At 42.4% G+C, this 144,179-nt stretch overlaps 7 protein-coding genes and 1 non-coding gene across 10 annotated transcripts; 4 read left to right on the forward strand and 4 right to left on the reverse strand.

The window, feature by feature from the left end:
- Nucleotides 1-1,308: 1,308 nt before the first annotated feature.
- Nucleotides 1,309-12,591, forward strand: LOC143109302 (cation-independent mannose-6-phosphate receptor-like). The gene is made up of 11 exons (XM_076271955.1): nt 1,309-1,374; nt 7,898-8,104; nt 8,601-8,756; nt 8,880-9,038; nt 9,146-9,338; nt 9,482-9,634; nt 9,964-10,201; nt 10,400-10,549; nt 11,702-11,848; nt 12,080-12,264; nt 12,401-12,591. Exons 1-11 carry the CDS (start codon nt 1,309-1,311, stop codon nt 12,589-12,591), a joined length of 1,845 nt encoding a protein of 614 aa, XP_076128070.1.
- Nucleotides 12,592-20,416: 7,825 nt separating this feature from the next.
- Nucleotides 20,417-30,131, forward strand: LOC143109303 (plasminogen-like). The gene is made up of 19 exons (XM_076271956.1): nt 20,417-20,462; nt 20,998-21,142; nt 21,223-21,329; nt 22,130-22,244; nt 22,377-22,516; nt 24,468-24,588; nt 24,726-24,844; nt 25,080-25,242; nt 25,355-25,479; nt 25,742-25,898; nt 27,060-27,265; nt 27,700-27,848; nt 28,024-28,117; nt 28,255-28,369; nt 28,506-28,580; nt 28,689-28,829; nt 29,227-29,333; nt 29,434-29,579; nt 29,960-30,131. The coding sequence occupies exons 1-19, from the start codon at nt 20,417-20,419 to the stop codon at nt 30,119-30,121; spliced, it is 2,433 nt and encodes an 810-aa protein (XP_076128071.1). The 3' UTR covers nt 30,122-30,131.
- Nucleotides 30,132-30,472: 341 nt separating this feature from the next.
- slc22a2 (solute carrier family 22 member 2) lies at nt 30,473-37,959 on the reverse strand. Its single transcript, XM_076272172.1, has 11 exons — nt 37,546-37,959; nt 36,145-36,248; nt 35,895-36,049; nt 35,509-35,677; nt 33,818-33,932; nt 33,613-33,716; nt 33,306-33,520; nt 33,053-33,161; nt 31,439-31,551; nt 30,965-31,064; nt 30,473-30,769 (listed from the first exon to the last, which is right to left on the reverse strand). Exons 1-11 carry the CDS (start codon nt 37,957-37,959, stop codon nt 30,682-30,684), a joined length of 1,686 nt encoding a protein of 561 aa, XP_076128287.1. The 3' UTR covers nt 30,473-30,681.
- A 1,354-nt stretch (nt 37,960-39,313) lies between these two features.
- On the reverse strand, nt 39,314-95,353 carry igf2r (insulin-like growth factor 2 receptor). Of its 3 annotated transcripts, none has more exons than XM_076272560.1 (48): nt 95,099-95,352; nt 94,331-94,470; nt 92,757-92,875; nt 92,170-92,268; nt 91,479-91,611; nt 90,365-90,473; nt 87,529-87,631; nt 86,974-87,133; nt 85,904-86,090; nt 85,226-85,329; nt 84,917-85,081; nt 84,627-84,773; nt 83,610-83,756; nt 83,124-83,261; nt 82,772-82,922; nt 82,288-82,465; nt 81,720-81,835; nt 81,229-81,367; nt 80,502-80,672; nt 80,303-80,404; nt 79,976-80,077; nt 79,652-79,826; nt 79,297-79,458; nt 78,707-78,850; nt 78,249-78,427; nt 75,076-75,163; nt 74,216-74,422; nt 73,852-73,982; nt 72,903-73,006; nt 72,293-72,444; nt 69,425-69,624; nt 68,162-68,288; nt 67,056-67,187; nt 66,258-66,517; nt 64,760-64,972; nt 51,980-52,135; nt 51,718-51,876; nt 51,392-51,584; nt 51,096-51,248; nt 50,533-50,767; nt 50,209-50,342; nt 49,836-49,953; nt 46,614-46,760; nt 46,180-46,364; nt 45,857-46,043; nt 45,314-45,466; nt 42,192-42,261; nt 39,314-41,960 (listed from the first exon to the last, which is right to left on the reverse strand). In XM_076272560.1, the coding sequence occupies exons 1-48, from the start codon at nt 95,230-95,232 to the stop codon at nt 41,562-41,564; spliced, it is 7,407 nt and encodes a 2,468-aa protein (XP_076128675.1). In that variant the 5' UTR covers nt 95,233-95,352; the 3' UTR covers nt 39,314-41,561. The 3 variants fall into 3 exon arrangements, with proteins under 3 accessions (XP_076128675.1, XP_076128673.1, XP_076128676.1); XM_076272558.1 differs by having other exon boundaries at nt 50,533-50,770; XM_076272561.1 differs by lacking the exons at nt 39,314-41,960; nt 42,192-42,261; nt 45,314-45,466; nt 45,857-46,043; nt 46,180-46,364 and having other exon boundaries at nt 46,610-46,760; nt 95,099-95,353.
- A 455-nt stretch (nt 95,354-95,808) lies between these two features.
- On the forward strand, nt 95,809-95,891 carry trnal-cag (transfer RNA leucine (anticodon CAG)). The gene has a single exon. It is a non-coding gene; the product is annotated as a tRNA-Leu (tRNA).
- A 638-nt stretch (nt 95,892-96,529) lies between these two features.
- Nucleotides 96,530-103,166, reverse strand: LOC143109304 (tudor domain-containing protein 6-like). Its single transcript, XM_076271957.1, has 3 exons — nt 101,364-103,166; nt 99,577-100,376; nt 96,530-96,584 (listed from the first exon to the last, which is right to left on the reverse strand). The coding sequence occupies exons 1-3, from the start codon at nt 103,092-103,094 to the stop codon at nt 96,530-96,532; spliced, it is 2,586 nt and encodes an 861-aa protein (XP_076128072.1). The 5' UTR covers nt 103,095-103,166.
- A 133-nt stretch (nt 103,167-103,299) lies between these two features.
- LOC143109305 (tudor domain-containing protein 15-like) lies at nt 103,300-112,357 on the reverse strand. Its single transcript, XM_076271958.1, has 3 exons — nt 112,329-112,357; nt 103,555-105,516; nt 103,300-103,318 (listed from the first exon to the last, which is right to left on the reverse strand). Exons 1-3 carry the CDS (start codon nt 112,355-112,357, stop codon nt 103,300-103,302), a joined length of 2,010 nt encoding a protein of 669 aa, XP_076128073.1.
- A 21,258-nt stretch (nt 112,358-133,615) lies between these two features.
- Nucleotides 133,616-139,953, forward strand: rfx6 (regulatory factor X, 6). Its single transcript, XM_076271959.1, has 19 exons — nt 133,616-133,823; nt 134,078-134,231; nt 134,556-134,679; nt 134,798-134,859; nt 135,139-135,216; nt 135,307-135,334; nt 135,449-135,556; nt 135,678-135,755; nt 135,845-135,958; nt 136,063-136,112; nt 136,249-136,408; nt 136,513-136,654; nt 136,759-136,868; nt 136,953-137,070; nt 137,530-137,652; nt 137,758-137,964; nt 138,133-138,648; nt 138,956-139,144; nt 139,769-139,953. The coding sequence occupies exons 1-19, from the start codon at nt 133,616-133,618 to the stop codon at nt 139,951-139,953; spliced, it is 2,754 nt and encodes a 917-aa protein (XP_076128074.1).
- Nucleotides 139,954-144,179: the final 4,226 nt, after the last annotated feature.

Genomic DNA, 144,179 nt, shown 5'->3' on the forward strand with positions numbered 1-144,179 from the left:
GGTGCATTTAACTTGCATGAGTGTGCATCAGTACGCATACAGTACATGAGTATGCATGGGTGTAAGTGTGCAAACTCATGGATATGTGTGTGTGGTTGTGTGTGTATGTATACTGTACCGGAGAATGTTTGGGGAGATTTATGGAGCTTTTAAGTAGTACATAACAGTAATTTTGATGATTTCCTATGATAATTTGTATTATTATAACATCATATCTGTATTCCGCAATGGTACAAGTAAGTATAAGTATATATACACTCTTGATCCCGTAAGGGAAATTTGGTCTCTGCATTCATCCAAATCCATGAATTAGTGAAACACACTCAGCACACAGTGACACACAATGAGGTGAAGCACACACTAATCCCGGCGCAGTGAGCTGCCTGCAACAACAGCAGCGCTCGGGGAGCAGTGAGGGGTTAGGTGCCTTGCTCAAGGGCACTTCAGCCATGCCTACTGGTCGGGGTTTGAACCATCAACCCTCCGGTTACAAGTCCGAAGCGCTAACCAGTAGGCCACGGCTGCCCAATGTTGCCTGGGGGCAGAGTCCAGGTATGGGGATGATGATAAGACCTCATTCAGTGATAGGATTTTTACAACTATAGCCTTCCTTGCATTTGCAGTACTTGCAACAACGAATACCAGCTACCCGACAGGGACACCCATTCTTATGTGCACACTTGCCACACGAGCAGGGATCTGGTAAACCTTCAGGTTTTGAGATGGCTAAACGCAAGTAAACACAGTTTATCCACCTCTGAAATTTCAGAAATAGAGTTTATCCACCCCTCAAAATAGTTTATTCACCTATTGCAACTTTTAACTTTCAAAAATCACACTTTATTATCTACATTCACAATATGTACACTCATCAATACAGGAAAGATTTAATACCACTGGTATTGTTATAAACATTGGACAATAACCTCCACCATCATCAAACATGCTCTGAATGCCTTTTTAAAAAATCCGATACCGCATGGCGCAGTCCACCTCACCGTGATCACAGAATTCATAGTTTACCCACCTCTTATTTTACCACTACATTCCTGCCCACAGTTTTGGTCACCCCCAATATTGACATCATGACTACAGCCTTGCTATGATGCTCAACGCATTCAAACACAACACAAATGGTGTTACTCAACGCATTCACACACAACACGAATGGTGTTACAAATACTGAAGTTGTTCTTCAATCTAGTAAATATACATACATAGTTTATCATACTATAGGTTTTTGACTACATGCTTGTTTTGACATTTTGACATGGATGTGGAAATAGTCATTACCAGTTGCCTCATAATATGGGTCTCATGAGCAACCTACCCCTCTCATCTCTGGTGGTGGACATCGGTTACGTCATCTGCCATGTAAGGACATAGTGTTCTGATGTTCATTCACGCAGGCTTCCTCAAATGGCTGCACAGAACATATGGCCTTTTGTGATCCGCCGATTACTCACAGTGAAATTCACTGAGATTGCACACCAGTTGAGCAGGAAAGGTTCAGGAAAAAAAAGATGCTATATAACTATTTGATTGGTAATCACAATGGGGAGAAGATGCAAAAATGAAGTGATTTGTGCTACAGGCTCCCCCTGTTTCCCTTTGGGCTTGTCCATAGTCATGAGGTGACAACTTTGTTTGCAATGCTGAATGACATTGCATTTGTGCACTTATGTTTATGTTCCTTAGCAGATGCATTTGACCAAAGCTACTCACATTACATTTGAACCAATGGGCACACAAAGTAGCTCACCCCTTCCTTCAGTGCTCCCTAATATGTGTCAAATGTCATACCAGCTGAATGATTTTGCAGTTAATTGCCCCATTATGATTGGTCTGATGCAGTGTCATCTCCCTTGCCAATGCACACAATATGTTTTATTGAAGCAGTACGTATGTGGGAAATGGACATTAGGCTATTTTTGAGGGGTACAATGACATCTAAAGTATTAACATACAACTGAATCTCCAACAATTCTCTATCTTTAGAAAAATATTGTTGATGACATAGCAACTTTAACACACAAAGCCTTTTTGATGGTAGGATCCACATATGGTAGTGCTTTATTTATTTATTTAAAAATGAATATTATAATAATGAATGAGTTTATAGTTTTGGGCTTGCAATCTGCCTTGTGAAAGGGGGAGTTGTTTTGATGTGCGGTTATGATGTGGTCATATCCCATTATATAGTAACACTGTAATGTACGCAATGTCCACAGTCACCAAATTAGGTTGTTTGGTGAATTCTGTTTGCTAAAGAGGACATTGGTCTATTTTTGTTAAATATTAACTCCTATTGATTGATGACAACAGTTGATGAAATGCAAGATGCAGAAAATACATTGCAAAAATACTACAATGCTTTTTATTGTTGCTCATGTGTTTTTAGTAGATGAATGAACTAATGTATTTCATAGTTATTTCCTTCAACATTCCCATAATCATTTAAGAAAAATAATGCTGATCCTTTATGCCTGATGTCTTTATGCTCAATTGTGAAGTGTGTACATCGATTAAGAAAAAGTGAAACACTAAGTATGTGTCAAAAATATACTTTTGGCTCCACTAACAACATTCACAATCTCATTGCTGAGATAGACAGAAATCTGGGTTGAGACCTCTATGGCAAATTGGCCCAAATATTGACCTCTGCACCCTGTTCTTGTCAGGACAATGATTGACAGATGAGTGAGATCTATCTATTTGTCTTAATGACATGGTTTAAAAGACTCCAAATCCATGTAAGGGCCCGGTTTTGAGTGGCTCTTCCTGCCACAACATGGACACTTCCAAATTTCTTTTAACATGTGCGCTGCTCTGTACAGGTAAGACAAATCCACTTTACATTTACATGTACATCTGGAAACTGATATTTGCCATTTCATTTTCCATCTGTATTTGGAGTTATTCTCATGATGTAAATGTTTTTCCAATACAGTTTGTGTCTTACACTGGAGAAGTTATGTTGCACATTGATAGTTTTAATCAAAAATGTTTTCTCAATATAACTACACATTTACTGCAACCACAAAGTAATGTAGTAATGTAAAATGTGACGACTACTTTTATACCGGGATCATTAGAGGTGTTCCATATAGGGTTTGACTAGCCAAAATGTCACAGAAATGTCAATTAAGCAATCTGTTAATCCATACATCTTTGTAAAAGAAGTCTGCCAGTTACAATGATAGCCAGTTTGATAAAATCATTATACCATTGCTTTCCCAATTGTACAGTATGTTAACAAACATTCAAACTGTGCAAGCTCTTATTTGATTTTCAGACAATGGGGGCATAGTAATCCATGTTTTCTCTTCTCTCTCTTTAGTCACTGGAGTGCTTTCAAATGTCCTTGATGATTACACTAAAACTGATGGGGCATATTCAGTGAACACGGCAGCCGTAGAGGTTAAATCCACTCTCCATTTCTATCACTCCCTGAGAACTAGTTCCTCTGACTGAATTTGTGAAAGGAGAGAACTGTATTAAATGGTTGTCAAATACTCTCTATTTTATTCCAAGGGGCAGGGTTGGGTCAGATTACTTTGAAATGTAATCCATTACTGACTACAAATTACATGGTATTTTTTGTAATCAGTAACATAATCAGTTGGATTACCAAAAACATGTAAAGTAATCTGATTACTTTAGGATTACTTTTAGATTACTTCAGTAAATATGCCCATTAAGTAAAAGACACCACCACAGAATTGATGAAATAATTCTCATTCTATTTTTCTCCACTCTTCTCCAAACATGCACAACTCAGCTTAACCTATAAGGGCACACCTGGACAAAGAATTTAGCTTTCGCTGGATTTTTTTTGACCCAGGGACATGGCCTGAGATTGGCATAAAAAAGGGAAGCATTAAACCCAAATGACACCATGTCCATTTCAATTGTGGGGGTGAGAAAATGATTATTTTGGGATGTTTTTCAACCAGGGGGACCTGGTGACTTTCTCAAAACAGTAACACTAAAACAAGAGGTTACATTAAGATTAGGAGGAAAAGATCAGGCAGTGTGCCGAGAGACCTGCCCCAATAGTATGTAAGTTAGTAAGTAAGTATATCTTTTGATCCCGTGAGGGACATTTGGTCTCTGCATTTATCCCAATCCGTGAATTAGTGAAGTTGAACCGGCAAGCCCAAAGGCCGAAGCCCTAACCAGTAGGCCATGGCTGCCCCAAAAGGCAGCATTTGAACATTAAACCACACAATGATCCAAAACATACAGCCAAACAAGGCAAGAAATGGTTAACAGAGAACAATATCAACATTTTATAGTGGACCTCAATCCCTCAAAAAAGTGAGCAAAAAGGCAAAAGTGATGGCAAATAATCGTTCCTGCCTCAAAACCTTGGTGGGTATTATGAATCATTTTGAGAGCTGTGGTGGTAAATAAAGATGTCTCCAGTGATTGTTTAAAAAGGGTATGAATAATTTTGAACACACAATTTTTCATAAAAATGTTAAAAAAGATACACACTTTTTTTATTCCATGTTTTTACCACATTGTCTTGCAACCTTTTGGCATGTGCAAGTGTAATTTTAAGTAAGAACAAACATACTGTATTGTTCAAGAGATAATCAATATTTGCCAGGGGTATGAATAATTTTGTTCTTAACTATATCTTAAAAAAGTCTAAAAAGTGAACGTCTTGTCAAATTAAAAAATAGTTAGGCTATCATAAAAAGTTGCATTGTTTGCATGATAAAATGTAATCAGGTAATCCCCAACAATGTAACTGTAATCTGATTACACAATTTTTTATTGTAATCTGGGCTGATTATAGTTACTTGATTTTTGTAATCTGATTACGTAATCTAGATTACATGTAAAAACTATTCAAAATTTCCCCATTGATTTAACATTGGGCTGATGACATCACAATAGAGCTCTTGAGCAATTAGAATCCTAGGCCAGGTGTTCCGGCCACCTGCATCAACTGTCAGTTTCTCAGGCTTTAAAGGTGCGATTTGTAGGATTGTTACCGAACGTTCTGTAGGCCAAAATCAAAACACTGGTGAACTCAAGACTACCAGACGCGAGCCTCTTCTGGGTTGCCAGATGTAAAGACTTAGCTAACGTTAGTTGACCTGCAGCTGCTTTAACGTTTTCCAACCATGACCCAGCTACACATTACAGAAACAGTGAAAACAAAAAATACCTCTCTAACCAACGTAACATATTTAGCTGAAGTTAGCGATGCAGATGAAGTTTAGCCTAGGCTACCTGTTGTGGAGAAATATGGCCAGTTCTGCGTCAGATATGATATTCTTCGTTTGACAAAGACATCACCATCTCAGGAAGCTCCTCCGATGTCCACTTAATTTGTTTCTTGTTTTAATTTTGGAAATTTGCCTGCCTCTCATAGGCATTCATGACTACAACTGACAGCTGTTGACAGTTGGCCTTTTGCTAATTTGGCAACCCAAATAGGAGGACGCGCTAGCCCATTATTAATACGCTATTCTAGAATTAATCGTTCAAAACGATTCCGCCCCGTAACCGGTTTTACAGGGTTTTACGGGTTAGAGTAATGTTGTCAAATAAGCCATTACTTCAATTCATCGTGTTTCCTTACTCTCTGACAACATATGGTGATCATTTTTGGAATGGTTACAGTTTATTTTCCATTATTTCCTACATACTGGACCTTTAAGCATACAGTCTCATTTTCTCAAGACTACACATCATGTTCAACTGTTTCCTCTGTCCACAACTGTTTCAAAATAAAAGTCCTCACTACAATAATTCCCTATTAAATAATTTAACCTTTTAAACTATCCACTTATTTAACTGTTCAGTCATTCCAACTATATTTAACCTCATCTACCTAGATCAGTCATTCCAACTATATTAAACCTCATCTATCTAGTTCAGTCATTCCAACTATATTAATCCTCATCTACCTAGCAAATAATTTAACCTTTTAAACTATCCACCTATTTAACTGTTCAGTCATTCCAACTATATTAAACCTCATCTACCTAGCAAATAATTTAACCATATAAACTATCCACCTAACTGTTCAGTCATTCCAACTATATTAAACCTCATCTACCTAGCAAATAATTTAACCTTTTAAACTATCCACCTATTTAACTGTTCAGTCATTCCAACTATATTAAACCTCATCTACCTAGTTCAGTCATTCTAACTACAGTATACTAAACCTCATCTACCTAGTTCAGTCATTCCAACTATATTAAACCTCATCTACCTAGCAAATAATTTAACCTTTTAAACTATCCACCTATTTAACTGTTCAGTCATTCCAACTATATTAAACCTCATCTACCTAGTTCAGTCATTCCAACTATATTAAACCTCATCTACCTAGCAAATAATTTAACCATTTAAACTATCCACCTATTTAACTGTTCAGTCATTCCAACTATATATTAAACCTAATCTACCTAGCAACCAATATAGCAACCACCTCAAGTACCCTAGCAACAGCCTAGCAACCATGTCAAATACCCTAGCAACAGCCTAGCAACCACTTCCACAGTTACAACCTAGCAACCAATATAGCAACCAATGAGTTTAACCTAGCAACCAGCATAGCAAAAACCACAACTAACCTAGCAACAGCCTAGCAACCACCTCAAGTACCCTAGCAACAGCCTAGCAACCACTACCACAGTCACAACCTAGCAACCAATATAGCAACCAATGGGTTTAACCTAGCAACCAGCATAGCAACCACCACAACTAACCTAGCAACAGCTTAGCAACCACCTCAAGTACCCTAGCAACAGCATAGCAACCACCATAACTACCCTAGCAACAGCCTAGCAACCACCTAAAGTACCTAGCAACAACCTAGTAACCACCTCAAATACCCTAGCAATAGCCTAGCAACCATGTGAAATACCCCAGCAACAGCCGAGCAACCACTTCCACAGTTACAACCTAGCTACCAATGATTTTAACCTAGCAACCAGCATAGGAACCACCACAACTAACCTAGCAACAGCATAGCAACCACCTCAAATACCCTAGCAACAGCCTAGCAACCACCACAATGTCAACCTAGCAACCGCCATAGCAACCAACAGGATTACCCAAGCAACCAGCATAGCAACCACTTAATTTGGCATAACAACCAACATATGTATCCTAGCAACACTATTGCAACTATATCATTATCACTATAGCATTATTTGATTTTACTCTGTATGATATTTTACATAATATTTCTTGCATTTTCACGCACTGTATTTCCTTCAGGAAATGCTTTTCTAGTTTCATTAGCCTTGTATGTGATTGCATACGACAGCATTTGCATTAATCCAAATATATTTCATTTGTGTTTCCAGAGCGCTGAACCTGACCTGAAACTTACTACCGTTTCGACGCCCATGCATCTTCTTCTTGACTCTGAAGAAGACGCATGGGCGTTGAAACGTTAGTCAGTTTGCACAAATAAAAATCATTGAGTGCTCCGGTCCTGCTCCTGGCTCTTGTTAGACCTTGGATCTCCCTTTTAGTAATATCAAATGTCACTTTGAATGTTCAAAACAATAAATATTTTGAATGATAAATTATTCTAAAATCAGCACCAACCTCCTTGCTGTTACAATGATCGGTTCCTCATTATGTTGCCAATCTGCAAAAATATAATCTGTATGCCACCTTGAGATCACACACAGAGGTATGCTTGTCCATGTTTTCCCATCATTAATACCATGTTTTGTGTAGAAAGTACACAGCACAATCTTAAGTGTGAATGTATTATTGGCACCAGAGGCCCATAGTATAGTAGAAGTTCTCTCCTCTCCTGTTATTTAAAAGTGAAGTCCGAAGGAAGCTTGTGCTAACTCAGGCAGTCTTGTGCTGACGCAAGGTCTGATGTGGTCCTGTGTTACCTGTACAGGTGAGGTGCTCCGTGTGGAAAGACAAGGACATGATCGACCTGCGGCCTCTGATTCACACCACTGGATCCTACCTGGCCACGGACGTGGACAAGGAGAACTCGCCTGACTTCTACATCAACATCTGCCAGCCCCTCAACCCCATCCCCGGAGTCCTCTGTCCCCCAGGAGCGGCCGTGTGCATGGACCCCGACAAAGGCCAGCCCATTGTGAGTTACCTGCCCTTACTCTGCATGCATATTCATGTAGACATCATAAAGTTATGTTACATTTTCAGGCCTGTACCAGAATAGTGTTTTAGTCAGTACATAAAACACATTATACTCTTCTTGCACAGACCAAGCCCACTTCCAAAGCACTAGCTGTGATGCTGACTGACTGTTGAGTCGCCCCAGAGTTAGATAAGAGCAGGGTTCCCACGGGTCATGGAATAGCTGGAATATCATGGAATTCTGTCTATTCCAGAAAGTCAGGGAATTTGATTATGGCAATTATTTAGGTCAAAGTCATGGAATATCATCAAATATCACCAAAATATATTAATACAAATATGTCCAGTGTTTTAGTGTATATCTGGTTATTAGCTTTACTGCTTGCTTGAGTAACCCAACTTTATTTACTTTGCATTTGTGACGATCAGTAGCAATGTCAAATGTCAAAGTTTGACCAGTGTGTTTACACCTGTCCTGTATTTGTCCTGGTTAGGATATTGGGCGAATCACATCCCAATCCACTCCACAGTACAACAGCAACACGGGCAACGTGGAGATGGTCTTCCAGAGCACCACCCCCTGCAGCCAGAACGCCTCCCTGAACTACACGTCCAAAGTCATCTTCAGCTGCCAGACAGGCACTGATCTGGTAAGATGCACACCAGAGACTGCAGTCTGTGCCAACGCCACTGGTGTAATGGAAAGGTGTATATTCATGGCACTATTCAGTCAGAGTGATAAATGTGTGTGTATGGGTGTGTGTGTCTGTCAGGGTACTCCTCAGATGATCCGACAGCAGCAGTGTCTGTACGTGTTTGAGTGGGCCACTCCTGTTGTCTGCCCAGAGATCTTGACCACCAGTGGCTGCTCTCTCCATGTCTCCCAGCTGCAGTATACCTTCAATCTGACCTCTCTGTCAGGGCTTGTGCAGGTATGTGTTCTTACCCCCCCCACAAACGCACATACACACACACACACAAATGCACGCACACACACAACTCCCAATGGGCATCACAGTGATTTCCTGCTGTCCTCCAGGTGCCCTCCAGCTCCTACAAGATAAACGTGTGTGATTCCATCCCCGACTCGGCCTGTAACAACAGCGCCGTGTGTCAGATGGACGGGGCCTCGGGCGTCTCCTTCGGCCACAGCAAAGCCATGAGTCTGGACTACAAGCGCCAGGACCAGGCAGTCATCATGACCTACGCAGGCGGGGATCCGTGTCCTCCAGGTCAGGCATTTCCCACTGTGACCCTCACTGTAACTCTGCCCTCCGGTCTGTTCACAGTGTGTTTTTGCACCATTCCCAGGACCTGACTAAACATGCAACAAGTTTTGCTGACTTATGTGAAGTGACTGTGTTTTCCTCTACAGTAACAGACAAGGGGGATATGTGCGTTTTCCCCTCGCAATACCTGAAGAAGACCTTAACAGAATGCACCACTGAAGGCATGACTGAACAGCGGCTATGGTGCCCCATCACCAGTGACTGGAACAAGGACCACCAATGGGGTAACTGCGCTACAGGTGAGACCTGCTCACACATCAGGCAAAGCAATGGAAAACGGCTCAGTTAAATGGATTCAATGAAGCACTACTACCTAAACGTTATCAAACATGCCTAGACTTCCACATTTCCACAGGCAATGACTATTAAAACACATAAGGGGTTGAGAGCAGACACACACAGCGGCAAATAGATAGATAGATAGATAGATACTTTATTGATCCCTAGGGGAAATTCAACAATTCAAATGGTGTTTCATGAGCTTTATCATAACCTGTATGGGCAACTAGTCCAAAGCCCTTTGTTACACTCTCTGATGGACGGCATGGCGCTGTACTTGTTTCGTTAGCAGAGAGCACGAAGCGTCAGTCCACTATCTTGTTCACGTGTGACTGGTCGGCGGGGCGGGGCAGCCCGCAGCTTCTGAGCGAGACGAAGGGCTGCTCCAGCACCTTTCGGTGGCGCACCAGCGCCGTCTGCACCCCCAAGAAGATGGAGTGCCAGCTGGTGAGCCTCCACAAGACCTACGACCTGCGCTCACTCTCCTCCCTCACCGAGCCCTGGAAGTTCAGCAGCGGCACTGACCAGTGAGTCCCCCTTTCTCTCTGATTGTAACGTGTGCGTGTGTGTGTGTGTGTACTATATACAGTATATATGTATATACATGCACACGGTTTGCTGTCCTTCTTTGCATGTGTTTCTGTTGCCTATTGTTTCTCCCTCACTCCTGTTGTCATGGCGAGTGGAAAATGCCCCCCATGTTCCATCTCTGGTGTCTTCTGCAGGTATTACATTAATCTGTGTCAAAGCATCCACGGGGGGCTCACTGACTGTCCAGAGGGGGCCACTGTGTGTCGCAAGAACAAAGGCCGGACCCAGACCCTGGGCCTAGTCCATACCCAGACCCTTGAGTACCGCGGTGAGTGCAGGATCAGGTCTCGCTGAGATCCTTCATCTCATCATTTCACCTTCCCATGTCTAACCATGACCTTCGGGACCTATTTGCAATTCTTTCATCATACAGTAGTCTGAACCATGGGAGAGCTTTGAACATTAAAGGGTTTGAGCGTGAGAAATAAGGGTTCTGTGGCTTTGTAGAATTGTTGTATTACTGTCACTCCAAAACTGTAATGTGTAAAATATAAAGCAGTACTCTCTCTCTTCACAATACTAGAGGGGAAGATTCTGGTTAACTACACAATGGGAGATGCCGTGTGTGGGAGTGACCTTCCTGCCAAAACTATAATCCAGTTGACATGTAGCACCATAACTGGCCATCCGAAACTCCAGAGGTAAGTCTCCCCAAGTATCACTGCACATTGGCTGTCCTGCATAAACATTTCAAGGAATATCTGGTTGCCTCATGTCAAATGCATAATTCGTCCCCTTAGAATTATAAGGTTCTATCTGACATTTTTGTCAAAATTGAGTTATTGACATATTCTTATTCTGTGACACCTTAAGAAGATGAGGTGAGGTGTTTCTTGTAGTTGTATGCATTTTTTGACATTATATTTGAAGAGGTTTGTTCCACTTAGCAGTATAACTCTATGGAATTCTAAAACTTTGAAGCTCAATATCTCAGAACTACTCAGAACGTAGATAGAACCCTATAATTCTAAGGGGACGATATGGCTTGAATTAGGCACACTAAAGACGGGGCATCACATTGAAATAACCTAATATGACTTTCAACTTGTGGAGTGTCTCTGTGTGTGTGTGAGAGAGAGAGATCTCCTTCACCAACTTGGATACCACTGTAAGCTAATCACTCTGGTATTTGGAAGTCTAGGCCACGTCTATAAGAATGTGGTCAGGGGGCTGCAAAAATAGGACAAAAAAAATAAGGCAAAAAGACTTGCAAAATTCTGCTCTCTCTGTTATCATAGGGAGCATGCAAATATGGAGACTAAGATGTTTTGTTTATCCTTAAATGTTATGAATGTTGTCTTAAGTGTTATAAATGGAAGGACCAGTAACAGTATGTGAGCCATCACCTGTCACCTTGTCAATGACTCTTCCCAGAGTATTTGGATCTTGTTTATCGTTAAATGTGTGTGTGTGTGTGTGTGTGTGTGTGCGCACAGAGAGGATCCTATCGCGTGTGAGTTCTGGTTGGAGTGGGAGACACAAGCAGCCTGTGCTGTTGAGCAGCAGGAGGTGGAAATGGTCAATGGCACCATCACCCTCCCAGACACCGGAGCCCGAATTAATCTGGGGGACCTGTACACCAGGTAACACACACACACACAGACACACACGTTATGAAATTAAAATCCTGGTCACATATCTACCCAGTCTTAGTCTTGCACATTGAAGCTCAATATAGTTACATATTACTGTGATGTGCATTCCAAATGTCCATCCAAGGCTGACCTGTAGTATTAGAACGAGTGATGCCTTTTAGACGTGACTTACATGGGTTTATGAGACTGTCCTAGAATGACTTGTCTATTGGTCCTCAGATTGCACCAGGCCACAGGGGACATCAGACCCAATGGAGACCGCTACGTCTACGATATCCAGCTGTCCGGCATCACCAACAGCTCTGTCACCAACTGCATGGGGGCCTACATCTGCCAGGTGAAGGTGAATGGTAATTGGCACCGTAAGTTTGGCTCCTCCAGCAAGGCCAAGTACTACATCAAAGGTGAGCCCACTCTCACATGGAACCATCTTATTCTGCTAAATAGCAATCAAAGATGGACCTCCCTAATCTTGGGGATCTTGTAATGACCTCATCGGACATGGCATAATGAAGTGGTTTTGTCCTTCTCCTCCCGCAGGAGGGAACCTGGAGGTGTTGGTGCCGTCCGTGTCGACCTGTGGACGGGACAGGAAGCACACGGCCTCGTCGGCTATCCTGTTCCACTGCAACCCCGAGGCCGGCGAGGGCATCCCAGAGTTCCTGCTGGAGACGAACCTGTGCCAGTACCTGTTTGTGTGGCACACCTCCATAGTGTGTGACCTTTTGTGAGTGGCCCTCTGCACTCTACTGATTTCAGTAGTCAGTCTACTCTAGTGAACAGTTATGTGTGTGCCAGCATGGATGGTGGTGTTCGCGTAGGCCTACCTAGAAAGAGAAGGGAGATTCTGGTTCAGGTGTCAAAAGAAAGTGCATTTCATGTGCTCCATATGATCAACACTCACATCTCCTCCCAAATCACATTGGGTCATTCTGCAGCAACAGATCATTTGAAGCTGCCCAGTTTATAATAAATGTTATGCTCATTGATATCTGCCCAGGGAAGTTTTCATCTGATATCAAAGCTGTCACTATGGACTATGACTATGACTATGGACAAGCCCAAAGGGAAACAGGGGGAGCCTGTAGCACAAATCACTTCATTTTTGCATCTTCTCCCCATTGTGATTACCAATCAAATAGGTTCATAGCATCTTTTTTCTGCTGAACCTTTCCTGTTCAACTGGTGTGAAATTACATTACGTTTCAAGAATATTTCAAGTAACCAGATGGAATCACAATGTCTGCAGGATGTCCACAATCACCACATTAAGACCTTGTACCTCACATAAGACCTTGTACATAAGACCTTGTACCTCACATAAGACCTTGTATCTCACATAAGACCTTGTACATAAGACCTTGTACCTCACATAAGACCTTGTATCTCACATCAGGCCTTGTACCTCACAAAAGACCTTGTACATAAGACCTTGTATCTCACATAAGACCTTGTACCTCACATAAGACCTTGTACATATGGGTTTGGGTTTTTTCTCATCAATCTACACACAATGCTGTAAATTTATAAAAAATAAAAGTCTGAAATATTCCATTTACATAAGTATTCAGACCCTTTGTTATGACACTTGCAATTGATATGAGCTCTGGTGCATCCTACTTCTATCAATGGTCCTTGAGATGCTTCTAAAACTTGATTAGAGCCCACCTGTGCCTAAATTAATGTATTGGCCATTATTAGGACAGGCAGACATCTCTTTATATAAGGTCTCACAGTTGATGGTGCATGTCTGAGTGAAAACCAAGCCACAAAGTCGAGACAATTGTCCGTAGACCTGCGAGACAGGGTTGTGAGAAGACACAGATCTGGTCAAGGAAACAAAAGAAATTCTGCAGCATTGAAAGTGCCGAAGAGCACGGTAGCCTCCATTATTCTGAACTGGAAAACTTTGGAACAACTAACAGTCTTCCTAGACCTGGCCACTCAGCCAAACTGAGTAATCTGGGACAAAGGGCTTTGGTCGGACAGGTAACCAAGGACCCAATGGTCACTATGAATGAGATTCAGAGTTCCACCATATATTTTCTGAAAGCCTATAGCCTGTAGATGTCAATGAATATGAATTAAGACATGTCTCACCTTCCTACTTACTTTGGAGTATCATAAGGTGTACATAGGCTCATATTGTAGATCGCGAAGCAAATTGTTCAGCTGATACATTTTGGCCTACACTATTAAGGGACAGCTGAATTGACCACATAAACCATATATTTTCTGAAAGCCCATAGCCTCTAGAGGTCAATTAATATGAATTAACTCATTGAGTGCCAAAAGTTGAGGGCCAAAAACGTAATATTACGTTTTTAGCTTTTTTTTTTTTTTAAATTACGAAACTAAACTAATGGAAGGATTATTGGTGCTTCACTCCCCTCCCTGAAGGACATTTACACCTCCCACCTCACCCGCAAGGCGACCACAATTGTGAGTGTTGCAAGTCACCCCGCTCACAATTTGTTTGATCAACTGCCCTCTGGGAAGAGGTACAGATGCCTGCGCTCCCGCACCACCAGACTCACCAACAGCTTCATACACCAGGCTGTTAGGATGCTGAACTCTCTCCCCCCTCTCCCCCCTCCACCCTCAGCCACATAACATCCTGGACTTTTGGACCCACAATGGCTGCCTTGCACTACTCCACCTGTACACTTGCACACTTTGCAACTTGTTGTTGTTGTCCTGTTGTCCTGAAAACACTTCTGCTGCTCTTACATAACTTGCACCACTATGCCACTTGCATACTTAGGTCAAACAGAACTACCTCAGCCATTTATTGGCCTGACTTTTGCACTATTATATTGACTGTCTACTGTATGCACAATTGCACAATTTCAACCAAATTTTGCTGCTCTTATTTCTTCATTGTATGTGCCTTCTTATTTACTTTTTATATTGTTTACTTGAATGTTATGTTTGTCTGTGAACCTAATTGGTTAAAATATGTCTTGTCTCCACCGTGGGATAGTGGGAAACGTAATTTCGATCTCTTTGTATGTCTTGACATGTGAAGAAATTGACAGTAAAGCAGACTTTGACTTTAGACACTCTTAACACACCTTATATGTGATTTTGGGAACTCTGTGATGAATGGAAATGAAATATATGACGATCGAAAACTCATGAAAACGCTGGACATTTTATCTGGACATTTTATCATAACTCAGTTGCCGCTTTGGGTCGAATAAGTGACGCATGCACGTCATCTCAAAACCAGGCCATTTTCGTGGGTCTATCACTAGGTGGCAGTCTCGCCAGGTCTCGCTGATCACTTCCCGGAAAGTTTACAGGCGACACTTAATATTTCATGAAAGACGTTATATCTCCATTTCTAGAAAAAAAAACAGCGATTTTGATGAAAAATAGCCACTGTTTAGCTTGGGATATCTCAGGAACAGTGGTGTGTAGAAATACACGGTTTGCACCCACTGAGAGCTTAACGTCTCACCTTTTAAACGAGCCATTGCATGTGTTCATAGCTATAACACAGAATATGCTGTGGCTGTACAAAAATCATCAACAATGGTCTAGATTGCTGGCACTCTAGGACAAAGCTTCCGAAAACAGCTTGGCATTCAATGAGTTAAGACACGTCCAACCTTTGCACTTTGGTGCACCATACAGTGTACATAGACCCATATTGATAAACCAACTTACACATTCTGGCCTACACAGCTAATTCAAGCACTTAAACCAAATCATTAACATGAATTAGGAATTGCTCCACCCTCCTGAAATACTAGTGCACTATTTTCAAGACATAGGCCTGTGTTGTATAGGTGAATTTTAGTCATCAGTATGTTTGAACATGTCAAAAGAAACACTGAGATTGTAGTTTCTTTCTTGATACTCTAAACATTTAAAATGTTCTTTCTGATTCTGATTTCCAGGTTAACTGTTGATAGGCTCATCCCAAAGCAGAAAGACACTTGACTGCTGAGAGCTGGATTTCTCCTGTGGAAAGAAGCTCCTGGCCTTTTCTCTATTTGGACACAACTGTGGAGGAAGGTGTGACATGTCTCAATTCATGTTAAATAATATCTAGAGAGTAAAGGCCTTTAGAAAATATAAAGTTTATATTGTTTAAATGTATCAGGTGTACCCTGGATGCACTGATATATGATGTAGGACTATATATGTCTTCATATATATTGCATGTTAGGAGATTGTGTCTCTTGGTATCAATATTTAAATGTTTTATATCTTTCTAATTTCCAGGTTGTCAACTGTTGTCAGGCTCATCACCAAAGCAGAAAGACATAGTGAGACCAGACATGCCAGGAAGGAGCCAAGCACAGCCCAGGGATTTTTCTGCAGCTGTTCCTGCCAGTTATAGATGGACTGCTCCTGAGAATAGATGGGTTTCTACAAAATTGGTCTCTCTAATATATAATATGCATGATGCTTGTCAAGCACTGCCCATTGACTGGTCAGGGGTCTTCCGTATTATGACCACTGGTCAAAGGCACCACATGGCTGTCTCAGAGTCCTCTACATAATTCCGGTGGCGGGACTGTTCCTCTAGTCTAGTCTGACAGGATGGGTCAGTGTGACCCACTGTGACCGCACGGCTGAACAATGCATTATTCTCATCCATGCCCTCACCCCCCCAGACTGGACTACTGCAACCACATTCTCTATGTTCTTGAAAAGCGCTATGAAAATTAAATGTATTATTATTATTATTATTATTGTTGTTATTTACTCCCTCTAGTGCTGCTCTGTATTAGCATATACCTGCTACATATTTGGATATGTGTTGTGCTGAAATAAACCCAAACTGACATTTAGAGAGCATATTTTTCACATACAGTGATAAACAAAAGTTCTTAAATCATACCCAAACCATTAAAACATCCATATTTTGATTGATTATCATACATTGAGGTGTGCTGTACTGAAATAAACCAAATTTCACTGACCTTACCTGCCTTGGCAAGTTTGATGCACTGGACATATTCAGAAACTACAAGTCAGACACCCATATTGGCCAGAGGGGTCTAGGTTAGTGTCACACTCATTATTTCATTAAATGTTGGCATGTGGCACATATTTTAATACAGGATATGATAACAAATGTGTTTGTCAAATTTGAGACCTCTGACTGCTTGTGTGTTGACAGGAGGCAGAGCCAAAGATTGAAAAATCTAGATTTATAGGGGGCACTATAGAAAAAAAAATTGTAGGGGATTTGTAGGGGGTACTAGTCTGTGCATATGTGAGGTTCATATGAAGGGGGTACTAGAGTCTGTGAATATGTGACACACATATTTTGTGTCATCCAAGGATGTTACAAGTTAGTTAGAAATGACAACCCAGTGTGTAGGCTACATGTCCATGAATGGCAAAGGTCAGATAAAGTTACACCAATAACAACTGGTTATTGGTGTAACTGGCACAAATTGATTTAGGGGAATAAACTAGTTTGCTGTAGGCATGTGTGTTGCAGGTGTGTTGCTGTAGCTTCCTGGGTGTGTGAGTTAATTTCACTCGGATCCCATATTTACAACTTTGTCAAAGGGAACACGGTATGCAAAATACACACAGAGCTAGCTAACGCGCAGCTTGTAAACATTAGCATGATGCTTACCATGGCAATATCTCGCTTGCGGCAGACGGTGTCTCTCGATCTCGGGACAGGGCAGGCAGAGAGGTTTGCATGCACAGACGGCACAGCGGTAGGAATTAACTTCGCCATTCTCTCACTCTTTAAACCAAGTGAGACCATCTTGGCATCCCCTGAGTGGTAATCCTCCTTGAAATGCGCGCTGCATATTCTCGAGAAGGCGGTGACAGAGCTAGCTGAAAAATCTGCCCGCCTAACCTTGACAAATTGCACCCAGCTTCAGAAGATCCCTTTGTCCTTGGGGAAGCAATGGACCCTATGTCCAGTTTTGCTGGAGTTCTTGCACCCGGCACAAACACAGTAGTAAACCATTTTATCTATTTATATCTACTCTCTTTCTCTCTCAGCTACTGTATCTGTTATGTTATGCTATGCTATCTCTCACTATCTATCTATGCTATGTTATACTATGCTATCTCTCTCACTATCTATCTATCTATCTATCTATCTATCTATATATTTACTTATCTATCTGACACTTACTCTCTCGCTAGCTGCTAATCTCACTACTCATCGTCTCTCTCAATGATATCAAGGCAGGCTTTCGTCTGTCGTCCCAAAGCGAGTACCTCATGTGATGTCATGGAATGCATTGTGGGAGAAATAAGAATCATCGGAAACCTGTTGCTAACCGCTAAAATATCACCTTCTTTTCCTTATTATATTTCTTTTTTGTGATACCTTACAACATCAAATACAATGGATAATTGTTTAAATGTTTATTACCAACTAGAAAAATGCCAGAAAAGAAAAGAAAGAAAAAACCTGCACCACGGGCTTTAATGGTGCAACTGATGAGCAGTCATTCATTGGAATCCTTGCTCTCCAAACATGCCAGAGTCAGGAGAACCACAGATGAGCAGAAATTAGTACTGGAACACTTATTTCTGTAGGTGTTCTGTTGGAGTCATATAATGTAATGCAACCCAAACATCAGGATATCAGGAGCAAGGATCTGTTAAAACATAAGTAGAGGGGACAAATTTAAAATAGGTCTAGAAAACATTAGGACAAATTCAGGGATGGATTACTGCACGGGCCTACCGGGCCGAGGCCCAGGGGCCCAAGGGGTCAGGGGGCCCTGAAGCCCAAGCCTTTGCATGGAATCATTGCCTCAATATCAACAAATCAGGATGTAGGCTATGAATCTGATTGAATTTAGCATTGGCCATCCCCAAAATGCACCAGAATACAGGAAATCACATCAAACAAATTTTAAAAATTCTGGGGGAGGACCCCCAAACCCCCCCTCCCACATATACGACAATTACTCTGGGGCCCTTAATACATCTGGGCCCAGGGGCCCGAAAGTTTATAATCCGCCCATGGACAAATTTATACATGGTTCTATTTTGTATATTTTGGCCGAACGAAAGGCACATATTATACGTTTTAAGCTCCAACTTGAAGGCAAAGCAATTTTACCTAACCAAACCATATATTTTCTGAAGGCTTTTCACTAGTAGATGTGATTTAACATACATTAGGACATATCCCACCTTCCTGCAAACTTTGGAGGACATACATTTGTACATGGTTCTATTTTGTATGTACAAATCTAATATGAAAATATACGGATATATCATCTTAAGAAGCCTAAATGATATATTTTTGGAATTCTTGTAGTGTGTAGATGTGATTTAAGCTATAATAAGTTATATTCCACTCTTCTGTGTGCTTGAGAATATCATATGCCAGGATGAGATCACTGTCCTGAGTGAGATACTTTTGAGCACTGGTAGTTTTTAGGGTGAAATATAAGGATAGATCATCATGTAGTGTATACATATGAATTAAGCTATAACTGTATAAAGCATATGTAAGCTATATGACACGTTTCAAGCTACAACACGAAGGAAAAACATATTCACCAAACTGTACATTTTCTGAAAGCCTGTCAGGTGAAATGTATGTCAAATGTCATACCAGCTGAATGATTTTGCAGTTAACTGCTCCATTATGATTGGTCTGATGCAGTGTCATCTCCCTTGCCAATGCACACAATATGTTTTATTGAAGCAGTACGTATGTGGGAAATGGACAACATCAGGCTATTTTTGAGGTTTACAATGACATCTAAAGTATGGGGAACATACAACTGAATCTCCAACAAGAAAAATATTGTTGATGACAAAGCAACTTTAAAACTCAAAGCTTTTTTGATGGTAGGATCCACATATGGTAGTGCTTTATTTATTTAAAAATGACATATTTGTAGTTTATTAGAAAGCTGTATGTATTACTTGAGAGTTTTGGGCTTGCAATCTGCCTTGTGAAAGGGGGAGTTGTTTTGATGTGCGGTTATGATGTGCTCATATCCCATTATATAGTAACACTGTAATGTACACAATGTCCACAGTCACCAAATTAGGTTGTTTGGTGATTTCTGTTTGCTAAAGAGGTCATTGGTCTATTTTTGTTAAATATTAACTCCTATTGATTGATGACAACAGTTGATGAAATGCAAGATGCAGAAAATACATTGCAAAAATACTTGGCTTTTTATTAATGCTCAAGTAGATTAATGAACTAATGTATTTCATAGTTATTTCCTTTAACATTCCCATAATCATTTAAGAAAAATAATGCAAATTATTTATGCCTGATGTCTTTATGCTCAATTGTGAAGTGTGTATATCGATTAAGAAAAAGTGAAACACTAAGTATGTGTCGAAAATATACTTTTGGCTCCATTAACAACATTTATTTACATCACAATCTCATTGCTGAGATAGACAGAAATCTGGGTTGAGACCTCTATGGCAAATTGGCCCAAATATTGACCTCTGCACCCTGTTCTTGTCAGGACAATGATTGACAGATGAGTGAGATCTATCTATTTGTCTTACTGACATGGTTTAAAAGACTCCAAATCCATGTAAGGGCCCGGTTGCGGTGGCTCTTCCTGCCACAACATGGACACATCCAAATTTCTTTTAACATGTGCGCTGCTCTGTACAGGTAAGATAAATCAATAAATCCACTTTACATTTACATGTACATCTGGAAACTGATATTTGCCATTTCATTTTCCATCTGTATTTGGAGTTCATCTCATGATGTAATTGTTTTTCCAATACAGTTTGTATGTGTCTTACACTGGAGAAGTCATGTTGTACATTGATAGTTTTAATCAAAAATGTTTTCTAAATATAGTTACACATATACTGCAACCACAAAGTAATGTAGTAATGTAAAATGTGACGACTACTTTTATACCAGGATCATTAGAGGTGTTCCATATAGGGTTTGACTAGCCAAGTGATTCTGTTTCATATATTGTCACAGAAATGTCAATTAAGCAATCTGTTAATTCATACATCTTTGTAAAAGAAGTCTGCCAGTTACAATGAGATTTGGCAGTTTGATAAAATCATTATACCATTTCTTTCCCAATTGTACAGTATGTTAACAAACATTCAAACTACGCAAGCTCTTATTTGATTTTCAGACAATGGGGGCATAGTAATCCATGTTTTCTCCTCTCTCTCTTTAGTCACTGAAGTGCTTTCAAATGTCCTTGATGATTACACTAAAACTGATGGGGCCTGGGTGGTCACTGTGGTCAAACGAGCATATTCAGTGAACACGGCAGCCGAGTGTGCGGTGAAATGTAATGCAGAAACAGCCTTCCAATGCAGGTAATGATCAGCTCATATTGCGGGCCTGCGACCTATTCTGTGCAAATGAGCCTGCATTCATGAAGTGTTTCTCTCTGCAGGGCCTTTGTTTACATAGAAAAAGATCAGGACTGTGTGACGGTTCCAGCAAACTCAAAGATGGAGTTTCTGCTGCGGAGGATGAGCTCAGCATTTTATGAAAAGAAAGGTACTGCAGATAAAAGATGATACATGATGTGTACATGGCCTGATAAAACTACATTATAACAACTAGAACATAGCATTTGACTTATTTTGGACATTAAAACAAGAAGCTATGGTTAAAATTTTAATTTGTTTCAGCATACATTCAGTGGAGTTAATGTTCAATCTGTGTTACAAGTCTAATGTGTACCCTTCCATCAGTAAACAAGTGGCTGGGGCGAAAGGATTAGATAAACAGTTCATTTCTAGGCCTCATTGAGTCAGTGGGAATATTTAACTAGCCTGACCAAATCACATTGGCTTAGACTCTGATTTTGCATTCTGAAAAGGGAATGGGAGACATATTGGGGGCGGTGGTAGTGTGTGGGGGTGGTGGTAGTGTAGTGGTTAAGGAGCTGGGCTAGCGTGCAGTAGCCTGAAAGTTGTCGGTTCAATTCCCAGCTTCCACCGTTGTGCCCTTGAGCAAGGCAGTTAACCCCAAGTTGCTCTGGGGACAATGTGATCCCTTGTAATATAGTTGACATATGTAAGTCACTTTGGTCAAGAAGTGTCTGCTAAATGTAATGTAATGTAATGTAATATTGTTAAATATTTTGATGTTGGAAATATTTTTGACTGATCTCAAGATTACTGTGGAAACTTGCAAAATGAATATTTTGACCTTCTAACAGCAGTATTGTAGATACTGTATCCACATACGTTGTATATATAACTGAATCACACTAAAGCGTTCTAATCCAGTCACACAAACTGCCTTGATATAAGATCAGCAACAGATCACCTTTTTCCCATTTTCCATAATAGAGTTTTTAAAAGAATGCATCACTGGTGATGGGAGTAGCTACAGGGGAACAAAATCCAGAACCAAATCAGGAAAAACATGCCAGCGATGGGCCTCCAAATCTCCCCATATACCCAAGTTAGTACATCCCTCAAAACCACACTTGCTCATAACGCTTATGTGCTACAAAAACTCTAGAAATGTTTCACTGTGTCCTGCATATGCTCAGTGGCTTCCATTGTCTGAAATCTGCAATCTTCTCTCTTGAAGCATGACTCCAGAGAAATACCCTAATGCTGACCTGGAGTCCAACTACTGCAGAAATCCAGACAATGATGCTGGTGGACCCTGGTGCTACACCACGGATTTACAGACGAGATGGGAGTCCTGTGACATTGAAGACTGCACTGGTATTGCATAGGTTCTAGGGTATAATGTGCATAGGTTCTAGGGTATAATGTATAGTATAAGTATATATACTTTTTTGATCCCGTGAGGGAAATTTGGTCTCTGCATTTAACACAAACAGCACACAGTGAACACACAGTGAGGTGAAGCACACACTAATCCCGGCACAGTGAGCTGCCTGCTTCAACGGCGGCGCTCGGGGAGCAGTGAGGGGTTAGGTGCCTTGCTCAAGGGCACTTCAGCCGCGGCCCACTGGTCGGGGCTCGAACCGGCAACCCTCCGGTTACAAGTCCAGACAGCTAACCAGTGGGCCACAGCTGCCCCAATGTGCATAGGTTCTAGGGTATAATGTGCATAAGTTCTAGTCAATGTGCTTGACTAGTTCACATTTCAGATGACAATCAGTTTTTACACCGTCAAAACTCATGCCAGTAATGTCTTTGCCTTGAAGTCCAATTTTTATTAACCTCCACAATGAATGATGATAAGTGAATCCATACCTCTGATTATTGGGGGCCAAGCAGCGAAGCTGTGAAGGCACCCATTGTGTTTGTACCTTTTCCTATTATTATTTTTCTCCAATGGAAGTCTGTGGCAGCCCATAGACTCGTACAGTAAAAAGTTGTGAAATTTGGCACATTGATTCGGGACAGTATAATAATTAATTTGACCAAGTTTTATGCCTGAACCAATGACAGTCTAGCGCCACCAATGGGTCAAAGTTGACATCGCATCCATGCAATTAACTTTTGAACCGTATGCCTGATTTTGAATATCACAATATATTTGGAAGCCTTGGATGAGGCCGAACTCAATGCACCCCATGACGTCAATTTCCACCATGTTAAACCTATCGCCATATTGGAGTTCATAAAAAAAACATATTAGTGATGTCTGTTAATACTTTGAGAGGTCTTTAGGCCGAAACATGGCAACATGTGACGTCAACATAATTGATCTGACCGCCATATTGGATTTCATCAAAAACACTTAAAAGGCATCAAAGGTCACAAAGTCTTTCCGATTTTCACGAAACTTAGCACAGATGATCTTCAGACCATGACTCATAAATGCATTGCTTTTTGGAGACATATTCAAAACCCATCGCCCGTCGTGACCAATCAAGTTTGGCGGCGAAGCCAAAGTGAAGTGAAGTGATATCTCAGCCAGGCTTTCACGTATCAAAACCAAACTCAGTACATGGTCTCAGGACCCAATTAGGAAGAGGCTCAAGAAATCTGGTACATTTTGACCACTGTGTGGCGCTATAATCACAGGAAGTATAGTCATATTTCAGCAACCCTTTGACATATAAAAACCAAAGTCAGTACATGGGGTCAGGACCCAATAAGGAGGAGGCTCAATAAATTGTATGACCTTTGACCACTAGGGGGGCGCTATAATCACAGGAAGTCGTCTTATATTTCAGCAATGCTTTCACGTATTGAAACCAAACTTGGTTCATGGACTCAGGACCACATCCTGAGGGCACACAATAATTTTAACAACCTTTGACCACTAGGGGTGCTATAATTTGCAACACTTTCTCGTATCGACACCAAACTTGGTACATGGACTCGGGACCACATCCTGAAGACGCTCAATATATTTAGTGACCTTTGAACACTAGGAGCGCTATAATTATCAACACTTTCTAGTATCGATACCAAACTTGATATGTGGACTCGTGACTACAACCTGAGGACACACAATAAATTTGGTGATGTTTGAGGTGTGCTTATGTGTGGGGGGGTTTTATCTGTGTATATGTGTGTGGGGGGGTTTGTGGGGGGGGTTAATTAGGTGTGTGTATAATGTAACAACATTGCGTTGCCAGGACAACTCCTGCTCAACTGCTTGGCCCTCTCATTGCTGCTTGCAGCTATATTTATTATTATTATTATTATTATTGTTGTTATTTTTACAAAACGTCATGTATGTTTGCATCTGCAGTGGAGTGCATGCACTGCAGTGGGGAAGACTACAGAGGAAAGATCTCAGTAACAGAGGGTGGCTATACCTGTCAGCATTGGGATTCCCAAAACCCACAAAACCATGGCTACCTTCCCTCTGCGTATGCACCTTTCATAAACATGCACATGCACCCTCAATCTCATTTACTGAAGAGGTTAACATATTTAAGATTATTGTGTCTATATATATACATGTGTGTGTGTGTGTGTGTGTGTATGTGTGTGTGGTCCTGTACAGACTTCCTGATAAATACCTAGAGGAGAACTACTGCAGAAACCCAGACGGGGAGCCAAAGCCCTGGTGTTTCACCACTGACCCCAAAAAGCGCTGGGACTTCTGCAACATCCCTCGATGTAGTGAGTCACCTTTCTCTGCGTGTTTTTGATCCTCGAGACTGTTTTACAACTATTGAAAAGTCAAAAAGTAGTATACATCGCACACCATCGTGCAATGTATACTACTCTTTGACTTTTCAATAGTTATACTGCACACCATCAGCACCTGGAGCAAGAAGGGCTGTACACAGGGATTTTGACCTTTGACTGTTTTACAACTGTTGTTTTGAACTCTTTTTTTCTGTCGCTCTCTCAGCCTCTGAGCCCCCAACTATAGTGCCAGAGCTCACTTGTGCTACTGGCGATGGCAGCGCTTATCGAGGAATAGCCTCCGTGACAATATCAGGGAAGGCTTGTCAGATGTGGTCTTCGCAGTTTCCACATAAACACTCTCGAACTCCAGAAAACTACCCATGCAAGTAAGACCTGTTTGGAGCTTCACTTGAGTTACTGTATGTACTTATTTCCCAGGATTCAGTGTGCTTTAGACATATTCATCCCTGCTTGAGAGTATCCATTATGCTCTTTTAGAGGCCTTGAAGGAAACTACTGCAGAAATCCTGACAGTGAGAGAAGTCCCTGGTGCTACACAACAGACTCTGAAACTAGATGGGAGTACTGCAAGGTGCCCAGCTGTGGAAATCAACCAGGACCTGGTCAGTGTAGCACCAGTCATATTGGGAATAGGGCATTTCAACAGTATGAAATCAATCATTATATTAATAATTATATAAAGCAATTTGTTTCCATGTGAAGTCAGATGATGTATAAGCTTTTGGTGTGGAACGTGTAAGGTTCTTGGGAGCCAGTTAATCTTAATAGTAAGAAATGAATAGTTGGAAAGTTAAGGAAAATAATGCGAAAGGCTTTCAAATGAGCTGGTTGCTGATGAGTACAGTTTGATGTATCCCTCCACAGAGGAGCCTGTTATCCCTGAAATGGAGGACTGCTACACTGGTGATGGGACCTCATACAGAGGGGCCATGTCAGAGACAATTAGTGGGAAAAAATGCCAGATCTGGTCATCCATGGATCCTCATCGCCATCAAAAGACACCACAGGACTTTCCCCAAGCGTAAGACCACAAAGACACAAAACAATCCTTTCACAATAGTGCATAAACCTTATGATTACACAAATACATGAGAGAAGAATATAGCTCATTGCATGTGTGCCACTGGAGTGGAAAGCCTCTTTCCTTAAATAGCACATTTAGTTTTTTTACACATTGCAATTAGTTTCAATCAATTGTTATTAGTTGGTTAATAGACAGCCATAGCTGGCAGCGTATGTTAAGTTGTTTACACAAGTCACATTCATGTTTGTATTTGGGGCTGGGATGGGCAAAAATACATCAAAATGTATTTCAAAAGTAAAATATGAAATACCCTTATTTTAAGTGTAGGCTATCAAAATAAACTACAAAATACAGTAGCCACACCATGTATCAGAATAAAATACTGTATTTTTGTAAATGACTTTGCAAACCTTCCACATCTGTCTATTTAATCTATTCCTTCATCAGTACACTGACTCTGTTGATTTCTCTACGTAGACACATGCCATAAACCTACAAACAGTCAACAGACTGACTATGCTGACTGGCTACATCTCGTAGCCTAAATACTGTATATCATATATGTATGTGTGATATCAGAGATGTGCTCAAAATGTCACAACTTAACTTGTCAAGTGGTACGAAGTGGAGACAATTCTCAGCATGCTCAGATTGCTTGATATTCCACTGTGTAATGCTGTTGAGGAAGGATCATTAACCTTTTAGTTGTTTTTTAACTAACTGGGCACCAAGCTCTAAATGGTGTTATATTGATGCCAAGATGCATAAATATGAATTTTTCATCGTGTTGCTTTAGGCGATACATGGGGCAACTTTTTGAGCAATGTTACAGGGCAAACACATAACCAGTTCATGTGTTCGACAGGATGATTAAAATTCTTAAGAAACTGATTACTAAAGTTCTCAAGATACTTGAGGTTGGTGTGAGGGAGCAACCCACACAACTCTGGGCAAATTACTAAGTCAGCACCAGTCAGAGGCTACATTCATTGTTTTGCACATTGTCATCACATAATCAAAAGTATTGGTTCTACCAAAAATATTTGTACATTAGGCTATAGACTGATTGTAGGCTATAGAATTCACTTGTAAGCTTACTGTAAATAAATGTGTTTTGTGGTATGCATTAAGTATATTTCCTCACCCCTGCTATGTCAGAGACCTGCGGAGAAACCTGTGTAGGAACCCAGATGGTGACCGTGCTCCCTGGTGCTACACCACTGACCCCTCGACTCGCTGGGAGTACTGCAAACTGGAGAAGTGCACTACCACCAAACCAACTGAGAAACCAGTGGGGGGCCCCAAACCTGTCCCAGGCCCCAAGCCCCCCGGCCCATCTGCCACCATTGCTCCAACTGCAAAAGGTGGGAAGGTTGCCTCTTCTGACCATTAAAGGTGCTCTAAGTGATGTGATGCAGTTTCTAAGCTAAAACATTTTTTGTCACATACAGCAAACATCACTTCACCATCCGCTAGCTGCCTGTGCCCTGAATGCACTGTAAAAAAATGCGGTCTCTGTGGACAGCCCAGGCTCCAAAAACGGCAACAAAAACGACCTGGTCCAGCCTGGACCATAAAAACATAACAAACTGTTCCAGCCAATCACTGATGATGTGTGTTTAGGAGAGTTTCAATTGCACGGGAGGGAGGGGGTGGGAGTAGTGAGCTAGTTCTCTGTTTTGTTTGAACTTCAACAGAAGTTACCCAACATCGCTTAGAACACCTTTATGCACATTAAGGGATTTTTCAATTCTGCTGGCATGGTTTTGTGATGACACCACGCTCAATTTGTGTTCAGACTGCAAGGTTGAAAACGGGGTGACCTACAGGGGTCCTACATCTAAGACTATAATGGGTGTCACCTGCCAAGCCTGGCACTCCATGACACCTCATCAGCATGCCAGCTTCACTCCTGAATCACACCCTGATAAAGGTTTAGAGGGAAATGTGAGTAAGATTTCTGTCACAAGTTCTGTCAGATTTAATCATGTTAAGGCAATAATTTGGAGGGTGTGTGGACTAAAGGTCTTGCACAGTACTTGAGCATGAACGTCAGAACTACAAGGTTACAGTAATGTTTTTAGGTAAAGGTTGATCTTGCTTTCTTTTTCATTGGTGTTAGCAATGCAGGAACCCAGACAATGATGTGAATGGGCCTTGGTGCTACACCACAGACAGAACGAAGAAGTGGGACTACTGCCAGATTCCAGACTGCTGTATGTCTCTCCTCTCCCCTGTACACCGTTGGTAGCAAAGAAAACATATCAAGTCTAGCTTTTGTGGCCAGGCAACAGTCTTAGCCCCATTAATAAGTGAACAACTAAATTATGATGACTTTGATATGTGCCACCAGCTGAACAGAAATGTGGACAACCTCGTGTAAAGCCCATGCGATGCTTTGGACGTATTGTGGGAGGCTGCGTGTCCAAACCTCACTCCTGGCCATGGCAAATCAGTTTACGAACCAGGTATGCACCCCTGACTGCCAGTTATCTAGTTTCATTTTTCCTAACAGCAGTGCCAATGTATGTGCCTTGAGAGTGAATAAATGGCTGAGCCATGGTGATGATACCATGACGCGTTTTGTCCCATTCTCTCTTTTAGCTCTGGAATTCACTTCTGTGGAGGAACACTGATAGATGCCCAGTGGGTCCTCACGGCTGCCCATTGTCTAGAGAGGTACTCTTTTCCAGGTTTACCCCAATGATGCACTTTGATCCATATACTTTGCTTTTGATGTGACCATCCTCTAATCACTGACATGGGATCCATGTTCATTTTTTACAGGTCTAAACGGCCATCTGCTTACAAGATATTTCTAGGAACCCACTCAGAGAGAGGGACTGAACCATCAAAGCAAGTTAGGGATGTTGAGAAACTGATTCTTGAGCCAACCGGAAAAGACATTGCTCTTCTCAAGCTTTCAACGTATGTACAATTTTTTATCATAAAATTGTCTAACATGTTTATGTCAATTATTTGAAAAGGTTTGTTTGTTTTCAGTTAAGATTGGCTAGTGACAGTCATTCCACATATCCATTTTGACTAAGACTGGATAACTTGTGTACTGTAAAATACTCTAAATTCGTAGATGAGCATGTTTTGGTAATGGCCCCCTAGTCGCCAAAGGATTTAAGTGTGCACAGAAAATCAGTATAGTGATGTAGTGATGCTAGGTGTTTGGTTGGTTTAAACTGGAATTGTTGCTTATAGATCTCAAGTCACAGACACTCAGAGACTGTTTGTTTTAGTTTTCAGTCAGTTAGTTTTAATATAAAAAACCCATTGCCTACTCCAACTTTACATGGCACTTTTTAATTTGCAGGCCTGCTGTCTTAAATGATAAGGTTTTGCCAGCATGCTTACCAGACAAGGATTACATTGTTCCAGGCAACACAGAATGCTATGTGACCGGATGGGGAGAGACACAAGGTAAAATATCTATAATTGGTAACCTATTTTAGATCATGTTTTTTACCATGTCAAGAGATTTATACTTTTGTACTAAACATACATTCCCTTGCCTTTACAGGAACGGGTGGAGAGGGGAATCTGAAAGAAACAGGATTTCCAGTCATTGAAAATAAGATTTGTAACCGACCTGCATATCTAAACGGGAGGGTGAAGGACCATGAAATGTGCGCTGGGAACATTGAGGGAGGCACAGACAGTTGTCAGGTGGGTTTGCTATAGGGATTTGCTAGCAGCGTTCTGTCACCAACACCATGGCTTTTCCCATGCTTTCTAATGACTATTCGTAACGTCCATGCCCATGCGTTCCAATGACTATTCGTTAACATCCATGCGTTCCAATGACTATTGGTTAACATCCATGCGTTCCAATGACTATTCGTTAACATCCATGCGTTCTAATGACTATTCGTTAACATCCATGCGTTCTAATGACTATTGGTTAACATCCATGCGTTCCAATGACTATTGGTTAACATCCATGCGTTCCAATGACTATTGGTTAACATCCATGCGTTCCAATGACTATTGGTTAACATCCATGCGTTCCAATGACTATTCGTTAACATCCATGTTGTCTGTTCCAGGGGGACAGTGGAGGACCACTTGTCTGCCACTCTCAGAACACCTTCATCCTCCAAGGGGTCACGTCATGGGGCCTTGGCTGCGCTAATCCAATGAAACCAGGGGTGTATGCCAGAGTGTCCAAATTTACTGACTGGATTAACAGTGAAATGAAAAAGAACTAGTTAAGTTTAAGTATAAATGTATTTTTTTGATGAAATGCTGTTCTGCTGAAATGCCCTAGTGTCACTTATGTCTGTACTTGTATTGTGTAGGGAGTAACAACCAAGGCTGTTACATTATTTCAGTGTGTTTGTGCAAGGGACTCCCACCTTAATGTTAATTTTAAGAGAATATATGATATTTTGGTAACAATTTACGGCAAGGGTACATGAATGAATTCATGCATCACGTATCTTTAGGTTGAAACTGAAACAACTGAAAAATACGTTATATTCAATGGATAGAATGAACTGTAGAAGGTAATCCTCTGTACTCTTGTGTCAGAATAGAATTTTACTATTTTAATAAATGTTTCAAAATCATTGTAAGTCAATGAATGAGACTGCCATTCTAACAGCACACACAATAACTACCTTAAATAAATTACACAATAATCAAAGTCTACAAAAATTCAAACAAACAAAAACAGGCAAAAATGTAAGGTATAAATTATGATGTGGAGGCTTTCCTATGATGTGAAAGATGGGTCCCACTTCCAGACCACATGACTGGAGCCATGGACTCAGACATCCACGGGTTCTTTCTGGGTTGTTACGTCTGATGGGATGAGATTCTCCAGCTGGTGACTCGTCAGGGCGTTTTCCTTATGTCTGCAAAATAACGAAGGATGCCAGTCATGAGCACACCACAGCCATCAGACACAAAAGAACAACGGAAGGCCAATATGTCTCTTGTACTGTATGTGTGCATGTATATAAGGATATATACTGATGGGAATGTGTGTTAAAATGAATTAACTGTAAACAATGATTTACAATTATGGCAGGTGAAGAGCTAAAACTTACTTCTGAGGGTTTTCAATGTCATCAATAGTTTCAGGAAGTGGAACACCTCTTGTCTCAGGCAGCAGTAAGACCAGACCCCCAGCAATAAATGCAATTGTCCCTGTGACAACACAGCACAACCAGGTGGATGTGAGTTGACTGAAAGTGCTTGGAGTAGCCACCACATAATACTAAACTCTCTAAGCTTGCTGAGAGTATCAAAATAACAGGTCACACTTTTCTTGGGTAGTCTGTCCACAGACTCTCTACAGATGCTCAGATTACAACAAACTATCTGTTGACACTGTTGACCGATGCTCAGTAGAGGCGATGCTCAGTAATTGTTCACTGGTAATTTCACATAGGCCTACTAAACTTGAATCTGGTCTTTGTGGACAGATTATCACAGTAAAGTGTTACCAGACAGCATTCACTTCAAACACATATTTTGTTCTGTCACAATTCAGTGACTAGATAATTCAGTGCAAAACTAACCAAATATAATAAGTGGGAGTTCTAGCCAGATAACAGCCAATCTGTAGAGCAGGAATGGAGCCACAATGCCACCGACGTCACACAGTGTAGAGCACACCGACACCCCGAAGTTCCTATAAGAAGAACACAACATACCATTGGACTTCATACAGTGCTGCAGAATACAGTATGTTGAGCTTTACTCAGTGACTATCTGATAGACTGCAAGATACTTCTGGATCAAGAGTATTGACTGAGAATCACCGTGTGCATAGATCCTTGAAGAGTAAATGTAAACATTTGCGTGACAGGGATATAAAGGGACTTCATTGGCTCCCCTTTCATTATTTTGTCTATTTTATGCGCACTGATCTATAGGCCTCCTAAAGTCTCCAGTGGTTTTATTCAAGATTTCTCTGACCTTCTGTCCTCCATGGCTTCTAGATATGATAAACTGTTGATTTTTGGAGACTTTAATATTCACATCTGTTGCCCTAACAAATCGCTGGTCAATGAGTTTATAAGCCTTATTGAATCATTTAACCTAACACAGTCTGTAACTGGCCCAACTCATCAAAAGGGTCACACCTTAGATCTTGTTTTGTCATCTGGTTTTCCTGTCTCTGTTACTGCTACTGTTGATATTGCTGTGTCAGACCCCTTTTTGATTATGTTTGAATCCTCTGGGTCCAGTTTTATCCCAAAGTGATTTAGAGAAAATAATCCATGCTTTTATCACATCTAGGCTAGACTTTTGCAACTTTACTCTGTTTTAACCCAATTCAGCATGGCCAGACTACTGTACAGCTGGTGCAAAATGTGGCTGCACGACTTTTAACAGGTACCAAGAAAAAAGAACACATCACCTCATCCTTGCTCATTTTCATTTGGCTACCTGTTAAATTCAGAATTTACTTTAAAATTTTACTTTTTGTTTTTAAAGCCCTACATGGGTTTGCACCATCTTATATTACTGATCTGCTGACACCATACTCCACATCTTGGTCACTCAGGTCATCATCTCAACAGCTCTTCTCCATTCTTCACACATGCCTTAAGACAAAAGGTGGCAGAGCGTTCTCTGTCATTGCCCCTAGGCTTTGGAACAACCTCCCCCTTCAGATCAAGTCCAGCCCCACTATTGCCATCTTTAAATCATCTTTTTACTCTTGCTTTGACCCCTAGTTAAGACCACCCCCTCTTGTCCTCCTAAGCCCACCCTTTCCCATAATTTCTGCTTCATCATCTAATCTCACTAGCTACTAATTTTATTATTTATTTATTTTTAACTTTCTTTTTTATTACATGTTTTTATTGCCTCACCTCGTTTTACTGCTATGTGTTTCACCCCTTTAGCCTTACTGTTCTTTATTTTATTTTGTTTTGTGTTTACTGCTATGTGTTTTTACTCCTTAGCCTAACTAGGTCTATGTATTAAATAATATTTGATTGTTTGCTAGTCCCCCCTTTTTTATGTATTGATTTATTTTAATTGTGAGGCACTGAGTCTTTGTATATTTGTATATTTGTACTGTAATCTTTTTACTGGGAAGCACCTTGGGTCAACTGCTGTTGTTTGTTAAGTGTGCTATAGAAATAAAAATGACTTGACTTGACTTGACTATCTCCCCTTACCTAACAAAAGTAGGATACAACTCCGTGTTCACAAATACCACCATCTCAAAGGCCATGGTGATACCCAGTCGGCCCACACAAGCCACCACTGTCCTCTCCCAGAACATACCTGTGAGAGCGCCAGGAAGAGAACATAGAACATGAAGAACAGAACATGAAGAACACAGAACATTAAGAACATAGAACATTAAGAACATGCTCTTAGCACAAGCTCAGCCATGGCTGCACCACCAGGCCCCATGCGTGAGCTCACTCTCTGGGATGAAGGCTGTGATGAAACAAGCAGCTCCTGCAACGATGTTGGCCGCGGCGAAGGGAAGCCGTCGGCCAATGCGCTCGATGGTGAAGAGGATCAGGAATGCCGCCGGGAACTCCACCAAGCCGGAAATGAGGAAGTCGATGTAGACATCTCCTCCAAGGATGCCCAGACGCATGATCAGACCTTGGTACACCACAGCACTTGTAAACCTGAAGGGAGGAAGATCAGAGTGACGCAAATGGGCAACTCAAAACACAAATGCATACGGTATGGTTGACTGGTTGGCAGGGATGTAACTCACCAGTTGAAGGAGAGGATGAAGGTGTGTTTTCTCATTTTCGGAGTCCTGACTAAGTCCATGAAGCTGGCTGAGGAAGGTGTCTCTGCAGAATCATCCCTGAGATTCTGTAACAGAATAGCACATGCCATCACCACATTGCGTATGAGATTAAGACTATTTTCTTTTCAATTAAGAAAGTATGTATGGAATATCACTCATTTCACACCTCAATGTTTTTGGAGAGAGTTTTCTTGTTCTCTCTGGCCATTGCCTCTGTTATCTCTACAGCTTTGCTGGATTTGTTCTGAGAGAGCAGCCATCTTGGAGATTCAGGAATAAACCTGGAGAAAGAAGAAATCACCTAAACATCTTTAATGTTCTGTGTGCTATCCAAGGTGTATGAGCTTGCCAACAACTGATCTATGATCAGTCTCCAGCGTGTACTCCAAGAGTGAATACAAGGTTGCCTCACTCTCACGCATTGGCTGCGAGACTCACTCATTTGATTAGCTTCACATGCTCTCTCACACCACACCCCCTGATTTCTCACGGTGAAGTGTCAACCCGGTAGCCCCAATACTGAACTGCTGTGCCCCAGTAAAATCTCAAGTCCAGGTTCAACTAAATTGCTCACGGAGTACTCGTCACACATATATCACACAGCATATCACTGTATCACATTATATCGCATGTCAGTGGAATCTAAGCTTTCAATTCATATTAGTTGCTGTAATAAATGGTTTGTGAGAAAATGAACATTGAGCTTACATGAAATGTAATCATATTTGCATTCTGCACACAGCTCTGCACACCCATTACTCTCGGTGAATTATCAGTACAAACATTTTTGTAAATTGCTTATCCATATATTATTCCACCATCATGGTTCTTATATTACCAGATTCCACACAATCCTACTTACACAGATATTCATATTTTTACTGGCATGCTTCCAAGTGATAGTAATGCAAAAATATGAAAAAAAAAAATAAAGAGATGCAATGATTTTTTCTTGATATAAAGCCTGACATAAAACATGCAAAGATAAGCACAACATACTTTCCCAGATATGGGTAGACCAGACTGTCTTGAAAAAGGAAGATATAGCATGTATAGATGGACATTACAATGACCAAGACAGCTTATCTTAGATTAACTATCTGAACAACACAGGATTCTGTATAATTTCATGGAGTGCTGAAATGTACACTTTTTTTGACCGTGTCTGAACTTTGAAACTCAGCAAATAGCCTATGCTTTGTGGTTGTTAACTTATTGCAGTATCATCATACCTATTCCACCTGTGTGTGCATGGTTAAAATTCTCAAGTGCAAAATAGTTTAGGCTACAGCACAAATATGTCCATCCATAGATATAAAAAATAAGCAAGTCTAACCTCTTACTTGCACCAGATTGATGCATTTAAATGTTAGAATATCCAAAATGGTCACCCTGCGGGTGACCCAGCGGAAGAACGCAGGTTCAGGCTGAGGATGCCTCTTTGCTCTTTGGCCACCAGTCCCCTCTGGTGTAGTAGTCCCCACTGGTAGTAGATCCCTTTGGTACCCCTGACCACTACACTGAGAACCACTGATGTATGGTAAATGGTATATATATATATTTTTTGGGGGCAGTATGGTAAATGGTATATATATATATATATATATATATATATTTTGTTTGGGCTGTACGGTAATGATGCTGAATGAGCTGTGTCCGCAGCAAAAGTTTGGTTGGCCCACCAAATCTCACTCAAAGTTGGCAGCCCTGTGAATAGGCTACAGTGAACTAAAACAGTAAAATTGCCCATTAGCTTGTTACGCAGATGCTTTCCAAGCTATGGTTATACAAGAGAGCAAAAAAGGGAAGGATGCAGTGGCCACAATTACAAGAGAAGTCACTTAAAGTAGAAGTTACCAGTAATAGGACAGGAAGACGATGTAGGGAACTGTGATGACCACTTGTAACCAGCGCCAGTCGGTGATGAAGTAAGCAATGAGGGGGAGGATTAGAATGCCCACACTGAAGAACATCTGGTAAAGAACCCCGACCGTCCTGCGGTACTCCACACCAACCAGCTCTGTGACTAAAGCAGGAAGTGCAGGCAGACAGTCATCTGACAACAATCAACTCATCATCATAATAATCATTATAACAATGAGGCTAACCACAGCTGTTGTTGAAAAGCTGATTGAGATATTCTACAATATCTCATTTTTTTTTATTCCTAATTACTATATAAAGCACAAATCGCATGCATTGTGCTCCAGATTGATTGATAGGGCAGAGGGGTCATTTCTTACTCAGCACATATCCAGCCACCCAGCCTCCTTTCACTCCGAAGCCGTACAGCGTCCGGAACACTAACAGAGACACGTAGTTTGGAGCGACTGCCACTAGAATTCCAGCAATCCCATTCAAGAGGTTGGACATCAAAAAGCTCAATTTCCGGCCAAATCTGATCAAATGGTGGGGGAACAAAATGTTGTCACTCTTTCCTTTAAGAATACAACAGAAAAGTATCCCATACTTTTCTGTTATGATCAGTCTTACCTGTCAGCTAGGTATCCGATGGCAATGCTACCCACCAGAAAGCCCACATTGAGAGTGGCCTGGTACATGTCCACCAGCCAGGCATCCGCACACACCAGGTCAAACTGCAACCAGAAAAGTCACACATCAGTACCCGCCTACAGCAGTACCCCGCCTACACCAGTGGCCTACACCAGTGGCCTACACCAGTACCCCACCTACACCAGTGTTTTTCTACCTTTTTTGTGCCACGGCACACTTTTGACACTTAATGTCCCACAGCACACTAACATCCTGTGTGAAGAAAAAATAAACATACCATAGCCTAAAATTTTAAATAATACACAGATATGGCCTTATTATGGCTTCTATGCAAGACCTGCTCAATAAAACAAGCGCCCTCTATTTAATTTGTAGGTGACTATATCTAATTTAATTGTTGTTATGAACTGGATATGTGATGATTCTGTGAAAACTGGATATGGGGCCCCCGTTGTACAATGCCTGCATACCACAAATAGTGCAATCATACAATCAATGAGAGCATGTTGTTATAAATTCTTTGATGCAACAGTTGCTTTTCTGGACCAGTGAGTGACATTTGGGTCATTTTCTGCGGCACACCTGATGATCATTAAATATGTTGATGTATTGAAACTGATCCATGATCTCTGGTGTGCGATAAATAGGTCCAACACCACAGTATGAGAAACATCTCGATAACATGAATTGTGCACCACCATGCTTTACTGTCTTCACATTTAAATTCAGTGCATGGAGGCCGCAGACAGTTTGTCCAACGACCCACGTGCACTGAATTCAAGCCACGGTACACTGAACACATTGGTTTCAGACTAACAAGATTGACGTTATGGAGTGGCCAGCCCGATCCCCAGACCTTAATCCTATGGAAAACTTGTGGGGTGACATCAAATTGCTGTTTCTGACGCAAAACCCAAAAATGCAGAGGAATTGTGGAATGTAGTTCAATCGTCCTGGGCTGGAATACCTGTTCACAGGTGCCAGTAGTTGGTCGACTCCATGCAACACAGATGTGAAGCAATTCTCAGAAATAATGGTAATGCAACTAGATATTAGTGCAGTGATTCAAAGTAAAATAAAATCTTGAGACATTTTTGAATTTATAGAATAAATGTTTGAGTTTGTAAAGAAAAAAATCAAACATGGCTATTTTTTTGAATGGCCTAACATTCCTTTTTCTTCACTTTCTGTAAAGGTATAACACAAACTTGATCAATTTTGGTCATGTTTTGATTTGAAATGGAATGTGCAGTGTTCCCAATGCATTGATATTATGGAATTAACAGATATTCTAAGGATTTTGAGCTTTATTTTTTTTTTTTAAAACACACTGCTAGTATTCTGCACATAATTGTATACACTGTGCATGTAAGGTCTCACCTCTGTGACGAAGGATCTTCTGCCCTCATAGTCGTACTCCCAGCCGTCCTTGCAGGTGGTGGTTGGCACTGTGCTCAGTTGCTCGTCAGTCAGGTGAGGTGCGGGGTGGTCGCAGGTGAGGCCTGTGGCGTTCCAGTCCAGATCGTACCTCTGGCACTGGCTGCGATCCAGGCCCGACGACTTGTTGACCAGGGGGGCATAGTTGCGTGTGTTGTGCAGGGTCCAGCCACAGCTTTCCCTCTGCTGGCTGACGGCGGGGTCGCGACACCAGTGCTCCGGGGTGAAGCCCTGAAAGACGATGCCCACATAAATGCCAGCCCAGGGTATGGACACCATGCACAGGAGAGCGAAGATCCGCTTCTGGCATCGGCCGAACTTGCCGGCCTCCTCGAGGACGTCGTCGAAAGTGGTCATGGCTGCAGCACGTCGGGGGTCAGAGGCAGTCAGTCGTGTGTCTGGCGAAGGCTGCGGCCAGGGTATATACAGGGCATGATGTGATCAAAAGTCCAGTGAGGAGGATGACCTTGGGCCTCGGCCATGTTGTGATAGACCAGCCAGGCGTTGAGAGCACGTCAGAACTCTTGTGTTACTCTTTAATGGGGCAGCTCTTTCAGATGTCACTGAGGTTATGTAATCTCACGAGCCCTCGCTAGATCTGATGGGCTGCCAATTCAAACAAACTCCTCCAATGCAGTGCTGCACTGGAATTATAATTCAATGCAGGTTTTACCTCATTCATATACAAGTCACTGAGACTAGAGACAGAAGCCACCTACACTACCGGTCAAAAGTTTGGAGTCACACATTTTCATTCCACTCCATTATAGACAGAATACCAGCTGAGATCAGTTGCATTGTTTTTTTTTTAATCAGGGCAGATTACATTATGTGTTTACATAATTGCAAAAGGGTTCTCCAATGTTTCTCAGTTAGCCTTTTAAAATGAGATCAGATTAGATTAAACAGCATGTGCCTTTGCAACATTGGATGAATGGTTGCTGATAATGGCCAATGTAGATATTGCATTAAAGATCAGCCATTTCTTTTTACAACAGTTGAGATGCCTTTTGCAATTATGCAAGCACATCAAGTAATCTGAAGGAAAAAAAAATGCAACTGATCTCAGCTGGTATTCTGTCTATAATGGAGTGGAATGGAAATTTCTAAGTAACTTCAAACTTTTGAGCGGTAGTGTATGTATATTTAAATGTGTGAGACATAGGCTTAAAATTGATAAGCTGTCACAACCATGAATTTCCCCATTTTCATCGTCTGTCTGTATGCATCTTGCAACTATGATAAGCCTTGCTTCTTGAGTCATGGTCTTCCTCGAGGTTTCTGTGAATAATGGTAATTTCCAGGGCTTATCAAGTCTTGGGGAATCAAGATGGCTCTGGGCTCCTGTATATATTATGACTACATGAAACTGAATAAGTCATTTTGCTGCTATGGGCAATTTGAAGGGTGCTGGATGACGCAAGCAAGTGTACGGAGCAGGGAATTCAATCTCACTTCAAATCACTTCAAGTGTTTAATATTGAGATATAGATTATTTTAAAATTATGAAATATGTTGTAATTCATATTAGGATCACTTTAAATGGGATCAGCAGTGACTTAAAAAATGCAGGAAAATGAAAGTTGCGCCAAAGGGTATAAAAGGGGGTTCTATACTCTTCAATATTTCTGTAGGGCCTCCTGATTTCTACAGTTTGAGCCAAGGACAATAGAATACACCAAGCTCCAATACACCAAGCAGAAGGCTAGAATAATGGTCTGAACATCTGTTGTTTTATTACTGATTTAATGCAATGTGTTCACGCAAACAGTTTATAAATACAAAAAGACAGACGAATGCAGGACACCAAACAAAAATAAGCCCAAGAAGTACCAGAGCCTCTCACAAGAGAGAGGAAAAAAACACACCAGTCGGAGGCTCCGGGCCTTCTCATCATGCTTCATGACTAATGGACGTACCGAGCGAGCCGAGGTGCTCTGAAGCATACAGCAGTGACAGACGTTTCACTCCAGAACTACAAGAGAAGAGTCCATGTGGTAGAGGCCACCCTCCACCCCCTCATGTCCAGCCTGCCTGACGACCTGAGAGCTGGCAGACCCAGGAGCTCTGGGGGGGGGGGGGAAGGGGCGTTCGTCCACCATAAAGTGCCGTCAGCTAATAAACCTCCTGACTAACACAACCACAGTCAGGCAGGGAGTCTCTTCTCCTTCGCAGTTAGCCAAAAGCTGCTCATACGGTGCAGCAGATGGAAGTCCACTGACATTCATTTGGGGGGGTAGCTCATGCCTTTCCATTCACCCTCTTGGACCCCAATTCATACTGAAATCGTTAAGGTCTTTGACAAATATAGCAAATATACTGATATTCTAATGCTTTCAATCTTTTCTGTTGCTTTTGGCAAATAAAGGACAGATGTTTACGTTACGTTACTGGTCTTGGAATAGGAAGAAAAGTGACTCAACACAAAGATCACTTCCCATTAGAATGTACAATCCCAAATGAAACACTGTTGGAGTGATTGAGCAGACAGCCACATAAAAAAAAAAACAATATCAAGAATCATAAACATAATGTACCAGTAGCTAAAAATCCCAACTTTAGGTGGCAAAATGTTGTGCCATTAAGTGCCATTATAATGAGGCACAGTTGGTTAGTTGAGACCTTTCAATTACTTTGCCAGAACAAGCTCATTTCACTCTTTCACATATTTTTTTCACAATCTTATAAACATGTAGGTGAAAAAGCTCAACTTAGTCCTGCCCACTGTGATATCAAACTTCAATAGCCTAATTGCATGTGCCCGCTTGTGTTCTAACTTGCTTAACTCAGTATAAATATAAATGTATAAAATAAAAGAACACAACAATTATTGAATAACGATTTCCATCACACTGTGATTGTAAGCAAATTCAAAACAACTAAAAAAACAAAGTCTATGGCAACCCAAGGCTCTGGTATCCTGCCACATTAAAGGAGAATGCATTGGCTACCATGGCACTGAAGCGCTCCATGTGGATACTGCTGTTCTGGCTTTCTCATGCTTTTTTGGCATCAAAGGTGGAGCTGAAGCACAGGGCCAAATCCCTTTCTTCAGGAACATTTCATGGTGAAGAAACTCCCAACATGCTAGATGGATGACGCGGAAATAGTTAAGTTCTGTGCTATGGACAATGGGGTACAAATGCAAAACGAGAGTCACACGGCGGCAGTATGATAAATAGGAGTCTGTGGTCACTCCGCAGGACCAAAATGGAGTACCAAAGTGACGCCCGATATGCAAAATACACTGCTACACAGCATCGGATCCAATCCATACACTGAAACATTTCCATTAGCGTCATCATCTGTACAAACTGGAGGCCCATGCTCTATCTATAGACCTGACAAAGAGAGTTTGTGCTGTAGGAAAATTCCAGTTGCAAAAAAAAAACCAAACAGAAAAAAAACAACAAAAAACATAAATTACCATAAAGTTGAAAACTAAAACCAAGAGGGGACTAGAAGGATATACGTGACCAAATTAAACAAACAATAACATTCTGTCCATTGATGTTCATTTTCAAGCATTATAAACAATTATCATTACAATTTGATGAAAGCAATTTTCATCAGGAAGGCATCATTTCTTAAAGGACGAAAGCAATATAAAATGTAGCCACTGCTTGAAGCAGTGAAGAGAGAAATACAGTTCCCTTTGAGAGGAAAAAAACAAACAAAACAAAATAGCAAGGGGAATCATAAACCTCTCTGTAGATGCATGTATATATTCTCTTTCTTCTGAATGTGTGTGTGCGCACGTGTGTGTGTGTGTATCATTGTGTGTGTTTGTTGGCGTGTGTGTGTGTGTGTGTGTGTGTGTCATTGTGTGTGTTTGTTGGCGTGTGTGTGTGTGTGTGTGTGTGTTTGTTGGCGTGTGTGTGTGTGTGTGTGTGTATATCATTGTGTGTGTTTGTTGGCGTGTGTGTGTGTGGAGACATTCGGTGCGGAGGGACAGCCCCTCACACTTTGAGCAGGTCCTCATCGCTGTCGTCCGTGGTGGGCTCCGGCTGGCTCCGGTGCGGCCGGTGCTGCGGTCGGCCTCGGCGCCGCTCCTGCTCCTCCAGGAGGCCCACCAGGTCCTCGTCGCTCTCCGCCCGGAGCAGGGCGGGCAGTGGGCGGGCGCGGGGCTTGGCGCGGGGCTTGGCGCGGGCAGCGGCCGCCTGGATGTGCACGCCCGGCACAGTCAGCACCTCGTCCTCGCTGTCGGCCTCGTCCAGCGGCAGCGCGTGCCAAGCCTCGGCGCTCACCGGCTTGGTGGTGATGTGGCCGTTCTCGTGGCGGCCCTCCTTGCCCGGCGACTCCAGCTCCTCCATCAGCCACTCCATCTCGTCCTCCTCGCCGTTCTCCTCCGTGTTCACCTGACCAGGCCGCACCAGGGAGACGAGAGAGAGAGAGAGAGAGGGGGAGAGAGAGAGAGAGAGAGAGAGAGAGAGAGAGAGAGAGAGAGAGAGAGAGAGAGAGAGAGAGAGAGAGAGAGAGAGAACAATGTGAGTGTGTTTGGAACAGGAACAGGCCATTAGAGTTTGGAATGGACACTTTGCTTGTCCGGTCATGAGGCAATAATGGAAGTGTGTATGAAGTGCGAGTACCTTTGAGTACTTGTAGGCCACTGGGTTTCCTCTCTTGCAGCAGCCAGTGACTTTCTTAATCACAAGATCCCTGCAGACACACAGACCACAAGAGAATTGCAGCAAGCAAGCGAGCATTTCACCACCCAGATAACCATCACACACAACATGTGCGTGCACTGGAAAGGTACTGTACATGCCCACAGCCTCTGTGACCAAGTCTCCCTTCAAGATCAATATCTGTGTTTCCGTGTGTGTGTGTGTGTGTGTGTGTGGGGGGGGGGGGGGGGGGGGGGGGGGGGAGGGAGGGGTTGGAACATACTGCATACTGTTCAGTTAATACCATATTACAAATAAGGCTATATTCAAAACACACTGCACTATTAATGGCATGTTCCAAATGAGGTGTGTGTGTGTGTGTGTGTGTTAGTGTTAGTGATTTTGCATTTGCCATGCAATACCTTGATACGAACACCATTCAAATTGAAAACATTCACCACCTTCCACCATTTCCTACAAGCTAGGAACTGATGATAATCAGAAATTCCGACACATTCATTTGGAGATAGGGATGTAACGATTACCGGTATAATGGTAAACCGCGATAAAAATGTTGACGATAACAATTACCGTTTTCATTTAAAATATCATAATTATCACGGTTGATTACCGCGGTGTGGAAACCGTGTGTTTAATCCTTCCCAGCTTCATCCAAGCCTGCTTTTAACATAACGTAGGCCTGGTACAATGGAACAAAACTGGTACCCTACTGATTCTGTTATCTACTTAATGGATTTAACTGTGGCACAAAGTCAATTAAACATTACCAAGGAAAAAGTGAATGGGACAACACACAATGCCACAGTAACGCTACGCTATCTCCAGTAGCAATAAGCCACCTTAAAATGCACCAGAATAAAAGAATCTACTCAGTAACAATTTTTTACCCTCCCTCTGAAAACGGGTTTCAGCGTCCCTGGTTAAATGTTGCACTTTTGATAAGGTTTTGCATATATTTTAGGGCTGTAACGATTTACGATTCGAAACCGAAATCGCAACATTCATATCCACGATACTGTGTCGCGGTGTGAAAAGGCAGAATCGCGACACACCCTTTCTAGTGTTTCACGCAGTGCTTTGCAGCTTATGCGGCCGCAAAAGCAACCCACAACTCCCGCTTTACTTATCGGTAGCCTACGTTGTCCAAAAACAAACAAATAAATAAAAAATTATTTCATACCTCACCTTGCTTTCATTGTAGACTATGTGTGCAACTTTACCAAACAGTAGAAGTAAACCCCCTCTCCTTGCCCCGCTCTCTCTCGCGCTCCCTCCCTCTCAGTCTCCCTCCCTCTCAGTCTCCCTCCCTCTCCTGCTCAATGAACACGCGCGACTTAAATAAAACATTCACAATCGTGAAAGCAAGGACGCATAGACGACTAGCTAAATTACTATTAAATCCATTAGCATGCTGCACATATTTGTTTAAAACTCTTGCATTGAAGTTGACTGATCATCTCAATACCAACGTTTCCCAAAAGGGCCTGTCCCAAGGAGAACAAGTATTACCTTGAAACTTACAGTTTTTTCTGAATGCTTAAACACATTTTTTGTAACTATGGCTTTTTTTGCAAAACTCTACACACAAATGGCAAAACCACTCACTGAGTTCGCAGAACTAAAAGCACAAACACTGCTTTGCACTCAGTTTGCAATTTTGTAACACACACTTTGCACAACTGTAGGCACAATGGCTATTATTTGCACTATTTTGCCAACTCTCTGGCACACTTTCTCATGTGAAAACTGTTTTAGATAATTAGTTCACTTTGCAATCAGCCTAAGCACTATAAATAAGCCACAGGTAATGTACAATGGGTACAATGGAGTGAGCAGGAAGAGTGAGAAGAGAAAGAAATAGCCCTTTTACAGACAAAAAAACAGTCTACATGTGGGGATATTGTCATGTCAGGCCTGGATACGTCATTCCAGAATATATTTTTCCCGGTGCCTTGGACTAGGACATTGCATGTGTTGTAGACAGAATTTTGAGAGAGACCACCCGATGTAGACTGATTTGTTTTGTCTCAGTGAAATGCTATTTTGTGTTTTGACTTGGAAAAACACACTTGTGTTTGTTTTGATGTGTGTAAATAAACACTAATACTTGAAGTTTGGATCCCTGTATGTTTACAGAACTATGACAAAAGTATGACCTCAAACTGACATAGTCTACCTTGTGCACAGAGAAAGCAAAAGCCAGATGTGTTTTTTATTCATACCATCAGTGTGTTGTTGGCACATTGTGTGCTTACTATTGTGATGGCTTGTGTTTACTGTTAGATACGAAAACACCCTTTTTACGAAGGTGTGAAGAGTTAAGCAAGGTGTGTTAGCTTTTGCAAGAGAACTACAATGTTTTGCTGATTGGGTGAGAGGTTTTGCCATTTGTGTGTAGAGTTTAGCAAAAAAAGCCATAGTTACAAAAAATGTGCTTAAGCAATCAGAAAAAAATGTAAACACACATGGGGAAACTGAACAGTCCAATCAGTAGACTATGATAGGCTAAGCTATATGCTACTTTGTTTACAATATTTCCAGGCTTCAACCAGACAGCTGAATTAAAGAGGTAGAGTTGTAATAAAAAATAGTAGGCCTAGGCTATAGGCTAATCTGCATAAAGTGTGCTGTCATAAATATCAGTCATTCAGAAAAAATATTTTTATATCAGGATATAAAATAAAAGATATATTATATTGTAATCCTCTGGTGTTCTAAGGGAGGCTATTAAAATGTTATTTAATAAAATGCCCCGCCCCCAAAAAAAAAAAAAAAAAAAAAGAAAAATCGAGATTCATATCGAACCGTGGGTCAAAAATCGTGATACAAACCGAATCGTGAGGTTGGTGTATCGTTACAGCCCTAATATATTTTGTAATATAGTAAATGCTGTCACACTTTTTGAAACTATTTCAGCTTGTGTAGGCCTATTCGTGCTTTCTGAACATATTGAACACACTTATGAACATATTGAATACCACGATAATACCGAAAACCGTGATAATTTTGGTCACTATAACCGTGAGGTTAAATTTTCATACCGTTACATCCCTATTTGGAGATAAATGTATACGTGTGTGTACCTCCTCTCTCGCTTATGCAGAAGCAGGACGAGTAGACACACGGTCAGTCCGATGAGTAACAAGCTGAGAACTGCCCCCAGAGCTCGGCTCCTGCTGGACAAACCATCGGCCTCCGAGTCTGTCCCCGTGCCATCGATGACTTTGTCTTTAGAGCTGTTGAAAGCACAGTAAACACTTCAACACCCTCACCCTACACATACATTATATTATACACATTATACACATGCTGTTCCTGGGCAGATATCAATGAGCATAACATTTATTATAAACTGGGCTGCCTCCGACTAGATGTTGGCACAAGGACAAGTTCTCTCCATCTGTGGCGGCAGCTTCACATGATCTGTTGCTGCAGAATGACCAAATGTGATTTGGGAGGAGATGTGAGTGTTCGAGATTGATCATATGGAGCACATGAAATGCACTTTCTTTTGACACCTGAACCAGAATCTCCCTTCTCTTTCTAGGTAGGCCTACGTGAACACCACCATCTATGCTGGCACACACATAACTGTTCACTAGAGTAGAGTGCAGAGGGCCACTCACAAAAGGTCACACATTCTGGAGGTGTGCCACACAAACAGGTACTGGCACAGGTCCGTCTCCAGCAGGAACTCTGGGATGCCCTCGCCGGCCTCAGGGTTGCAGTGGAACAGGATAGCCGACGAGGCCGTGTGATTCTTGTCCCGTCCACACTTTGACACGGACGGCACCAACACGTCCAGGTTCCCTCCTGCGGGAGGAGAAGGACAAAACCACTTCATTATGCCATGTCCGATGGAGTCATTACAAGATCCCCAAGATTAGGGAGGTCCATCTTTGATTGCTATTTAGCAGAATAAGATGGTTCCATGTGAGAGTGGGCTCACCTTTGATGTAGTACTTGGCCTTGCTGGAGGAGCCAATCTTACGGTGCCAATTACCGTTCATCTTCACCTGGCAGATGTAGGCCCCCATGCAGTTGGTGACAGAGCTGTTGGTGATGCCGGAGAGCTGGATGTCGTAGACGTAGCGGTCTCCATTGGATCTGATGTCCCCTGTGGCCTGGTGCAATCTGAGGACCAATAGACAAGTCATTCTAGGACAGTCTCATAAACCCATGTAAGTCACGTCTAAAAGGAATCACTTGTTCTAATGCTACAGGTCAGCCTTGGATGGACATTTGCAATGCACATCACAGTAATATGTAACTATATTGAGCTTCGATGTGCAAGACCAAGACTGGGTAGATATGTGACCAGGATTTTAATTTCATAACGTGTGTGTGTGTGTGTGTGTGTGTGTGTGTGTGTGTGTGTGTTACCTGGTGTACAGGTCCCCGAGGTTAATTCGGGCTCCGGTGTCCGGGAGGGTGATGGTGCCATTGACCATTTCCACCTCCTGCTGCTCAACAGCACAGGCTGCTCGTGTCTCCCACTCCAACCAGAACTCACACGCGACAGGATCCTCTCTGTGCGCACACACACACACGCACACAACGATAAACAAGATCCAAATACTCTGGGAAGAGCCATTTACAAGGTGACAGGTCATGGCTTACAGTGGGCATCGCTTTCAAATGGCCACTTCAGTCGCGCATTACGAGGCGTGAAGCTGCGTGAAGCTTTAGTACCACTTTCAGCCACTGTGCGTCGCTCTGCCTGCCGCCCCTTCTGAAAAAGCTCGATTTAGGCTACTTGGGTATGGCTTAAGGCTTGACAACACGGTGGTAACGGAAATCGAAATTTGCTGTCTACATTATTGTCAGTGTTGGGTTAACGCAACTACGCAAATCAAAACAGTGGTGTGATAATTGAGCCAGTAGAGAAATAACTGTTCAGAATTGGGTAGGCTTCTGCGACGTTTTTAACAGGCTACGCTATAGAGGCTTAGACAACTATGACCCACGTTTTGGTTTCGTAAATTAATTTGCCCTACTTCTTGACTGCAATGTAGTCAATTGACTGCTTGACATGTCATTTTTATTTTTCTGTACAATAAACAAATACATCTGCTTTATGCCGCAGAATTACATTCATATTTGGAACTTACATAGTCCAATGCATCGTTACACTATGTTAGTGTTTCCCAAAACCATAGTAGCAACGAACGTTCGCAACCACTATCGTAAAGTTGTGTAGTTACAACTACACCTCTCGACCTGTGGTAGAATGCTAGTAAAGCATAGTTCCAGGGATCTTCATGTCAAAGACGTCACTGACGCCAGTTATTTGTTTGCAAATTAATCATTATAAATATATTTAGGTTTCTAATTGATATTTACACTTCTAACCACCATACATCCATATTTTAAAATGCCCAAGGCAGAAAATACATAAATTAAAAGTCAATTTGCAGCCATGTGCACGTAAGTAAAAGTCACACACCTGCAGATAATAATAAGGTGGTGCGCACTTTTTGACGGGTCAGCTGAGAATATGTAGCCTTTGAGGGGGGGGTCCTTGTTAGTTTACGCAAACCAAGCCAAGAAGGCTGATTCTGATTTTGATAATATGATCTGCACAAAAGATAAACTTAGGTAAACATCGATGTCAATATTGTTGTCAAAATCTTAACCCAGATTCGAACTCTTGGACAGGGGACTGGTAACTGCTGTGCAACGGCGGCTGTCATCCGCCTGCCTTAACGATGCATCCTGTTAGTAAAAAGCTAACCTCCGTAGTTGTACGGGAAACGCACCCCAGATCAGCTTGTAGGCCGTTAGCAATCTGTTTATTTTATTTTATGAAGCCTACACAGTAGATCACTTGCCACATTCTCACTTTCAATAGACAGATGCAATAGCCATTGGTCAAGTATTGAGTATAAAGCAATTAAGATAGTACCCTATACAATAGTACTTCATACTATCATAAAAATTTGTTAAAACGAATAGCATTTTGCATCTTGACAAAACACTGGATTAAATATCGTAGGCACAGGAGAAAACTTGTACATCCATTGGCCCGTGGGGAGATCACATGCCAGTTCCCTCTCCCTTCAGTGACTCGTTCGGCTGTGAGCTTGTTTCGCAAAAAAAACAAAAAACTATTGCAGATATCAATGCGTCTTTGTTCATGGGTTTGGCCTCACAGCAGAGGCTTAGACAACTATGACCCACGTTTTAGTTTCGTAATTTGCCCTACTTATTGACTGCAATGTAGTCAATTGACTGCTTGACAGGTTATTTTTATTTTTCTGTACAATAAACAAATACATCTGCTTTATGCCGCAGAATTACGCACTTGGCCAGCCTATAGAACGGGCACATTTTGGAGAGAATAGAGAATGTACGCACGCAAGAATCTGTAGGCTATTTGTGGCTGGTTACCAGCAAACAATGTTTAATGCATTAACTCAAGACGTCAAACATTTTCTAAACAATACAAACAGAAAGGATGCAGCAGGCAGCAAATGTAGAAGAGTAATTTCCAGTGGAAGAACAAAATGCTGAATGAAGCCCAAAGATATGAAGGCATATCTGGCAAGTTGTTATTTTTTGAAGACGTAAATGGTTGGGCTATAGGCCTAGTTTGCAAGAAGGAGACATAAAGCTTGAGCATGCCACACTATCCACAGCTGTGGTAGCGGGGGGTAGGAGGATTACTGTAGGAGGATTTATATAAAATTCTTCAACAGAAGGCCTGCCTCGAATGCAGGCTTGCCCAAAAAAAGGCCTGTGGTTTGCGCAGCCTACAGTAAGTAGGTCTTAGTGAGTTAGGAGTCCTCTAGACTTCTTTTCAGCTGTCTCAGAGGTGGAAAGTTGCGTTCGTTGGGGGCAGGTCCGGATTAACAATTCATAGACCCTTGGGAACAAATGTCTGATTTGGACGTAACAGGAAGGCATTTGGCTGAGCAACGGAGGTTAATATGCTCTATATTTTGTCCAAATGATGTCTGTCTATCATCGTTGCACTCGGAGAAAACCAGAATGTTTAATTTGTCCTGCGTTTCTTCTACGGCTGCAAACGGGATTCACTCGCCGTTAACCAAATATTTCTTTATTAGGGCAGGGCAGGCATATTTCTGGCTATTAAATTAATTCTAAACCAGTCTGCTAAAGTCTGTAGTGAAGTCTGTGTAGGGTTTTCCAGCTCCATTTCTTTTTACGAGACACCCTGTTCACTTGAGACCTCTGCCGGTTGTTGCAGCGTCGTTGCAGCGTCACTGGAAAAATACAAATTAAAGTTGCGTGATGCCGCGTGATCCCGCGCGCGGACCGCGAGGGAAGCTGGCCAAGTCAAAGCACTGCCCACTGTACATACTGTTACTGGTCCATAAACAAAACATCTTCGTCCCGGTCATATTTGCATGCTCCCTATGATAGCTGAGACAGAGCAGAATTTTGCAAATCTTTTTGCCTTCTATTTTTGCAAACCCCTGCACATTCTTATGGACGTGGCCTAGACTTCCAAATACCAGAGTTATTTATTTCAATGTGATGCCCAGTCTTTAGTGTGCCTTATAATATGCATTTGACATGAGGAAACCATATGCATTTGACATGAGGAAACCAGATTGTGCAGTGACACTTGGGGAGACTTACCTCTGGAGTTTCGGATGGCCAGTTATGGTGCTACATGTCAACTGAATTATAGTTTTGGCACGAAGGTCACTCCCACACACGGCATCTCCCATTGTGTAGTTAACCAGAATCTTCCCCTCTAGTATTGTGAAGAGAGAGAGTACTGCTTTATATTTTACACATTACAGTTTTGGAGTGACAGTAATACAACAATTCTACAAAGCCACAGAACCCTTATTTCTCACGCTTAAACCCTTTAATGTTCAAAGCTCTCCCATGGTTCAGACTACTGTATGATGAAAGAATTGCAAATAGGTCCCCAAGGTCATGGTTAGACATGGGAAGGTGAAATGATGAGATGAAGGATCTCAGCGAGACCTGATCCTGCACTCACCGCGGTACTCCAGGGTCTGGGTATGGACTAGGCCCAGGGTCTGGGTCCGGCCTTTGTTCTTGCGACACACAGTGGCCCCCTCTGGACAGTCAGTGAGCCCCCCGTGGATGCTTTGACACAGATTAATGTAATACCTGCAGAAGACACCAGAGATGGAACATGGGGGGCATTTTCCACTCGCCATGACAACAGGAGTGAGGGAGAAACAATAGGCAACAGAAACACATGCAAAGAAGGACAGTAAACCGTGTGCATGTATATGCATATATACTGTATATAGTACACACACACACACGTTACAATCAGAGAGAAAGGGGGACTCACTGGTCAGTGCCGCTGCTGAACTTCCAGGGCTCGGTGAGGGAGGAGAGTGAGCGCAGGTCGTAGGTCTTGTGGAGGCTCACCAGCTGGCACTCCATCTTCTTGGGGGTGCAGACGGCGCTGGTGATCCACCGAAAGGTGCTGGAGCAGCCCTTCGTCTCGCTCAGAAGCTGCGGGCTGCCCAGCCCCGCCGTCCGGTTGCACGTGAACAAGATAGTGGACTGACGCTTCATGCTCTCTGCTAACGAAACAAGTACAGCGCCATGCCGTCCATCAGAGAGTGTAACAAAGGGCTTTGGACTAGTTGCCCATACAGGTTATGATAAAGCTCATGAAACACCATTTGAATTGTTGAATTTCCTCTAGGGATCAATAAAGTATCTATCTATCTATCTATTTGCCGCTGTGTGTGTCTGCTCTCAACCCCTTATGTGTTTTAATAGTCATTGCCTGTGGAAATGTGGAAGTCTAGGCATGTTTGATAACGTTTAGGTAGTAGTGCTTCATTGAATCCATTTAACTGAGCCGTTTTCCATTGCTTTGCCTGATGTGTGAGCAGGTCTCACCTGTAGCGCAGTTACCCCATTGGTGGTCCTTGTTCCAGTCACTGGTGATGGGGCACCATAGCCGCTGTTCAGTCATGCCTTCAGTGGTGCATTCTGTTAAGGTCTTCTTCAGGTATTGTGAGGGGAAAACGCACATATCCCCCTTGTCTGTTACTGTAGAGGAAAACACAGTCACTTCACATAAGTCAGCAAAACTTGTTGCATGTTTAGTCAGGTCCTGGGAATGGTGCAAAAACACACTGTGAACAGACCGGAGGGCAGAGTTACAGTGAGGGTCACAGTGGGAAATGCCTGACCTGGAGGACACGGATCCCCGCCTGCGTAGGTCATGATGACGGTCTGGTCCTGGCGCTTGTAGTCCAGACTCATGGCTTTGCTGTGGCCGAAAGAGACGCCCGAGGCCCCGTCCATCTGACACACGGCGCTGTTGTTACAGGCCGAGTCGGGGATGGAATCACACACGTTTATCTTGTAGGAGCTGGAGGGCACCTGGAGGACAGCAGGAATCCACTGTGATTTTGGAATCATGTGGAATACGCCTATTGGGAGTTGTGTGTGTGTGTGTGCGTGCATTTGTGTGTGTGTGTATGTGCGTTTGGGGGGGGGGTGTAAGAACACATACCTGCACAAGCCCTGACAGAGAGGTCAGGTTGAAGGTATACTGCAGCTGGGAGACATGGAGAGAGCAGCCACTGGTGGTCAAGATCTCTGGGCAGACAACAGGAGTGGCCCACTCAAACACGTACAGACACTGCTGCTGTCGGATCATCTGAGGAGTACCCTGACAGACACACACACCCATACACACACATTTATCACTCTGACTGAATAGTGCCATGAATATACACCTTTCCATACTGCAGAGTCTCAGGTGTGCATCTTACCAGATCAGTGCCTGTCTGGCAGCTGAAGATGACTTTGGACGTGTAGTTCAGGGAGGCGTTCTGGCTGCAGGGGGTGGTGCTCTGGAAGACCATCTCCACGTTGCCCGTGTTGCTGTTGTACTCTGGAGTGGATTGGGATGTGATTCGCCCAATATCCTAACCAGGACAAATACAGGACAGGTGTAAACACACTGGTCAAACTTTGACATTTGACACATGCTACTGATAGTCACAAATGCAAACTCAACCTTAGGGCTGAAACGATTCATCGAGTTACTCAATTAACTCGATTACAAAAATTACTTGAGGCAAAAACCCTGCCTCGAAGCCTCGTTAAATTCCTATGACTCGCACTATACACGCAGGGATTTGATTGTACCACACGGACCATTGTTCAGGAAGCACACCACTAGCGCGTGAATCGTGATACATTCTGAATTTAGCTGGCACGATGGCTGAGACAAGATGTCCATAAATGGCAGAGAATGTCTAAAGTTTTCAAGTAAAGTTTTGGGATCTTTACATACTCAAAAAGGAAAAGAACACAAGCATCTGAACCGAAAACATCCACTCCATGCTGTTTCACCAAGCGTCAATAAAGTAGGCTTTATGTATAGCCTATCTGCGTAGCCTATAGCCTACAATGATGTTGGCTGATTTATATCACATACTGTATTTGTAGCGATGTCGTGATATACCGGTAATGTTTAGCTTTGATGTTTTTAAGTAGTAAGCTTAAGAACCCCTTCTTATACACGCATGCACCCTCATCTTCCCTCACGTACCGCACGCGTGCGCACACACACACACACTGTGATATCATGAGAGGCTACACGGCTCTCAGCGGGACAGTTCAGCAGTGCAAGGACACAAGGTTATAATACAACGAAGGTTTTTAATAAAGTTATTGGGAATTAACAAAAAGGTATGCCAAGTTCAAGATAAGGTTGATCTTTCAACATTCAAAACTTAATGTCTCTTCAAACGTGAAATCATAGTCCCATTCCCTCAGGAAAATATCTTCTTGGAAACCGGTCTTCAGCCTTACTTTAGTCAGCGCCGCAGCCCGTGGCCAATCCAGCGGTAAGTATTCCAGTCTTCAGGTAAGTATTCCAGTCTTCAAGTACTTCACGTGGAAAGTGCTACTTCGACGGTCTGTAGCTTCTCTGAGAGCACAACTTGGAGCTTGTCTCCCAAACCCCACTCTGACACCAACTGTGTCTCTGCGCCTTAAAAAGCCCTTCGGCTCATCAGGCCCTGATCGGTCTCATGTGTGTTGGGATCTCGTGTGTTGAGGGGTGGAGTTTCCAACTCCACCAGCAGATGGAGCCAAAGCTGTCCGTGACTGCAGCCATCTCAGGGGAATGTAGCGCCCCTCCAGGACGCAGCCTCTCGTGACATCACACATCCCCCCCCTCGAGACCGACGTCCTCGTCGGGGTGAAGGAGGCGAAGAAGGCGTCGCGCCGGGAGAGGGCATCCGCATTGCCGTGGCGCTTGCCAGCCCTGTGAACAACAGAAAAGTGAAACACTTGGAAGCTCAAAAAACATCTGGTATCCCTACTGTTAGTCTCCCGGTTCCTGGCCATCCACTGTAGAGGGGCATGATCAGACACCACCGTAAACCGTCGTCCCAGGAGGTAGAACCGCAGGGATTCCAGGGCCCAGGTTACAGCGAGGCATTCCTTTTCCAGTGGAATAGTTCTTCTCCCTTGGAAGTAGCTTCCGGCTGAGGTAGAGAACGGGATGTTCCTCACCATCATGTGCCTGGGTGAGTACAGCACCCAGACCCACCTCCGAAGCATCCGCCTGGACAATGAAGTCCTTCTTGAAGTCCGGCGCCACCAGGATCGGACTGGAACACAGGACTTGCTTCAGGTCGACGAAGGCTGCCTCCGCCTCGGGATTCCACCTCACCATTTGTTAGTGGCGTTTGGTTGTCAGCTCTGTTAGAGGTGCAGCAATGGTAGCAAAATCCGTAATAAACCGTCTGTAGTAGCCGGCTAGGCCCAAAAACGACCTCACCTGTTTTTTGGTGATGGGCCGTGGCCAGTCCTGTATGGCCCGCAACTTGGCTTCCTGAGGCTTGACCAACCCCCGCCCAATGGTGTACCCCAGGTAGTTCGTCTCGCTGAAGGCCAGCCTACACTTCTTTGGGTTTGCCGTGAGCCCTGCTTCCCCGAGTGAATCAATCACAGCCTGTACTCGGGGTAAGTGGCTGGCACAATCAGGACTTTGTATGACCACATCGTCCAAATATGCTGCTGCGTACCTCTTGTGGGGTGCGAGGACGCGATCAGTCAAGCGCTGGAACGTGGCAGGCGCTCCGTGGAGACCAAACGGGAGCCGGGTATACTGGTAGAGCCCCCCTGGTGTGGCAAAGGCCGTCTTCCCCTTTGACGCCGGGGTCAGGGGCACCTGCCAGTAGCCTTTGGTGAGGTCAAGAGTGGTTAGGAAGCGAGCATGCCCCAAGGAGTCTATCAAGTCATCAACACGAGGCATGGGGTATGCATCAAACTCAGACACTTCATTTAACTTCCGATAATCATTACAAAATCGTACTGACCCGTCTGGTTTGGGGACTAGTACAATGGGACTTGCCCAGGCACTTTGGGACTCTTCGATCATCTCCAGCTCCAGCATCTTCCTTACCTCCTCCTGAATAACCACTTTACGAGCCTCCTGCACGTGGTAAGGGCGCTGGTTTACCGTTTTGCCAGGCATGGTGCGGATCTCGTGTTGGACCACCTCCGTGTGCCCAGGTAGGGAGGAGAAGACATCTCGGTTGCGATCCACCAACTCCAGGGCCATCTGCCGTTGATGTGGGGACAGGCTTGGACCCACCTGGACCTCTTCTCTGCCTGGTTCCTTGGTCTCTGTGGGGGGTAGACAGCTGAACAACGCCTCCCTGGCGTGCCACTTCTTTAAAAGGTTAACACGGTAAATCTGCTCAGGCTTTCTTTTATCAGGTTGCCTCACCTTGTAGTTTACCTCTCCCACACGTTCAATGACCTCATATGGCCCTTGCCAGGTTGCCAGGAATTTGCACTCCACGGTTGGCACCAGGACCAGCACTCGGTCCCCGGGCTTAAACTCTCTGGGCTGAGCAGATCTATTATAGGAGGCTTGCTATTGCCGTTGAGCAGTCTCCATGTGTTCACGCATCATGGGATAGACAGCCTTCATTCTCTCCCTCATGGCCCCGACATGCTCGATCAGGGTCCGCTGTCGGCACGGTTGCTCCTCCCAGGCCTCCTTGGCGATGTCCAGCAGTCCTCGGGGTCTGTAAGAAAGCAAGAGCTCAAAGGGTGAAAAACCCGTAGACGACTGAGGTACCTCTCTCACCGCAAACAGTAGGTACGGTAGCAGCTGATCCCAGTTGCGCCCATCTTCCCTGATCGCCTTCCGCAGCATGGATTTTAGGGTTTTGTTAAAACGTTCGACTAGCCCGTCTGTCTGGGGGTGATAGACTGACGTTCTCAGCTGTTTGATCTTCAGCAGAGCACAGAGTTCTTTCATCACCTTGGACATGAATGGACTCCCTTGGTCTGTCAATATCTCCTTCGGGAGCCCCAGACTAGTTGACAGAAAGAACAACTCCTTGGCGATTTGTTTGGATGTAGCCTTCCTCAGCGGGATGGCCTCAGGATATCGGGTTGCATAGTCCAGGATGACCAGAATGTACTGATGTCCCCTGGAACTCTTTGGTAAGGGCCCAACGATGTCCAGTCCAATCCTCTCAAACAGGGTTTCGATAATGGGCAAGGGAATGAGCGGGTTTCTATATGTGGGCTTTGGCGCCACCCGCTGACACTCCGGGCAACCACGACAGTAGTTCTCGATCTCTTTGTGCACACCTGGCCAAAAGAAGCGTCGCAAGATTCTTTCTTTCGTCTTTTATACCCCTAGGTGAGCCCCTAGCGGGTGGGTGTGTGCTAGGTTGAGTACGGTGGCCCGGTGGGGCTGTGGTACGAGGAGCTGTTCATGCACCTCACCATTTTTCCGTACCACCTGATACAGTAACCCCCGGTTTACTGCAAAATGGGGGTAGGTAGGGCTTGTCCTATCCCCTAGCACCACTCCCTCTATCACCTGCACATTTTTCAAAGCATTTGTAAGAGTGGGATCTTGTAACTGGGCTGTACCATACTGGCCTGTGAGAGGGGGAAGCTCTTTGGTGCCTTGGACGTCTTCCTCGCTGGAGATTGGAGCACTTCCTGGGACCATGTTCTCTTCCCCCGTGTCTGGACCAGTCTCTGAATCAGCCTGGGCACCTGCCAACCCTGCAAGAGCTCAGGCTGGAGTGAGTGGTTCTGAAGGTTGTACTTGCGTATTCTCAGGATACGTCTTACCTCTCCGCTTCCGAGGTACTCGGGTCAGCCTCTCCTGAGTCTCCCTCCACAGAGGGTGAAAGGCTGGGCAGTCTCGTCCAATTAGGACAGGAACAGGTAGGGAATCAACCACCCCCGCCGTCATGAGGATGGTTCGCCTGGTGGTGGTCATTGCGAGTTCAGTGGTGGGGTAGTCTCTGGTGTCTCCATGGACACAGGAAACCGTGAGGACTTTCCCTGGGGTCAGACACGATGCATCCACCAGATCCTTACGCACCAGGGTGACCCGGCTACCGGAATCTAGCAGAGCTTCCACATCATGGTGATTCACAGTCATCGGGCAGTTGGGGGGTCGTTCTTGGGCGCCATCTACGACTCCCACGAGCGAAGCAAAAAGGTGGGCGGGTGGTGAGCTGGAGGACTCAGCAGTGGGCATAGGCTCATCTGCCGGTTTCCCACACTGCCAGGAGACGTGTCCCATCTCCCCACACCGGTAATACTGTCGGGTTTCACTCTCCCGGTGTCCTCTTCCTGGTGCCGACTGGTCTCTGGCTCCCCCTGGAGCCTGGACAGCTCCTGAAGTGGCTGGGTTGGAGACCTTGGGGTTCTTTGGACGGGCTCCTCCCGTCCGTGGCGGGGATGCACTCTGGGGCTCCTTTCTGGAAGCCCGAAGCATCTCTGCTGTGGCCTGGTACCTTTCCACAGCTTCCACGGTTAGGTCCGCTGTCGTCAAGGCCTGTTGACTGATGAGCCGTTTCGCCTCATAAGGCAGGGCCCGTAAGTACTTGTCCACCACAACGGCCTCCACTACTGCAGCTGCCATACTCTTCTCCGGGTCCAGCCATTTCCGCGTGATCCGGACAAGTTCGTGCATCTGTGCACGAGGAGGCTGGTCTGGTTGAAAGGTCCAGCTGTGGAAACGCTGGGCCATGCCAAACTTGGTGAGCCCACTTCTGCTGAGGATCTCCGCCTTCAGTGCATCAGTCAGTCGCCACGTCAGAGGCCAGGTCCCGGGCAGCATTCAGCGATTCCCCCAAAAGAAAGGGGGCTAACAGTCCAACCCACTGTACCTTGGGCCACGCTTCCCTAGTGGCTGTAGCTTCAAAGGCGTGCAGGTACGCCTCAACGTCATCTGTGGCCCCCATCTTAGATATAAAATCACTCGCCCTTATTGGGCGGACATTACGAACGGCCAACTGTCTGCAATTGCAGTTCCTCTGTCTTCAGGAGGTTGGCTCTCTTTTGCTCCTCCAAGAGAGCCACCTTCGCTTGCGTCTGGGCTTGCTGGCCAGCCACCAGGGCTTTCAAAATGGCCTCCATTTTGTTTTGTGGGAGGTCTACGGCCAATTTGGAAAATTGGGATATCAACTGTTCAGTGTCCTCCTCTGACATGCACTATTAGCGCTTGAACTCTGCCCGCATTCTCCACCATATGTGATATCATGAGAGGCTACACGGCTCTCAGCGGGACAGTTCAGCAGTGCAAGGACACAAGGTTATAATACAACGAAGGTTTTTAATAAAGTTCTTGGGAATTAACAAAAAGGTATGCCAAGTTCAAAAGGGTAACTAAGGATAAGGTTGATCTTTCAACAGTCAAAACTTAATGTCTCTTCAAACGTGAAATCATAGTCCCATTCCCTCAGGAAAATATCTTCTTGGAAACCGGTCTTCAGCCTTACTTTAGACAGCGCCGCAGCCCGTGGCCAATCCAGCGGTAAGTATTCCAGTCTTCAGGTAAGTATTCCAGTCTTCAAGTACTTCACGTGGAAAGTGCTACTTCGACGGTCTGTAGCTTCTCTGAGAGCACAACTTGGAGCTTGTCTCCCAAACCCCACTCTGACACCAACTGTGTCTCTGCGCCTTAAAAAGCCCTTCGGCTCATCAGGCCCTGATCGGTCTCAGCAGTGTTGGGATCTCGTGTGTTGAGGGAGTTTCCAACTCCACCAGCAGATGGAGCCAAAGCTGTCCGTGACTGCAGCCATCTCAGGGGAATGTAGCGCCCCTCCAGGACGCAGCCTCTCGTGACATCACAACACACACACAGGTTGCTAGGTTACCATAGCAAATAGGCTAACCCCAGAAATTATTTTTTAGTAGCCTAATACTAAAATTATTTGTTAGTAGCCTAATGGTAGGCTATTTTTTAGTAGCCTAATGGTAAAATTATTTGTTAGCCTAATGGCAAATGCTGCAGGTGTAGAAATCTACATAAAAAAGATATTTACTTTGATGTCAGGTCTAGATTACAGCATGAAACTTGTTGTGCATATTACATTGCTTTCCCTCTTCTCCCTCCCAGCACACAACATAGTATGGACAGCTTTGTTCGCCCAGCTAAGTCATGCACAAGAGGCTGCAATTTTACAGAGCGCATTTTGAACATTATTTAATTGTTGGCACTGGCACTTACAAACACTAAATAGGTAAATTGCAATAAATGGGCTTAGTTTTGGAGCCAAATGTTGGAGTTAGAATAAATACCTCTGTGCCAATTGCTTGATCATTTAACAGCCATGTCATTTTTGTTATGCATTATTTGTTTTGGTTGTTTAAAAATGCAAAAAAAATAAAATTATCCGATTAATCGATCGATAAAGTGCTAGATTAATCGATTACAAAAAGAATCGATAGCTGCAGCCCTACTCAACCTATAATCTGAGACACTAACAGCCATAGGTGACTAGCATGGAATTCACTAATTTCTTAAAGGAACATGCCAACATTTTGGGAAATTACAAGTGGGTTATTCCAATTGGTTATTGCTAGCCTATACTGTAGCTAAAAGGGAGCTATAGGCTAACTGGTATAACCTACTTCCATAGAATTATGCTAAGCTTGGCTAACTGCGTCAAACTGGGTTATTGCACGCAGAGATGAGACGCGTATGCATCCTCTTACAGGGTTCCCACTCCAAGTCAAATGTAAAGTTCTGTGACTTTTCCCTGACTGTCTATATAATGAATGGTACAATATACCGACCAATGATTTCAGAGCAGTTGCGTAGCGTTCAAGTGGGAGATGAATAAATGGGCATTAAGTAAATAAAGTTGGGTTACTCAAGCAAGCAGTAAAGCTAATAACCAGATATACACTACAACAGTGGACATATTTGTATTAATATATTTTGGTGATATTTGATGATATTCAATGACTTTGCCCTAAATAATTGCCATAATCAAATTCCCTGACTTTCTGGAATAGACAGAATTCCATGATATTCCAGCAATTCCATGACCCGTGGGAACCCTGCTCTTATCTAACTCTGGGGCGACTCAACAGTCAGTCAGCATCACAGCTAGTGCTTTTGAAGTGGGCTTGGTCTGTGCAAGAAGAGTATAATGTGTTCTATTTCATTTCTTCTGACCGCCAGAGGCGGTGCTTTCAGCACCTGGATGTCCATCACATACGCATGTAGGTCGAGTGTTTGTACCAACAAAGTCACCTGTGACCGGGGTGACGTATGACGCGACGTCATGCACTTAAGGTGCTTTCAACCCGGAAGTGACCTCTTGTCATCTTCTCGTATGGACGTAGGTGTTTCGAGTCAAATCAGGAGTCTTGTAACCCTTATGGGTTGGAGCTGTGTTTTCGCCCTCTTAAGACTGCGATTGCTGTACATTTCATCAAGGTAAGTGCTTGGGTTTCTAATTTGTTGACGCGTCCACAAGTGGTTTGCTCTAGGTTGATGTCGAAGGAAATTTGCCCTTTCGTTAACTGTTACAGCCTAGGATATTGGTGGCCTCGCCGGCATTCCTAGGAGCCTCCGACCAGATTTTCGCAGGCTACTAGCCTACGAAAATCTAGGCTACTATCTGAACTTGTATTGAACTCAAGACGGGGTTCAGTTATTTCATTTGGCTAACGTTAGCCCAGCATTATTGCTGATCTTCTGTGCTTTGAATGACACTAGGTGTCTTGTATTTTGTTTTGGTTTAAATATAACTTGGCGATTGTGGATAGCGGTTACTCGCTTTCATTCTTCAAGTCAGCTTTGGGTTCCTTAATAGACAGCGTTTGTTGGCAAAATTTCAGTTTGTGGTTTTTTGCTTGTAACTGTAGTCTTTCTTGCTGCAATGAGTGCATTTCGCTCTATGCGCAGCTGAACTGGGCTGAGTGCCCGTTGTCAATAATGTTGACCTTGGTTATTTACATAATTACAGCATGTTTATGGTGTGCGCTGAGTGCTCGGCCTCCCTGGAGCCTGATGACGGTCACGACCGCTGCCCCCGTTGCCTTGGTGTAGACCACCTTAGACAAGGGCTGACGGAGAAGGCTTGTGTAGACTGTTGTTGTTTGAGTTTAGCTGCCCGCGCCACCAGACTGGCCGAACTAGAGGGAGCTGCAGGTTCTCCATTGGCCTGTGCACAGGCGGGCCCTGGCCTGTCCCTTAGATTACAGAGACGCAGACAAGCAAGCGTGCTAGAACTACAGACGGGGAGTGCTCCTAAGCACACTAAGTCAGACCCTTTGGCCCAGAAAGTGGATTTTTTGGCGTCGGAATTCGCTCAGATAAAGGCACTACTGGAGGGTTTGCAGCGTCCTGATATACAGCCAGCTAGCGGTTCCGCTACAAGTGCTTCAACACACGACCCACCGCCCCCTGTACTGTCCCCAGCAGTAAGTGTCTCTGAGGATGATGTGCTTTCCATCAGAGCCTCGGAGAGTCTTAGGACGGTGGATGAGTGGGCTGAGGACGTGGCAGAGCTGGTATCTTACGGCTCTGACTCCAACTCCCTAGAGGATTGTGGTTCTCTGGGTAGCACGGGTGCTGGTCCGGCTCTAGGGCTAAGGCCAGCAATACAGTTAGCACTAGCATCTAGAGGTGGATGCACCACCCGCGGAGGCAGATGCGCAGAGTGCTTTTTTCAGGCAGACCCTGACTGCAACTACAGTGTGTGTCCCGCCTTCAGCCCCCTTTATGGAAGAGCTACAGCGATGTTGGGCAGACCCAAGGCGTTTTCCCCCATCTCCCTAGTGATTGTAGGGCACTAGCTAATATGCAGGGTGCATCCAGCGGTGGGCTCGACAAGATGCCAAGTATAGAACCCACATTGGCGGGCTTGATCCTCTCGCCTGATGAGGCGTTGAGACCAGACGTGTGCTGTCCATGGCCACAATGTCGCCTATGTCCCATCTTGTTTTAGCCCTCTCCCAGATCCTCCAGTCTCCTGGGGTCGACCCATCAGCGCAAACCCTCAGTGAAGCCTCGCTGCGGGCATTTGCCTATATGTCAAGGGAGCTCGGGCGGGTGATGTCTTCCCTCACACTTGCGCGGCGTCAGGTATGGCTCGCCCAGTCTTCACTGTCTAAGCCCAGCAGGAAGGTCCTCCGTTCTCTGCCGGTTGTGCCGGGACAGCTGTTCGGACCTGCGGTGCAGCAGGCCCTGGAACGCGTTTTGCGGGCGACACAGGTAAGGGACTGACAGGGCCCAAGTGATATCACGGCCTGTGTCTCAGTCAAGGCCACCTCCACCAGGGGGATTTCGCAGGCCCGTTACTAGACAGACCACTCGTCCGGCACAGCAGGACACAACATATGGCCGCCGCCCCTCCAGCAGTGACAGCTTCGTCCCGTCGGTCGGTCGCTTCACCAGCCAACAGCTGTTGAGCTGGGAAGCACTAACATCAGACCCCTGGGTGCTGGACACCCTATCAGAGGGCTACAGCATTCAGTTCAAACGCCGACCGCCAAGGTTCACAGGGGTCAAGATGACAACGGTAAGGGACGAGGCCAAGGCACTGGCCCTGCGTCAGGAGGTCAGGGCCCTTCTAGACAAAGGAGAAATAGAGCCCGTAGAGCAGTGTTTCTCAAACTTTTTCAGATGAAGGACCACTTAACCAATAAAAAAGAAACGCACGGCCCACCTAGCTAAAATAAAAAAAGGTTACACCAACTTCAACAGTATAATAGCCTGCCCTACACAATAGGCCTACTCACTGAACCACCTTGCTTATTGTCTTTGCACTTTGCTTATTGTGTCTGAAGATTTATATGATTTACACTACATACAGTACATACAGTAGACAGTGTTGCAAAACTTTTTGGATTTACATACAAGTTGGTTCAATATTGCAAACAACTTATCTATATTATATTTTACCACGTTTGCTCACGGACCACTTGGGATAGCTTGCAGACCACCAGTGGTCCCCGGACCACACTTTGAGAAACACTGCCGTAGAGCCATGTTCACTGAACAGTGGCTTCTACTCCACGTATTTCATAATCCCAAAGGGGGTGGACTTAGCCCCATATTGGATCTCAGGTCATTAAACAAATACCTCAAGACCTTAAAATTTCATATGTTGCGCACAGCAGACGTCCTCCAGACCATCGGGAAAGACGTCTGGTTCACGAAAATCGATCTCAAGGATGCCTATTTTCACATACCAATTGCACCACATCACCAGCAGTTCCTGCGCTTTGCGTTCGAGGGAAAGGCCTACCAGTTCAGGGTCCTCCCCTTTGGAATATCACTGGCCCCTCGGCAATGCACATAGCGGGCATTCGGAACACAGCAGCAGACTTCTTGTCCCGACAGAGCCCTCATACTGGGGAGTGGAGGCTGCACCAGGAGGTGGTGCAGGCCATCTGGCAGCGGTACGGCAGAGCAGAGGTGGATCTTTTCGCCTCCCAAGGCTCTACACACTGCCCCCTATGGTTTTCCCTGAGGCAACGAGCCCCTTAGGCCGGGATGCCTTGACACACAAGTGGCCCCAGCAGCTTTTGTACGCATTTCCCCCACTTCCACTGATTCGTGCCATTCTCCACAGGATCTCCCAGGAGGGCCACACGGTGCTGCTGATAGCCCCCAGATGGCCCGGGAGGCTGTGGTTCCCAGTGTTGCACGGGCTGTTGGTCGGACGCCCTTGGCGCCTCCCCATTCGTGCGGACCTCCTCTCACAACTGGGGGGACAGATCTGGCACCCGAATCCAGCGCGCCTACAATTATGGGTATGGTCACTGAGGGGCCTGAGCCTCTGCTAGGTGCTTGCGACCCAGAAGTTGTTTGTACCATCAACAACTCGCGGGCGGCTTCCACTAATGCGCTCTACGCGAACAGGTGGAAGCTCTTCGTGGAATGGTGCCGGGCCAGCGGGGAGAAGCCAACCAGTTGTCCAGTACCGACAATTCTCGGATTCTTGCAGTCTCGTTTCGACGGGGGCCTGGCTGCAGCCACCATCCGGGTTAATGCCGCGGCAATATCTGCCAGCCACAACAAGGTGGATGGCGTCACCGTGGGCTCCCACACACTGGTGACGTGTTTCCTGAGGGGGACACAGCGACTCAGGCCGCCACAGCGGAGCCAGACACATTCCTGGGACCTACCATTGGTGTTGGAGGCGCTGTGCCGGCACCCATTTGAACCTCTTGAGAACACAGAGGATAAATGGGTATCGTTGAAGACTGTCTTTCTGTTGGCCATGGCATCAGCAAAGAGGGTGGGGGAGTTACACGCTCCATCAATCAGCCGCGAGTGCCTCCAATGGGCCCCGGGAGAAACGGGGGTCAAATTGTGGCCTAACCCATCTTTTTTACCGAAGACTTTCTCCTCTTCGTTTGTAAATCAACCCCTCCATTTAGCCGTGTTTGATCCTCCAACTGGGGAGGATGGACAGCAGGGAAACACAGCCTTGCTGTGCCCAGTCCGGGCTCTAAGGGCATATTTTCAGTCGGATTCCGGCGGTCGGAATCACTTTTTGTCTGCCATTCAGGGCCAAGATGGGGCCAGGCATTGTCAAAACAACGACTGTCCAGGTGGATTGTCGAGGTTATCTACAAGGCCTATGAGCAGGGGCCTACCAATCCCAGCCTCCGTCCGCGGCCACTCAAACCGGAGTGTGGCAACATCATGGGCGGCCCTAAGGGGGGTGCCACTGTCCGACATTTGTGCGGCGGCATCATGGGCATCATCTTGCACATTCGCAAGATTCTACAGAGTTAACGTGGCTGCAAGTAACCCGCTAGTCACCGCTACTCTCTTAAGCCATTAGGTGGTCGAAAAGGTAAGTTCTCCTCGTGACCTTGTTGGTATGTGTCATCCAGGTGTTGAAAGCAGAAGAAATTAAATAGAACGATGGTTACCTATGTATAAATTTCGGATGACCGCCAGAGCTTGGCAGTCACTCGGAGGGGGGACGAGAAGATTGCCAAGAGGTCACTTCCGGGGTGAACGCACCTTAAGTGCATGACGTCGTGTCATACGTCACCCCGGTCACAGGTGACTTTGTTGGTACAAACACTCGATCTACATGCGTATGTGATGGACATCCAGGTGCTGAAAGCACCGCCTCTGGCGGTCATCCGAAATCCATAGAACCGCGGTTACATACGTACCATCGTTTTATGTACTGACTAAAACACTATTCTGGTACAGGCCTGAAAATGTAACATAACTTTATGATGTCTACATGAATATGCATGCAGAGTAAGGGCAGGTAACTCACAATGGGCTGGCCTTTGTCGGGGTCCATGCACACGGCCGCTCCTGGGGGACAGAGGACTCCGGGGATGGGGTTGAGGGGCTGGCAGATGTTGATGTAGAAGTCAGGCGAGTTCTCCTTGTCCACGTCCTCGTCCGTGGCCAGGTAGGATCCAGTGGTGTGAATCAGAGGCCGCAGGTCGATCAGGTCCTTGCCTGTCCACACGGAGCACCTCACCTGTACAGGTAACAGAGGACCACATCAGACCATACGTCAGCACAAGGCTGCCTGAGTCAGCACAAGCTTCCTTCGGACTTCACTTTTAAATAAGAGGAGAGGAGAGAACTTCTACTATACTATGGGCCTCTGGTGCCAATAATACATTCACACTTAAGATTGTGCTGTGCACTTTCTACACAAAACATGGTATTAATGATGGGAAAACATGGACAAGCATACCTCTGTGTGTGATCTCAAGGTGGCATACAGATTATATTTATGATTTGCAGATTGGCAACATCATGAGGAACTGATCATTGCAGTGGACATTTTAACAGCAAGGAGGTTGGTGCTGATTTTAGAATAATTTATCATTCAAAATATGAATCGTTATCAACATTCAAAGTGACATTTGATATTACTTATTTTGTTGCTTGGATGGCCGGTCTTAAGGTACAGAAACCAATAATATATTAATTTAAAAACTCTCATTAAACTCAAATGAAAACCTAGACTTGGTTGTTGGTTGGTTGTTGCCTACTGTAAACAAAGAGCACATGGCACACGATGGCTTCTTGACAGATGTTCCATTTAGGGAAAAGAACACTACTCAGTAACTCCACATTCCAGAGGCCTCACGTGTGTTAACTCGATGACACCTGTCCCAAATCAGTAATTATGCATGCGTAGATGAAGCCCATGTGAGCTACGCACACTGGTTAGTGAACACAGAGTCAGGCTCGGTTAGCATGTGTAATCAGTAATAGGCATCAGTGCCTCAGGCACTTCTTTTCTGATTGAGAAGATCTAATATGTGTTTGTGTTTCTCAAGTTGACGAGGAAGTGGCCACTGAAACACCACTACGGTCAACAGGGTTCAACACTCTGGGAAAACAAATGAAATATATTTGTTTATTTGGATTAATGCAAATGCTGTCGTATGCAATCGCATACAAGGCTAAAGGAAATAAGGCTGTACCATAATCCAGTAACTAACCCCTTGGAATAAAAAAGAGAGTATTTGACAACCATTTACTACAGTTCTAAAGGAGTGATAGAAATGGAGAGTGGATTTAACCTCCACAGTCATGGTAGGAACACAAGGCCGCAGCTAAGAAGCACGTAGTGAAATTTAGTCTTTCTATTTCCTGAGCAAGAAAGCCCAGCCGTGTTGATTCAGAGAGATTCTGTGGGGTGCTTGTCCTATATGATAATCAAAACTAGGCAGAGGTAGGAGATATGTTTCTTTGCATGACCATAATCTCGGGAGAACAACGTCACACACACAGTCCCATGCGTTTACCTGCTTTTCACAGACGAGGGAGGTGTGCCAGGAGAGATAGTGAGTGCACGTGCCCTTGTCCGTGCCTACCAGCACAGGCTTGCCTGCGTCCACCCCGTCTTTGCACACAAAACTGACGACACTCTTGTGCTTGAGCGCGCGGTTGGCTGCGCACTCATCTCCACCCTCGTAGGTCAGCAGCACCACCTGGTCCAGGTAGGACAACTTCTTGCTGACCATCCCCCCGTTCACAGCAGACTTGTTGTCTTTGATGCACACAGCTGTACAGAAACACACACACACACACAATCAATCAATCAATCAATCAATCAACAACAAATTATTTCCTAGCAATCATCTATCCTCGCAAACATCCTTTTTTACAGAGGTTGATAGTACCACTAAACCTCCAGCAAACGTTTCAGAAATGTCCAATCTTCTATGAACATTCAGTTCAACATTTTGTGTAAACGTAAAGGGTGTAAATGATTGCACTGAATGTAGCTCATCTAAGCACGCCCCCCCCCAGTAATCCGTCACCCAAACACACAACATACGACACCCATGCCATCAGAGCCTTGTGCTGACGTGAAACAATCTTACACGGTAACACATTCTGGAAAGCACTAAACCAATTTGGTTTAATCTTTCAACCACAACCTCAATACTTCCCCCCCCCCCCCGCCCCCCTAACATATTCCAGTGATCGCAACCCAGCTGTGAAGGTCTGAACAGATCACACAGGAATACCAGGCAAGCAGAGTGTGAAAGGAGTGTGTTGCCTGCTCAACACAAGTCACCGTGTGTGGGCCAACTGACCGGCTCCTTCTGCGCAGCCTGCGTTTTTCATCTCTGAGCACATGTTGAGCCGGATCATCTTTTTGGGGTCCTCGTTGTCATACACAATGTATCCGCCATCTTGGTTCAGGCTGTTCAGATCAAACACGTGACCTGGGAGGGGGTACAGTACACACATACACACGTACACACACGCACACACGCGCACATGCACACACACACACACACACACGCACACACACGCACACACACACAGGGTGTGAATGTCAATTCCTACCATTTCAACATCCACAACATACCTGTGTCTTTTGCTAAAAAATGAACAGCATTACAACAGCAGTAATCTTATCTTGACAAGCATTGTGCACTTCATCTAGGCAAAACAAATGACCTAATATAGAAAGTGTAACTGGAAGTAATTTCCTCTTCTTGGTCGTATATCAGACGAACAGGTTTTGGGGCATAGATGTTGATGTTCATGGAGAATGGTACTCTAGGCCAACTTATTTAAGGCATAAATTGCTGCTGTACTAATTATAGAGATTGGAAATGCCATTTGTCCACTGTCACTAGAGCCTAAGGCACTGTACAAGCCCTACAGAGGCTTCAGTAACTTCTGTCTGACAACTGCTATGCAGGTCATTTCATTTTCTGGGGCTTCAGTCGCCTGTGCCTGAATGAGTTGCACCGTCGATCTGTCTCAGTCTGCTTTCCACAGCATTTTTCTTCCTCTGTCAAAAAGCTTTCAGCAATTCCAAAAGAGTTTAATCAAATTCTGTCATGTCCCTGCTGCTTGTCAAATCAGATAATGCTCAGCAGATACACTGTTTAAATTCTTTCTCCCACTTTTATGGACCTGCTACTTCACCCCCGTTTACAGTTCTGTAATTCTGCCTTAAGTAAATGTGTTTCTAAATATGGCTAAAGTCATTTACATTTGTGGTCTTGTGTTGAGTGTCAAAAACCGGCTCCTGATCATGATAAATCTACAGGGCAAAAGTCTGGGAAGGCCATGAGGAGCCGGAGCCTAGGAGTGAGAGGAAATGAGACATGACATGACCGTGCTGACGGGAGAGCCCGGAGGCCGAGGACGCGCGCTTGTCTGAGTGACGTGGCGGGTGACTAACCGGTGGCTGGGTTGGTGACGCGGCAGTCGCCGTGGTGACTGGCGCTGAGCGGGCAGGCGGCGGCCGTGGGCCACCAGAAGGTGTAGCTGCAGTCCTCCTGGGCCGCGGTCAGTGTGGGCTCCGAGTCCTGCAGCCACAGGGGGGTACATCCAGCATTCAGCAGCGGCACATTAAGCAGCTTAACACTGAGCACAAGGAAGACAGTCTATGTGCACGTACACGTACATGCTTCATATGAGTGTGTGAAAATGCCCCAAAACAGTGTGTGTGTGTGTTTAAGTATAAGTAAGTATAAGCATATATACTCTTTTGATCCCGTGAGGGAAATTTGGTCTCTGCATTTATCCCAATCCGTGAATTAGTGAAACACACTCAGCACACAGTGAACACAGTGAGGTGAAGTAAACACTAATCCCGGCGCAGTGAGCTGCCTGCAACAACAGCGGCGCTCGGGGAGCAGTGAGGGCTTAGGTGCACTTCAGCAGTGCCTACTGGTCGGGGTTCGAACCGGCAACCCTCTGGTTACAAGTCCGAAACGCTAACCAGTAGGCCACGGCTGCCCTGTTTATGCTGTAACCACACACACTTATTACATGATGCAGTGCTATTATGTTTTCTATATTAGCATACTATGTTTTATGTTTTGCCCACACTATTTCCATTTAAATGGCCATGTCAATGAACCTGGAGAAAGTAAGAGAGAGAGTGAGAGAGAGAGAGCGAGCGAATGAGTGAGAGCGAGACTAAGTCCAAACTAGGCCGGATTTCAGTATTACGAATTTCAGAAACAAATCTGTTCCGCATCCACAAACACAGTGTCAGTTTCGAAGAAGACACGATGTGCATACACGTTATTACCCCTGATACGTAAATCTCATGACCATCCCCTTTGTCAAGTCCCGCATCCCTATATTACTGTTGCTAGGCCAGATAAACAAGGGCCATACAGCGTTAAAAACCCTGTACTGTAATTCTGATTCTTCTGAATCATTACAAACGTACAGTCAGGGATGGATTAAGGGAAGCAATAACCACCAGATAAAATCTGCAACCTAATTCATTCACTGTAGGCTACTCGTCAAATGAATAAATGTAAATGTTTACTTCTTGAAAAGCAAGCGCATAGCATCGGCAAATTGTGACAAAAGTGTGTAGGATAGAAACGAATCCGAGATAGTGTGGACATTGCCTGAGAGGGAGAGTGAGAACATGGCTGTGCCTGTGTTTTCAAATGTGAGTGGCTTGTGTGTGTGTGTCACCTACCTCTTTTGTTTTGTCACACTTGAAACGGATGATGGTGGTCCGTTTGCGCACACTGTTGGGACACAGTTGGCCGTCGGTGTACCTCAAGACCAGCATGGTTTTGTCCCACTGCAGCTCCGTCTTGGCCTCGCCCAGGCTGACGTACTGGTCATCTGCGGTCCTCAGGCAGGCTGCGGCCGAGGACGGACAGGCCCAGGACCCTGAGATATAACAACCCCAAATAACAAGGAGCAGATCCAGTCAGGCCCAGGACCCTGAGATATAACAACCCCAAATAACAAGGAGCAGATCCAGTCAGGCCCAGGACCCTGAGATATAACAACCCCAAATTACAAGGAGCAGATCCAGTCAGTGCCCTATAGGCCAAAGTGAGAGATTTAAATTTAATTCTGGCTACTATAGGGAGCCAATGCAGAGTAACTAGGAGAGGAGTTGTGGAGGACATGTGTCCTCTTTGGCTGATTGAAGACCAGGCGTGCTCCAGCATTTTGAATCAGCTGTAATGATCTTACTACACAAGCAGGTTAAGCCAGCTAATAGTGAATTACAATAGTCCAGCTTGGAGATGACCATGGTCTGAACAAGTAGTTGTGTGGAATCTTGTTTAAGATAAGGTCTGATCTTCCTAATGTTGCAAAGCATAAACCGACATGATTTTGCAATTGAAGCTACATGCTCAGAGAAGTTAAGTCAGTCATCAAAGTTATGGGCCGACCTAGTTGGGGTCAGTGAAATTGAATCAAGCTGTATGTTAATCTGTTGGGGAATAGCTGTTTTAGCTTTAAACACCAAAACCTTTAATAAGCTGAAGGTGCCGATCTTTCATTCAGGCTGAAATATCCTTAAGGCATGCAGAAATTCGATGGGAAACACTAGTCATCAGGTGGGAAAGACAGGTTAAGTTGAGTGTCGTCTGCATAACAGTGATAGGCGAGACCATTCGCTCCCATGGATTTGAGTAAGGAAGTGGTGTAAATAGATAACAGCAGCATCCCTGAGGCACACCTGTGGTGAGGTAATGAGACTTTGATACTTGTCCCAGCCAAAACACGTTGAAAGAATGCCCTTTAAGGTAAGATTTAAACCAGTCAAAAGCTTTCCCAGAAATTCCCAGTTCAGATAGTATAGAAAGGAGAATGTTCATGGTTAACAGTATCAAAGGCTGCAGATAAATCTAGTAGAATTAATACTGATGACTGAGCAGAGGACTTAGCTACTCTCAATGCTTCAGTCACAGATAGAAGAGCAGTTTCAGTAGAATGACCACTCTTGAAACCAGACTACATATGGTCTAGTACAGCGGTTGTCAAACTGGGGTACGCGTACCCCCAGGGGTACGTGGACTGATTTCAGGGGGTACGTGAAAAAATATCTAAGTCATAGCCTATGCCTTTTCAAACATTTTCTCTATCCCACGTTGGTAACTTAACTTCCGCATTTGCACTGCACATTAAAAACTTATTTTCTACGCATTAACAAAATATTCGAGAGTGGAGACAGAGAGGGTAAAGCAGCGTTTCTCAAACTGTGGGTCGTAACCCACTACTGGGTCGCGGAGACATGCCAGGTGGGGCGCGAACTGACGTGAAAAACAGGAGTTTTATTTATTTTTTTTTTTATCTGTAGCCAAGGCCCAGGTAGCACCCGATGCGCAATGGACGCACTGTGTTATTGATAGGGAAGCGCTCGTGTCAAGGCAGCTTAGTTAGTCCCGACCTGAATGAGATTTTGAACGAAGTTGTGAGAATGGTGAATTTCATCAAGACCCGGCCCTTAAAAGCTTGTCTATTCTCCGCACTTTGAGAGGAGATGGGAGCTGACCAAAAGGCTGTACTGTTTCACAGCGAGGCAAGGTGGCTTTCCCGAGGTAAAGTGCTGTCGCGTGTTTGAGCTCCGAGTCGCCTCTTCTTGGAGGAAGAGCGCATGTTTGAATCTGCAAGCATGTTCACTAATGAACATTTCTTGACGAAGCTGGCCTATCTTAGCGATATATTTGGAAAGCTCAATGCTCAATAAAGCTCAATAAATCTCCAGTTACAAGGCAAAGACAAGCACCAGATAAGATCACTGCATTCAACAAGACGATTGTGTGTGAGATTAGGTGCAGATCTATTTAAAATCATTATATTCAGCACATTTGTAGGCCTATCATATGTTGACTATTGATGAGATTTGTATCATATGTTTATGATCCTATTCACTATTCTCGACAAAATTGATAAAAATAAATATTAATAAAACAATTAAAAAAAAATTGTTAACAATTGCTGGTGTTGGGGGTACTCCGGAAGATCATAATGTCTCAGGGGGTACATGCCTGTTAAAAGTTTGGGAACCACTGGTCTAGTAGATTATTCTGATAAAGAAAGTCACATAAGTATGTGAATGCTTGAAGACCACTTTCTCCAAAACCTTTGACAAGAAAGGAAGGGAGACAGGTCTGTAGTTCTTCACATCAGTTGGATTAAGTGTACTTTTCTTTAGCAAAGGTGTAACCCTAGCCTGTTTAAAAGAATAAGGAACTATTTCAGAACTGAGTGAAGCATAAAAACACATGTGTGACTGCCGGTAGAACAGCAGGTGTGATAGACTGTAGAAGAGTGGACGGGACAGGATCCAATGGGCATGTTGTTGGACGACTTCGCTGAAGCAATTGAGAGATTGCTTCCTCATCAAGAGAGAACAAGTCCAACGATACAACCTACTCATGTGTTTGCTTTCCTATTAGTATCTCATTACCGCTTTGTACTGCAGCAAAACCTCCAGGGGCTTTCATATGAAACCAATCAGTTTTACATCTGTGCTGCCTGCCAAACAATCTCTATGCCAGATCTCAAGGTGCAAGTCTGCACTGGCATAAGTGCTTACCAGTCTGTGGCACCAGGGACTTGCAGACATTGAGGTAGTAGCTCCGAGTTGCGTTAGAGCCAGAATGAGCCACAACCCTCCAGTTGCTGCTGGACACGGCGAGGGAGGAGCGCGACAGGGAGGACAGGTCGTAGAAGTTGCCATTGCCGTCACTGTTGGGGAACAGAGGGGAACACGCCGTTAGAGACATGCGGACAGGTTTAGGATTGTTTGTTTGTTTGTTTAATTTAAGGCCATTTCCGCAACTAAGGCTATTTAATGGCCAGAGCACTGTGTGTTATAGAAACTTAAATATGTTTCTTAAAATCTATGCTAATAAGATATTCTAAAACCTTCAAAGGTGGGACCTTACTAAAAACATCAGCTATAGAATTTTGATGATAAAATTGTTGTCTTTTGGTTTTCAAGGCAGGGCAACAGATCAAAATATGTCTCACTGACAGGGGTGTTTTGCAAAATTGGCATGACAGGTTTAGGAACACACACAGAGACCCATGCAGGATGCTACCTCATTAGTACTACAGTCATGTGCTGTAGTACAAGTCTTTACTTGTCATGTAAAAAAGAGCAATACATTCTCCATCAGAGCAGTGCTGTGCTGGAACATCACCTGTAGGTGCAGCTGATGGTTTTGAAAGGTGGACAGGCCAGAGCCGTGTGCCACTCAAACATGTATGTGCAGTCAGGGGTCTCCTTCATGTACTCTGGCTTCCCCTGCAGAGGCAAGAGAATCACACAGACAATCACGATCACGGCAAGAATTCTGGGCCAATAAATAACCTGCAGAAGCAACAACTGGGCACCACTAGTACATATTGATCAATGGAGGACCATCTTGTCCTATTTTCAGTATCTGTGTGTGTAGGTGTGTGTGTGAAGGGGAGCAATGAAGTGCATAACTGACTCAAGCTGGGCAGACACTGCGCCTATTCCAAGATCAAATTCAAGCAATTTTCAAGCATTTTCAAGGTCAATTTTCAAGCTTTTCCAGTTAAGCGGTGGCAAATTACATATTATACCAATACACTAACTTAAAAAATATTTTTACTTTAATTTATTACATTAAGAGATTTGTTTTAACAAACACAATTGTGTTTCTGTGAGCTCAAACTAATGTTAAGACTGGCTCTTTCATGACAGTCAAGACTGATGATGTCTCTTCCTTGCCTACAACGGCATGCAGACAGGCCTACAGTACATCTGTTATCATGAGCTACCAACCAGTAGGCTAGCAATGCGGAGATGTGACGTTGGGTGACGTGAAGGTGACTGAGTTGTCATATAACTTGACAAATTTAACTTCTTGCCAAAGGGCACGACATGCACATATGTACAATGCCCTTTCCACTTGTAGGGCCAATAATTAAATGGCTAGCATTAAACCACAAAACTGAGCTGAAGTTTGAGACATGAGGAAGGCCGTAGCCCGGATTCAAATACCAAGGTCAGCGGTGTTGATAGAAATGTTGAGCGAAAACTGAGTCATAATTCGCACAGCGTTTGCTTTGAGACAACTGAGTTTCCCCGTCATGAGTTGGCTGGGTATAAGAGTGACTCACCACGGTCTCGCTGTGGTCACAAGTGAAAAGGATGGCAGTGGATCGCTCATAAATCTTGTGGCACTTCTCCCCCTGGGTGTAGTTGATCATGATGAGTCCGTCCTCATATGTCAGGTTTTGCGTAGCAAGGCCTGGGCCAAAGTACAAAGTGTAGCTTCAATAACAGAAGCAGTGTGTGTGTGTGTGTGTGGGGGGGGGGTGGTGGAGGGGGGACATAGGCTGTGGGTATTGAAGTAAAGTTAAAATATTTTGCACAAATGTCATTGTTGAAACCTAAAACGAAATTGATCAAACTGAAACCATTACAACCGCTAGTGAGGGGAAAACGAATGCCACCACACAGGAAGCGGAAGGTTTTACTTACCGGCAATTCTGTGAGAGGAACCTTCAACTTGACAGGAAGCAACTGCACCTCCTGCCTCTTTGTGCTTGCACACCCCAGTATTCAGACCACCACACACGGCGAAGTGGTACTCATACTTGTCAATCTTGACTTCGTAGTCCTGTCCACTCAGGGAGCTCAAGTCAAACACGTGGCTACTTCTTGGATCCTGGACTTTACAGTTTTCACCTGAAAGTGTGTAGTGCAACACAAAAAAGTTTTACATCCACAAAAGAGATACAACAACAACAACAACAACTTGCATGCAGTGCTTTATCTACACAATGAAATTGCTTTTACAGGAAAGGCAGAAGCTCACTAACCACCACCACCAATGTGTAGCACCCATCTGGGTGGTGCACGGAAGCCATTGTGCACCAGAACGCTCACCACACACCAGCTTGAGGTGGAACGTGAGGGAATGAATGAAATGAGTCAATTATACTGGGGATGATCAGTGGGCCATAGTGCATGAGTTAGGCTGGGAATTTAGCCAGAACACTGGGGAACTCCCTACTCTTTGCAATAAGTGCCATCACTGCCATGGGATTCTTTGGTGACCACAATGAGTCAGGACCTCGGTTTAACATCTCCTCTGAGGGTCGGCACTGTGGGGCACTGGGGCATTGTGGCCGAATTCTGGCCAGAGGGAAGAGTGCCACCTACGAGCCCCCCACCAACACCACTTCCAGCAGCAACTTAATTTTCCAAGACGGTTTCCCAGCCAGGTACTAACCCAGCCCACACCTGCTTAGCTCCAGTAGTTCAGCAGAGACAGGGTCTCCGTTGGTCTGGCTGATAGGCGGTGATGTGAAATGTTTGTTAAAACGGTGGTGCCATACCCTGTACTCTCTGGACAGGACAAGCCTCAGATGTTCTCCAGATGAAGACATATTCACAGCCAGTCTTGTGTTCAAAAATGGGTGAACCCTATAGGCATTGAGAGAAAATGAAAACAATCCAGTTAGTAAGAGAATTCTGCCTCCTGCTGGCATCTTGCTGCAATAACACTTTACTACATACTAATCAGTTACCTAAAACCAGCCAAGCTCTGTGGTCATAGGAAAGCCATTAAAAAGGGAAGAATCATAATTGTTCCATATCTGAAGGACATACTTTTCCAGAATAAATCCAAGAAATCCCAACACACACACACACCCCTTATATATTATATATTATTATTATATATATATATATATATATATATATATATATATATATGTTATGTAAGGGATAATGTATAGAACGCCGGTCATTATTGGGAAAATAAGTCCCGACAGGGCGAACCGGTCTTGTTCCGCCTTGAAGGGACTTATTTTCCCAATAATGACCGGCGTTCTACACATTATTCCGCTTATTACACGGCTACTTGCCAAAACGAAACAATAAACTGACTCTTTAGCCTACTGTACATAGCCTAGGCTATAGCCCACACATGGGCAACATACGGCCTGCGGGCCACATCCGGCCCGTGGGCTTTCCCTGACCGGCCCGCGTGAGGTCCGTGAAAAAACAGTAGTCAAGAGCCTAGCATAGAGATAATGCACGCAAATCAATATCGTTGCTTTTAATTATTTGAAAGCGACTGCTATTTGTACGCCCGCGGTCTGTTATACTTAGCAACGGTCTGTTATTGAGAATTAGCAGACCACCGAACATTGGGAAGGACCATTCAAATGAATGGAGCATTCTGCAGCACTCTGAAGAGCCGTGTTATAAATAGATTTATAAACCTTTGATCTATACATCAAAGGTTTTAGGTCATAAAAATCAAAATTGTTCTGCATCTTGACGTGTTGCCAGGACACCAACCGTATGGACCACAGAGCATAGCACAAAACCAATACGTCTAACAAGGCGAAAACGCAGAAAGGCTAGATTCAGCGCTAGCTATCAAGGTAATCTCTCTGATCTAGAAAATATGATTAGACAAATTAGGAAAGAAACTGACCAGGAATTGAATCGTAATGTTAAACCAATTACTTTGCAACCTACTCTTGAATTAAGATCACCTGAAAGCGTGGAAGTGAATGAATGTGTTGAAGCAGATGTTGAACAATGTGCAGGATTATTAAACCAGATTACCCTGACCTCAGAAATACTTGATGATTATTGAATATGAATAAAAGAATGGAAAATGAACCATAACTGCAAACAATGACCTCATAATAAATAATAAAGTGCGATGAATGAAATGTATCATTACAAGTATTTTAGTAGCATGACTTTGTAAAGTCTAGGGAGTTATGTATGTAAAAGAATTGTATGTCTCAAAACTGTGAAATGAGTAAAGTGCCTTAAACTGTTTAAATGAATGTATTCAGATTGCATTGTGTGAAGGTTAATGCCATAAGTGTTTGTAACCTGTAAGAATGTAATCGATCTCTTGATGACTGTAAAGTGTATGTTGCTAAATGTAATGTGTCACATGGATAATAGCCATTGAATGTAAACTGTTTGTGTAACCTCTGGAAACTATCTGTAAACCTGAATGTAATGTATCATCTCCAAAATGTAACCCGGAGAAGGATGTGAATGCGTGTCATTTTAAATAGTTGGTTAAGATCAGTGACTTCTAGAATGTATTAGCAATTGTGAGAATATTCCCAGCTATATTCCCAAGCTGCCGTGAGAATATTCCCAGCTATGTTCCCAGCTAACGTGAGAATATTCCCAGCCCTCGTGGGAACCTTCTAGAAGGTTCTAAACTGTCGTGGGAAAGATTGATTTGCCTTAGGAATGTGTGGGGGAGGACAAGTCTACCTAGTATAAATAAGGGTCGAACTAAATGATCGGGGCTGCTTCTTCTTTTTTTCCTTCCTTCAACTCGCTGGGTTTTTGCTTTATGATGTCGCGTGTGGTTGTTAGAATTCGTCCTCCGAAATTCGTTGAGAAGCAAAGTGTTGGACGTCGTGCCAGGCTGAGTCGCGGACCGAAACTCTGTGGAACCTGTTGCAGATATCAGACCTGCTACTCCGACAGAGAGTGACTGCAGAAGACAATCAGCTGACTTTTTCCCTTTTTTGAGGACTTACTTTTTTCCCTTATATTCTTCCATTAGTGGATTTACTATTTTCCTATTTTGTGGATTTACTCTTTTTACATTTTCTACAACATTGTAACCTGCAAGTGGATATTACGCCGCATTTTGTTATCATCTCCAAAGTGCTGAAAAGTAAAGAACTTATTTAACCTTGGCATCTAATTCTTCAAGCAGTATTTTTGTCTTTTCTTGGTCTTTCTACGAATTCCAGCAGGAGGGTAAGATAACTTGTCTCTTCTGTGGTTATTCATCTGTCTTTTCTAAGACTTGGGTCAGCGTGACTTTATACTGAAGGACGGTAAGAAGGTCTCCACTCTTATAAAACCTGAGCAAGAAGTAGCCTATAACCTGTGTCTCTAGATAAACTCTAGGGTCAAACATCTTCGCACGTTAGCCAACTGTTCGAGACCTAGGCGTAGTCGCTCCTTAGTTCATAAACATCTCAATAAGTCCACCACGGAAGCCTGATCAACTTCCAAGGGGGATATTTAAAATAGGAGCTTTAGGTTATCTGCGCCGCAGAGGGAAGTCGTGCGACTGCACTCGACAGTAGGTCCCTGCTATCTACAAATAACTTCAAGGGAGTTTTCGTAGGTTTTAACTGCTTAGGCCTGGGGTTACGTCTGAGAAACGGCTGACGTTGACTAGGTTCTGGGGGTTACCTGCAGGGGGCAACACAATCTGAAGGACATACTTTTTAAAATCCAGAAAAAATATTAATATCCTTTCTAATGGTACTTAGCTTGGGTATCTAGATAGATAGATAGATAGATAGATAGATAGATAGATAGATAGATACTTTATTGATCCCCAGGGGAAATTCAAGAAGGTCTATAAATTAAACTAAGCTTGATTTCATGTAAAATTCATGCATAATGGACAGCATTTCATAAAAAAGGAAAATCTTCCAATCTTGATCAGTGCTGTGTGTGTGTGTGTGTGTGTGTGTGTGTGTTTTAGACGTGCACTCACGAGGCTGTCGTCACAGATGAAGATGATGCGTGTAGAGTGGCGTCCCTCTGTGCCGCAGGGGTCTCCCCCCCGGTAGACGATGCTGACGGAGCCATCGGACGCTGGTTGAGGGCTGGACTGCACGTAGCCCAGGTTTAGCCCTCGGCCGTTAATGATGGCACACGCACCCAATGCTCCACCTGCCAACCACAGCAGCAGCAGTCAGAGGTGATCACACATAGAACCTTTTTTTTTCTGCTTGAAGACTCACTAATTGAGACAGACTAAAGCCATAGATGAGTAAACATCATAACCAATGGTACACAAAAAACTGACTAGGTAATGAAAGAACTCCATTAGAATCCATTAGCAATAGATTTCAGTACACTTGTCAGATACTTGTGGTATCTGGTTAACAGTGCAGTTGTTTGCGCACTGGTACATTTTCAACTGAGATCACTAGAGAAGGTCCTTCTCACCAGGGCAGCCCTCCACACGAGGTAGAGGCTTGCACACACTGAGGAAGAACTTCTGAGACTTGGCCTGGTCAGAGGTGTCGATGGGCTTGTACGGCGTGTTGTCCTGGCTCAGGTCACTCAGGTCATACTCGTTTCCATGGGAATCTGAGAAAAACAAAGAGAGCGGTCAGAGACGAGAACCTTGTATAGTAAGTAAGTATAAGTATATATACTTTTTTGATCCCGTGAGGGAAATTTGGTCTCTGCATTTATCCCAATCCGTGAATTAGTGAAACACACACAGCACACAGTGAGGTGATGCACACATTAATCCGGCGCAGTGAGCTGCCTGCATCAACAGCGGCGCTCGGGGAGCAGTGAGGGGTTAGGTGGCTTGCTCAAGGGCACTTCAGCCGTGCCTACTGGTCGGGGTTCGAACCGGCAACCCTCCGGTTACAAGTCCGAAGTGCTAACCAGTAGGCCAGGGCTGCCCACAGTTGTCAGACACGACAACTCTTGCCATCGAAGGGAGAGGGAGCGAGCAGTGTGGGGAACGAGCAGTGTGTGGGGAACGAGCTGTGTGTGGGGAACGAGCAGTGTGGGGAACTCACCGATGACCTGGCAGTCGACCGTGGCGGGCGCGCAGGCCAGGGGGGTGGCGAACTCAAAGAACACATCGTGGGCGCCCGTGCCCATCTCCGCCTTCACCAACTTCAGGGAGCCCGCGGAGTCCGCATCACACACAAAACTAATGGTGAAGGTGTTCCTGATGCCTACAGGCCAAACAGAGAACAGAGACACAAGAACACTTCAGAACAGGTGACCAACAAGGTCAAACTGTTGTTGTATTGGATTCCTCTGAACATGAATGTTTGCTGCCACCAGCTATAAAAAAATCAAAAAAAAAACATCAAAGCATCTTTATCCAGGTAATTTAATTAGACCGAAGACCTGTGTTCACCTCACCTGTGCTTTCATCCATGTCTCCTTTGTAGGTGAGTTTGAGTTGGCCCTCGGTGGAGAACTCCAGGGACTTCTCCGCGCCCACCTGTCCAATCGGCTTGCCTTTGTCCAGCTCACACCCGGCCGCCTCAGCACCTTCCTCAGTCCCACAGTCGGGGGCCGCACCACAGATATTCAGCTGAGGGGACAACGGCCACAAGATCACCCCCGACACACACATACAGTACACACACACTTACAACTTTCTTTTCACAGGGAAAATGGGAAAATAAGGAAGAAGATGTAGTAGCGGAATCTGCGATTGAGAGCAGGCGCTATCAGTCTTACCTTGAAAGTTCTGCCAATGCCTTCTGCTTTGTAACCCGTTTTAGTGGCCAGAGGGTGTAGGTCAAATACAAAGCCTGTGTTTGGGTCTGTGATGGTACACGTCTGCCAACCACAAAAAACACAATGCCTGAGCACAGAGCAGCACAACGGCACCGACTGGGTGAGAGGAGACCAAAGACTATGAGCAGTCAACAAAGCACTGACTAAGATAAAAAGAGGGGGCTTTAGCACACTGATAGCTGCAGTCTTTTAATTCAGTGGAAACAAACACTTAACTACCAAAGCCATGGCTGTTAGGCTGGGGGGGGGGGGGGCAGAATGAGTCACCTGGTTTGAGTCTTTGGCACTCTCAATGGCACAGGCTGCTTTGGTGTGCCATATGAAATCAGCTGTGCAGTTCTTGTTGGAGAGGAAGCGGGGGCCCGAGGACTGTAACAAAAACAAAAGAAGAAACGAATCAGTGAGACCTCAGCATCGGCCGACCAGTACGGAGTGGCTCATTAAAAGTTGTGGGCCTGCTCCTCACCAGGGCTCCCCAGGCGCAGACCAGGCGGATGCGGGTGGTGTACGTGGTTTTCAAGCCGTCTGATTCACACACAGAGCCATCCGTGTACTCCAGAAGCAGGTGGCCCGTCTGTAGGATGGTCGGGCCTTTCTTGGCAACACCCATATTGCTGATGGATACTTTCTCAGTCCCCTAAATGGAAAAAAAACAAATAAAACCAAACTTGACAACCAATCACTGTGAGCAATATCCTAATTACATACAGAAAGGTTTCGTTCTGTCCTTTAAACTCTACTGTTTTTCAGGGTTCCCACTCATAAGTCAAATGTAAAATTCCATGACTTTTCCCTGACAAAAAAACCTTAATTTCCACGACATATAATGAATGGTACAATATACTGACCAAAGATTTCAGAGCAGCCGCGAAGTGTTCAAAAAGCTTTGACTTTTTTTAGAATCGAAGATGAATAAATAGGGATTGAATAAACAAAGCTGGGCCAACCACAACCACTCAAGCAAGCAGTGAAGCTAATAAATAGGCTACACAGCAATTCTGTGAGGAAAGATATTTGTATTGCAGCAAGTACATTTTAAACTGCTATAAAAAGAAATTGTCTGATATTCCATGATTTTACCCCAAATATGAATAGACATTATCAAAATGCCATGATATTCCAGAAATGACAAGACCTGTGGGAACCCTGCTTTTTATTTGTGTGAGTGTTGGGGGTGGGGAAGGGTGACTGACCGTCTCGTAGGTCATCTCACAGACAGAGGCAGCACGGTCACAGCCTGGCGCGCCTCGCAGTGGACGGCACACGTTGATGTAGTACTTCCTGCGGTTCAAGAGATCCATGCCCTCCCAGTTCGGGCCAGACTTGGACAGACTGTGGGAAAGAGAGAGCAAGCTTGGGGTCAAAGTTCAAACCAATAGAGAACTCTGCAGCAGACTCTACAGCTGTACTAAAAGCTGAAGAAGATTTCAAGCGTGTGAATTACTACACCGTGATTCAACATGTGCAGAGCAGCACATTTATTTTCAGATGCCTGCTTAGCTTAGCAAAACTGCAATAAATAGCAGAGTGATTTATGAGTCAAGGCAAACATTCAACTACTCTGGAGCACACGTTCCAAGTCACAATGTGTGAACAATTTTCAGCCTCTCTATGTTTTAACAAACTTTGTTTTCCTTCCCAATTTGAGTGTTTGTCAGTAAAGAGCAGTGGCTGAGAGGCTTACCTGGACAGGTCATACTGCTGGAGGGTGATGGGGTCTGTTACCAGACACTCCCCGGGCCTCTCCGGGCATGCCAGGGAAGTGTACCACCTGAAGTTGTAGGTGAACTCGTCCTCCGCCTGTTAAGGTCAAAAGACGCTGAGCATGAGAAAACTATACAGAAGCAACTAACCTAACTTCTAAACATTCAAAAGGACACCTGTCCTTCAGAGTAGTATGCGTTGGTCTCGAACTTGCAAATGTTACATTTTCATGAGCCAGTATGTTTGCTAAGGCAATAGCATCTGGTCTTACTTACTGATTTGCTGAAGCAAAACAGAGATAGATAGATAGATAGATATTTTATTGATCCCCAGGGGAAATTCAAGGCATGATCTGACTGATCTCAGACTAAAGCATTAGGCAATGTGATACATTTCTGCCAAAATGTTCAAGAGAAAAACAGCTCATATAATAGTAACATTGTGGTAATACAAAGTTAAACGTAGGTCTGCCCGTGACGCAAGGGTTTTATGAGGAAGTCTTTGAAGTGAGTGTGAACTGCATGACGCTCCTGCGCCAGATGGTTTACCTGGAACTCTGGTTTGCCCGTGCCTGCCTGCCGGTCACACAGGAAGGAGATGAGGGTGGAGCGGCGGATGTGCTGGGGGTTGTTGTAGGTGGAGCCGTTCTTGTACATGAGCTGGATCATGCCGTCGTAGTAGGACAGCTTGCTATTGAACTCGCCCAGACTCCAGCCGCTTTTAGCACTGCAAACAAACGTGAGAGGCATGAGATCAGAATTATTGCCAGTAATCTACTTTCAGATGAGTGCGAGTACTCACACACGCACACACATGCATTCATGATTAATGCCACGTACGCACACACTCACACACACTCGCAAATCTCAAAATCTTCTGCAGACATCACTGATGGCTCTGAACTGAGCCAAATCAATTTAGTGATGTCCAGTGAGACCTGTGTGTTGTAAAAGTGGGGGTGACGTACATTAGAGCTGGTCAGACATTGCAGCAGAATCGACAGCTTTATGAAAATGAGGAACAGGACTTCACCTTTTTTCCAACTGACAGGCCCCTGACTTGGAAGGACACTTCTCATGAGTGACCTCCTCACATACATTGATGAGGTAATTATACTTCTCCCCAGTCACGCTGTATTGCTCTTTATTGGCCTTGCGCAGAGGTGTTAAATCAAAGGAGAAGCCTGAGCGAGATGGAGAAAGGATAGAAGAAAGTCAAGGGGCGCAAACCAGCCATCATGGCTAACAGAACTCAAAAATCGTTCAATATGTTACAGCTGAAAAATTAAATATTTGTTGAGTAATTTGAATTATGTATGAGATATTTTGAGTTATTTAAAAATACATTGTCAATTGTTTGCCGTTTCACGTGACAAAGAGCTGACCTGCTTGTGGGTCGGACACCTTGCAGCCCTCTCCCTCAGTCTTGGAGAGGACGCAGGCTGCCGCGGTGTGCCACTCCAGCTCATAAATACACTCATCGCTCGACACACTCCGCACAACTGGGGCGCTCTCCAAATCTCCTACGTACACACAACACCACAACAACCACATAAACGTCTAGAACTTCTAACAGGTACAACTAGAACATGTGTACTATAGTCTTATATATATATATATATATATATTGTTTGGGCTTTTTGCCTTTATTTGTATAGGACAGTGAAGAGTGAGACAGGAAGTAAGTGGGAGAGAGAGATGGGGTGGGAACGGGATATGACCACAGGTCAGATTCAAACCGTATATGGTATGTGCGCTGTAGCCTGTTGTGCCACAGCGCCCCCCGTGTACTATAGTCTTATCATAGCAATGCTCAGACGGCCATAAACCATTGATAATTAATCTGATATGAAGTTAAAATCAACTTGAACCTGGCTTGCATTTCAGGGAGATGATGGTCCTCGTCTTGATGTTCTTCCTGCAGACATCTCCCTCGGTGTAGATGAGGCGAATGCTGTTGCCATCCATCTGAGGTGCAGACAAGAAGCTGCCCAGGCTTTTGGGTTTGCCATCTTTGCCTGAGATAGACGGAACACAAAGAAAAATCAGCACTCTTGGACAGCCAGGAAATATGGTTTCATTGCCCAAAACACACTTATACCACTCAAGTCAAATGTAAAATTCCATGACTTGACAAAAACCCTGAATTTCCATAACCTACTATATAATGAATGGTACAATATACCGACCAATGATTTCAGAGCACCCATATAGCGTTCAAGAATATTTTACTGATAAAATTCCCTGACTTTCCATGTCTGGAATAGACTTTCTAAAACTCCATGATATTCCAGAAATTCCATGACACTTGGGATCCCTGCTTATACAGTATCAGCGCGCTTCCATCGCTGAAAGAGCCTTCCTGTTCAGATGGTCTCACAGGACAAGGCTACATTCAAAGATTGTTAAGGCGGAGCAAGATACTTCGTCGTAGTTCATGTCTATGGGCGCGAAATGGGGATCGAATCCTGTCTGCATAAAGAGGCGTGTCGATGACGTATTGATGAGCGTACGTTGCAAACCGTCAACAGCAGCGGCATAAATAACCGGCGCACACCTGATATAAAGTCGATTTTCTCCAGACTGGAATGCTCAAAAATGCTAAAAATGTACCTGAAATGTTCACAAGGGTTTGAGGATCATGAAAACGTGCCCAAAATTCACATTCCTAACTCTATAGAACTAAGACCTTAGCATATGTGGTAAAATTCTGAGCTATGCCCATAGACTTCAATGGAGCAGTCGCTGCCTCTGCTCTGCATAAAGGGGGATTTTGCCCCCCCCCCCCCCCCCCCCCCCCTCGTGCGATCCGGGTTCCCGGAAGTGGCTCCTGATGAAGTATCTTGCTCCGCCTTAACAATCTTTGCTACATTGTTGGGTGCACTCACTGATGGCACAGACTGCAGCCTCATCTGGGCAGCCTGTCAGCGCCCCCTGCTGGAGGACTTTGTGACACATGTTGAGGTAAATGCGCTTCCGGTCAGACCCCGCAGCACTGGCGTCCACTGCCTCCCAGTTCTGAAGAGTTTCTGATTCTGGAACGACACTCACCATTAAACACGCGTGACCAAGAGCATCAGTCTAATGATCTATTCTAACAAACTATGACACTCACAAAACGCCATTGAAACAAGCACGTAAACACAAAACACACAATTTCTTCTTCTAATAGTCTTACCAGGGAATCGAGTGAGGGGAGAGAGGTCATATCGCTTCTTGCCCGATGTGACGCGGCAGAGAAGGTCTTCTTTCTCCTTGACGCAGGCATAAGCAGTGTACCACTCAAAATAATATGTGCAGTCAGTCTCTCCAGTGAACACCGGGAAGCCTTTGCCATCATTTTCTACAAAAGGGCAACAACTCCCCATCAATCAAATTTACTCTGACAACATACAGACAAAAATATTCTCTACCTGCAAGTGATTTGTTAGAATAGACATTTTTTATCTGTTTAGTAGAAAGAAATAGACAACACAAACCAACACACCTGCGGTTTCATTGCACTCAAAGTTGATGATGGTCATTCTCTGAAAGCCAGAGGTACACCTGTTGCCCCCCGGGTAGGTTAATGTGAGGTCACCATCTGAGTATCTACAGTACATCACAAACACACACACAGAGAAATGAATACAGTGTAATTTGATAAAACTGTAGTGGATAGCTGTAACATCCAAGACTGTTAAGCAATAACAGCTGTATCAGCCATGACAATTGCTTTGGTAACCGTAACAGAGAGGCTGAGAAAAATACTAGCTTTGGAAAAGTCAGAAAAGACAGCGTCCAATTAGCCTAGCCATGGGCACACGGCCTTCAGGTAGAACCTGTATATATAGTATATAAGTATAAGTATATATACTCTTTTGATCCCGTGAGGGAAATTTGGTCTCTGCATTTATCCCAATCCGTGAATTAGTGAAACACACTCAGCACACAGTGAACACACAGTGAGGTGAAGCACACACTAATCCCAGCGCAGTCAGCTGCCTGCAACAGCAACAGCAGCGGCGCTCGGTGAGCAGTGAGGGGTTAGGTGCCTTGCTCAAGGGCACTTCAGCCGCTTTCTACTGGTCGGGGTTCGAACCGGCAACCCTCCGGTCACAAGTCCGAAGCGCTAACCAGTAGGCCACGGCTGCCCTTAAAACACCATGAGGAGAGAAAGGAGCACCTGAGGGTTTGGTTTTTGTATCTCCCAGCGACCTTCTTCATGTCTGCGTTCTCCTTCACCTGGCAGGCAGAAATGAAGCCTTTCTCGTCCTTACAGATCCCAGCGCTGATCTCCCCACACACGTTCAGATAGTAGATGTAGCCATCTCGGCCCTCGCTGCTCTTAGTGTGGTACGGGTCGTCCGCATCTGTCCAGAAAAGATGTCATGTAAACATTAGCTCCAAGACAGGGGTCCTAATATTTCATTGGGTGGGATGAGATGGACTGCACAACATGGGTGGGTAATGCTTTCTAGTAAGGATTCTAAGAAAAACAATAGGTACAGAAGACATTCTTAAGCTAGTAGACTTTACGTAAGGGATAATGTATAGAACGCCGGTCATTATTGGGAAAATAAGTCCCGACAGGGCGAACCGGACCCCGACGCGCCAGCGGAGGAAAATAAGTCCCGACAGGGCGAACCGGACCCTGACGCGCCAGCGGAGGGGTCTTGCTTCGCCCTGAAGGGACTTATTATCCCAATAATGACCGGTGTTCTATACATTATCCGGCTTATTATACGACTACTTGCCAAAACGAAAAAATAAACTCCACGATATGTCTCTTTACACTTATTTGTTATTTGTTTCGTCGTGGCTTTTGCTGAGAAACAAATAGTTCGCAACACACGCTGAACTTGAATCAAACATTCTTTAGAACACAGCTGATCAACCGTCTGCTTTCACTTTTGAATGAAGTTCCAATGCAAGAAGTGACCGGACTACTTGCGGAGTGATATGAAAAACTTAAATCAGCAGCACAAAACCCGTTGCCATGTTTGCAGCGGTAATTTCATGAAAATATTTTACCGTAGAACGTTGGGAAATCCCATTCAAATCAATGGAGCGTTCTACTAGCATTGTGAAGAGCCGTATAATAATAGTTTATAACTCCCAGCATCATAATTTGACATTTAGTTTACATCATCAGGCTGTTAACATGTGTAAGCTCATTCTGGTGAAGGTTTTGTAATCTTGGCTGACTGGTTGGTTGATTAGCAATGCCGACTGGTGGTGGTCAGTAGGACTCACGGCCAAGGGTAAGGTGGGTGAGGTCGATGGAGATGTCGTGCTGTTCATTGGTCAGTTTGCATGAGTGGCTCTCCAGGTAGTCCCTGTGGCAGGCATACTCAGTCACCCACTCAATCTCATAGCGGCAGTTGGTTTTGGCAGTCATCTTTGGAACACTGCCCTAGAAGAGCAAGCAGAGAAAATCCAATGAGAAAAGGGAAACACAAATGATTAAGAAATACACATTACGCAACTACTTGTACACATTATACAACTCCTTGTACAGGCCATTGTCCTCACGCCTTGACTACTGTAACACTTATCTAACTGCCTCCCATGCCTGCCGAGTGAACCCCTTAAAGATTTTCCTGTTTATCTGATCTACCTTCCTGCTCCTGAGGTCCAGAGCATAAATGATAATCTGTACAAATAATCTTTTACAAACTCATTTCTAGTTACATTTGTGGATATTTGCAGTAGTCAGAAAACTCATTCTGAGTGTTATTATGAAACGTACTTTTAGACAACAATTAGGGATTTGATTCGTACATAAAACAGAAAGCATAATGCAATTACCTCCTGCCTGCCTGATGGACAGATGAAAGTGATGGTGACAGCAGGCTTATGTCCATCACAGAACTCCGGGATAATGTGTGAGTCTTCATATCTGAGCTTCAATCTGAAAGCAACAGTTAGATCGATAAATCAACAGACTGCTAATTCTGAAGAACAAAAATAATTGCACTTTTTGCACACATAAAAAAAAAAGTTTCATTTGTTCCACCAAACCAAAAAGAACCCTAAATGGACATGTGGAAGATATGTAGTATAACAAGTAGTGGACACTCAAAGCATACATGGACACAAACATTATCAGCAAGGAACCAGGGGCCTCATGTACAAAACTTGCGTACGCACAAAAATTTGCCATCTTTCACGCTCACGGTTGGATGTATCAAGAGTTTATTCGCATGAGAATGTGCATTCTGTCTGTTGTATGCACATTTTCAATGTTGGTGACACTTAGGCAATGCAGCGCCACAACATTGGTTGATCACGAGTCTAGGCCTTTATTTGCACAGTCTATTGTGAAACAGTAAATTGTGGGTTATTAAAAATGATAACACTTCAAGGTAGGTCTATGTTTCTAGATACATGGACATGCAACATGTGCAAATACTGCTAAGCTATGCAACAGCCTACAGCCTCTATAATGACCACTGTAGCCTTATTAGAGGATATCAAGAATTAAAAGGGAATGTGAAACCTATTTTGAAACAGCGCCAATATTTAGATCCATGGCTGTTGATGACTGTTGATGCTTATCAAACATTTCAGATTTTAAATTCACGCATTTGCCCATGCCTTGAACATTTGCCAGTCGTGTTTCCCTTCATATCTCCGATTTTTTTATAAAAACTAAGTAGGCTACTTACCACAGGGAATTTACATTTATTGTCAACAGGGTAGCCTATTCCAGTGAGAAATGGCAGTAGCCTATGGGACAGGATCATCCAAGTATATACTTAGCTATGGCCTGACTAATAAGCTCGAGTTGCAGCTATTTGACTTAGTGTGATTGACTGCATTCTTTGACTTTCCTGGAGTAAGCATTTGCATTATTGTCACACTTTTGGGCAAATTATAGGAACATGATCCAGAAATCGCAATGTTGTGGCAAGATGGCCACGATCAACTTTGTTTATTCTACTTTGGGTGCGTGATGTGTGGTCTCTTTCTTGAACACAACTGATTTGATGACTTTTTAATTAATGCGGTTATGCAAAATTGTTATGTCCAAATCCCCATCAAACCCTGTTATGCAAATCCGGTCACCTACTTGCACACTGACCAGAGGTCTGTGCTCTCAAGTGGCCTTATAGTTAGCATATTAAAATGAGTATGATTTAGGGTGGAGTGTAGTGCATGCATGTGCACTTAATTTCACATTAATTGGGATGAAAGGCTGGGTGGAATGCTGTGTACACCAGGCTTGGAATTTCACCATTCTGGGGGCAAGGCCACTTGGCCTTCAGTTGGGCATATTTGGTGGGGGGCACAAAGGCCACATGTCAGGGCACCAAGGCCAAAGTTAACTAAGAGTTGTAGGCTATAAAAATGATCAAAGTTCACTGCAGTAGACCTGCATCACTGTATGAAACATTACAAAAAACATGAAACATGACATATTACATAGAACTGTAAATCATCTGATCATCTAATATTTGCAGATATCTAGGCTATATATAACATTTATTTTATATTTGGCCTGTTATGAAATCATGTATTGAACAATTTAAGCACAGCTCAGCTTTAAGAAACTCAAATAGCCTAGATGCATGCTTAGCATTTTGTGATCATTAAGGCTACTTTCACAAACTCTTAGTCAGCTCACTGTCCTATGATTTACCAATATAGGCGATATTTGTAACATTTATTTTGTATTTGGCCCGTTATAAAATCATGTGGAACAATTTAAACACATTGTAAAACGTAAAGCCCAAATTTGGAGACATCCATGCATGTCGAAATTTACTGCAAATTCAAAACTAGATTACTCTGGAACGGCTAACTGTACAGGGGACTGCTTTACACTTTTGTGTTCGGTAAGGTCTGCTGTTTATTCTGATATATGGTTTGTCATGTGTTAAAAGAAGGGTTCGTGAAGTATTCCACCGAGATGAATGGGTAGGGAGATCATGGGACGCAAAACCTTCAGTAGAATGTATGATTAAATTGAATTATATTATTTACTTTTCTCGCGAACCGTTCAACACAGCAATTATCGGCTAACATCGTTTAAAAGCTGAGTAAAAGCTCTTTCATGTGATACTTGTGATGTCTGTGTGATGAATAGGCTACTTCGCGAGTAGTTCAACTGAGAAGAATGGGTGAATTTGGACGCACTTTCTTTCTTGCGCGGTCACTTTCTCCACTGCGTAAAAGACTAAATTAATTTGCGCTGTGAATGCTAAGATTATTTTGACAGGCCACAGGCTAAATAAAAATCGCTATTAGTAGGACGCAAAGCAGAATATTGAAATAACGGGGCACCAAGGCCACCGTGGCCTGTAAACCTCTGATTTTCAAAGGGGCCTCACGGCCAATGCAAGGGGCTACGACGGCCATGGCCGTCGTGGCCGCCGTGAAATTCCTACCCTGGTGTACACAGTTTCATACATTCTTTTTTTATGCGTAGGCTACTTCCCAGGTTAAGTATGAATTCCACAGAAATCTTTGTACATGAGGCCTCAGGTCTGGTAGTATACATTTAGATGAATAGAACACACACAAATAGAATGCTAGATTGATAACTGATATGATATTGCAGACAGAAAGGCAGGCCATTCAGTATCAGTATCATCCAGCATGCACATTCCAATGAGAGCCAAGAGTTCCACAGTGTCGGTACCTGTCATTGGACAGCAGCTCCAGCTGCTTGGAGGGGATGCCCATGTTATAGGAGGCTCCTTTGGTAGTCAAACAGGCAGCTGAGTCCTCTGGGCATGCCTGTGGACGGTCTGAGGAAAGGAGACATACAAAAACAAATCCTGAGTGACCATCAGCTTAGGAGTGAGATGCATGGGACAGCACAAGGTTAGATAGTGACCAGATGATGGCAGAATACACAAAGCCTGTAGCACTTCATCAGACAATAGCTACTACCACCCGACAAGAAGGGCTGGGGCCCGAAACGTCACATGTGGTGATATAGCCTACCATTAAAAAAACGCTAAGGAGTTGATTCTGGTGTGCGGACTTTACGTTCTTTCACATGCTTGTGCTTTCCTGCCCAGCACCCAGTAGTCAACGATCTGGATGTGCGTGCTGCACCCTTGAACTCTTATGCATGTAGCACTTCCTTCCAAAACTCATGCTCTCTTGAAAGAACCATCAATGTGCCGCTCCTACTTTGAACTCTGCTTCACAAACTGTTGTAATTCAGCCAGACGACCTTCAGACATGCAATACACATCTGGCCCTATGAGACTGCATAGATAAAGCTCAGATGTCTTCTTAATTTTCTTTATTCTTTAGTAAAAGGTGCAGAACATTATTAAACTTTGACTAATGTTTCGATGTAGTCATATCTTTATGGACTCTGATGAAGATGTGACTACATCGAAACGTTAGTCAAAGTTTAATAATGTTCTGCACCTTTTACTAAAGAATAAAGAAAATTAAGAAGACATCTGAGCTGCACCGGCGTCTCTCCTTCTCTCTAAAATATCTGTCCTGGCCTGGTTGCACCGGATTGTCGCCAAACGACAGAAGCGCGGAGAACCCTCCTTTGTCTACTGCATAGATAAAGTTGTGGACAGATCAATAGAGATGAGTATGGCGAGCTTTCTGCTTATAGGTTTCCTGTCTATACTTTGACCTCCCGACACATGGTAAACACAAAACATATAATCCAGGTTGCATTAACCAAACTTTGTGGACCTTGCATTTCTTCCTTGTACTTCTTCTCAAAACACTGATATTACTGCTGAGCACATAAGATGACAGCAGAAAAAGAAACTCACTCAAACTGCGGCAAATGTTAATGTAGAAGTCTATGTCATCATCGGAGTCATCAACCAGGTATCCATCAGTGATCTTGATGAGGGGATTCAGGTCGTGCTTCTTCCCATCGGAGTCAAATGCATAGCAGGGCACCTTAAAAACACATTTGTACCAAGCAAACACAATCAGTGCTGGTCTTCCTATAATGATGCTTACAGATGAATGTACACATAAATCTACAAAGGCAGAAAATTACAATTCATTAGACTGTATAGTTTAGAAATCGCTAAATGAGTGTAGGAGATGGTGTGGTACACCAAACTGTGGATTAGATTAGTCAGGCCGACATTTTCCAGGCGTTAGAGAACATTTTAACTGCACTGATAAAGGAAACACCATTTACACAGGCATTCTGTTTGGTGGACAGTCATGCATATTGACAGTGTCTGCGGTGACCTACACAGAACATACATCCAAATCACTTAATTCCTTCGTTTGGTTTTTGGTTGCTTGGTTTATTAGTAACATGTTGTTCAATGCTCAATGGTATAGACATAATAGAACTCATTTCACATATTTAATGCTGATGACTATCCTATCAGATAGGCCTAACAGCTACAGATTTGCCACAGAAACAATCCCTCAGTTCAATAGAAAACCCCCCATAGGTAAGGCATTTATTTGAAAATACACACCATCAGTTTCACTCACCTCTTTGTGGGGCTTGAACTTGTCTATTTTACAAGCTACATATGTCCTCCATTCAAAGTAATGAACACACTCTGATACAGTAACCAATTCTGGAGTTCCCTATAACAAGAAAGCAAAGCAAATAAAAAAGCAAATATGCATCATTAGCTCTATGACACTACTGAGTGTGGTTTCACAGAAGGCTTTTGTTTGCTTAGCTGCAGGTTATACTACTTATGAGAACTTCAAAATGTGGGACTGTGCCACACTTTAACCGTCATTATCACAGCACGGCACCAGGACTGTATGCAACTGCTCAAGATAACTGTTCAAAACAGTTTAGCTGCTTTGAAGAAGTTACGCTGCATGGTTTGTTGTGTGCCTGACGCCTCGTACAGACACGTATGGCTTCCTTTGGAAACCAATTTACCACAAGAATGGAAACTGTTGTTGGTTTTAGATACGGAACTTGTGTTGGCTGAAGTGTAATCTTACACATGGTTATTTAAACGCAACTGTCTGCATCATGAGGTCATTCACCCATTCATCAAGTGGCTCAGATGCAGAGAGTTTCATTATTACACGGCTCTGCCTGTTCTGACACCTACCATGGTCTTCCCGCAAAGGAAAGAGATGCTGGTCTGCAGGTTACCGCTGCCGCCCTCACACTTCTGTGTGCTGTTGAAATCTAATACAGTCGGCGATATAGTCCTCAAGCCCAGCTCACCTATGAGGGGAAACCAAGAGACATGTTCCACAAACACAAAACATTTTGAACATTTACGGACATAGTTTGGACAAACTTTTGTTTCTGCAAATAAATCCATCAACCAAAATCTTTCATACCGGTTTGTTTTTTTGTTTTTACTCTTTGGGTAAAGCATACGCATTGAGTAAAGGTCAAAATCTTGCAGTACTTTTTCCCTTCCTGACAAGCTAGCTAACATTGAGGTTTATGCTCAGGGGAATTCACCGCCTGAGAATTTGACCTGCAAGACTACAAAACAGTAAAACTAATACAGCCTGACAGCTAAATCTAGAAAGAGAAAACAAATATAGCACACAGAGAAGCAATATGATTCCCCCATTTAATGTACTGAACTGAGCAAGCAATTTCATATCCTTATTACAGTTTCTGACCCTGCAATTACACCAATACAGAGAGTCTGTTTAACACTTTGCATTCATAGTGCCACATTTGACTTCATATCATTCTGTGCATCATCCAAAATGAAATGCGTCCCACCACCCAACCACCGAAACATGTATGCTCATTGTTTGTCTATTGTTATCACATGAGCAAACATTCAGTCTCACTGCAGTGACCTAGTTTCTGGCTTGTTGACTGGTGTGTCCAGGCAGGCCTAACAAACCCTAATATCTCTACTACAGTAACATAAATGTTCTACACTCACAAAAGCCATTCATCAAGTCATGTCAAAGCTGACAAGCACTGAAAAACTAGCTTTCAGTCGCAAAGAGTGAACAGATACAACAGAGTGAACATTTCAGCTCCAGTACTTCAGTTACTGTAACAAACCAATATCTGTAAAAACAGTCATTCCTTCTTATATACAGGTATTTAGTTAATGTTGGTTGTAGGGTTTGTTGTATCATTAAGTGTCCAAGCAGCCGACTGACCCTTTAGGCCTCTTCTCTAACCGGGGCAACTGGACATGACATGATAAATACATCATGTGAGAGCCCACATAAGTCTCCCAACTTCCACAATTTTGAGTTGTGCTGAATTTAGCTGTGGTCACCTGACTAACACCAAGCCCTGTGTTCCAACATTTAACAGATCCTCTAGAGGGGCCAAAGGCCATGTTTATAACCATGCTGTTAAATATCGCACTGTTTACATGTATGCATGTGAAATGGTCAACATTCCTTTTAATCTTATGTCTTATGTAATCTTATGTCTGGCATGATGACGGCTATTGTGACAGCAGAGGTATCAACATGTTATTTTATGTCTACATTTAGACACTTTAAATGACATATGCATGATTGCTTTATAGATACTTTGATCTTATATAAGTTCAAAATTACTGTAGTCAGTGATGCATTATAAAAGGTCCCAAAATACCTTGACTCTTACAAAATCATCAGACCACAAATTGCCTAAAAACGGCGTTCAAAAAAACACATCCTCAGTTGTCTGTGGCTTCCTTTAACTCACCCACTGTTGTGTCCGTTTTGCTGGCAATACTGTGGGCACAGACTGCCGACCCCTCCCCGCATTGTGTGTTCGGAGAGTCATCACACAATTTCATTGTGTACTTCATTCGACTGTCCTGGTCGATGGCCTCCCATTTGTAACTGGATTGGAGGGGAAACAGTATCGAGACTTTCAGAAACGTCTGCCAGGCGGACAAGGTTAGGCGAGAGCAGAGATGGACGTTGAGGAATAACAATAAGCTATATACATGTCATGCATGCGAGCAATTTCCATGGCTAAAATGTTTTGTTAAAACTATTGTGCCAATTACAACCACTTGAAGGAACTAATGTTGTGTCAGTTTATGAAACGTAACCTGAAAGTTTGCTTAGCTTGGTTCCCAGTTTGTTGGAGCAAGCACTTGGAGATTCCCTTCTCATGCTGACATAACACAGACTAGCTAGGTAAAGGTCGGTCATTTTGGTTGTCGTTATTCAGTTGTTAACGACAAGATTTACCTCGTAGGTTCTCAACATAGTAATGTACAAATTGTCAGCAGTGGTTTGTAATAATGTTGACCCTTCACTCAGAGCTAGCTAACGTCAAACGGTTCATGCCATGGTCACATTAGCCAACTGATAATGGGGCTAACTAGTGACACACAACTCAAACATGCAAGTTGAGAGAACCAGAGAATAACCAAGCATGCAAGACTGCATACACATTACGGGACAGACTAAAACATGGCTATTTATAATAACGTTAGTGCGCGGGCTAACCAGTCCTCACCTGCACAGATCTTGGAACCAGCGACCGTCACTGGATCCCTCAGTGACAGAGACATATGCCAATACTGTTAAAATGCATAAAGCACTTGATAATTTACAAGATACCACCGTATATATTTTATATAGAGACCCCATGTTTTGTTCCGGAACAAAATATTACGACGTATCCGACATGATACAGCAACTCCTCCGGCAGCTGTAGCAGGAACCAGTCGCATCACATGATGTGCATGACACTTGATAGAAACTGGTCACGTGGTAGAAGCGCGACTTACGTGACTCATCCTGTACTGAACCTGTATATTAAGGATCGTTGCTGTATCGTAGTGCTTTGCTCTCTCTCTTACACACTAACAATACCAGAGCCCTGGCAATACTTACGTTAGTTTTTAAAACAAAATGAATAACTTGCCCTATATTTAAATAATTTAAATAACTTTAAAGGAGAAATCCAGTTCACACATAGATCTCCGTTTCTCGAAGTCACCGAATAATTACTAACTACCGGAAAAAACGAAAACGAAATCGGTTTTCATTTTTTCCCTGCACCGACAGTACTCGGCGATCTATGTAAAAACTCGCCGATTTATCCCTCATCACTACGATGAAGTAGCAACAGACATACAACAGCAAAACGAATTATTTACACACGTAATATCACACATATATTCATAAATATTTTTTAAAAATACTAATTTTTCTTGATCCGTAGTCAGGATGGCCGAGCGGTCTAAGGCGCTGCGTTCAGGTCGCAGTCTCCCCTGGAGGCGTGGGTTCGAATCCCACTTCTGACATCACTTTTCAATTTCTTACACAGGTTTAAGTTGTAGCTTAAAATTATTACCTACAGACATGCATTACTTCTGCCATTTCCATTGAAAGGCTTTAACACTGTTTCAGACTTGATTTTAATGAACATTTAATAAACTGTCCAACCATAATATATTTCAGGAATAAGTAAATGTTTTAAACTGAACAAGCTCAAGATAAACTTCAATTATTACATTCCAACAAAAATGGCACATTTCAGAAACAAAATTAGTTGTGCTTTAAAAAAAAAAAAAAATGTATATATATATAAACATAAACTAGAACCAGAGGACAATGCACATGAAATATGGAAAAGGGGTGATCTTAATTTGCTGGTCCCATCATAAAAAAATACTGACAGTAGGACTCAACATGGTGAACTAAAAGCAAACGGTCTATAAAAGCAAAGTGTTTTCAAGATATACACCTTTGTCAAAGTATTGTATCACTTATAATACACAAGTCTAAATTGTATTGCTCTGCAAAATGATTCATCTCAGATGACTACCATTTAAGTTAACTAAAATTATTGTTAATCATTAGTGACATATGCCTAAGAATGATTAAAGCAATAGTATATCAGATCTATATTGGCGACTTTTGTTAAATTTTGTGTTGTTGTTTACGTGTCTGAAACCCATGGTACCTTCACATGGACGTTCTTCATTGCAGAATACCTGTGGAGAAAATGTAGACACATACTTTTGTTAATTCAATGGCATGTAAACAATAAAAAAAACTCAGGATATAGTATTGCTTACTAATTAGATTAAAATTAGGGATGCGCCGATCAGTGTTTCTGGGGCCAAACACTAATTACTGATCATTGAAATCATTGAAATTAGTATTTGCCGATACTGATCACAGGATGGGCATTGAAAGAAAGTGAAGGGCTCTACACTAACTTTTTAACTGTTTAACCCTCTATCCGCTTAAGTCGCATTATTGCTACAAGCGTCATTACTGAATAACACAGACGATAGACCTGACTACAGTGTAAAATATCATTTGTACTCTTTACCACTAGCTGGCAGACATCCAGAGCTTCGATTCAAGCTCAGATTTGTTTGTGAAAGTTTTCAGGAAGTACTAATATTACACGCGAGAAACACTCAAAGAAGACGTGCATTTCCTCCATAACGCGGAAGCGATGTGGGCCATAGTTTTGCACAAATTAAAGCAGAAATACACCAAATGTTGAAAAAAAAAAGTGCACGTGTGATAAAGTCTTGGGTCTGTTATTCACCCATTCTGATTCTGAAGGAGAATATGATCGATCGTCTATTGACAGTGATAGTCACGGTCTGTCTGTGAATGAAGGTGCATCTTTGCGTCTTTGTGACAGTGTCCATACCATGCTTATTTTGACCCTCTGCCCAACATAGCTGGAGGTGCCAGTGGTAATAGTGATGATGGTGTCCGTAATGGACGTGGTACAGACAGCAGGGTACAAAAATAGGTCACCCGCGATAGGAACTGATTTGACCAGGGTACTTTATTGTATAGTAGCATAGGGTTTGTGGTTATACTAATAGTTTAGTATTGTTGGTTTACATGTGACCGTTTTCCTATTCATTTGTTATGTGGGTGAAATGACAAAGTAAAACTGCTAATCTAGTATTTACTGGTAAACTAGTAAACTAACTAAACTGCTAATCTAGTATTTACAGAATGTGCATAATTCGAGGTGGTTGCCATCCAGTGACGTCATAATATGCAAATTAGATAAGTAAACTTTTGTTCATACTCAATGATTTTCACATTTACAGTAGGACTTTAGCTCTGATCACTTTCAAGCCATGGCCTTTTGAAATTTTGATGTAAAAATCCAATGTTTTTTTAAAACCCTGACGGCTAAAGGGATAAAGCCAACAGTTACACATGCCAATGCACCAGTTCCAAAGATTAATGACTGACAACATTTAGGGGAAACTAAATGTAAAGAATATTAGTGCCTGCTTTATTGCTGGTCTGTTTTATTTTTCTATTTTGTTTTTATAAAATCATGCATCATCATATTTCCATTTAGCCTGTATATCAAGTATCCTGCAAAATGTAATTTATTTGTGAATCCATCTGTTGCAAATCCAAATGGTGATATCTAACTCCATACTGCAGGCCTACTACTACTAAAACAAACAGCCCATTTCCCTTCCACAACTTGGCATAGCCTAGGAAATTTATTGTAAATGACCCCATAATAGGTTATTTAAATCAAGGCAATTTATCTGTTTATAAATAATATTCTTGATCATGTAGGCCTGACATTTGTTTATTAGTTCATGACTGAAGAGGCCTTATCCCTTTATGTATTAAGGGGTGAGGGGCTTTTCATTTGGAACAGGCTATCATGAGATTTGTTTTAGTTTTTTTGAGTCTGCCAATGCTCGTTCAGAGAAGGAAGTTCATTGTAACGTAACAGTGTAACAGCTTTAGCACCTGTACGAGGCGCTAATGTAACGGTGTTGTTATTAGATCCTACTTGATTTTGAAAGACAGGCAAATAAACAGTAAGAATATCAGCAGTAAAGTCTACGTCACTAGCCTACAATACAAGGATCCTTAGATGTATCTGCATTGATGAGGGCAATAATGTTACTTTCGTTTTCAACTTTAGCTTGTAGGCTATTCAGTGTAAACAAGCATGAATGGAAGTCATCAGTAGCGCTCTACTTGAGTATGAAAACGGGAGTATGATGGGAGGCCGTTTTCATCTGATCTGCTCTTCTGATTGGCCTTCAGAGTACTCTGACCAAACTATTATGACTGAATATTAGGGCTGTGTACCGAACAGTGTACTTTTACCGGTACCGTTCCGTGTACCGTTCATTTTGTAGGCTACAGTTTGCTGGTTAGCCTACACATGCGGATAACCTGATAGGCTATGCGTAACTTTAGCGTGTCAAGGTGGGACAATGCTTTGCATTAAAACGAGCTAAGTTTAAATTCACGTTGGCATGGAAGGTTTTATTTGTCAAAGAATAACCGAACGACCACACTCATTTAAACTAGCCTACGCACCCCTGTTAAAGACTGACTGAAACTAAGTAACTTAAAGATAGAAATAGGAAGGTGGGGATGATAACCTACTGTTAAATTGCATAAAACACATACAAAAGTGGCTGGATTGCTTTTTTCATGAGCATGGCCTAAAACAGCCTCATCATCACATAACCCCAATAGACTAATTATTTGTTCTATGTTTGAGTTTGATTGAGTCTGTTTAAAAACAATGTTTACTATCCACTGTTCATATGTCCATACTTTAAGCGGGAAGAGGGTGGATGAGAGGGATTTGTATTGTGTTAAAAATGTTCTCAATGTAAATGGATTTTTTTTGCTTAAAAAAAGTTGCTTGCTTAACTTAAATTAAATGCTGTAGTTGTTACAAACAAGGTGTTACAGATTCAGTAAGGGTAAGGTACCGAAAACAAGTACCGAATACCGACACCGAACCTCAAGCACCAGTACCGATATTGGTTCAAATCTCAACCAATCGATCGGAGCATCCCCAATTACAATATTTACGTATTAACTGGCTTATACTTACATTGTTTGACACCAGTGTTTGTTTCAGTGGATTCCTTCGTACTGTTGGAGATGCTTCCATTTTTTTCAGATCTCCGGAGAGCAAGTGCATTCCCCTCAATCTCTTTCTGATCGGCTAACAGGTCTGCTCCCTCGGGCGTCAATTCAGGTATCTCTACTGTAAGCTCATCGTTGGTACCCATGATTTTTTGAACAGAGTCAGGAGTGTCAGCCAAATGGCTTGTGACTTGTCTTTCAGGAGAACTTCTGAGATTCTGAGAGTGCTCTTGTTCAAATCTAAGTCCAAGCATAAGGTCAATGTACAAGGCATGGTCAGCATCAACAAGTGCTTTGGCAAGACAGACTCCATCCATCAGAATATCTACTTCCCACTGCATCTCTGAGATACACTGTCTGAAGAAAATCTTAAGATTTCTATGACATATGAGTTCTTGGAAAAAGATAACAGCACAATCTGACCACTGTCCATCATCGGCTGGCTTTATTCCTCGCAGCAAACATGGATAGATTACTTTTGGCAGCCTGGCCAATTCAGCAGGCAGAATTTTCAGTTTGCCTCTGTGCTCTTGTAGAATATGTGTACAAACTCCATAATCTACAAGATTCATCACCACGGATGCACCGTCAACATGAAGTATCTCTGCCCGGCACCATTTCTTTGTATCTTTATGCCTGATCAGGCAGGCAGCTCCAGGAATAAGGTGTGCATCGGGCAGTGTGCTTAGAAGATCTGGTAAGCTCTCTAATGCGTCTGACACAGCAGTTGTAATCACATTGTGGTCTTGATCCTCAAGAGCAATGTAAAATTCTCCTGGGTTGGTTACAGCAGCCACAAAACCTGAGTACTCTTGCCCTATTGTAACAGGATCCATGAACAGTTCTTGGGGCTGATTTTCTTGTTCAGTTGCAGATTCTTTTGTCTGTGCAAGATGTTTATGAGATGAGGAGTCATGTGATCTTTGCTCTTCGCCATGATCATAATACTGTGTTCTTTTTTGCTTAATGAGAAGCTCATTCATGAAGATCTCAACACCCCAAAGCTCAAGGGCTTCTGAGTAGGATACAAACATCAATTTGATAGTTTGACCAACTAAAGGGCTGAGAATTTCTTTTAACACTGTGATGGGTGCACCACATCCATTCCATTTACAATGAATTGCTTGTTCTGGCATCTGACGGACATCATCACGAAGATGTTTGAGACATCCCACTGATATCTCCTCTGTGCTACCATAATCGAGGAACTGAACTGTACATTTTTTCTGTTCAATCCAAACATGACGCACAACTGCTCGGCGCCACTGATTATTGACTGATTTAGTCAAACACTTTAGACCTTCTGCCACATCTTTCACTGGGACAAAGTGGCATTCTGGCTCACTTTCATCAATTACATTTTCAAGGGCAACAAGTTGTGCAACACTACTCTTAAGTTGGATGTAAAGCTCTCCATTCTCTAAAACTGTCAGAAGATTTCCTTCCTCAGTCTGTCCCTCTCTAGCAATCAGCTGTGGGATTTCTCTGTTCTTTGCAGGTGAGATAGAAGATGGCTCTTTCTTATTGGGAACAATATCTAAGACGGAGGGGGATCTCTCAGGCAAATGTGTCCCAAGACTCATTGAGGTCACCAAATCAGGAGGATTAACTTGCAATGCAGTGGGATTGGTGTACACATTGGTTGGTAATTTCTGGTGTTGTTTCTTTGTTTTTCTTTGCATCAAAACATATCCATGTCGTTTGACATAGGTGGTTCTCCTGCGTCTGGTCCGTCCTGAAATGGGTTGCCGGTTCAACTGACTCTTTTCTTGGACCACCATACTTTCATTGGGTTCTCTGAATTCTGTCTCTGTCTTATTTCCACTTTCAGACTGGCAAGAACTGGAGCTTTCATTTGAGGCTTGGGTCACTTCTTTTCCCATTTCAGTATCATGCTCTGATTGCTTGAATTCTTTCAGATTCATTTTAACTTCCCAATGTGTCCCAGTCTGTCTGATAAATTCCACCTCAAAAGGTTTGTCTTTTAGCACAGCTTCAAAGGAGGGATGATTCACAAGTGAATGTGTCTTAACAAGAGAGCATGGTATGCAAAGTCTGGGCTGAGACAAAAACTCACTGGTTAGTCTATAAACTTTGCTCTGATCAACAGTAGCTACATTTCCATAGTCAATGAACTCAATGGAAAAATTTCTCTTCTTTGAGGCATCAGTAACAACTGCACGGTAAAGAGCACCATCTTCTTCAAATTCAGCAGCAATAAGATCACCATTGTGTAGTTCTGATTTGACATTTTGAGCCTTCTCTTTAAATGATGAGCAATTGAGATCCTCGCCCATTTTAAGTATGTTTGCTTCATCCTCTTGCATTTGGATAAAGAAATTGTTGATTGAATTTACATGGGAAGCAAACCCAACACCCGTAAAACCAGACTTCACTTTGATTTCAGGGAGAGAGTCAAGTTTTGGAAGCGCCATGTCACAGTCTTGACTTTGGAGGAGCTGTTCACAGTCCCGTTTTTTACTTCCAGCTGTTTTATTTTCTGGCTGTTTTCTGGGGGTTGTTGGACTTCTACTTTCGGGGTGTTTGAAGGACTTATGATCCCTATTAAAGACCTTTTTGAGCTCTGGCTTGTCTGGCGACCTTTTGTTGTGTCCAGGATCATGTACTGCTCTGACAGTTCTCTGGTTCTGAGGTGGCACTCTTTCAGTATTTGCATTATCAGTGACAGAACCCTTCTCTCTTACTTCATGGGCAGCAATGACCTCTCTGATTTTTTCATTGATGTGGGTGTCACCATCGAACATGTCAACACTGAACGTTCCATCTTTGTCTTTGGCCATGAATGTAGCTTGAACTGGCTTATTTAAACTTATGTTCTCTAGCCATGTATTCACCTCTGCCAGGGTTTCACCTTTGGGAATATTTGCAAGGCTACACTTCAAGGCTTGCATAGGAGCCATCAACAAATCTGTTGTGCTGTGCTCTAGAGGCTTAACATTGCTTTTCTCAACTATTTGCTTGTTTCCATAATCAACAAAAAACACATTCAGGAGTTCATTAGACAGGACAGGCTTACTGATCCCTCGGTACCATTTCCCATCCTCAGAGTATTTTGCAAGACAAAGGCTTCCTGGTTTGACAGTGGACTTCGAACACAGTGTTTCACCACTCTCTTTTGCAATGGTTTCCATGAGTTTTTCGATAGCCTCCCCATTTCTGCCCAGTTGGCAATATATCTCCCATGGACTTGCCACATGAGTGACATAAATTTTCTCTTTGCTTCCAGGTGTGAGGCCGAAGGAAGAGTACATAAAGGAAACTGGGTAAGCTGTTGGGATAAGAGGTTTCAGTGGCTGGACCTTCACTGCAAGCCCTTGCTTCACAAGGAATGTCGTTGCTTGTTCTGAAGTTGTGTGAAGGTCAACAACATTGCACAAGCCTATATTCTTCACATATAGCTCAGCATGAATGGTACACTTCAAACTCACAGACTTCTCAAAAACAAACTCTTTAAGTGAATGACTTGCTTCATTGCTCCAGGATTTTCCATCCGTAGGTTCAATCAAATTGTACAGGCTGCATCTGAATGACTGCCCTTCCAACTGATTGAATTCTGGAGGAAGTGTCTGAAGGTTAGTCATCTGCTCTTGTATGACAAGGCCATAATCCACCAAGGCCACTTGACACTGAATCAGTTTTCTTGAAAGGAGGCAGCCCCTGTACCACTTGCCATCCTCTACTAGCTTCACTGCACAAAGGACTTCACATGGCATCAATGGCATCTCATGTGTCTGGTAAAACACCTGCATCTCTTCCATCAGTTTGGTCAAATTGCTAATCTGGCTCTCACGCTGGCACCAAAAATCTGAAGGGGAAGCAAGGTTACAGCACCGCACAGTTAATTCCTCTCCAGGCTTGAATCTCTGCATCTTCAATTTGTTTGGTATGCCAGGCTTTTGATTCTCTGCCTTTTCCTTAATTGTGCATTGTTTCTCTGTGACTTTTTCCTGTGTTCTTTCTTTGATTTTTTTATTCAAAGCTTTTGGCTTCAGGGCTTTTGTCTTACACTTTTTCGAATCTTCTCCCACAGAAGCAGAGTACACAGTTGTTGGTGTGTATTTCCAATACAGTGCTATATTTTCGTTTGTCATGCGGAGTCCCAGGCTCTCCTTGTTAAGTGTGCCGATCTCATGCAGGTCCACAAGATATCGATCATTTGTTTTGTGGATTATGTGTATTTCAAGGGCTTTGTTTGACACTGTACGCCTGAAGTATTTTGTTGCAGTTTCAGTCCAAACATCTTCCACTGGAAGGACATGAGCCAAAGCACAGCTCAAAACAAATTCCGGTTCAGTGGTGAAACTCTCAGGCAGTTTTTTAATAAGCCAACTTGGCACCTTTTCAGTATTGCCAAAGTCTGCAAAAAATACTTCAGCTCCATTTTCCAGAATGTCAGTGACTATGGCACGGTAATAGTGTAGATCCTTCTCATACATTGCTAAGCAAAGTGTGCCAGGCACTGGATTTTCAAGAAGGTCCTCTTCCTGTTGTAATGTACTAATGTAATCAGCCAATGTGTTCATCAAGTGTTCAAAGTCTTGATTTCGCTTTGCAGTTCTTATCCAGAAGTTGCCAGGGCTGAGAACATGTTCCACATAACCTTCAAACACTGCACCTACTTCAAAGTCTTCCTTTGGGATATTGCTTGGTATGATCCGTGTCTCATTTGTGCACCGTAAAGGAATGGTCATGTTGTGATCATGCACTTTACTTGTCTGTGCAACAATGTCAGGCGTTACCTCTGTTTTGACCTCTGGGTCAACACTGCACAGTGTCACATGATAGAAATTGTGTTCCTTGTCAAAGTCATTGATTTTGACACTCAAAGCACTGCCAAGAAGTCCCTTCATGAGCAAATCACGCTGTTCTTTCTTCAAATCCTCATTTTCCTGAGTGACACTGGACAATGCACATGGGAAAGCCATGATTGGTTTCATCAGGAAATCAGAAGGAAGTGGACAGATATTTTTGACCTTAATCAACTCACAGTATCCATAGTCAACAAACAGAACTCTAACTTGTGAATTTACTGGCAGAAACTGCACATAGCCTCTGTGCCATTTTTCATCTTTGCCTTTAACAGCACAGAGCAGACCTAGGTTTCCCTCTGGTGCATCCCTGATGTTTTCAGTCTTTGAGTCACACAAGAGTGCCAATTTCTCAGACATCAACTTCAGTTCTTCTTCCACACAGATCATCTGGCAGTAAAATGCACTAGGGTTAACTGCTGCACTTAGTCGCACCTTTACCATTTCTCCAACTGTCTGCTTGGGACCACAACATGAGAGAATGTTCTCAACACCCTGAACACATGGAGGTTTGAAAGATAGTCCTTGTCCTATTTGATTCTTGATCAACAGATCAGGGATTTGTTCACAGTCTGGTCTAATTGGAACTTCAGTCAGCATTTCCACAAACAACAGAAAAGTGCCTGTATCAACAGATCTCCCGAAGTTAAGTTTGGATAAATCATTAGTGATAGTAGGTGATTCGAGTATGAGGACCTTGTGCGGCAGTAGGGCATGGATGTAACCATTTATGAAACTGCCCATCAATGAGGAGAAATACTTTCCGGTCTGTGGTGTCCAACATTCACCCACTGGTAACACATTGGCAAAAAACCCACAGACAATCTTAGGGGGTAGCATGAGTAACTCCTCTGAGGCACAGGCCAAATGGTTGTCACTTACTGACAGAACATTTCCATGATCAATGAGAAAAACATCAAAGAGATCTTTTTGCTTGTTTTGAACTCTTCCTCTGTACCAACGACCAGTAAGGTCATCCTCCACCAAACAAAGTCTTCCCACATCCACAGGCCCCCTGACTTTCTCTGCATTCTGAATCTCTACTCTCAGTATGTTGTAGTCTAACTCACAAGTTGACACATACTGACCCTGAAAGTGCACCAAAATGTCTGCGGGGTTGCAGTCAACATGTGTTAATTTGATTTCCACAGACCATTCAGCACTTGGAGCAGTAACCTCAGGACTGTCCTGTGACCTAGAATGACAAATAACAAAATATTTCACATTTAGTTCTTCCTGCTTTTTGTTAAATAAATACATCACAAAGTCAGCCTTGTATAATATCCTTGTAGTGTATTGATTCAGTCTAATCAGTAAAATATAAACCATCACAGCAAACCAGGGCAAGGTAAGGTGGTCTGGTCTGGAACTACAGCAATCATTGGTTGCGTGCAGGATATAAAATTAACATCCGCCAAGCGGGTAGATTTTATATTTGGCGAGAAAATGTTTTCCATGGCAGGTAGCATTCAATGTTTACACCATCTAACAAGCCATATAATTAAAAAAAAAACTCAGTCTCTTCTCCATTTCTGTTTACAGGATCAAGCTTTACTTCTGTCTTCTATTGTATGTCTGGCTATTTCAATTAAAACAGTATGCAAATCAATGCATGAGGTACAGGTCATTTTACATCACAAGCCAGATCAGTCACGCCACTTAACAGTGAAGTTAGCATGGTGGTAGACATTGAAGTTAGGCTAAATAAACTGCTTACAAAATACATTGTGCTGACTTGCATTTCATTTTGAGTGTTAAAAATAACATGTACAACCCCAAATCAGAAAAAGTTGGGATGTTGTGTAAAATGCAAATAAAAACAGAATGTGATAATATATTTCTGTTGTTCACTCGCTTACAGTCCTTGGTGGCCATGTCAGCTGCTTTGTAAAATGTTGCATTAAGACCACAAAAAGTCTACACGAAATAAATGTGAGCTTTCATTCCCAAACACTCACTAGACTACGTGCAGTGCCAAGTTTGAGGTTGTTTTTATTTAGTAGGCCTAATGCATGCATTGTTAAATATTAGAGATGCACCAATTGATCGGCTGGTGACCGGAATTGGCCTATTTTCACGTGATCGGCCATGACCAGCGACCGGCCAGTCAGTCTGAGACATGCCGATTTTATGCCGGTCAAATGCACTTGCGCACCGCAATTGTAACAACACCCAGCTGAGTTTGCAAAGTTTGAAGAAGCTAGCAACCAAGCCAACACTCAGGGCTGGATGTAGGCCTACAAAGAAAGCGCTAATAGGCTACTGAGTTTTTCTATGCAGCGAACACTGTGCTTTGCCATATTGCGTGGAATTTACTAAGCTGTCACTTCATTAGGCTACGTAAACATCGCTCATCACTGCCCGATCCTGCTGCTAATTGCGTGCCCACGGCTGAACCACTAGCGCAGCTGAACGGAGATAACCGATTGCGACATTAAAAAGAATCAAAGTTTAGCGATCATAGGCTACATGATAATAAGATGTCAACAAGCAGCGACATACAGTTGCCCTAGTAGTACTCTACTTAAAAAATACTCAAACTATTTACTGTACGTAGACTAGGCCTAGTCTAGCAGATTGAGAAGTGGATGTTGTGAAAGTGAACAAACGTAGCCTATTAGAAAGGCAAACAAAAGTTAAAGTTGCTTTTGACATAGTAGCCTACAATGTAGAAAACTGACGCTCTGAATACTGAATCAGCGGTCTCTGAATGTTTCTATAGCCTAATTGATGCATTTAACCGGAATTTTGGATTTAAGTTTAAGTTTTTCACCGCAAAACAGACGTGCACTGTTTTCATATATGGTGGAATACCTAATCGCTATTAGCACTTCTCCTCCCTTGTGTTTACATGATAGCCTACTCCCTCGCCCTCCCATAAATGCATCAATGCATATGAAAATATGTTCCATGATAGCATGTTCAAATGTATCATGAAAATTGTTTTTGTATTTTTAGTTGAATATTGGATGTGAGAAAATGGGTGTTCCATAATAGTGCATTAATATTAGTAGTGTGTGAAATGAATGTCCCACACTGGGAAGCATTATAGTTTGATACTGCAGCTGAAGTTAGACTTGAAGAAGAATCTGTCTGCTCACCAGTTCCATTTTTTTTAACAGCCATTTAATTATTGATAAATTACATTTCTATATTAACATAAAGAAAAGATAGAAAATGGTTAGAAGAAATTAAATCTGAATCGGCTAAAATCGGTATCAGCAGGTTAAACTCTGTGAAAAATCTGAATCGGCCCAAAAAATTGCAATCGGTGCATCTCTATTAAATATATCAGTAAAAGTAGCACACATTGGCTTTCTCCGCTCTACTACCCCTCTTATACAGCACAGTGCAAGACCAGGGTGAGACCAGAGACTGAGAGGGTAGGGGAGTTTTGGCAGCACTGAATCATCACGGGTCAAAATGCAAGATGTTTGGATGATTATCATGTCAGACATCAACAATTAAGTATGCAGTTTGCTTGCATAAAATGATTCCGCGAATTTTGCAACAACACGTCAACAAACATGGGCATGCAGTGTCTGTTCAAAACAATGAAAAGATTATGTGGAATAAACTTACAATTGGAATAGCCCAGCCTATTTTGGACTTGAGACTTTGAATAAACAAACTACAATTCCAACTGCAAGGTCCCAAATTAAAACGAGCGATATGCTAATGGTCCCGAATAGGGTTGGGTATCGTTTGGGTTTTATCCGATACCGGTGCTAAATCGATACTTTTAAAACGGTGCCGGTGCCGAAACGGTGCCTGAACCGGTACTTTGTTTTTAAAATGTTTTAAATTAAAATGGTCTAAAGCATGAATTGCTTTTTTTTTTTATTGATAAGACAAATTTGAACATGAAATTGAACTGTTATATTCAATTTACTATCAATATCTCATTAATAATACATTTAAATGTTAAAACAGCTTGCCATGCATGCACACACAATAGTAAGCTCTGCTTTCAAGTTTACCCAGTGTAGGCGGTTTGCCATAACGTTAAATGTTAAAACCGCTTGCCATAAAACTGCCAGGTCATGGACAACGGCGCAAGCAAGCTAATCTAACAGGGACTCTACTTTCCAGTTAATTCAGTGTGTTCCCAAATGCTTCAAGAAATAGTCACGTCTTAACCCATAACACGCAGTAGTTTTGAACATGTTAGTCTACATGTCGGTGTTGAAGTGTTTAGATTCCCAGCGCTAGGCTAGTAGGCATTTTAACAGCAACTATGGTTATGCGCTAACACCAGTCAGCTGAGTTTAATTAGCGATAACGTACGGAGATGGTTTCGTAGCCTCTTTGACAGCTCAGTGACATCAGGTATGTAACCTACATATTTATGTTTTTGCCAGCTAACTTTTAACATGATCTTCATATTCATTGTGATGCTATGGGCCTCATGCTCATGAAAGATTAATATCATGCCATTATGTTGTTTAACACACCGTGAAATAAAGTTTTCACCTTACAACTTTGCTGATAACATTTCAAATAAATGTCAGCAAATGTCAGCGCATTAGCAAGGATATTTTGTAACGTATAGGCTAGCCTACTGTTGATGTTGTTTCATAGCCTTTTGCTTGTGTGTAGTTAGGCCCACTGCTAGATTTTGACAGGATCTTGCGATATCGCTTTAAAGTAAGCTACTTGGGCTCACGCAAGCTGTCAAACACTGTCCACTCGCCTGTGTGGTGCACCCCTCTGGTTTATACATCCAGTGTTTATCATATGTCAGCTAACTGTATCTGGATGTGTTACTATCAGAGCGAGACGTTAGAGATGGCGCATGACATGCAGTCATGCCTCCTATAAAAAATATAAATTAAAAACGCTAATAATAAATTAATAATAAATAAATTAATAACACTATTTAAGCACCGAAATGAGGCACCGAAATCCACGTTGTTATTCGATGCAGTTACTACCGTTTGTGTCGGCACCGGTGCCATATTAGAACCGTGTTTCGGTGCCCAACCCTAGTCCCGAATTTAAGGACGTTTCAGAATGCCACAGCTACAGACAAACGATTTCCGATTTTTCATAGAGTTTCACTTGCCGATACAGATTTTAGCCAATTCCAATTTCATTTCTTCTAACCATTTTACAGCACTCACAAATAGTTATTTTTATATCTTTTCTTTAATATAACATGTTAATATAGAAATGTAATCAACTTACCAATAATGAAATGGCTGTTTCAAAAAAATGGAACCGGTGATTAGACAGATTCTTCTTCAAGTCTAACTTCAGCTGCAGTTTGGGTTGCTAACTTTCTGATATGAAAATAAGGAACCGGGGGGGGGGAGGGTTCAGACTTCAGTACACTGGCATCCAGTTCAGTTACTGGGGGCGGGGGGGGTATTGATATAAGCTATGCGGTGTGTGTGTGTGTGTATTGCAAGACGTATATTACAAAATTATGTATGATGTATTGTTTTACTAAATTGTACAATATTTTACAAAATTGTGGGCCCGTTTACTAAATTCTGTCAAATGAATGCTACAATACTATGAATACACTACGAATCGCTATGAATATACTACATTTGTGGTGTTTTTTCCTTGTTTGGAAATATATATATATATAAAAATATATATATATATATATATATATATATATATATATATATATATATATATATATATTTCTATACATTTTATAAGTCTCAGGACTACTGCATTTATTAATAGGTATGGAAAGGTGTGACATTTATTGTAAGCTGAACTGTCAGAAAGGGGGCGAAGAATGAGACAGACTAAATGTTAAAGTAGGGGAGTTATAAACAGACTACATGTTAAAACAGAGGAGTTAAAGGTGTGAATCAACAGGAAAGGTAAAGGACCATAACCATATATGACCAAGGAAAAGGGAAGTAGACCACGTATGGCCCAGAAGGGAAAGCACCGACCCTTCGCAGGCCAGACATGAACTATGAAGGAGCCATTCCACCAGACATGATCAGAATGTCACTTCTTATGTCTCACATTACATAAGATTGGAAAGTACTGTAAAACCCAAATCACACAATAATAAGACACACACATTTTTTGATGTACAAACAGGGAAAGGTTTCCACCATTATAATAGGCTCAGCTCAATTTTGATGGGCTGAGCGGCATTCCGGTGATTTGTCATGGATTTGCACAAGTTGATTCTCAATAATTAGGAACAAAATGTGTTCCGTATCAGTTCAATACGGAACACATCTTTTTCCTTTCAAATACGGGACAATTCCGTATTTTACAGAAGGGTTGGCAACTCTAGCTGCAGTATCAAACTATAATGCCAGTGTAATTATAATGCCATATGCTATAATGCCAACTACAGTGTGGGACATTCATTTCACAGACTACTAATATAAATGCACTGTTATGGAACATCCATTTTTTTCTTCTCACATCCAATATCCAACTAAAGATATAAAGAAAAATTTTCATGATACATTTGAACATGCTACCATGGAACATATTTTCATATACATTGATGAATTTATGGGAGGGCGAGGGAAAAGTGGGAGTAGGCTATCACGCAAAAACGGGAGGAGAAGTGCTAATAGCGATTAGGTGCTCTGCTCCACCATAGGTCCTATATGAAAACAGCGCACGTCTGTTTTGCGAAATCCAAATTCCGGTTAAATGCATCAATTAGGCTATAGAAACTTTCAGAGACAGCTGATTCAGTATTCAGAGCATCAGTTTTCTTCATTGTAGGCTACTTTAACTTTTGTTTGCCTTTCTAATAGGCTATCGTTTGTTCACTTTCACGACATCCACTTCTCAATCTGCTATGCATAGCCCTAGTCTACGTGCAGTATAGTTATAGTATTTTTTTTTAAGTGGAGTAGAAGTACTAGGGCTACTGTATGTCGCTGCTTGTTGACATCTTATTATCATGTAGCTTATGATCGCTAAACTTTGATTCTTTTTAATGTCGCAATCGGTTATCTCCGTTCAGCTGCGCTTGTGGTTCAGCTGTGGGCACGCAATTAGCGGCAGGGATGGGCGGTGATGAGCGATGTTTACGTGGCCTATGAAGTGACAGCTTAATAAATTCCACGCAATATGGCAAAGCACAGAGTTCGCTGCATAGAAAAACTCAATAGCCTATTAGCGCTTTCTGTGTAGCCCTGAGTCCAGCCCTGAGTGTTGGCCTGGTTGCTAGCTTCTTCAAACTTTGCAAACTCAGCTGGGTGTTACAATTGCAGCAGGCGAGTGCATTTGACCGGCATAAAATCGGCATGTCTCAGACTGACCGGCCGGTCGCCGGTCATGGCCGATCACGTGAAAATCGGCCAATTCCGGTCACCAGCCGATCTATCGGTGCATCTCTAATTCAAATACATAATGCCCCACATTGATTAGAACCTTGTTATGGGAGAACATTTCTACATGTTAAAATTAGTATTAAAATTGACTAGTAGCCGATTTATCAGTTTTTGAATAACTCAAATATCAAAATCGGTGAGTTATCAGCTTTCAAAATCCCATATTGGTCAGGCTCTCTAGGAGATGGAGACAAATTGACATACACACACACGCATGCACACAATTAGACACACGCACAGGCAAGCACACACACAACACAGTCAGTCATATTTTGTACCGCCATGCGGTACATCTAGTTCGACTAAGCGTACCAGTAGTTAGAGAAACGCTGAATTTTTCATTTTGTTCTGCAATGTAAAAATAGTAAGTAAAAGAAAGATCCACAAGAGTAGGTGTTCCGAAATGTTACACCAGGCTGGTTTGAAGAACCTTAAATATAGAACATTTAGCCTAGCTTTCTGTACAATTTTTTATTTTCTCTATAACTCCCAAGTGTGTAATTTCATCGTTGAGTTTTCAGTTGTGATCTACACTATAAAAATATTATGAAAAAGACCCATAAATGAGTTCCAAAACTTTAGACTAGTAGTGTATATTCACCATATTGTTATAAAACCTTCACCCTAATTTCACAGTGGTTGCTAGCCTAGTTCAACATAAAACAGTTTTTACCTTTTGTCTGGAGAAGGAACAGAGAACATGGTAGAGAAGCCGTACGTTTCTGGAAAAAGTAACAAACATTCTCTGTTATGGTAATACTCCAAACAGTATTGGACAAACTAGTAAAGGCATGTCAAAAATAATTCTTTCATGATTGTCATATGCAAAATCTTTTAAAATATTTAATTCAAGTGCAGTCACACTAACGGTAGGTTTCCACTGTAGCATATTTTGCTTCACTTTCATTCAGGTTTTTCAGGAATTTGTGTGAAATTTGCTCTGATTGGCCAAAATGAGAGAGAGAGAGAGTTCACTAAGGAAAGCGAAACAGTGTTGGGGAATCCTTAACTTTATGCAAATGAAAACCAAATTGGAGAACCAATCAGTTCAGTGGTTGTGTGTTTGGTATGTGACATTACAAAAAAAGTCTGACCAAGATGGCAGAGGCTACGGGCATAACATAAAAATATTTATATGATTATAAGTTTTCTAGACAAATATTGGTGTTTACAAGAACATAAATTGTTGTTTATTTGCCCCACAAACTTAGAATAGACCACTGTAGATGTTAATTAAGGGCACATTCAAACCAGAGTTCGTTTGGACAGTTGATACAGTTAATTTTAATTATATGAACACAGTCTACTGAACTTGGGTGCAGACCCGAGGCCGAACCTCAGTCCACCAGAAAACAGTGGTCTGAGGTACGGTTCGCTAGAACACTGGTGAGATTTGAATACTGACAGTGTTGTGAATCAGAATCATTTCTGTAAAGGTACATACTGTGTACTTCTTATGGTCATTTGTGATTTTTGTATACATGTGTATGTATCTCTTGTGTCTTTGGTCTGTATATTCAGAGTATCCTTTGTTTATCCTTAAATTCAATAAAAGCCTGTCCCTTTGGCCCTTTGCCTTTCACCAGGTGTGAAATGTTAATGTTTGTAGAAACAGTGAGGGGTCAGGCCTCTGAAGAACTTCCCAGGAAAGGGGGTAGTTTTTAATTAAAAGACAATACAAGCTGACCAGACTTGATGGCACCAAAAGGCCACATCCCCTTCCACCACACCTTTACATTGCATATTCATAGTAGGTCACTCCTTCTCTTTGTGTGTAACTTAAATATGGTAGACTTGTTTCTGTATAGTTAGAGATTACTGGTGAAACCCATGATGGGGTGACACAAGCTAGTGTTGCACGGTGTATCGATACTATGCAAAAAACGATACGATGTCCGACGTTTTCAGAATCGATACTTTATTAAAATAATAACGTTCTGTGTCTGTGTGAACTGCTGCTCTCACTGCTCCTTGCACGAATCTAGGCAAGTGGGCGTGTCAAGCAGGCAGCTCTGAGTGAGTGCGCAGGCAACGTCAACATAGTTCTTTGCCGACTGTCCTCGGCCTTGTGGATAAAACAAAAGGTGAAATCTGGAACTATTTCGGATACATCGCGAATAATGAAGGCAAGCCATCAGGTACAAAGAGGCCCGTTTGTAAAATATGTTTCAAAGTAATTTAAAAGCAGTAGGCTACGCATGGAACACGGCTAAACACCTCGCATACATATCCCAACATTTTTAAAGAGTTCAAAGAACGACAGGTTAACGAATATGCTATAGAAAACACGACTACATGGTTAGTGCCAAGTTCTTCTCTTCTGTTTTAGTCTAGCCTAAGTGAAACGAGTATGGTTCTCTGGGAAAAAGCGAACCTTCCTTCATCAATGCATTTTGACGAGACATAACGAGCTGTAATCATTTTGACGAGACATAACGAGCTGTAATCATAGGTGCTAATGAGATGAAAGCGCAATGTTCACGCCAGAATAACATTACCATAACTTGTAAACAATCTATTTCATGTTCGGTCAGTACTACTGGTAATATTTGTCATGGCATGTAGACTGCAATTTGTTCAATAATCATTGCCCAGATATAGGCTACCCGAAATGCGCTAATTAAAGCCCACAGCATATAATACCACCAAAGCGTGTTGGGTCCTAATAATAATAGCGGCTTATTGTTACGTGGTAGCAAATCATGTTATCAAAGAAATAGACGTAATGTAGGAATGCACACAGATATATTGGAACAGGTAATGGTGTAGGCCTATCTGACGAAGACCTGAGTGGTTGGAACGTCGCACTTGTACACTGGGCGCAAAGAAGACTATCCTCACATTTTCCCCTTTGCAACTGTCAAAGAAATCCCATGAACACGGGAAGGCCTAGGGTAGCCTATACTGTACATCAGATGACCTAAAGATTAGGCCTCTCTGCATAGCATTCAGTGATTTGCACGCAGTAATTTCAACACTGACCTTGATCTAGCCTAGTTTAGCTATTTAAAGCTACTTTATTGCCAAAACAGCTAAATGAACTATAACAAACAATAAAGGACTTAATCACACAAAGTAGGCCTACTATTTTACTGACTATAAAAAATAATAATTATATAGGAAGTTTAGAACCCAGAATTGACCTGCACACTACAAAAGTACACCGAATTCAACACAAATTACTCTATACACTTGGAGGAGGTATGATTCCTTTCTTTTCCAGATATCTTAGGATTTCGCCGTAGTATCGTTTCAGTATCGAGCATCGTGATATTTATGTCAGGTATCGTATCGAAGTCATAATTTTGGTATCGTGACAACACTAACACAAGCTTGAACCTCTCCCTTGAGGGACACTGGCCCCTCATTGAAAAGAATAAAAGCCTGGATCCTGATATTCCATCGTCCTGACTGAGTCTTAAGAGCAATATGGTAGTAAAAATATGCTATCAATACTTAGGTGTGAATGCTATCCGTTCCAAAACAAGAAAATAAACAGTGGCATCGCCAAGCAATATTCATAAAGAAGCTTGTATTTATGATACAAATGGACCCGGGTGCACAAACAAAAAAGTAATGTGATCAGTGACCAGCTGGGGCAGGCCTAGGGGGGAGTAACTGCACTCGGGTTCGGTCCAGTTAAACGGATCAAGTGTGAAGGCAACCTTAAACACCCAAACTTTACAGCTAATCATCAGGCCAATATTTTGAATCACATTTTTAGACGGTACATTTCTTTGTAAGCCTCACCAGGCAGCTAGGCTACATGTCGTGTTAGCATGAAAACAAAAGTATGATGTCTTGGCGACCTTGTTGCTTCTATGAATATATATTATTACAGTGAATGAAAATGCACTGTTCTGTTATCCAAAGTCTTCTTCTTCTTCTTCTCCTAACCAAAATGTCTGCATCTAATTCAGCGTCAACCGTTTAACGTAGAAACAAAGATCCTTGATTACTAGCAAGATAGAGCAACGTAATTCGTTACTATGGGAGCAAAACGGGACAGTTTCGGTCTGCATAAGTGGGAGTGTCACTAAATAAACTTTCTCTCTTAATAAGCAATCAGAACAGATAACCATAATTGCGTTCACAGTATTATTGTCTATAATCATGTATGATACCAATGAATCATTCTTTAGGACATGATATGAATTAGAGCCCGACCGATAAATGATTTTGAAGGCCGATACCGATACAAATATTTGTTGATTTAAAAATCCGATATTCCGATATATCGGCTGATATATATTTTTTTTTCAGGAACTCGCAACAAAACATTAACAGATTTTCCTAACATTAGTTATTTGTAGTTAGGCTATTTATGAGTATTGACTAAAATAATATGATAATGCATTTTAAAAACAAACTTGTTTATTTTAAAATAATATGGTCACAGTGGAACAAAGGAACATCGAAATATATTAAAGTTCTGATAAATAAAATGTATAAAAATAGAAACTTAAGATATGAAACTTAGTCTTTTGAACAAAAACACAACAACAACAACAACCAAATCAAAGTTACCATTATTAAAAGACTTGGTAAGCTTCATAAATATAACTTTGAACTAAGACTTAATAATTACAAAAAATAATGATGACATTATTACTATCATCATCATTTGTATTATCATTAAACAAGATAAAGGTCACTCCTAAATATTTGAGTGTGCGTGTGTAATAATTAGTACACACTATTGCCTTATAAGCTACCTTATAATTACAATGTCAGCTTGCTTATCCCTTTACCTGCACTTTCAAAATTATTTCCATCAAGCTACATCAAACCATTTTCAATCATCAGTTGCTGCCTGCCTTCTAAAACCTACTATTTAGTGATCTAAATCCATTATGTAACTTGTTAATGCTGCGGCTGAACGACAGTCTGAAACGCACACTTGGCGTCATTGGATTTCACGTGTAAAAGAAAAGCTAACTTTTATGCACAAGCTACGTTTTGCACAAGCTACGTTTGATACTTTTTCTCTATGTCTAAATGTTCACTCCTCGCATGTCTAACTTACATTTTACAATGCAGGGACTGTAACTACAGATATACTAGTTATACATACAGTAATCATTACTTTATTTAGGCAGAATAAGTTCGTTGTGGTTTCCAAGCTCATTAATGTTAACGTTAGCGGTCTTCCACTGATATTCATGGCATTAGCTAGCTTTGTGGTTAGCTAGTCTATGATGAGCCATAATTTAGCAATGGATAACGTCATACTGCAAATTGTAAAACATACGCTTTCAAAATAACAGGCCGGGGAGAGATGATACGTCTCACTGCTATAACCGTCACGCTATTAAAGAAATACATCTTCAGTCACATTGTCAAAAGTTAAAAGGACAGTCAACTACACTGTAACAACGTAACGTAATTACTAGCTAATTCCACTTCACTCTCAGCTTATTTACCAGCAGCAAAACTGGACATTGTTTTCACGAATTTTGTCATGCTTATTTGAGTTAAGAGAATTGATGGGGATGTTCTTTTAATTGTTATTCAAGCAATGTATGTCTCGTGACCAAATCACCATGAACACACTTCACTGATGATCTCACTCGCGGATAACTGGTTCTCTCTGCCCGACTCTGGCTGGATCAGCAGGTTGCAGGATGTGTGGCGCCGCTGGCGCGTTATACACGAGTGTTGCCAGCAGGGACGGTGTAGAGTGCCCTCTGGTGGACAAACTATACAACGCCAACACTCATGACATGGTTGAAGGGTGTTTCGTCCGTTTTTATTTTATTTTTAAAATATTCATTTATCGGCCATTATAAATGCCGATACCGATAGTTTGGAAAATGCCTAATATCGGCCGATAATATCGGCCCGCCGATAAATCGGTCGGGCTCTAATATGAATAATTGAATTAGTCATGTGAACAAATCCAAACACTAAAAAATTACACTATTAGGCTTGAAATGATCCCAAACACTAGATTATGACAAAATTTCCCAAAAAACCCTCAACAAATCCATAAAGACATAATGGCCAATTTATTCTCCATTGACATTAGTGCAGCGAGGGCTTACTCTGGTCTGCATAAAGAGGGATTTCCCCCCTCCCTTGCAATAATCGAACGCGGAAATTGTCGAACGTTTGTGCCTCTCGCTCCGCTTGAACCCTCTCTAGTAGAAACTTTGTTCAAACTTTGTAACATAGGTCTTGAAAAGGACACTTGAGCAATGTATTTTTCACTTTTGTAAACTTAATACTTTGAGATATTAACAAAGTATTTTTCACTTTTGTAAACTTTATACTTTGAGATATTAACAAAAAACAAGCTTATTTTCCCCTATTCATGGGTTTCATCAGGTCCCTTTCCACAGGTGTATAAAATCAAGCACCATGATTATGAATGCAGACTGCATGGTGCTTGATTGATACACCTGTGTAAAGGGACCAGATGAAACCCATGAATAGACTTTGCATTGGCACTATGACATCACAATGGGCTAATTAAATTGATTTGCACCTGTATCAACGACCAGCTGCTCAACTAGGTCCCATCAAAGAGCCAGTTAAACTGATTGCACCTGTATCAACTGCTTTCTGCTCAACTAGGCCAACTCTCTCTGTGTCTCTCCATTCTATAAAGATATAAGGCACATTCCATCCAACTTTCTATCCATTCATCCTCTTCAAACCATTCACTCATCCACCCATTAAACTATCTATCAAAATCCATTAAACAACCTGCCTATCAACAGCCATTCAATTTTCTTTGCAGGTGTTTTGAGTTAATTAGCTGATTAGAGTGTGGCACCAGGTGTCTTCAATATTGAACCTTTTCACAATATTCTAATTTTCTGAGATACTGAATTTGGGGTTTTCATTAGTTGTCAGTTATAATCATCAAAATTAAAAGAAATAAACACTTGAAATATATCAGTCTGTGTGGAATGAATTTATACATTATACAAGTTTCACTTTTGTATGGAATTACTGACATAAATCAACTTTTTGATGATATTCTAATTATATGACCAGCACCTGTATACTCTGTCTCAGACATACAATCTGACTCATAAAACTACAGATCCTGTTCAACTATTTCCTCTGCCCATAACTGTTTCAAAATAAATGTCCTCACTACAATAATTCACTATTAAATAATTTAACTATTTAAACTACTCAACTATTTAACTGTTCAGCCATTTCAACTGCCAGTTGTCATCTACTATGACTCCCGCCAACTGTTCCCTCTGCCTAAAACTGTTTCCAAATAAAAGTTTATTTTGCATTTTATGTTTATACATGTTTTGCATTTTCATGCACTGTAAATTACCTCAAAATTACATTTTCTAGTTGTTCATATGCAACATCAACTTCAACATCAGTCGAGACATGAAGACCCCTATATATCTTCATTAAGAAGTCAAACTTTTGAACTAGCTGATAAGCCTAAAAGCCTTAGGGTACGTTCAGACTAAGCGTCTTTTTCTGACAAAAGAAGTTATACAGACCACTTTTTTAGTTTGAAAAAAAAAATCTGCCAGCATTCTTGTTCCAAAAAGCAGCCGGAAACATTTTTTGCGATAGGCAAAGTGAGTAACGTTACGTGTGAATACAAAATATCATGGAAGGAAAAATTGGGGTTGGCTATTGCTTTTGGTATGTTATGGTAAACGTGTGAAGTCATGTCAAACAATTCCCTATGCTCAGACACAAGTCTCTCGACCGGTGTTCTCGGTCACCTTCTCCATTTTTTACTTGTTGTCATGGGAAACCAAAGGTCTCGGTTATCCGCTTGTGATTGGTCAGCTGTAAAAAAGACAGCATGATGTATGCGCGTTTTTCCGCTAGAAGTTGAATATTTCTCAACTTCTGAGCTGAAGAAAAAGACGGTTGCGGTCGCGTTTAAAAAGAAGCCGACGACTTTTTTGAAAACAAATAATTAATAATTATAATTAATACGATTATAACGTAAAATGGACGCTGGCAGCTGCGAAAAAGACGCTTAGTCTGAACGTACCCTTATACTGTTATACTCGACGCATTGGTCACTGTGCGCACCAGTTGTGACGTCACAAAGTGGCAAAACCATTTATACTCGCGCATAGTGGTCACGTCACTGGTTGCAGTCTTCTCCTGAACAAGGGTGTCACTGCTGTGGAAAGGCTATGGCTACATACTTGACAAGGAAGAAGAAAAGTGAATGGTCGGTAGCATTGACGTCTTTGATTATACCTCAGACTTCGGTTGCTGATATTTACCAACTAGCGGACATTACTGTCTCTCATATAGTTTCCTAGGTGTGTGCAGTTATCTAGCTGGGGCTAGAGGTGGATTTTATCGTTCGTTCTCATGAAACAGTTTGCGTCGTTCAGTTCAGTTCGCCAAGATGATTCGTTCTGAATCGTTAGTTTGTTCGTTCAGTCGCATTTCGGGTACAACGTAGTTCAGCGGTGAATCATGGAATGCAGGTTCTCAGCTTCTCTCAAAACAGCAGTAGCTAATGTGTTCATTCACCTTGACATATTGAAGGTAAATAGAGTAGACTACGGCTAGATCAGCTAATTTCTTTTTAAAAAATGTGTTCATTCATAAAGGAACAAAGACCCAAGTCCCCAATGTGCCTAGGCTAGAGCAATAATCACTCTGCTTCTAGCCAAGAACGAGTGACTGACTTAACGAGAATGACAGACCGAAGTGAAACAGGTGGGGGGTCTTGGCGTGAGAACAAACGAACGAACGAGACAGATTGAAGAGACATTTATTAACCTGGCATGACACAGAAAATACAAAGACAGCATGCATTTACCATTAGACAGATATTTAAATGTAAATGCCAATATTGAAATGCAAAATTGAATTGTTAATGTAAACCATTATCGTTATTTTTTATCGTATGCTCTCCCACTAGTCTCACTAGCCCATTTGTTTTTTTTTCATGGAAACGGTTGCTATGCTTTCATGCCCCTCATTGGCTAATTCGATGAGAACGTTTTAGAAACAATACAGACAACAGCATATGATTGGTTTGGCTCTCGCCTTAGGAAGCTAGGCCATAGGCATTCACAGCAGCACTAGGTCAGTGTGATTCAGCGACGAACGAAAGAACGAACAAGAACTCAGAACTCAGAAAGGCGAACCAGTTCAGGTCGTTCATTTTAAAGACCCGTTCGAACTAACTGATTCGTTCGCGACCGACCCACCTCTAGCTGGGGCTGAGAGATGAGGTTGCAGACTACTGTGGTTTAACGGTCCAATGCCGCCTATTGGGGCAGGTCTCAGCAGACAGCCTGATCTGTTCCCCCAGAATCTTAATGTAGCCCCTTGCTTTAATTTTATCATTTACTTTGAGGTCACCTGAGGCGTCAACCTCGCTAATGAAGGCGGCGCTTAACAGAAATAGCCTGGCTTGAACTAGCGTCCATTAACTCAAGTTAGCGGCATCTTGGCCTCGTTTATTCAAGCGAGGTTTAGGTAAGCTTCATCTCTGCTCATGCACGAGGTAAAAAAGTAGACCAAAACAGTAGATTGACGAAAAGAGGATATATGTCGTACCATGAAGGCAATACTAGAGGATTTCTGTTCGATTTACAAGCGGCAAACACAGGATTTTCATCGAAAGCCATCAAATTGAACAGAGACAGAAAAAAATTAGATAGTCTAGACAGCCTAGGACTACATAAATTGGAAAATACTGGTAATGTAAGCATACATTTAAACAACAATGATCATGGTTTGAAATGAATTGCAAGTTTGATTGTCTTCACTCTTGAACAAAATGAGTGAATGAATAAATAGTAGGCTATTAACTCAAAAAACAACTTTGGCATAGGCTATTCAAAATTATAGACATAGCCTAAGTGTTCACTCCAAATTATTGTCTAGAGGTGGTCATAAAATAAAAACGCTGAGACAATAAGTCACCTGCTTTAGCCACTACACCATTTATCACTGTGCTGATTTTAAGAGTCTGAAGATTATAATACTATCTTATCAAAAAGCAAGTCAATACTCAAATTGACATAAATAGCAAGAATGAGCCCAGTAGGGGAGACAGTCTCTTAATGAAAATTAAGCTACAGGATAGATCAATGGGGCAGCCGTGGCCTACTGGTTAGCGCTTCGGACTTGGAACCAGAGGTTTGCTGGTTCGAACCCCGACCTGTAGGTACGGCTAAAGTGCCCTTGAGCAAGGCACCTAACCCCTCACTGCTCCCCGAGCTCCCCGCTGTTGTTGCAGGCAGCTCATTGCGCCGGGATTAGAGTGTGCTTTACCTCACTCTGTGTTCACTGTGTGCTGAATGTGTTTCACTAATTCACGGATTGGGATTAATGCAGAGACCAAATTTCCCTCACAGGATGAAAAGAGTATATATACATATACTTATAATCATTGAGTCATGAGATAAACATCCACTTCGTAATTTTTGGTTAGGCGGTTGGATTTTGGCACTCCGGACACCAACTGGAACTACCAAGGAACGACACAAGTGCGACTGCCCAGGGGCAGTAGTTCAAACGACCAAACTTTGCGTCCTTTCTTGCGATTGAGAGTTCGAACTACCCTTTCTAGAAACACCAAATCCAAGAACGATGGAGCAAACTACCAAGGTTGCAACGCAAGTTAGCCAACAACGCTTTCTAGAAACGAGCCCCAGGTTAGTTCTGTGAGTTCATAAATTCCCATAGTTACCAAGCTGGGATTCACATAAACAACACTGATGGAACGGAACTCAATAAAATTAGCGAGTCTTATTGAAATAAGCGAGGTTTGGCCTTTAGCAAGATTGAAGGAATACCCCTCAGGTCCCACTGGTTGGAAAACATTCCAAAATAATAATTTTCTCTACCCCACACTTGGACACACAATGGACATGGTGTCATTGGGGTTTAACCCTCTATACCCCGTAACGGCCGTCGACGGCCGTTCTGTATTCTCCTGTAACGGCCGCGGCCGGCCGCAATTCTTAAAGAGACACCTGCTACAGTATAACCTTCATACATGAAATAATACAGCGTTAGTGGGTACATAAACACCAGACTTTTATTTTGACACACTTAAATGGCTAGGTCGCTATTGACATTTCTCCGGTATTTTTGAGTTTAGCCTGTTGACTGACCGGCTGAGGACTTACGGTGCCTCTGGAGTTATGGCTTCTAACAAGCGTTCGCGTCTTTTCTCATTAGATGAGATAGTATTGATGTGCATCCACCATGTTTTGATGTAAGTGACGATCATATTGATGTAAGAAAATGACAAAATAAAAACATGAAAGTGTAATATATTTAACGTTAGCATCCTCCCGTTTGTCATGACTGACTAGCTGCCTCTCTGGCATAAAAAAATCGTATGGCTGTCACTGTGAAAGTTTGAGTTTGAGTTTAGCTAGCACCAGCAAAATATAGGCATAATTCAGTGATGGGTCATGGCCTAATTAACAATAAAGTTTATGATAAACCCATGCCAGGTTTATTTGCAGTTATATCTTAACACATAACATTAACATTACCCCTTTCTGGCATGTACAGTAAAGCTAACATTATCAAATCCCACTTACAGATAGTTATTGCAAACTAGGCTACTATTATGTATGTCTCTCTCAATGAGTTTTTATGTTGACTAATAACCAAAGCGGGAACCACCGTTGTGTTTTCTGCTTATGGATGTTAGGAAAATGTATTTGTATACAAGTAGGCCAATGTCTCGTCATCTTTGTGATTACAAAAAAGCCTGCTAATTTGCTACCTTCACTGATGTAACGTTAGTCTGAGACTCGTAATGTTAACGTTAGCACAGGATAGGTTGAAGGTTAGTGAACGAGTGCAACAGGTTCATTATCATCGACTGATCAAGTTTAGATAAATGATATAACATGATGTGCATGTAAAACAAAACGTAAATCCATGTCAGGTTTAACAGTCCCTGTTCTTGGTGACATGCTTATCAAATGAGTCACGATTTCATGCGCTATGCTTCTGGCCTACGTTAGTTCATATCCTCATCATTTTTTAGCTGTAGCCTAAGGCTTACTGTCCAGCTAAATCCCAAATAAGTGCAAGATATGCCAGTCTATTTCAATGAAATCAGTACTCATATAGTATCTTGTTTCCCAGCTTCTAATACATAAATATGTGAACCATATTTATAACTTTTTGTTAGTGAAAGACTTTGAGACTGTAAGTGAGTAGGCCTATGGCCGTCTATGGGAAACATGAATATATAATTCTTAATGGATCATATATCATTTGAAAGAACCATTTCTAATCTTTAAACTGAAAGAAACTTACAATTGACACTTTTCATTAGATTTTTAGTTATTCTTGGTTATTTGAAATGTTTCTCAAATTGCCCTTTTCTCTTAGAATTCCCAGGAATCTGGGGCATTGTTATAGAATTCCACTGGGGTATAGAGGGTTAATGCTTCTTTTTTTTATGGCAAACTCAGGCCACGTCCCTGGGTAAAAAACAATGCCAGTGAAAGCTAAATTCTTTATCCAGGTGTGCCCTTATAAAGGTTAAGCTGTGTGACCAAATGGTCCATTTTTGGATGGGGTGAAAATTTCAACTACCAAAAGACCATACCCCAGAGTCCTGCATGAGTTCGGGTACCCGTGACGGGAGACCCGCAAAATTTGTTAGAACAGGCAGGCGCGCGGGAACCTATTTTTGACCAGGGGTGCTGAATAACAAAAATAATGGATGTCCGACGATTTCCCCCCCCCCCTCCCCTGGACATGTTTTGACTGCTAAATAGCCTACGTCATTTTAGTGCGGTGTGCGGGTGATAGCGAGAAGTTTTAGAAAAGTCCTGGGCAGCCACAAATTCCAATGTTCCGCGACAGCACTCCGAGTCCATTGCGCCCTCCCTAACCCCACAGAAGCGCACTTGACATCATTAGCCTATTTCAGTATAGCTAAGAAAAATTACTTTTCTGATCGTCAAAACCACACCAGAGATGTTAGTTAAGGGATAATGCCCGACGAGGTGTCCATTATCAGAAATAAATGGACGACGCGGAGGCATGAACTGTCTGACGCGAAGCGGAGGACGGTTGCTTCTGTGAAGTCCATTTATTTCTGATAATGAACGCATCGAAGGGCATTATCCCGTTTATACCATGGTCACTTACGAAATAAATAAATATGAAATCAATTATTAATACTAAATGAGTTTTAGAGTTAAAATCTTTCGTTTTTTCAGCTGTTTTTGCAATGCTGTGGAATGTTGATAAGTCACAGCTGAGCGGACTAACTCAGGCGTTGTCAAGCAACGTCATAATAATTTTATAGGTGTAGGCCTAGTATATCACTTTTTAAATGACACCCTTTTCAACCTAGACCATGGTATAAGCTTTAAATATAGGCTAATAATCAGGCTGCAATGATCTCGCAAATAATTTCTGAATAGCCTAAAGTGTGTCGTCTCCACAGCAAGTATATGTCCTAATAATTTCTATCTTAGCGACTAGGATAGTGAAATGATTTCACTAGCTATACATTTATTAGTTTCTTTCAGCTTATCCATGCTTTTTTTTAACGTGTAAATCACATAGAATATGTAGGCCTATATCAACCGTAGGCCTACACACTTGATCGCTATCACATAGCTGAAACCACGCTAAGGTTCTTACAGTAACTGACTCACGTTCACGTTGATCTCTATAACTGTTAATTTTTAGTAGCCTATATTCGAACCTATCCATAACCCTTTTTTGCTATTTGACTCATCATTTCACATACAAAAATATAAATAATGTCAGAGAGCGAATTAGTAATTATTAAAAAAATATATAATCATTTTGAAAAATCTATCTCCTGCCAGCAGGGGGTGCTGCAGCACCCTCAGCACCCCCCTTCCCGCGCCCTTGAGAACGGGTGAAAAATATCCAACTGTGTCGGATACGGGTGCGGGTCGGACAAGGGGGAAACACGGGTCTAAAGACGGTTTTAAAACAGTCACGTTCAAACGTAAAAATATAGGCCTATGCATATTTTAACACATCCACAAGAATATGTCTGTATTTCAAGTTGATAAAATAATTTAAAATCCATATCAGTTTATTTATGCCTGCGCCTTCCCAGAACTCTCTAGGCCTACTTTCACTTTTAAAAAATCACAACCGCTCGATCTGCTGGCAGTCGTCGAGATGGATCCTGAGGAGTTAAAGAAAAGAATAGCTAGTGGAGATTGTAAAGTTGTCGACAATACCTCATCAAAAATCAAGTCCAGTGTGTGGGAGAAATTTGGAGTCATCTCAAATGAGGAAAATAATATTGTGAAATGCTTCGCTGCATGCAAAATCTGCCTTAAGGTTTTTGTGTTCGATTAGCCGCAAATGTGGAACTTCATCGATGAGGAAACACGCAGACAACTGTGGTAGCAAACCAAGCAATTCTATCGAACAGTATTTTTCAAAGGGAACAGAACTTAAGGTTTATAGAGATGATAAGGACACCATAACCAGACTGTCTGTGAACTTTGTATGCAATGATATTAGACCCTTTGAGGCAGTACACGGAGAGGTTTTTTTTGCATTAGCACAAGGGTTGATAGATGTTGGTGCTCGAGCTGGTTGTGTGGATGCTAAACAACTACTGCCTGACCCTACTACGGTTTCTCGTGGAGTTAACAAATATGCAGGCTGTGCATTAGGCTATAGTTAAGTAGCCTAATGCACAGGCCGGTTGGTAGCCTAAAATGTTATCACTCAGTGTTTTGGTAGCCATGTTCTTCATATAACCTATAGGGTAGCCTAGCTCTTTTGACAGCTTAGGCTGTTGTCATTGTGTTAATGGTCGTGTGATAACTTCTGTATGACCTGGCAATAAACATTTTTGTAAGTGTGTCTAAAATGTGGCAGGCTAAACTGATTTTATTTCGGGTGCGGGTCGGGTGTCGGTTCTATTTTAAGTGGGTCAGGTGCAGATTTTAATTAGTGCTGCTGTCGGAAAACGGATCGGATGCAGTTTCAATGACTGCGGGTACGAGCGGATGAGCGAACCCGTGCAGGACTCTGCTAGCCTGGCGGGCCATCCTATATCATTGAAATGTATAGTCTGGAATCGAATCATTCACCTGCTTAATCCAAGGGGCGGGCAGAGAATTGTCTTTCAAACTGCCTAGGCATGCAATAGGCCAGCGCTACGACCATATCCGTATCCGGTCGGCAAAACGGCAAATACATCCTTCTTCGAAAGGAATGACTTAAGTGCATTGTGTTACTCTACTTTCAAAGAAAAGCACAAGTCCAACTCCTCCAAAGTTGACGCCAACGCTGATTCAAACAACCGCTCTTCGTTCGCCATAGCCACCTTCCTTGTTGTTCACCGTCGCAGGATGTCGTTATCCTGTTAAGCCCGCCTTAAGACTCTCTAACGAAATAGAGCGCTGTGATTGGAGAACATCCAAGGTGTTAAGCCAATAGAAATTCCTATGGTTCGATACCAGACGTACAGGCTGAGCAAATTAATTTGCCGCCGCTAGGGTGCGTCTAGATTTCTAGGCTAGGACTCTGCCATACCCACAGTGGAGAAAAGCTATACAAATGTATTAGTTTTGGGTGTTTCTCATACAATGGGACCTGGTGACCTTCTCAAAAATGGTAACACTAAAACAAAAGGCTACATTAAGATTTTTGGCAGAAAAGATCAGGCAGTCTGCCGAGAGACCTACCCCAATTCACCTTATTCAGCCCCGCCCATTTTTTAAAAATGTCTTGTCTTCCACTTTGTCTTTAAACTTCCGGTCGGCTAGCTACGTCTAGTTAGCTTTATTGAGATAACACGGCAGAAGAAGATGGAGAGGCTAACTTAGGAGGAAAATGACAAATGGCATCAGGACGTCAGATTGCAATATTGTACTTCGCTACCCAAGGCTATTCACCTCTACGGAGTGGGTAGACGATATGCGGCAGTGGCCGCTGTATCGTATGGAGAAACTCGCAAATCCTTATCTGTTTGGTATCTATGGTAACTAGTTTAGAAAGTCATTACAGAACAGCCACTCCAAAGTCAGTGTTTTCCTAACTTCAGATAGAAAATGTGTATAACCGAAATGTCTTAAGTCACCAAAATCCTAAATAAACATCCCTAACTTTAGGATGACCTATAACATATGGTGCATTTTTGGTCATAGAGCTCTGCTATCTCAATATATCACAATGGATGCTACTGCTCAATCGGAAGTTCGGAGACAATGTGGGCAAAGCTAGCGCCCCCCATGTTTGCGCGCAGAATAAGGTGAATTGGACCATTAAACCACACAATGATCCAAAACATACAGCCAAACAAGGCAAGAAATGGTTAACAGAGAACAACATCAGTGTTTCCCCTACAATGTATTCATCAGCGGCGCAGCGCCGCTCCTGGAATTCAAGCACCACTGCAAAAAAAGTTGCCTAATTAAAAAGGAATAGACGCAAGTGAACTTCAGGAACAGCTGCTTTTCGTTCAGGTTTCATGTCAACAAATAATAGTAGGCTAACGTTGAAGGCGCAGTCAGGGATTCCACAGGAGATCACGCTTGTTTGTGTTTATTTTTAAGTTTATTAGCAGACGCAATTTTGTGCAAAAAAAAACGTAGGCTACAGTATGTTAACCAAGGAACCAAATTAAATACGCCAGCGAGATAGCTCGCCCCTACCTTCAGTAGCCCATTCCCAGATAAATTCCACGCATTGTTTCGTTTTTGTTTGTGATACAGGCAATGCTTTCAAGCCCTGTGTTGCTAACATACCTAGGCTGTGAAACTAAGGTCTAGCTAGCCTATTGGTGGGTTTAATTGAATTTGAGTAAAAGGATACGCAACCATTTACATCTGAGATAGTTTCTAATTCCTGTAGAGCTCACCAAAATTATAGATATGATACAAGACACTTATCTGCTATAATCCAAGATAGATTTTCTTCGAGTTTTTGACCATTTATTTTACCAAATGACATGGGAAACATAATTCATTTCATCCACATATTCTTATGCACCATGCACAACAACGCTACTAAGTTAGCTTAAAACTGTGAGAATCAAGCAAGCGTCACGGGCCGTCACGGCATTAAAGTGACAGGCACTCAATTCGACTTGCACAGCACCAATACAGTGTAATGACATGAAAGAGAAGTTTATATAGTTTAAACAGTGCTGTGCAAAAGTTAAGACACCCATGCTGAAATTGACTAAAGGGAGGAACAAAAAAAATATTTTGCCTTTTTTCTTAATGCCTTAATTAAAAAAAAAAATAGGACATCAATTCTTTTTTAATATATCATGTATCGTAAATAAATACATGTTATTATATATAAATGTCTTAACTTATGCACAGCACTGTATATTCTAAATAGTAATAGTTTGTAGAGTGGCCTACAGTGTACAGTGGCTAATTACTAATAATAAATAGGTGAAAGAAAAACATGAATAATCCTATTGCTTGTGTTGATGGTTATGTCATCATTTGTAACTCAATCTGTCTATTTCTTTCACAAAATCCACCAAAAGTCACCATTTAAGGAGTCATTTTTTCAAAATGTTCTCTTTTCTTGGGGTGGGGGTGGGGGTGGTATTCCTACGATCAACAGCACCGCTGCTGGAAAAAATTCTAGGGGAAACACTGAATATCAACATTTTAGAGTCGCCTAGCCAGAGTCCAGACCTCAATCTGTCAAAAAAAGTGAGCACAAGGCCAGAGTGATGGCAAAGAATCGTTCCTGGTTCAAAGCCCAGATTGCTGCTAAACAGGTGCGGTCTAGAATCATTGTGGAGACATGGAGAGGCTTGGTAGGTATGATAAGAACCATTTTGAGAGCTGTGAATGCAAATAACGATGTTTGCATTGATTATTTAAAAAGGGTATGAATAATTTGACAATTTTTGGTCATTTTTCACCACATTGTCTTACAACCGTTTGGTATGTGGCAGGGTAACTTCCAGTCAGAACAAGAGAAAATAAACATTTAAATCAATATTTGCCAGGGGGAATGAATCATTTTGTTCTTAACTGTGAATGTTGGATGAAACATCATAGACTTTTGCACTGTCATTACCTTTCGTGAGTCAAATTGGGTATCAATCACCAACACACGTCATCTAAAAAAAACGCATTTGCATGCAATTAGTTTGGTCAATCATCGCACTTTTCAGGGATTAAAGTTCCTCAAATATGCTGCATATGACTAACTGACTGAGATGACTGGTTGAGTTTTAGGGAAGACAGGATCCTAATTGCTGCTTCTTTGCAGATATAATGTTGGGCACAATATCACGTGGCATGAAAAACTCGCAATGGCTGCTCACGTTAGTTACGAAATCCTCTTGTCAGCCTGTGATATTCAAACGTGGGATAGCTGTAATGTCAGACCACCCAGGTATTTTACAATAGCATCTGGCTGTTAATTGAAATATCCAACATAATATCACTATGTCAGACGAACAATACACATCCTTGCGAATATACGCCTTTTGTAACGTTAACAGTTTAGCCTAGCCTCAACGGACTCTCCAACAAAACACGCATGACAATGTAACTAATCTGACTGCTAACGTTAAACCAGAGCCCGTCTCCTATTAGACATTCTCTGGTTAAACTGAAGTTGCTGATATTAACATTAACCTTTACTCACATGTCTGTCACCTGACCTGGTGACATTGAGATGCACACGTGCTGGATACAGAGCAAATCAACTCTTTCCATTCCCATTCTCAATTAAGGCTAAAAACAGACATAAAATAATACATTATAAATCATCACAATCATTATGTTCTCATTACAGAGGTATGGCAGTGCTAGCTGCAATGTTAGCATCAAACCTGTGTGGTGCACGTGATACATGCTAACGTTAGCAATTTATACTAAACTAGCTTAATGTTAAGGCTAACGTTAGATAATGCCGAACACAGTGGAGTAGTGAGTGAACGGTTTAAAATATGCCATTGTCAAGTACAAGTAAAACGAGTTTAGCATTCGTTTCACTGCCATTAACTTACAGAAAATAAGTTACCAACACTGTTTTGCATTAACGTTAGTTAATGTTACTAGCTTGCTAGCAAATGTAAAGGCACATGTGCTCGTTAAAAGTTGCAAACTCAACTGCTGGCTACTCTTAACTCATAAGCAGAACAAACTGAGAATACACATTTTGTCTGAAGTTAAGGTTTATCCAAAAGACAACACATAGATACCTCTTCGAAGGAATTCCAGTCACAGAAGATGCCACACTGATAGAAAAGCATGCACAAGTTGAATTTGAGTTAGGTGGGTGGAGTTAATGAGCAATAGATTTTCACATTTAATACTGAAGTATTATTAATCTGCCACCTGCCGGACAAATCATGTACTTCACAAGTACAGGATTTCTTTACATGCCTGTGAGGTCTGCATAAGGTGCTTCTTACATAAGGGTCACATATCAGAAGGGATGTTCAATCGTGAGCACAATGGAGATTGTTTCCAATGCTTGTCTTCTTATCTTACTTTTTAAACTATTCTTTGACTATATTGAGTTACACATTGAGTGGCATAATGAAGTGGTTCTCAACCTTGTGGGTGTGAGGATACCTTATGTTTTTCTGTAGATATACAAGGAGAGTTTGGAGGAGAGGGTATTATGGCATTGAATGCTTGGCTGAAATTGAAACAAAAGCGTACAAAAGTGTTTGCTAAGTTAAATACACATACATAAACAAAAACAAACAGGATCATTGCAAGGGTCCCTGGGCAGCAGTGCCGTATTAAGGAGTTGTGGGCCCGGGGCTATGTGCCAGGAGGAGGCCCTATATCGCCTATACCAGCCTTTCTCAAACTTCTTTGACCTGAGGCCCGGTCATGGCAGACTCTGGGGTCATAGAGCCCACTACACGAACACCCCCACCCTCCAAATCAAATTATCATTATGATTATCATTATCACAATTATTATTGTTATGCTACATTGTTATGCACTTCAAAGCAGTCAATTTTAAAGTGCTAACATTGTTCACAAAAAGTTTGTGAAAACATGCATCAGAGGACAGCTTTACTAATGTAAAACATAATTGTAGTATGCTGAAGTACTGTATGATGCTTGCATGAGAAGCATGGTTGGCAAAAGGAAAATCTGACGTGCTTTTCAATGAAATTTCATCCTAATGCCTTACGAATGTAAGGATTCAGGAAAAACAATACCAGCTTTTCTGTATGGCAAATGGCTGTGCAGATAGGACAGGAAGACTAATTATGCTACAATAGCTTTTGGCCACTTATATTCAAATGTGACAGGCATACTCAATGCTAGACAGTGTATTAAATAGTCTGCTCTGTTTTTACGGAAGTTGCAAGAATCCACGTCGTTCTATTAAATGTTGTTACATAATTAACCCTTTCAACAGGTTGAAGGGAGCTTTGCTACCAACATTCTGGAGTGGTTTCAGTTTCTCTCGCGCAGACGCGCACACGCATGCATTGAATGAACATAGCCTGATTCGTGGAAGCAGCTCAAATGAAAAAATATATAATGTCCGCAACACTGCTTTTGACTCCCATATAGCCTATTTAATGCACAAAAGGCAACCTTTCGACCCTTGCCTGAAGAAGACCCAGCAGGGTCTAAACGTTGCCTTTTGTGCATTAACTATATGGGAGTCAAAAGACATTATATATTTTTTCATTTGAGTGCTTGCACGAATGCACAAAAGGCAACGTTTCGACCCTGCTGGGTATTCAGGGTCGAAAGGTTGCCTTTTGTACATTAAATATATGGGAGTCAAAAGCATTTGTTGCGGACATTATATATTTTTTCATTCGAGTACGTTTTTTTTTTTTTGTCCTGCACCTGCCAGAAGGTGGGAAGTGCACACAATAGCCTAGGCCTAACTTTTTGCTGAACTTCGTGGAAGCACTCCACATATTTGTTAATGTTGGTGTCTTATTTAGTAATTCTAATCTTCTCTCATCCTTTAGATCCTTTTACTTTTCTGTTTTGGCCCACTCAGATGCTTTTTTCAACCGGACATTTTTTCCTAGTTATTTCTGTGCTCACTCTGATTTTTGTTCTCATGTTATGCGCGCATTTCGTTCATTGACTCACCGATTATGTAAGCAAACTGCAGGGGATCCAGCAGGTGCTGTGTTATTCAAAGGTTGAATCGAATCTGTTGAAGATTTTGAGTAAAGATATTGATGTGTCATACTTTAAGTAAGCAACTCAACAGTTTTACAAGCAGATTCAGCCAACAATGTTCGTGTAGATAGTTGATGATATGAACCTCTCAACCGATTCGGGATGCAGATTTGCATTTGGACACTGGAGGGGGACATTTCCCCTTGCTTTGTCAGACATTGATACTGTTTTTATTTTTAAGGTCTTAGATACAGAGTTCAGAAATAGCGGCCTAGGTCTGTTGAAGGAGATTAGGTCAATACGCTTGACATGTTGGTCTTTGTTTAATTAGACTGTGTGGGGTACATTTATATTAGTAAGTAGCCTACCTTAAATTGTGGTTGTTTGTATTATTAACAGAACGAGGCTCTGTTGAGATGGCGAGTGGCGAGGCGAAGCTGTGGGGAGATGATGGCCTTTCTAGTTAATCATTAATAAACCGAATCTACTCTCCGTCTTCTGCAAATATGATAAATGAACCTAAGGCACTCACCTCTGTGACGTGGGGTATCCGCGGAGGTTTAATTAACGCTGGTGGGTGGCTTTTTGAGCTTTCAGTGTGGTGCAAGACAGACTGTACTTTCGGAAGCAAAACTATCATTTTACTACCTAGAATGACCTTACGCTCTGACTTTTTGGATGATTTTGGGATTAAGAAATAGGCTTCACCAGGCCTGTTGACAACGTAGGCTATTGGTTCTCTCACTTTAGGATACTATTTTTGTACTAAGAAAGTGTCCGAGGTTATCACACAGCGTATGGATGGTGGGGATTCAATAAGCACAGGTAGTTCATTTTAGTGTAATTCTTGATGGAGTGATCAAGAGGCACAGTTTAACGAATACATTGTCAGTATTAAATGATTAACATGCCAATGAAGAGAACAAGTTGCAGCCCAACAAGAGATGCTACTTGCCATCTGTTACAACCACTTGCTTCCAAGAAGATCTGCTGTGCGGCCGAGGATCTCACACTGGATCTCACAACTGGATGTGTTCAATCACTGTGTGGCCATGATTTGCGCAGTAATTCATTTTCCAGGTTTGATGAGGAGGAAGATTCGGGAATTAAATCAGGTGACGTTTATTTTTAACAAGATGACGACCATGGCTTGTGAAGTTGACAAGCTAGCCTATTAATTGCCAGCCACTGAAATAGGCTTAGACAATTCCATTTTGGGAATGCAAAGGTTACACATACACACACGCGTGCGCGCGCGCACGCACACACGCACACACACACACACACACACACACACACAAACACAAATAAACAAAAATAGTCAAACGGTTTGTTATTCTGTGTCTGACTGACACACTCGTCTTTGCAGAAGCTGATGATAGCAATGGATCTATATCATCTGAGGAAGACCTGGACACCTTCGAGTATGCCAAGACTCTGGCTTTCAAAGAGTCTGTGCCCAAGAAAAGCATCAGTCAAATCATCAAAGACAAAAAGAAACAGACTCAGCTGACCTTGCAATGGTAAGAGTTTTACTCTCTGTGCTGCAGGTCAGGCCTACATCTATTTAGATTGGTGTACTAATTTCATTTTTTTGTCATATTTTCTACCTATATGTGTGCTTTTAAAATTATATGAGAGACTTAATTCTGAAAGACTTTACATGTTTAGCTTTCTATTTTCTTTGAATCAAACATTTTCGAGGTATACTAACCCAAAGTCTTTTCATTGATGTAGATGTAGAAGAGTGTTTTTCATTACTCCTTTTAACTTCATTTCTAATGTTAAAATATGATTCACTGAATTAATTATGACTATAGATAATGTAATACTGTTGTGTTTTCCAGGCTTGAGGAAAACTACATTGTATGTGAGGGTGTCTGTTTGCCACGATGCATCCTATATGCCCATTACTTAGATTTCTGCCGCAAGGAGAAGTTGGATCCTGCCTGTGCTGCCACTTTTGGGAAGGTTAAGATGAATATATGTCTTGCAAAAATGTCCTCCTACGCATGTTGTAGAGACATCACTTTTTACAAAATATTAACTTAATGTGTGTGAGTATTGACCTTGTCTGTACTGTTTGCAGACAATACGACAAAAATTTCCACTGTTAACAACCAGAAGGCTTGGCACACGGGGCCATTCAAAGTAAGAATACAAAAACACAGCAGATCACATTGCTTCTGATCATTCTGTTGTTTACAGTGTTCCAAGAGTAATGTACTGTCATGTAATGCACTATACACAACACTGGCACTATTTTATAATTTACATGATTAAAACATTTATTTGCAACATTGCAGAGAATGTTTTCAGTTGAATGCTTATAAAGCTGGTAGCCATGTCTGTAAATTAAGTTTATTTTTATTTATATGTTTATTTATTTTGATCTCCAAGCATCATCTCATGATTCATTCTTTGTTACAGGTATCATTATTATGGTATTGGCATTAAAGAGAGCAGTGCCTATTATCATTCAGTATACTCGGGAAAAGGCCTAACCAGGTAAACGTTATAACATATGGTCTTTCTTCAATTTGTAATACGACTTGCTTTTTAAGATTTACAAATTAATTATTTCTAACCAACTTTCAGATTTTCTGGAAGCAAACTCAAAAATGAGGTAAATCTATATCATCTATAATAGAATTGCTATGGGGGAAATTGGGAATTTATGTTCATGGGGAATTTGTTTTGGGTCCAGTGCTTATTTATTGTATTTTGTATATGTCCAAAGGGAGGATTCACGCGTAAATATTCTCTGAGCTCAAAAACCGGAACTTTGCTGCCAGAATTTCCAAGTGCACAACATTTAGTGCTTCATGGTTCAATATCAAAAGAGAAGGTTTGTGTGTTTAACAGTTGGCATTAATCTTGCAGCTTGAATGCTTTCATACATTATGTGATTATATATTTTTTTTTTGTTCATCAATTCACTACATGTCTGTGCCTTTGTCACTTTATAGGTAGATACCTTAATTATGATGTACAAAACACACTGCCAGTGCATCTTGGACAATGCCATCAATGTGAACTTTGAAGAGGTACTTTCAGTCTGATTCAGAGGATTGTACTTTCCCCTCAACATTCTGTGTAGTCTTATGCTGTGTTCACCATTGTTCCCCGCCTGCAGATCCAAAACTTCCTGCTGCATTTCTGGCAGGGAATGCCCGACCATCTCCTGCCCCTCCTGGAGAACTCCATCATAGTTGATATTTTCTGTGTGTGTGATTCCATCCTTTACAAGGTGCCCTCCCCTCTATTCTCGAGCACAAACACAGCTTGACATAGACCTCACATTGACATATCGCCAGTGAATCAGTAACACTATTGTTTTCCTCCCTCCCTCAGGTTCTCACCGATGTCCTCATCCCCGCCACAATGCAGGAAATGCCTGAGAGGTGTGTTTCCATTGCCAATAGATATACTATACACTCAATGAAGGAAAATTTGTGCTTAATTTGAATTCATGAAATTTGACTTGAGGAGGGTTTCTCCATCTGCATGTTTTAACTAATCGTTGAAATGGCCTGTTAGTCTCTTGGCAGATATACGAAACTTTGCCAAACACTGGGAAAACTGGATGGTGTCATCTTTAGAAAATCTTCCAGAGCTGCTATCAGAAAAAAAGCTACCCATTGCACGACAGTTTGTGTCCTCCCTAAAGAGGCAGACATCATTCCTTCATCTTGCCCAGGTGCATATTGTAGCTGATTTCTAATTACTGTGTACAGTATACTGTACATGTGCCATTGGCTGCTAGTGTTTCTTATTGCCATTTTGTTTTTTGATTTCTACCAGATTGCCAGACCAGCATTATTTGACCAAAATGTGGTTAACTCCATGGTTGCAGATATTGACAAGGTGGATTTGAACAGCATTGGGTCCCAGGCATTCCTTACCATATCAACTGGTGACAAAGACTCCGAGCTGTACTCAGAGTGTGAGAATTTTAACAAAATACTTTTGAGTGGAAACTGAAAATAACTCTTCTGACATGAGCTTGGAGAGCTTTTGTCCATGTTGTGATGTCTTCACATTTTTCAGATGATTCTGTCGCTGTGTTCCAAGATTTGAAAGACCTCCTGAAGAAAAATGCCACAGTTGAGTCTTTCATTGAATGGCTGGACACTGTAGTTGAGCAAAAAGTGATCAAGGTTTGTCATTCCATAGGTTTTCACTATAGATGTTTTCACAGCTTCAAAACTCTTTTTTTAATAAATACTGACTTCCCTCTCCAGCCTAGCAAGCAAAATGGGCGGTCAGTGAAAAAGAGAGCACAGGACTTCCTTCTCAAGTGGAGTTTCTTCGGAGCTCGAATCATGCATAGTCTCACACTGAACAATGCTACAAGTTTTGGTAAGACTGTTATTCTGATAACTAGTTTTTTTTTAATAATATTTTACTTTTTTTATGCCTTGTGTGACATAATATTAGGACATGCACATTCAGAACGGCTAAAACACAAAAGAATTGTCTTACTTGTTGGTCTACAGTAATTTCCTGTGTATTAGCCCCATTGTGAAGCTGAAGAAATTTTGCAAAGTCAATGTATAAACCGCGGCAAATAGTCGGGAAATTACGGTCCAAACACTATAGCCATAGAATTGTATGACCCATCCCAGATACAGTAAGCACAGTCATTGGTCTGATTCACAATCAGCTTTGTCCAAGTAACCAATCCTCAACACAACATAACCATGCAAAGCTAGACACATGGTTAAAAGACATGTAATACAATGGCATTTCACTAGTATTTGAAGATGAATCAAACTATATTGTTTCTAGTGTCTCATGTTTTTTCTGACTTTTTTCTAGGCTCTTTTCACCTCATTCGAATGCTCTTAGATGAATATATTCTCTTGGCTATTGAGACACAATTCAACAATGACAAGGAGCAAGATCTTCAGAATCTCTTGGAAAAATACATGAAAAATGCAGGTATGTGATGTTATGTTATGTTATGTTATGTTATGTTATGTTATGTTATATTAAACATGTATGTATTAAAATGTAGTAAAAATGTCCTTTCTCCAAATATTTCAGATGCCAGCAAAGCAGCCTTCACTGCATCTCCCAGCTCCTGCTTCCTGGCCAATCGTAATAAATCTAGTGTTCTCTCCGGCGATTCGTCGGTTAAGAATGAGTCACACATAGATAACCCGTACATGTCTCTCAGTGGCAGTCAGCAGGTCCTAGGAGCAAATATGGTAGTGTTCCAAGGCACAGACTCGGATGGCTTTCCCCTCTCTGGTACTGATCATCCACTCTGGTCCTTGATCAGAACTACACAAAAAATCATTTGATAATATTTTCATATCTGCATACTTCGAAATTGCCCTTATTAAAATGCTTTACATGTTTCTGTAGACAAAGTTAGCAGTGCATAAGGAGTTCTTTCATACATCCTCTGCACCACAGGTCAGCTGGACTTCTCTCAGGGCAGTGGTCCTCTCATGACCCCTCCAGTGTCCCCGGCCCTCGTGAACAGAGGCAGTGTTATCAACCAGGGCCCCATGGCGCCTCGGCCCCAGAGCAGCTGCCCCATGCAGCCCCACCTTCCCTGCCAGGCCTGCCCAGACGCCGTGTACCAGGGCCTGGCTCTGGCCAACTCCGGCTTCTACCCACCCTCCACCACATACCAGCCTGCGTTCAGGCCCCAGGCCCACAGCCAAATGCCAGCGTACTCAATGCGCTCAGACGGAGGCCGCTACACCCCCTTTGGTGAGCAGCCAGTGGCGAAGGACTGCTTCAACACCAGTTGTGCGGTGTCTTCGTATAACCCCCGGGGGGCAGTGGGTTACAGTGCTACGCCGGACGCAGCGGTGGAGGCCCAGGGGGCGCAGCTCCTGGACTCTGGGGGGTACAGCTTTGTGAGCAGCGGTCTGAATGGAGGAGCCTGCCAGGGTCTGACCTACACCAGCACAGGATCAAGTGGTGAGAGAGACTGATGGATGAACCGTTTATGTATGTGTACATTTAGATGTTGGTTTGTTGAAAGAGTCTATCAGTCGCTTAGCACTATTATTTTTCTAAAGCAGTTTGTCATCTTTTATGAAATGCAACCTCTTTTGAAGGTCAACCACAGCATACCAGATTTGTTTATAAATATGCCAAGACTTTTGGCACATACTGTTTCTACTAGATGAGGAATGTTGTTATAGACCCAGGTCTCTTTTTATTTGACAACAGAAAGTACACAATCCAGATTTCCTTTCAACATCCAAATCTCGCTGCCTTTCAGGTTACTATGGCAGCGGCAATTACCATGATGCCCAGAGGATGGGCTCCATGATTGACCAGCATGTGTCTGTCATCAGTAGCGTCAGCACCGTACGTTCCGTCCCTGCGTACGCTGATGTCCACGACCCGCTTAACATCCTGGACGACGCCATCCGAAAGCCTGCTGGCTCCTATAGACCCTTTCAACAAGGTAAACAAAAACAATGCTTGAACATTCTATTTGGTTCCCAATCTACTTCCTCTGCATTAAGATAACATATGGAATGTTAAAAAGGAAGTCGTGTAGGGCCAACTATGATGCTGATAATGGAACTCTCTTGAAAGGGTCTATTACAATGAGCAGCCCTCCCTGGTCAGCCGCTCCTCTGGAGGTACAGTAGGGTTACGTCAGATGACTTTAAAGGCTCAGTCACCATTCTGGAAAAAGGTTGTTTACGAGCCAGTTAGATGAGCCTACTCACCGCCATCCTCCTGGCTTGGTCAGAGGCCTTTGTTTGTTTACCCATTATAGCTCCAGGGCTGTGTACAAACACTAGCGTTTTAGAGCACACACGTACAACAGACTGCAGGAGGACCACGAGGAGACCTACAGCTATTCAGAGCTTACTTATTTGCTACATAAAGATGTAGTACCTTCAATGCAGTCTTCCTATAATATGGTTTTAATATTATCTGCTCAATCTTTTGTAAGAATCTAAAACATACCTTGCTATTTTCTGACGATGTTCCATGTGCATCATCAGCCATTGATTGCTTACCAATTTTCATTTGTTTCAAAATGTTTTCATCTTATTCTTCTTTGCTTCCATCAAAGGTTCATCTGTGGTCCCACCCCTCCCATCCTCTGTCTCCACTCCCTGCATGTATGGAACGTCCTCACAGTACCATTCCCAGGATGCACTGCTCTCCCACCAGGGTTCGTCTGATGTCCGGCAAATAGTGTCCTCACTCCCCCCCATTAACACTGTGTTTATGGGCTCAACGGGAGGCCCTGCGTAATTGACCCACAGAGACCACCCAACTAAAACACTTCTATCAGTGCATGCAGGTGAGACCCTGCTCTACAGAGATGCTGCAGTCAAATATTTGTTAATAGATAAACTGTAGCCTGTCACTGTTGGAGGTTACAGAGGATTTTCTTTGCAATGCAAGAATGGAAATGGGAGATTGGAAGTGTGTAGCACATGAACTGGCTGTTATATATTTAATCACTAGGCTATATTATTTCAGAGGTGTGTCTGTAGCATCATGTAAATAGGTTGGTAAGATTTGTACTCACTTTGCTGAGAACTTGTTTTTTTGTTATTTAATTTTTTGACTGAATGGGTCTGAAATATATACTAAGTTGATATTGTTTGAATGAAATAAATATAAGATTGTATCCATTCATGTAGTGTTAGTGGTTTGTAGCTACAAGTCATAGCCTGTGTCATGAATGTAAAAGGCAACAATTTTGGCAAAGAGTAAGATGGAAAGACAGCAAGACTTCACAGATTCACACAAGCACCGTGGTCTCTAATGGGAGTTACTGAGGTCAGTGATGTGGTCCATCAGTAGCACACCTTCCTTATCTATCCACTCTGAAGCCCAGACCACACAGGTCCTTAATAGATAACCCAGCCCCATGCAGGTCAAGCCAGAGATTACAGTCCGGAAGCCCCATTGAAGAAGCCCTGGATCAAAGTTTAGCTTTATCTGCCAGCAGAGAGATTATTTGATTTCACCGTTGTACAATGGGTGAAGATACGGGCTGATAAATTTGTTGACCAAAAAAAAACAGAACCAATAAGAGATGTTTAATCCCACCGCGTTAGCAAGCTGTTTATACATTGTGACTATTGGAGGAGAGGGGCGTTGTGTTCTTCCCTGTGTCCTCTAAATTGAGGTTTGTTAGTCTTTGAGCAGATGGAAACTAATAAAACAGTAATCAGTGCCATTAGATTGGAAAAGACATTTGTATGCAGAAATTATGTCATTTCAAGGCAACACTTACCATCTAAATGTATTAATTTGATACTTGCTCACTGTAGGGTGACATGAAGGTTTCAGCCTTTGTCCAACAAACAGCACAAATTTAATGATAAAATTGGCCACATTGTGCTATCCTTTATCTGCTCATGGGGAAAATCCATTTCAGCCCTTGGACTGGAACAGATGGCTAGAAATGTAATGATTACAAAATCCCGACGTTAAAATAGTTTAATTACAAAGTCAATAATGCCCCCAACAATTGCCAGGCCTTTAGTGTAAAAACAACAGAAGGCCGAATGCAAACTTTGGGACAATGTTTAACCAGAACTTTGCATTAGGCCACAGAGGCTCCATATGTACAACACTCAGGCCAAAGATCAACAGCTCAGTTGGGCTCCCAGGCACAGACAGCACACTTAATGGACCCACGGTCTGTGCCTGCAGCTGAAGACATGGAGGATATGATGACCATACTGTCCGATTATTTTAAAATGAAATGCTTTATTGGTAAAGATACAACCAACCACACTTGATTTTAAATGGTTCTAAAATTAATTTAAAATATTTCAGTTGATTCAGTCATAACACAAAAATAAGGAAAATGTATGACTGATGTCTGTTAGATACTTCTTAGTTTGTCATTCTGAAGTTTAAAAGAATAAGTTACACCTCTCTGTCTTTGTTTTGGTCTAAACTTAATTCATCAGATGTACTTCTGTTGGTTCAGTCATGGCAGATAAGTAAGGAAAATATATTTATTGCTATTTTGTTAGATTGTTAGGTTATCATTCTGAATTTTAAGAAGAATATGCCTATCTGTCAGTTTTGTCTCACCTTAGTTACCTTTAAGGTTATTACCTCTGCCAAGGCAATTATGTTTTCCTTGCTTTTTGTGTGTTCTTTGTCTGTTTATCTGTCAACAAAGCCACTTAGCCGATGTAATGCCGATGAAACATGGTGGAGGGAAGTAGCACTGGCCTTGGAAGAACCCATTACATTTTGAAGCAGATCTATCTCCAGGACTTTTTTAAAATCTCAGTAACTTTGGCCTTGGTGGAGGTCTACACTTTCTGAGTGCCTTTCAAATAAAGTATGTTTTGCTGTTTGCTATTTATCCTAGGGGTAGGTTTGGTGCTTGATCCTCTAGCAGGCGCTAAACATTAAATTTATACTGGTATATGGGCTTGCATTACTGTGTGTTAGCACACATCTGCTGGTGCTCAACTTATTGTCACAGACAATAACAACTGTTGTGTTGGTTTTATTTCTCTTAACGTAACAAAAACATTAAAAACATGCTCTCTGTGTAAATCCAAATCAGTTAATTTGTGGTACAGCACTTCATGTCATAACAGTTTATGAATTAATTATGTAATATGCGTACAATGTTATAATGGTTTTATTTCCATTCATTTGACAAAGACATCCTTGGTATATCGATTCAAAATGGAAATACAGAAACCAATAGCCAGGATGCATCCAATCAATTAAGATGTGGCACTTTACTTACTGGAATTAGCAATTATAAATGTTGTGTGGTTTAGCATGTTAAATAATTATTCATGTTAAAACTTAGTTGAGAGGAAAAATTGAAAGCTCTATACCCAGCCTCCATGTCACACAGAGTACAGAGATCTGTGTGTAATTAGTTTGAACCCAAACATTGGAAACATTTTTTATCAGCAATAAAAGGTTGTCAGCGGTCTCTCAGATGGTGTGTGGATTACGAAGCCCTGGATATTTATCACAATATCCACGCTGATGTCTGTGTTTATGTTTCCTGTCCACTTGAGATGTCTGTGTCGAGAGGAGAAGCACCCTGCCACTGTTAGCAACACTGCAATGTAAAACCCAGCAGTGGAGTGTGTGTGTGTGTGTGTGTGTGTGTGTGTGTGTGTGTGTGTGTGTGTGTGTGTGTGTGTGTGTGTGTGTGCTGATCAGTTACTCTATTAGGCAGATGACGACTTGCTCACCCCTCAATTGTTCACCCCTCAATCAATTATTTGAAAATTTATTTGACATAAATGACATTAGAGCATATGTCAATAATACAAAATGTCTTTGGTACAGATGAAATAGAAATATTCCTCTGCCACTTGCTTACACCCGACCCTTCACCAGACTCTCCACTAGGTGGCAGTACATTACTAGAATTCCCATTCAATCTCGTAACCAGTTTCATTAACAGGTCTCCACAGAACTACACAGGCTACACCAATATATATTTGTTGTTGTCATGTTGGCAGGTACAAATGGCACACTGCATTAATAAATTATGATAATTTCAATTGGCAAATAAGAATGAAAATGCTTAATGGCAAAGGAAAATATTCCATCTAAAACTTTTAAAAGACACACTAAAAGCAGTATTGTGTCATATATTTAATATAATATTAATCATATTTTGGAACAATGGAGTGTTCACTTTGACTAAGGGAATATTGTTGACCCTGAAGCTCTCTCACTATTTGCCATATGTTTATACATCACTGCTATACCCCTTATACTAGTTCCATCGCATGTTTCAAAATGTCATATCAGGTACAAACAAGCCTGTATGCCAGAAATGGATGGAACTCTTGGCATTCTCATTTAATAATGCAGGGTACCAGAAGTACATCATCATTCATCATCATCATCATCATCATCATCAGATCATGATTATACCAATGGGCTGGAGCTGTTTGTGAGTGTGCCCCCGGTGCTGTGGCAAGCCCCTGTCTATCAGTTTATAGGTTGTGACTAACATGAAGTAGTCAGGAATTCCACAGCGGTGTGGCCCCTAACCTGAAGCGAGCAGCGGGGCAGTGTAAGTGCCTGCCGAGGGCAGTAGAAGACATGGCAGGCATTTCTCTCATTGGTGGTAAATGTCTGGGGGAATCTCACTCTCACAGCACTCTCGGCTCTGGCACTGAATTTCTTGGACCCAATAACTCATTGGCAGCAAGGAAAAAGGAGCTCAGAATCGCCCACACACACACACACACACACGGGGGAGCTTTTATGGACTGGACAGAGGTGTCAAATCGTAACAGTGTGACATGGAGACATTTTTAATGGCTTTGTATTGTTAACAAATAGACTGAAAATTGCAAGAGAAAAGGTAAACTCAGCCAATCAGTTGATATAAAAACTCTCAGAGTGACAATTGTGGAAAATCTGCTTTTCTGTTAAAGTCACGTGTTTATTGATATATGTATACACAAGATAATTTCTCTGCTTGAAGACCGGGCAAGATAATTGAGAAATTAAGC

The sequence above is a fragment of the Alosa pseudoharengus genome, unplaced genomic scaffold (genome assembly GCF_046254945.1).
Source record: "Alosa pseudoharengus isolate Yale_2024_CS ecotype anadromous, Long Island Sound unplaced genomic scaffold, YU_APseudo_1.1 YU_APseudo_1.1_scf_7, whole genome shotgun sequence".
NCBI classification, from domain to species: Eukaryota; Metazoa; Chordata; class Actinopteri; order Clupeiformes; family Clupeidae; genus Alosa; species Alosa pseudoharengus.

Coding starts and splice junctions, on each gene's coding strand:
- LOC143109302 (XM_076271955.1), top strand. CDS start 1,309: ATGGGTCTCATGAGCAACCTACCCCTCTCATCTCTGGTGGTGGACATC. Junction 8,105..8,600: donor CCGACAAAGGCCAGCCCATT/GTGAGTTACCTG, acceptor TGTCCTGGTTAG/GATATTGGGCGAATCACATC. Junction 9,635..9,963: donor ATGGGGTAACTGCGCTACAG/GTGAGACCTGCT, acceptor TTGTTTCGTTAG/CAGAGAGCACGAAGCGTCAG.
- LOC143109303 (XM_076271956.1), top strand. CDS start 20,417: ATGGACACATCCAAATTTCTTTTAACATGTGCGCTGCTCTGTACAG. Junction 24,589..24,725: donor CATGGCTACCTTCCCTCTGC/GTATGCACCTTT, acceptor GGTCCTGTACAG/ACTTCCTGATAAATACCTAG. Junction 27,266..27,699: donor CATTGCTCCAACTGCAAAAG/GTGGGAAGGTTG, acceptor ATTTGTGTTCAG/ACTGCAAGGTTGAAAACGGG.
- slc22a2 (XM_076272172.1), bottom strand. CDS start 37,959: ATGACCACTTTCGACGACGTCCTCGAGGAGGCCGGCAAGTTCGGCCGA. Junction 33,521..33,612: donor TTCATCCTCTCCTTCAACTG/GTGAGTTACATC, acceptor TCCTCCCTTCAG/GTTTACAAGTGCTGTGGTGT. Junction 31,552..33,052: donor TTGTATCCTACTTTTGTTAG/GTAAGGGGAGAT, acceptor TTCTTCTTATAG/GAACTTCGGGGTGTCGGTGT.
- igf2r (XM_076272558.1), bottom strand. CDS start 95,232: ATGGGGTCTCTATATAAAATATATACGGTGGTATCTTGTAAATTATCA. Junction 69,625..72,292: donor GTCCCTGGTGCCACAGACTG/GTAAGCACTTAT, acceptor GTTATATCTCAG/GGTCCTGGGCCTGTCCGTCC. Junction 45,467..45,856: donor TCCAGAATGTGTGACCTTTT/GTGAGTGGCCCT, acceptor TGCTTTCAACAG/CTCTAAAGACAAAGTCATCG.
- LOC143109304 (XM_076271957.1), bottom strand. CDS start 103,094: ATGACTAACCTTCAGACACTTCCTCCAGAATTCAATCAGTTGGAAGGG. Junction 100,377..101,363: donor ATACTGAAATGGGAAAAGAA/GTGACCCAAGCC, acceptor CATCTTGCACAG/ACAAAAGAATCTGCAACTGA. Junction 96,585..99,576: donor ACGCCCGAGGGAGCAGACCT/GTTAGCCGATCA, acceptor TTTTCTCCACAG/GTATTCTGCAATGAAGAACG.
- LOC143109305 (XM_076271958.1), bottom strand. CDS start 112,357: ATGTTCTCTGTTCCTTCTCCAGACAAAAG. Junction 105,517..112,328: donor GTTCCTTCTCCAGACAAAAG/GTAAAAACTGTT, acceptor TTGTCATTCTAG/GTCACAGGACAGTCCTGAGG.
- rfx6 (XM_076271959.1), top strand. CDS start 133,616: ATGCCAATGAAGAGAACAAGTTGCAGCCCAACAAGAGATGCTACTTGC. Junction 136,409..136,512: donor CATTCCTTCATCTTGCCCAG/GTGCATATTGTA, acceptor GATTTCTACCAG/ATTGCCAGACCAGCATTATT. Junction 138,649..138,955: donor CACCAGCACAGGATCAAGTG/GTGAGAGAGACT, acceptor GCTGCCTTTCAG/GTTACTATGGCAGCGGCAAT.